Genomic DNA, 142,870 nt, shown 5'->3' on the forward strand with positions numbered 1-142,870 from the left:
TTGCATTTCAGAGTATTTTAGTTACATTGAAGGTTATATCTGGAAGATCTTATATTATACCCACTCCTCGAAATTGAATGTGCGAGTTATCAGCGGTCAATTAATACACGATCTCTTCTCACATTCAACTCATTACACACCTTTCCACTTTCTTTCCAAATCGTTCAACTTCTCAATTCCGCCGCTTTCCACTTCAAAAACCCTCATAAAACACCTTCTCAATTCATAACCCTAGCCCAATCCCGCAGTTTTCCACATTTCCGGCGAACAGAAATTCGTGTTTTTGCGAACAAAGCGTGAATCTCTTCCATCTACCGACCACCAATTCGCTTAATGGCTAAAAGACCAGCAATTTCAAACACCCTTGCGCCTGGCGTCAGAGAAACTTCGCGAAATGGTAATTTCTTGCTTTGTTTTGGTTCTTGTTCATTGAATTTCTGTTTGCTGCTTCAATCCTTGTGAAAAAAGAATACTCCCGCCGTTCCATTGTAATAAAGTCATTTTGCCATTTCGGTACGTTCCACAGTAATAGAGTCATTTCCATTTTAGTAAAAGTCAACACATTTCTCCACACCTACTTTACTTTCTCGTACTTTATTCTCTCTTCACCTCTCTACCTTTTTCATTTTCTATTTTATTCTACCTTTACTTAACTCACCTAACACAATTTTCTTAATCTCTGTGCCGAAAAGAAACGCCTCCATTACTATGGAACAGAGGGAGTACTTATTTGTACTGTTGTTTAATTGCTTAGTTTGTTTAGTTATCCGCTTAATATTGTGGAGTTGTTGCTTAATTGATGCTAGTATTCAGGTAGATTGTTCGATTTGGTGTGTGGTATTTGGTTAATGTTGTACTTTTTTGCTTATTGCAACCGGTGGTTTGCTTAATTTGTGCGATTTAGTAATTTGAAACCTACAACTTTTTATCTGTTGACTTATTTTATTTTATTTTTGCTTGATTTCTTGTTAAATGTGGTTATTTTGTTTAAAATTTTGTGTATTGAAAAGTTTGCACAAGCTATTGGAAATGTTGCTTACTTTGTTGGACATTATGCTTATTTTGTGTCTTAATTTGATTGATAATTTGCTCAGTTTGCAGTTTTATTGTTAAAGTTTGCTTATTTAATACAAAAGTTTGCTCACTTTGTTTATTGTGGACATTGCTTAATTTTTTCAATGTTTTGCTTATTCCATTCGAGAGTGTGCTTAATTTTTGAGATACATTGCTGACTTCGGAAACTTGCTTACTTTCTTGGAATGTCTCATGCGTTTTTTTTTTTCCTTTGTTTTAGAATTTCTTCAATTTTGCAATTTTACTGTGAAAGTTTGCTTATTTTGTACACCTTTCATCCTACATTAGAAGTCACGTTAACTTTTCTGCACTCATAATGTGGAACAGAGGGAGTACAAAAGATTGTTTATTTTGTTCTAAACTATGCATATTTGATACGCTCGGATTTTGCATTGTTTTAAGGCCATTATTTGGTCCGTTTTTTATGTCAAAGTCACTCTACACGTCCATTATTTGCATATTTTGTCTATTTTGGTATTTTGACGTGTTTTGTGAGAAATGTGCATAATTGAGTCAAAAAAGGGAGTTAAAACGCGAAGTAGGGAATCTGGAGCTTCTCCGGCGACCGCCGCAACACTTCCGGCGACCGCCGGCACTTAGCGGAGACAAAGACACGCCCGGCGACCGCCGGGAAGTGCGTGGCGACCGCCACAAGGAGTTAGAAGCTACTGGACTGCGCGCGGCGACCACCGGCCAAGGTGCGGCGGCCCGCCACAGAAACGCGGCGCGCGAAATTTGAAGAATGAAAGAAGATATTACCTTGTGAAGCCAAATCTTTTCCTTCTACTATGGGGAACGAAAATTACATATTTCCTAATGCTTGGAGGACACCTATTACCAAATTTAAATCCTTCTAAAGCCTATATATACCCCATAACCTCATTCATAAAATTCAACCCTTCCTTAGCCCCAAAAGGGGAGCTTTCCTAGCTCCTCCTTCAACCCTAATCTTTCATCATATTTTTGCCAATTACTTCCATAGCATAAATTTGAGAGTTCTTCATTGTGCAAGGGGTTGGAGAAAGAAGCAAGAACATCAAGAACGACAAGGATTCAACCTACGGGTTTTATTTGCTTTAGTTTTATGTTCCAATTGTTTTCACTCCAATCTATGTTTTTAGCTTATTCAATTATGTCTAACTAAATTCATAGGATTCTTTGGATGTGTTAGTAACTTTTATTGGTTTATACAATTCCTTTTTCTATTTAATATCCGTTCTCTTTTTACTTTGTTTCTTCCCTAATTAGTTTTGATGCTGCATAATTGAGTGACACAATCGTGTATGATTTAATATAACTTGCTTCATAACTATGACATAGTTCTAGCGAGTTAGATTCACTTAGTAGACACTACAGTTAGCTTCCTTTAAAACGACACTGTTAATTGAGAGTGGGGATTTTTCAAGGGTCTTAGGAGCTTTTTGGAGTTACGTGTTAGGATTGACAACCCTAATGTTGTAATCAACGTTTGTATCACATGAGCATAAGCTAGGTGACTCGTCCTTTCAAAGTATAAACTGTGCTAGGGTATTGTAGTTGAAATTTGTATAACCATAACTGTGAACGCACATCCATGGAATTCTCTTATCTCTCATATCTTATCTTTGTGATTTAATTGCATTTAGTTGTTTGATTGCTTTTAATTGTTTTTACTTCAAAAACCCAAAACTTCTCTTGTTTCTCTAGATAGTATTTGACGCTTAGTACATAATAGTCAGTTGCAACTATATTCCCCGTGTTCGATATCCGGTACTGACCTTTAGCTATACTAGATCTACCCTGTATACTTGCAGGTATTTTTAGTGTTAATAAAAAGTGCATCAATATTTTGGATACGACAAGTTGCTTATTGCCTACCGTGGACATTGCTTAATTTGTTGAATGTTTTGCTTGTACTATTTTATAGAGTGATTAATTATTGAGATACTTTAGATAATGTTGTCTTTAGAGCAAAAATCATTAAAACGCGGCTATTTGGGATCAAAAGCACTGATGGTGGAATGCATTGTACCCATGGGTGCTACGAGGAAGAGAAGTAGAAAGGGCCAATTGATGTTGAGAAAATGATAACAACTTACAAAAAGTAGTGATACACCAGATTTATGTTGTTCTTTGAGCTAGCCGTTATGATGGATATAATTTGGTTCTGACTAGACTGCTCTAGCATTGAAGGCTAGCTGAAATTGTTTTCGAATGGATAAATGTTTTACTATTGACTCCACTAGGTTATTAGTTTCATAATGATTCCTTTTTTTGTTTGCAATGCCAAAGCACATTGACATTGATGCAATTTGTGATGGGTTATTGTGCAAAATTATGGACATGTAGAATTTAAGATGCAAGATTCTGATTATTCAATACAGTTATTTGTGGATTATAATGCAATTGTTTGTGCATTCAATAAATACATGCATGCACCACGCGAATAATAGAATGCAATTCAGTGAAGTGTGGCTCAAGATGCAATTATTTGTTCATTAGTTGATAGAGCTGGTTTGAGCTAGATGGAATGGATATGAGATCAAATAGGGCTAGAGGATTCAATGGACAGCTAGGTCTAGGAACTCCTTAAACTATCTGACTATGTTGTTGGGGACGCTAAACCGCTATCAAAACTTTAAACCATTTACTATTGGCTAGTATAGGGAGTAAGGATTGATCCCACAGAGACGGACGGGGTAAGCAAGTGTTTAGAGGACTTGGAAGGGGTCGGCTACTGCCACGCAACTCATGGATTAAGAATTTTTAACTACTAGACTCGGGGAAAATTAAAAATGACTATTCTATCTGCTGGACCTAGGGAACAGAAAAGAAACATACGCACGCATGGGTAACAAAATTAAAGGTTTAACTACAAGGTTTAACTACAGAAACTTCGAGACCAAATTTTCCCTCCTAGAAAGTCCTTCAAAAGGGTACTTTTATGCTCAACAGCTGCTTCCTCGGTCTCCTGGGTCAGGTTGCAACTGCCCGATAGATTTTTCCTTCTGTTTCCTTAACCTGACAGATTCTCTATACACCTGAACTTAAAAACGTGTATTAGTTTACAAAAATCGTAGAATTTTAACCTCAAAACCGATGCATGAAATTTGCCTTATCAGTCCACATATTGATAGTTGATTACTTCGGAACTTAGCTTGTTGGAGTTTGATTACTCTATGAATAATAAATAAGTATTTCTTGCTGAGTCCACTCTTGGAGTTAATAAGATACTATCTCCGTCCACCAAAATTTGTCCCATTTTTTCGTTTCCGTCCGTCCCCCAAAATTTGTCCCATTTCACTTTTACCATTTTTGGTAGTGGGATGTTGTAAACATAAAGTGCGTCCCATGTTACTTATATTCAAGTAAATTATGATGGAATATGTCTATGGAGAAGACTTTGAGTAACTGACCTATATATCTGTGGTGCTTATTAGTCTCAGTTCTCAAGTCATCTGCTAAAAAATCAACTCTATCTGTCAGGCATGCCCACTAGCTTTGGGGACAATTCTATATTGCTTGCAAGTTCCAACCAATGCTAACAAAATCATGACACCTAATTAATTATATACTATTTTAAAATTATCACAAAATTAATTTTTCACTAAGAAAAATAATCGAAACCAGAACTATGGAGTATGCATTATCATTACGACGAAGCCAGAATTTCTGTTTCAAGCCCTCGAAAGAAATATATGAAGTATATTAAAACAAAATCGCATGCTCATACATAGAAGAGTTTTTATTTTAGGTAAAAAAAATTAATAAAATAACATAATGCCAATTACTTTCATATTTTTTACTTTGTATTCAAAATTAGAAACAGTTTGTAACTATATAAATATGCAAAATATATATTTTACAAACTCCAAACTCCTCAATACAGTGTTAATACAGTGTAATACAATATCAACAAGATGTCAACACATTGTAAAATTTTAAAATTTTGATGTCAACACATCGTCTACTGTTGACATTGTGTCGGTTCTATTTTTTCATTTCGGTCCGTCCGCGAATAGGAGTCCCGGTTCACTTTTACTATAAATAGTATATATGCCCCACAATGCACTAACTCATTCTACTAACATTTCATTTAAAACTAATACTCGTATATATAAGTTAGACTCATATTTTACTAATTTTTTCTTACCCACTGTTCTTAGTATATCATAAAACTCGCACCGAAAAGAAATGGGATTCTCATTCGCAGATGGAGAGAGTATAACCGAATATATTAATGCATATAATTGGATTTTAATTTCATGCAACGTTACAATTTACAAGCATGTAATCTATTCCTAGAGGGATTGGGAACTTGACAATTCTTCAAATATTGGACCTTGGTGCCAACAACTTAAGTGGTAAGATCTTGTTAGAGTTTGTATACTAGAAATCACTTTTCGAGTATTTGAATATTGTAAAAACTCTTATTTTATTTTTCAAGGAATAAAAAAAATTATTTTTGTCATAATGTTGTTATGTTTTACATTTAATGGATGTTTATTACATGTTTAAATGTATAAGTAACTTAACTAAGTCTAAGTCTTTGTGTTAGTAGACCGGTTGTTGGCGTCGTCCACTTTAAGGTAATACGATCAGTTCTAAACAAAGAAAAAAAAAGAATTTCACAACCTAGATAGGCTTACACTACCTATCATGAAAGATTGCAATGTCGGTCCGCATATTTGTAAGCCTTACTGAAATAAGATGACATTGGTGTGGTATATCACTTAATTAGATCTAACAGTGCGACAAGTCATTATGCTATCTAGTGAAAGACGAGGTCTTGATAATTAATGTTTCTTAATCAATGTACGTTAGCATTGAGAATACGGTAGAGCTGCCCATGGTTTACCGAACCGGCGGTTACGGTTCCGAACTGAAACCGCAAAAAATATTCCAAACCGAAACTGTGAATTTTAGAACCGTGGTTCGGTTCAGGTTCCAAATTTTTCGAACCGAAACCGCGACCGAACCGGCAGTTTCTCGGTTCCGAACGGCCAACGCAATGATAAATTTAAACATAGTTAATCCTTATATTAAAACTATACTCCATTAAATAAAACATTGTTGAATGATCCGGTTTATGAGTTTTATACTCTTATATAAATAACTTTCATTTCTAGATTTGGTAATATCCGTAGAAACAATAATGTGGGACAAAATTTTGTAGCAAAAATAACTTTATAATACTATTTGGTAAAATTGGATGGTAATTTGAAAAACATAAGATAAAAGATAATAAAATAAAAATAACTAAATTACAAGATGGAGTCTATGTTGTATTGTTTATGGTAATAACTTTATAATACTATTTCCGATTTTATTAATTAACATATTTTTTTACGTATGGAATCTATGGAGTTTGGATAATTATTAATAAATATTTATCCAACATTTTTTAATAAACTTAGAAGAATTGATTACTTTAAATAAAGTATAATAAATTAACATTGGTTAATGTTGTAGTCTTCAAAATTGATTAGTTGAGTCTTCAAATTGATTGGTTGACGGTGGGCGATGGCTGCACTATTCAAAATTGATTGCACAAAACACCATTTCTTTTATTTTTATTTATTTATTTATTTATTTATTCTTAAATGTTGATTTTAAATTCAAATTGGATCTCATTTCTCTCTATTTTTATCTATATTAAATACTCCTCTTTATCCTTACTTACACTCGCCTCATTTTAGTGTTTACAAGAATTTCTCTCTTCAATCTCTCAATTTAAACTATCCATTTCCTTGTTCCAATTTATTTTATAATTTCAAACTATATGGCAAAAAAAAATTGACGGAAAAAACCGTGAAACCGCGAAACCGAACCTAAACCGCTACGAACCGTCTGAAAACCGGCGGTTCCGAACCGAAACCGAAACCGCCGGTTTTTGAACCGAAACCGAAATCGTGAAACAGCCTCACGGTTTGGTTCCGGTTCCATATTTTCCAAAGAAAATATGGAACCGGCGGTTCCGAACCGAAACCGCCGGTTCATGAACCGTGGGCAGGTCTAGCATACGGTATTGATTATGCACTACTTTGACTTAACAATGGTGCGGGATTTTTGCAACCCAATAAACCTGGTATATTGGGTAGTAGTGATTTATATCTAGCGGTGCTAGGATTAGTATTATATTGATCGTGCACGAGGTGAGTGTCGTTTGATAGCATCCTCAAGAGAAACTCGAAATAAGGCTTTATTATTCGGAACTTAGCTTGTTGGAGTTTGATTACTCTATGAATAATAAATAAGTATTTGTTCATAGCAGACACTAATTAATTAATAGATGTTCATTCCTATCTTAAGCGCCGGAAATAAATAACAAGCAACGGAACCCCAAATTACTTAATATTTCAAATTTGGATGGGGAGTGCAATATTACTTCTGTAGTGGGTGCTCGTAATATTCTAATTAAAAGTTTATATTAAATTGAGATTCAATTTAATTTGTTAAAAGCTAATTGGAGGAGCTCATATCCAATACCTTCCAAGATCCAAGTCTGGGTCCAATATGTGACTTATTATAAATAAGAGAATAAAGAAGATAGAAATTACACTTTATTTACTACTAAAATTTTCGTCCCCCTCTCCTGTTCCGTGATGGACGATTTTTCTCTCCTCCGTGAGATAGGTTACCAGTCTTCTTTATTTAAGTCCTAGTATACTGGTGAGATCAGCCCACCCTTATATCAATTTACAGTCTGGGAACCAGACAGAAGATCAGTGGTTTAGTACTCAAGATCTTAATGTGGAGAAGGCGCTAGCTATCTTCGATTCTTTGGAGAATCATCAAGGTAAAATAGCTAAACTGTAGAAAATGTTTTAGGTTTCAATTATTCTAAAGCAAGATTTATTTGAGTTATGAGCATGTTACATGTGATAATTGCGCGAATAGAGTTTGTCTAAATAATCTGCTAAATAGATCGCTTGATTATCTGATTTATTTGTAATTAACCGCGCGCTTCCGCTGCCAGTTCTTTCAATTAGTATAAGAGCAAGTCTTTGGCTCTGATTATTTGGATTTAAATTTCGCGAAATTCATGTATGCTTGTGTTTTGGTTTCGAAGCATGTTCTTGTATTTAGTTGTTATTTTTTTATGCACGATGAACTCAAGAACAATCGAATGAACGAACTCAAATATTTCGAACGCACGAGACGTGTGATCTGTCGGCGCTAGCGCCGAGAACGATCACGCTACACGCGAACGAAGTAGGGTTGTCGAGCGAGTGGGAGTGACGGAGGCGATCAAGCGGTGACGCGCAGACGAGCGTGGACTCGTGCGCGCCGCCTGCGAGATCGCCGGTCCCGGAGATCTTAGAAATCGCGCCTGAATAGTGGGAGCATTCAGAGCGATCATATGGCGACGTGAATAAGAGCGAGGGCTCGTCCACGCCGCCACGAAGACCGCAATGCCGATCTTGCTCAGCCACGGCGGCGGTCGACGGTGGTGGAACGAGACGGAGCTTGTTGCTCGTCCGAGAGCAGCGGGTGTTTCCTTCACCACAAAAACCCTAACCCTAACATAAACCCTAAGGCTAGTTGAACCCTAGCCGTACGACGCTGAACCGAGAGTTGCGCCGCTAATCGCGGCAGCTGCTGGTTCACGTGGGTCGCCGGCGGCGAAGAGAATGTCACCAGAGAAACGCGGTTGTATTCGCACGCTGGCTGACGGTGACGAAGGGTGTGATCAGCGTGAATGCGCCAGAGAGAAGAGGGAGAAGGGAAGCAGCCGCGCCGTCGAGCGGGCTGCCGGCGGTGACTGGGCGGCGTCTTCGATTCGTGCGAACGTCGATCGACGAGATAATGATGATAGAATATTTTAATGACTATTTAATTCCTAAATTAAAAGATATCATCAAAAATATTATTATTTAATGGAAATAAAATATTTTGGGAAGATTTCCCCAGTTTTGATGAATATTTAGATTATTAACTATATCTATGGAAATAAATTTATTTATTTTATTTCTAGATGATATGGACAAGAATAATTTAATTGTTATCTACTCATGAGCATTGTTATGGAGTGTGTTGTAGAAACGAGATTCTGTAATTCTAAACCTGATGGTCGTGCTTAAGCAACATTTGGCGGCCATGCGGTGCTACGGTCTCTGGACTATTCGTCGGTATTGTGACCGTAAAAATGTTAAAATTTTAATGCGTATTGACCTCATCTTGAGGGTACAAAATTTTAATTTTACAGTTTTAAGAATTTAATAAGTTCTATGGTTTATTTCTTCAATTTCATTACATAAGTTTATGACAAATAGTAAATATTATGTTTCGCAGTGCAAACTAAACCGTCACAATGTCACTCAATCAACTATCTGCAATTCTTAAAGAAAACAAAATTGAGGGCCAAAATTACATAGAATAGAAACTAAATTTGGACATCGTTCTCATGGCTGATGAGTACAAGTTTGTGCTCACTACTCCACCGCCTCCAGTGCCGGCGGCTAATGCCGCGCAGGCAGTGCGAGATACGCATAGACGATGGCATAAGTCAAATGAGATGGCTAAGTGTTATATGTTGGCCTCCATGTCAACAGTGCTTAGACATCAGCATGATGCCATGGCGACTGTCGCCGAGATTATGCAAAATCTCACAAATCTTTTTGCTACTCATTATTGAACGGCTAAGTCTCAAGCCTTTCGGAGTATCATGGCAAAGACTATGAAGGAAGGTTCTTCTGTGCTGGACCATGTCCTCAAGATGATGAGCCACCTCAATCAAATTGAGGTTTTAGGAGGTACAATCGATGCTGAGTCCCAAGTCACTATCATCCTTCAGAGTCTGCCCCCTAGCTTTCTGCAGTTCAAGCTCAACTTTGAGATGAACAAAAGGAACTACACCTTGGATGAGTTGTTGACAGAACTTCAGTCGGCGGAGGATCTCATGATCCCAGCTAAGGCTGCAATGGTTACTTCGACACATCGTTCCTCTGGCCCTAGGCCTGGCACGGGAAGGAAGAAAGTGACGAACCAGGTCACAGTTAAGGATGCTAAGGGAAAGAATAAGAGAAGGCCAAAGAGGAAGAAAACATGGAAGTGTTTCAAGTGTGGTGAGAAGGGGCATTGGAAGACAGATTGCCCTAAAAGGGCTAAGGCTACAGATATGCACCAACCTCTAGTTGTCGAGTCATGTTTGGCTTCAACTTCATCTCATACTTGGGTTATTGAAAACAGGAACTACTGATCATATTTGTTTTGATCCTGACTTAATGCAGGTGACAAGGCGGCTATATGATCGTGAGATCGAGGTCCAACTGGGCAACGCTACTAAAGTGGCGGCCGTAGTAGTGGGAGACGTTTATTTGCGTTTTAGTAGTGATAGATTTTTTATTTTGAAGAATGTTTTGTTGATACCTTCATTTAGAAAAATTTAATTTCAGTTTCAGAATTGGTTTTTGATGGATATTCGATTTCTTTTAATGGCAGATGCATTATTAAGAAAGATGGTTCTTATATCTGTCGTGGTATTATGGAAAACAATCTGTACACGATCATATCTACACAATTTAATGATCGCAAATTAGAACTCAATAATGCATCGAAAATTTCAAGGAAAAAGGAAAGAACCTTCAAGTTCACTGAACCAAACGTACTTATGGAACCTTAGACTTGGTCATGCCAACCGAAGAATGATTCAAACTCCCGTGGACCAAGACCTTCTTAAAGGTCTAGAAACAGAGTTGTTTTCCATGTGTGAATCCTGCTTGGAATACAAGTTGACTAAGAGACCTTTTAGGGTGAAAGGCAATAGAGCCAAAGAAGTACTAGAGCTCGTTCATACTGATGTGTGTGGACCAATGTCAACCGAGGCAAGAGGTGGCTTTCGCTATTTTATCACCTTTATTGATGATTACTCGAAAGTCAGATATGTTTATTTGATGCGTTTCAAGTCTGAATCTTTTGACAAGTTCAAAGAGTTTAAGGCTTTTGCGGAAACACATCATGGAACACGTATCAAAAGCCTGCGATCTGATCACGAAGACGAATACCTAAGTGCCGAGTTTTTGGACTACTTATCGGTAGAGGGAATTCAATCCCAACTGACTGCCGGGCACACACCAGCAGAATGGCGTAGCTGAAAGAAGGAATAAGATCTTGTTAAACATGGTCCGATCGATGATGAGTTATGCACGGCTACCTATTACTTTTTGGGGACATGCCTTGCTCTCTGCAAGCCATATTTTAGACAATTTACCATCAAAATTTGTTCCTGCTACTCTATATGAGTTGTGGAATGGGCGCAACCCCAATCTAGAACATCTCAAGATGTGGGGGTGTCCGGCTCATGTATTGGAAAATGATCCAACTAAGTTGGATTCAAGGACAGGGGTATGTTTGTTTATTGGTTATCACAAAGGTTCGAAAGCCTATGAATTCTATAGTCTCCTAGACAAGAAAGTTATCATGAACACTCACGCGACATTCTTAGAGGAAGACTTTGTAATGAATCATAAACCCAGCAGTAAAGTAGCTCTTAACGAGCTAACTTCTGTCACAAGTTCCATTAACCAAGAACAAGTACCTAGTGTACAAACAATTACCGAAATTTCAACTTCTACTCCTAGTGTTGTAGTGTCGCATCGCAGTGGGAGGGTCTCTCATGAGCCTGATAGATACATTGGTTTGGGAGAATCTATGAATCACTCTGCGGACAACAATGTATTAGATCCCTGGAATTTTGTAGAGGCGCAGGCAGATGTCGATCATTGCGAATAGTTAAACGCATCGGATTCAGAACTACAATCAATGATAGACAAAGACATCTACGATTTGTCCGTCCTACCCGAGGGCTGTACTGCCATTACGACCAAGTGGATATACAAACGTAAACTTGGACCCGATGGACGAGTTAAAGTCATTAAGGCAAGACTAGTGGCTAAGGGGTACACCCAAAAGGAAGGTGTCGATTACGACGAGACCTTCTCCCCGGTGGCCATGCTCAAATCGATCCGGATACTACTGTCTATTGCAGCTTACACGGATTGGGATGTATGACAGATGGACGTTAAGACTGCGTTCTTAAATGGTAGTCTTGAGGAGACCATCTACATGGAACAAACCGAAGGTTACACCGTGAAGGACAAAGAGCACATGGTATGGAAGCTTAAGAAGGCTATTTATGGCCTCAAGCAAGCATCTAGATCATGGAACCAGTGCTTCGATCAAACTGTTCACAAGTTTGGATTCGAAGTGCCCAAATGAAAGCTGCGTGTATAAGAAAGTTGAAAAGGGGAATGTGGTGTTCTTAGTTTTATATGTAGATGACCTTCTTCTAATTGGAAACAATAAAAAGATGTTGTAATCACTACGAACGTGGTTGTCAAACCAGTTCGAGATGAAAGATATGGGAGACGCGGGACAAATTCTGGGCATCAAGGTTCTTAGGAACCGTGAGAAGAGAATGTTGTGCTTATCTCAAGAACCTTACATCGACACTGTACTTAGTCGCTTTAGCATGCAAGATGCCAAGAAAGTTTTCTTACCTTTTAGACATGGCATCCATCTATCTCAAGATAGTGTCCTAAGACGCCGTCTAAGATAGCAGAGATGAGAAGGATATCATATGCTTCGGCAGTTGGTAGTCTCATGTATGCTATGCTTTGTACAAGACCTGATATTTGCTTTGCTGTTTGCATGGTGGCAAGATACCAGTCAAATCTGGGCCAAGGACATTGGACTGCCGTAAAGAACATACTCAAGTACCTTAAACGGACTAAGGACTATGTTCTAGTTTACAAAGTAGCCGAGCTCTGTCCTTTGGGATATACTGATTCAGACTTCCAAGTTGATCAAGACTCGAGAAAATCTACTTCAGGATATGTGTTTACCTTAGGAGGTGGAGCCGTAATTTGGAAGAGTGTAAAGTAGAAATGCACTGCAAACTCTACCATGGAAGCCGAGAATGTGGCCGCTTCGGAGGCTGCAAAAGAGGCTGTATGGATCGAGAACTTTCTTATGGACTTAGATGTGGTTACTAATATTCCCAAGAGCATCACCATTTATTGTGACAATTCCGTTGTTGTGGCAAACTCGAAAGAATCACGGGCTCACAAAGCGAGCAAACACATAGAGATGAAGTATCATATCATTAGAGATATAGTGCAGAGAGGAGACATACAATTGGTAAAGTTTTCATCAGAGAACAACCTGGTAGATCCTTTTACAAACATTGGCGGTGTAATCGTTCGAGCGCCATGTTAAAGGGATGGGGGTTCGACTCGCTCAAGACCTCAACTCGCTTTCAGTATAAGTGGGAGAATTAGACGTAGTGCACATTTTTATGTATACTCGAAAGTTGTTTTGAGTATAAGTGGGAGATTGTTAGAGTTTGCATACTAGAAATCACCTTTCGAGTGATTGAATACTGTAAAAACTCTTATTTTATTTTGCAAGGAATAAAGCAGATTATTTTTGTCATAATGTTGTTATGTTTTACATTTAATGGATGTTTATTACATGTTTAAATGTATAAGTAACTTAACAAAGTCTAAGTCATTATTTTAGTAGACCGGTTGTGGGCGTCGTCCACTTTAGGGTAACATGGTCAGTTCTGAACAAAGAAAAATAAGAATTTCATAACCCAGATAGGCTTAGACTACCTATCGTAATAGGTTGCAATGTCAGTCCGCATATTTCTAAGTCTTACTCAAATAAGATGACATTGGTGTGGTATAGCACTGAATTGGATCTAACAGCGAGACAAGTCTTTATGCTATCTACTGAAAGATGAGCTATTGATAATTATTGTTTCTTAATCAATGTACGTTAGTATTGAGCATACGGTATTGATTATGCACTACTTTGACTTACCAAATGGTGCGGGATTTTAGCAACCCAATAAACCTGGTATATTGGGTAGTGGTGATTTATATCTAACGGTGCTAGGATTGCTATTATGTTAAATCGTATGCGAGGTGAGTCTCGTTTGATAATGTCCTCAAGAGGAGCTCGAAATAAGTCTTTATTATTCGGAACCTAGCTAGTTGGAGTTTGATTACTCTATGAATAATAAATAAGCATTTCTTGCTGAGTCCACTCTTTGATTTAATAAGATATTAATTAATTAAGTCTATAGCAGACACTAATTAATTAATGGATGTTTCTATCTTAAGCGCGGGAAATAAATGACAAGCAATGGGAACCAGGATTACTTATAATTTCAGATTTGGATGGGGAATTCAATATTACTTCTGTAGTGGCTGCTCGTAATATTTCATTTAAAAGATAATATTAAATTGGGGTTCAATTTAATTAGTAAAAAACTAATTGGGCCCTATATCCAAAACCTTCCATAGATCCCTGTATGGGCCCAATATGTGACTTAATATAAATAGGAGAATAAATGAGATAGAAAATACACTTTATTTTATTCGAAATTTTCTTCCCCCTCCCATGTTCTGTGAGGGACGATTTTCTCTCCTCCGTGAGATAGTCCGGGAACCAAACGGAAGATCTGTGGTTTAGTACTAAAGATTTTCACGTGGAGAAGGCGCTAGCTATCTTCGATTCGTTGGAGAATCATCAAGGTATAATAGCTAAACCGTAAAAAAGCATGTTTTAGGTTTCAATTATACTTGAAGCATGATTTATTTGAGTTATGAGCATGATATATGTGATAGTTGTGCGAATATAATTTGTATAAATAATTTTCTAAATAGATCGCTTGATTATCTGATTTATTGTAACGCACGCTTCCGCTGCCAACCCCTTCAAATGATGGTGTCGGACTTGGAAAAACTTCTTTTTTGTGTGCACTCTCTCCATATTTATAGGCTGGTGTTGGGCTTAAATCCCTAGGGTAAGCCCATTCTGTCTTGACATATATGCCCTTGAGATGACATATTTTCTTCTCTCTCATGTGACTCATCACTTCATGTGGTGAACTCCACTTGATCAACTTGTCGGCTAGGCAAGCTTCACTGCTTGTACGCACCTGATCAGCTTAGCTTCATTTCTGGCCATTTTTCACTCATTTCCCGAGTTGATCAAGTTGTTCAAGCTTTTGCCGCTTCTACACTTTATAACCCCTGCACACTAAAATTCACTACTCTTTTCGCACATTATTAGCCATGTTAGTGTAATAAACCCTACAAAACCATGCTTGTAACGAGCCCTATCAATAACATCAATAAAAAATATCAATACAATGTCAACGGTTGACATTGTGTTGACATTGTGTTGACATTGTATTAACATTGTGTTGACATCAAAATCTTGAAATTTTGCACTATGTTAATATTTTATTGACACTATGTTAGAAAGTTTGGAATTTATACAATATATAGAGTTTGAGTTTGCATTATAGCACTATTCATCAACCTAATTCGGGAGTTGGTAGGAGATCCGATTCTAATTTTGATTTCCTTTTCTAACCCTTCTTACAATTAGTGGATAAGTATATTCAACTAAATTATCATGGAATATGTTAAAATTCTAATATCTTGTCCCACATCGGCTTGGTGATGATCCTAGCTTCTCTATATAAGTGTGGATAACCCTCCCCCTTATGAGGCCTTTTAAGGGGTGAGTGGCCCATTTCTAATATGATATCAGAGCAGGGCCCAAGTCGATGATGGTTTATCTCTTTATCTCTTCTCTTGCCTACCCACGTGATGGAAGTCCGATGTGTCATTCCGGCCCACACGTGAGGGGGCGTGTTAAAATTCTAATATCTTGTCCCACATCGGCTTGGTGATGATCCTAGCTTCTCTATATAAGTGTGGATAACCCTCCCCCTTATGAGGCCTTTTAAGGGGTGAGTGGCCCATTTCTAATATGGTATCAGAGCAGGGCCCAAGTCGATGATGGTTTATCTCTTTATCTCTTCTCTTGCCTACCCACGTGATGGAAGTCCGATGCGTCATTCCGGCCCACACGTGAGGGGGCGTGTTAAAATTCTAATATCTTGTCTCACATCGGCTTGGTGATGATCCTAGCTTCTCTATATAAGTGTGGATAACCCTCCTCCTTATGAGGCCTTTTAAGGGGTGAGTGGCCATTTCTAATAGAATATGTCTAGGGAGAAGACTTGAATAACTGACCCTATATCGCAGTCGTGGAAAATGATATTTATTAAATATATACTATAATTAATATTAAAACTCATATCTGTATCTGTGGTGCTTGTTAGTCTCAAGTCTTCTGCAAAAAATTCTACTCTATCTGTTAGGCTTAGGCTGTTAGGCATGTCCACTAGCTTTGGGGACAGTTCTATATTACTTGCAACCAATGCTAACAAAATCATGACAGCTTATTTTATAAATTATCACGAAAGTAATTTTTCACTAAGGAAAATAATCAAAGCCAGAATTATATGCATTATCATTACGACGAAGGCAGAATATCTGTTTCAAGAAAATATATATACATTAAAACAAAATCACATGCTCATTGTAATTTTGATAAATTTTTTAGGTTAAAAAATTAATAACATAACATAATACCAGTTACTTCCACATTTTTCATTTGTATTCAGAATTAGAAATGGTTAATTACTGTATCATTTATATATTTTTATTTATCAAAGCATTTATTTAAAGTATAAACTGTTCCAAAAATCAAAACTCAAATTTTCTATTTTCTTCGTATCTTTAAATATACTCCATTAATAAAATAACAATTTCAGTTTTGATGTTTATGTTATTTACAAATTCAATGCTAAATTACTACAATTTTCAAGAAACAACTAAATGAACAAAAAAATTATTACTCGGATTAAACTAGAATAATGCTCACAGATATTCCTCGCTCCCTATATGGCTATATATTTGGAATTTTGCTTTAGTCACTTGTGGATGTCAGAATTATCTTCCTCTCAAACTTTTATATTCAAAATATTTTGAAGTTTTTAAATGTGAATCGGAGAGGATTTTAATTTCCATAAAAACTGCTGCGTCGTCTTTCAAATTAATTAATTTCACAATTTTCTGTATTTATTTGAATCCCATAATGCTGAAACTTTTTTATAAATAGAAATGGTAGTTTCGGAACTTGAGAATAAGCACTATAGAAATCAACCACAATGGAGAGATCTTCCCAATATACCCTTCTACCACTCATCCTACTACTTCTCCAAAACTCTTTAGCAAATGCCAATATCAACATATATATTTCTTCCCTTCTTGCCTTGAAATCCCACATAACCCCAAACCCTCAAAACATAATCATGAAAAATTGGAACTCTAAAGCTAGTGTATGTGATTGGGTCGGAGTTACGTGTGATTCTCATTACAATAGAGTGACCGAGTTGAATATATCGGCTATGGGTCTTGTTGGAACCATTCCACCAGAAATCGGAAATCTTTCTTTTCTTGTTTCTTTAGATATGAGCGAGAATTTCTTTCACGATCCTATACCTCTATCTATTTTCAACATGCCATTTTTAGAAGTTTTGAATTTGAGAAATACTACCTCCGTCCCCCAAAATTTGCTACACTTTGACCCGACACGGGTTTTAAGAAATGTAATGGAAAGTGAGTTGAAAAAGTTGGTGGGATGTGGGTCCTACTTTTAAAGTATTAGTTTTATAATAAAATGTGAGTAGGAATGAGTTAGTGGAATATGAGGTCCACTACCAAAAATGGTAAAAGTGAAGTGTATCAAATTTTCAGGAACGGACCGAAATGGTAATATGTATCAAATTTTCAGGGACAGAGGTAGTAATAGTATGTCTAGTAGTCTACCTATTGGTACGTGCAAACACAATCTGCATAGACTAAGGAAACTTTGTATTTCATACAACAAGTTGTATGGAGAGATACCATTGAGTTTGGGGCAATGTTTGAAACTTGAGTATCTTTCCTTGTATGGCAACAATATTTGTCACGACCGCCCTTTTTAGGGTTTATAAATGTGGGTGGTCGCGACTAAATGGGACTTTAAGAAAGGGAAATAGTCTAGGGTTTCAATAAAGAATTTGACTGAAACATTTAATATCCAAATAACTGAGGAATAATCAGAGTAATGCTTAGGTTTTGAATCCAAATACAACGGGTATCATATTTAATAATTTATGAACCAAGAGAAGAAGGGGTTCAATATATAATTGTGAAAAATAGTATTACATCAGCGGAAGCATCCAAGATTAAGAGTGACGCCGTGTATGAAGACACGATGACCCTCAGAGTTCAAAATAAAATCCAACAATAATTCAGGTTCGACTCAACACCACTCCAAGCTCGTCGCCGCTCAACCTGCATATAAGGAAAACATTTGCAGGGCTGAGTACTTGATACACTCAGTGGACTCATGCCGAAAACAAGTTATCAAAAATATTTATATTTATCATGCCAATTTCAGGTAACCACCAGGGTTTTAGCTTTAGAAATACCCGATGCACCAAAATATTCCATTGTTCAAAATCGCGGTTGCGCAACCAATTTTCCCATAGACGTTTACCATATCTGCTCATACATGACTTGGAATGTGGCCACAAACCAAGCCACTAGACCGACCAACCCGTACGCTGACACACGGTCTACCATAGGTGTACACTAATCCAAGTAGGGTTTGCAGCCCTACAAGGATCCAAATTCGATTTAAATAATAATGACATTTAGTCATATCAGATAGGCACGTTAAAACAAAATAAGGCATGATAAACAATTTCACATTTCATTCCCATCGATAAAATTAGTTAGGACATAGTCCTTTAAATAAGAAAGCCCACCTCGACTGCTCAATCCGGAATTACATTCTTTCCCTTGTGATCACGATTCACTTGTGAGATATCACCTTTATAAATTAATATAGCACATAGATCAACATAATGAATCAAGCAATAATTAAGATGCATGCATCCCTGAGCTTCGATTATTTTTATTGATAGGATTACAATTTTTCCCCATTAGAAGCTTAGGTATTTAGATTAACTCCGGCCGCCCAACTCAAATACTTATCGGCCCAAGAAATAAACATTAGAACAACTCAATAATAAAAATAGATTGGATAAGGTGCTGCCAAGTCCAACTCAAATACAGCATTAGTATTTACCCAAATAAAAGGGAAGAAAGCATGTATCCTCCCTTTTTAAAACACGTACACCAACCACTTCCACTTTAACTTATTCATTCATCAAATAATGAGTGAAACAATTTCAAAGTCAAATACTTCTCTCTCTTTTTTTTATCAAAACACACGTACTGCATCACATTCCATCTGTATAAAAACAATAGACCCCAAGTCCAACTAATATTAATTGTTTTAAAACAATGGTGACAAAAGCTCCCCTTCTAGATCCAACGTTTTCCCCTCTCTTCTTCCCCCAAAACACACACGAATTGAAAAGAAGTTAGAGCTTCGTCGCCCTGCACACACCGCCGTCGTCGCTCGGCGCAACAGCAGCCGCTGCTCGCCTGCTCCGGCGGCCCCGATTCCACCCCGGAACAGCCCCGATTAAATCCGTATATAAGTTCTTATTTGATTGTCTCAATTTAATAATTGGTTGGGTATTACGTGAGATGCAATACACATGCAAAGGGAAGAGAATTGGTTGTTGGGAGGGGTATACCTTGAACAGATTTCGAAGGAACGACCGATAACTCTCTCTCTCGAGTTTGGTTCTCAGTTTCCGCCGGAAAGAGTTAAATGCGTTGGTTTCAGAACATGTAGAATTGAGGGGATATTCTGCAAGATTACCTTGAGTTCGATTGAGTGTGAATTGAGAAGAATTCTTGGGAATTTTTGCAGATTTGCAGAGAAGCGAAAATGGGTGGGGTGAAATTTGATTTGTGAAAGGAGTATTATAAAGAAGTGGCGGTGGGATTAGAGAAGATTAGGGCTAGAGAAACACCATGATTTGTGGTGTCTTAAATGGGTGAATAATTGTCAAATGATTTGGGAAATAAATTGGAAAATTAACAACTGATTATCTGGTTTAAATTTGGAAGGGATTGCAGAATAACGTGTGAATTTAAAGGAGGAGAAAATCTTTGCGAATTGATTTTACTGCAATTCAAAGGAAAGTCTTTGGAACCAAGACAAAGATTGATTAAATTAATTTAAGCTTAAAACCTTTGTATTTCATTTAAATGTGTAACCCATAGTTTATTTTTTTCACAATATTAGACTTTTATTATTTATTTAATTTATCGGATCCAACACGGAATTGAGTCCAATAAATATTTATCGGGAAAAAGAATTTATTTAAATTATAATTTGTAATTTCGCCATCGCAAACTCAAACTCGTAAAAAGGTTATTTCACCTCGGCAATTAATCCACGGACTTCACGGCATTAAAAGCATTAAATACAAAAAAATTTAGCGTTCGAAAATTAGGGTTCAAAAAGTGGGGCGTTACAATATTAGTGGGCAAGTACCAACACAAATTGGGAATATTACTTCAGTTTCTAAGCTTTGGTGCCAACAACTTTATTGGTAAGATCTTACACCATGATCTAGCTTAGTTTCAACTTGTTCCTTAAATAATGAGTAATTTGATTGCAGTCATATGTTATTTAGCCATAAGTTTATTTAGCACTATTGAGGTAATTGTAATTGTGTACATGAACTACTAATTCTACCTTGACATCCTTAAGATTCCAACATAAAATCAAATTTGTATGTTTGGTAGGGGTGATAACTCATCTAGGGATGGAATTTTATGAACAAAAATGTCATTTTTGTTCATAAAATTTCATCCTTAAATGAGTTAGCACCCTTACCAAACATGCGAAGGGGCCCTTGATAATATCAGCTTATTTGCTAGTATGGGATATTGATTGTACCCCTCCGTCCAGAAAAAGGTAGTCTTATCTTTTAATTTTTTGATGTTCATAAAAAATAGTCTTATTCGAAAATGGGAAGTTTCTTTCAAATTATTAATATTATTATATTAACCTTTTCTTTTTCTCTCTTTCATACTTTGTCTATTTTTCTTCTTTTTCTCATATTATACCCATTTTTTATCCTTCTTTTTTATACTTTACTGTTGCCCACCCATGAGACTATTTTTAATGAACATTGGAGTGTTCGCTTGTCAACACCTTTCTTCAAATCCTAAAAGAGAAACTCTGGAGGGATTAGATTTTTTTTTTCCTGATAGCATTAACATACAATTTAGGTTAGCCATGATAGCATTTAACTTTACAATTTAGCTTGATCAGAATTTAAAATGACACAATTCAGAGTATAACAAATATAACCAAATATATTAATGCATATAATTGGATTTTAATTTCATGCAACATTACAAGCATGTAATATTCCTAGAGGGATTGGGAACTTAACAATTCTTCAAGTATTGGACCTTGGTGCCAACAACTAAGTGGTAAGATCTTACATCTACCTGAGTTTCAACTTGTTTCCTCAAATGAGGTAATTGTGCGTAAATATACAATCGTTTTTTTATCTCTTACCTCGTCTTGGTTCTGCAAATTATTTAAACAGTCTGGTTAACTTTCAATTGTTCTAATTTGTTACACGATATGTAAACTAGTCTAAAAATAATGGTTCCTAAGGTGACTGTTATTAACTTAAACTCTACAACCATATAATACTCCAAAAGATATTGGAATTAAACATGGCAGTGCTTCAAATATTGGACGTTAGTGCCAACATGTTAAATGGTACTAAGATTTTTATAACTCGCTCTTAATTTCCCTACATTTTTTTTTGTTTTATTGGTAAAATATTAATTATAAGATCATTTTCATATGTCATATATTCCTTCAACAACAAAATAAGATCATAATTAATTAGTCATTTTGGTTTGTCCATAATTAATGGTCTCTTCATTAATTTGTAACCGTGCCTTAAAAAAATTTTAATTAATCAATTCAAACTATAATAAAAGTGAGATCATAATTATGAAACAGTTAACAATTTATTAAAACATGTACAAAAGCATCTCAAAAATTCTACCAGATTATCAAAAATTCTATAAGATCATTGCCAAGATCTTAGCAACAAGATTATCAAAAATTCTACCAGATTTAATTGGTGAGACACAGACAGCATTTATCAAGGGCCGACAGATTCTTGATGGTGCTTTGATTGCCAACGAAGTGGTTTGGTGGATCAAGAAAACCAAGCAAAAAAGCAGTTTTCCTCAAACTGGACTTCCAAAAAGCGTATGACACGATTCGATGGGATTTCTTAGAGGAGACGATGATGAACATGGGGTTTGGGAGGAAATGGACAGGCTGGATTATGGAGTGTGTGACAACGGCTTCTATGTCTATTCTTGTTAATGGATCTCCTACTGCACCTTTTCATTTACAGAGGGGCTTAAGGCAAGGAGACCCACTTTCTCCTTTTCTTTTCTTGCTTGTTGCAGAGTCTTTCAACAGACTAGTCATCAGGGGTAAGGAGCTCGACATCTTCAAGGGGATCGCGATTGGAGCAAACCAGATTTCGATCACTCATCTCCAATTTGCTGACGACACAATAATCTTTGCACCTGCGAACACCAAGACCCTTCTCAACTACAAGATGTTCTAGAGATGTTTTGCTTTGATGTCAGGGCTAAAGGTTAATTATACAAAATCAGCTCTTATTCCATTGTTTTGTGAGCAAAATTGGGTGGGACAAATCGCAAGCTTATGGAAATGTGGAGTCTCCAGCCTACCTTTTACATATCTTGGTATTCCTCTTGGTGCAAATCCGAGAAAGATCTACACTTGGAAACCAATCATCGAGAAGGTCAAGAAGAGGCTTGCTCTTTGGAAAGCTAGGAACCTATCAAGAGCAGGAAGACTAGTCCTCATTAAAGCAGTCCTTAACAATCTTTCCATGTACTATCTAAGCTTATTTCGTATGCCCAATGCAGTGGTAGGCCGCATCATTCAGCTTCAGAGACACTTTTTATGGGGAAGAAAAGAAAGAGACAATGGAGGGAACCTCATTGCATGGGATACCATTCAGAAGCCACGCAATCAGGGAGGCCTGGGTGTTGGTGATATTTCTCTGAAGAATGCGGCCTTACTTTTCAAATGGTGGTGGAGATTTGCAGATGACCAAAAACCATTGTGGAAGGATGTTATCAAATCAAACCATGAGTTTAAACATCTCGGCGATTTCCAAGACAGAAAGAAGCAGGGCAGAATAAGCATATGGGGGCAAATTACAGATTTTGGGACCTTCAACAAAGAAATACAAGAGATTGCAAATATAGGAATTCGAGTAAAAGTGGGGAATGGGGCCTGTACTAGCTTCTGGCTTGATAAATGGATAGGGGATACAAGCCTTAGAATTTTGTTCTCACGGCTGTTTGGATTGTCTAAACATAAAGATGATCTTATTATGGATATGGGAGAGTGGGAGAGAGGAGTTTGGAGGTGGGAGTTTAAATGGAGAAGAAAATTGTTCGCTTGGGAAGAGGATTTGCTCATGGAACTTTTACTAGCCGTGAATCAATCCCCCTTGAGAGTAAACACGAGCAATGTGAGGACTTGGTCTGGTGGCAAGTTCGGTTTGTTTTCTGTTTCTAACTTTGCATTGCAGGTCAACAAGCAGCTGGAGATCGCTAGCTCTCCACCACACCAGGGAATACTTGCATGGAGAAATGCTGCACCACCACGAGCACAACTCCACATATGGTTTCTCCTCCATGGAAAACTCAATACTAAAGTCAGGCTCTACCGAATTGGAGTTAAAGGGATTGATGATGACCGATGTGTGCTTTGCAAAGAGGAACCGGAATCTATTGAACATCTCTTTTTTGGTTGCAAGATATCCAGCAGCTTATGGTACTCATGCTGCGAGCGATGGAACATCTCCATGTGTCTTCCTAATCAACTAAAGGCATGTCTTCTCTCCTGGCTTGGCACCCCGTTTAGAGATCATGAAAAGAGGTTTTGGACGACCATGTTTTATGTCATTTCATGGTCTATATGGGACATCCGCAATAAGGTTTCCTTTCAAAATTTCAACCCCATTTGGGAGGTTGAGAAGAAGCAACTTTTTTGTCGTCTTGAAAGTTGGATGAAAGGACGTGGCCAGGTTCCGTGGCGGCAGGAGATTCGGCTGTTAAGGTGAGTGCTGCTTGAGGTGTTGTTAGCCTTCCTCTGCTTGTTGCTACCTTATGGTGTTAGGCTTGCTTTCTTGCTTTCTTTTTGTGTTTCATGGGTAGTTTCCGTTGGTTGTTGTTTGTTTTTTAAGTTGAGTTGTTTCGGTTCTTCCGTTGAGTGCTTTGGGAGGTGTTTTTTTTGTCTTTGGTGCTGATTTGTTTGTTGGTAGTTTGAGGGGGTTGTACTGTTATGGTTGCCTCCCTCTTTTGTTGAGTGTCGATGTACTTTTCCGGCTTGCCTTTTGGGCTTGAGCATTTTGCTTAATCAAAAAAAAAAAAATTACAAAAGCATCTCATTTTTAAAATTTTATTATTCTCTCATGGATTAAGGTAATATTCGAAAAGAGATTAGTTATCTTACTAAATTAGAAAGTTTGGACATGAGTTTGAACGGGTTATTTGGCCCTTTACCCTCAACTATCTACAGCATGACTTCGTTGCAGTATTTTGACATTGCGTCGAATCATTCGAATGGATCTTTATCAAGAGATCTTGGAAACATGACATCCCTTCGCAGAATAGGCCTTGAATACAACAAGTTCACTGGTATGAGTTACTATTTGATGTGTGTTTTTTAATATACCCTCTAACTCAAGTTCGATCAACAAGCTTTACCTTGGGTGTGTTATAATGTTAACTTTTCTTAAATTGCTAACTTGCTAACTCCTCGACGCAGTGTATTAAAAATGTCAACGCTATCACATTAAAATGTCAACACAAATTTGTGTTGACATTTTAAATATCAATGTAAACACAATGTATTAAAATATCAACTAAGGTTATGTTGGCATTTGATCGTGTTGATGTTTTTAATACACTGCATTGATGAGTTAGCAGAGTTAACAACTTAACAAAGTTAGTAACGGATCACACCTCGGATTCAGCTAATATAGTACTCCCTCTGTCCCCCATTAAGAGTCACACTTTTCCGTTTCGGTTCGTCCCCAATTAAGAGTCACACTTCATTTTTACCATAAATAGTAAGTAGGTCTCACATTCCACTAACTCAATCCACTCACATTTTATTATAAAACCAATATAAAAAAATGGGTCTCACATTCCACTAACTTTTTCAACCAACTTTTCTTTACATTTCTTAAAACCCGTGTCCGGTCAAACAGTGACTCCTAATAGGGGACGGAGGGAGTAGTTCTTTTGTGTGAATTAGATAAACTCAGTGTTACAAAAAAACACCCTTCAGTCATTATTACTAAATGAGACTTGGTTTTTATTTTATTTTTCATTTCACCGACACAATATATATTTAGATGGTGTTCAATTTCCTAGATAAAATAATACTAAGATATAATATAGGATTGAGTTGTGAGATTATTTTAGTCATACGGGGTTAGCTATGACTAATTATCCGATGATTATCCATCTAGGATTCAATTGTAGGATTGAATCTCATGAACCAAACATTCTACATATTTAATTTCGGGATAGAATCAAACCGAACACCCTCTTAGACAACTATAGTCTTAATACTGTGTTCAGCTCTCGTGCTTTAGTTACAGATGTGTATATGAAACCACAAAATGCTATACCCTACTTATAGATACATACAATTAACCTCGTTGATGATTAAATTTAGCTATGCTTATGATTTCATCATAACCCTATAGGTGAAATTCCGAAAGAGATTGGCAATCTTGCTAATTCGAACGATTGAGCATGTGAGCATGTGTTGCAACGGAATTACTGGTTCAGTGCCAAGAGAAATTGGGAACTTGACCGCCATGGTTGGTATATACCTTAGCCAAAATACTTTAAGTGGTACGGTTCCAAACCAAGATCACATGTTTATTGTTACTACTAGATAAACTAAATTTTATTTAAAGATTCAAATTTCTTGCAGGTCCTATACCAATAGAGGTGGGCCGTCTTGTCAATTTATGGGAGTGGGAGCTGCAGTTGCAATTCAATAATCTAATTGGATCAGTACCAAAGGAAATTGGGAATATCACTTCTCTTTCCCACTTATTGCTTGACAATAATGAATTAAGCGGTATGATATTTTCTCTTCCATCCACTGCTTCATGCACCATAAACTTGATAATCATTATCTACTTAATACTCCTACAAAATTTGAAATAATATGTTTAATTTCTCTCCAATGACCCAGAACTAAAAGTTGCATTCAGTCATTTAACTGAGAATTGAGGCATATTAATAAATAACATCAGTCTCATTCAAGATGTCTATCTTTCTTTTTTAATTTGTCTCAGCTAATATATTCACTTTTTGTATTTGAAAATAAATTTTTTTCTCATCTCTTCTCTCTCCTCATTAAAATATTCAACTACTTCTTTCGTACCTGAAAATTTGTCACTTATTTCTATTTTCGTCAGTCCCTAAAAATTTGTCACATTTCACTTTTACCATTTTTGGTAGTAGACATCACATTCCAATAACTCATTCTCACTCTCATTTTATTATAAAACTAATATATAAAAGTAGGATTTACATGCCACTAACTTTTTCAAACTCAGTTTCTATTACATTTGTTGAAACTCGTGCCGAATCAAATGGTAACAAATTATTGGGGAAGGAGAAAGTATATTTTTCTCTCTATTTACTCTACCTAACAATTCCTCCTAAAATCTCAAGCCACCTAAGAATGTGAACTTAAAAAAGAGGAAGTATTATAAAATGACAAAAGTAGTGTTAAGACCCTTCCATGCGCTGGAATTTCGCTATTTATCGATAATTACATGGTACTTTGAATACTTCAACAATGATACAGGTCATATTCCAAAAGAGATAGGCTATCTTACTCATCTGGAGGAGTTGCATTTGGCAGGCAATAGTCTAATGAGTGGATCATTACCAAAGGAAATGGGGAACTTTACAGCTCTTCGCTATTCCACGCTTAATGGAAATAATATAAGCGGTATGATAGCATTTTTTTTAAAGCTGTCTATGTTATCTATAGTTCAGACAGATTATACGATACAAACATGCCACATAAATGACCGAAGTTAAAGAAGGGAACACATAAACCCTAATTTATTGACTTCAAAATATTTTACTCCAGTAATTATCGAAACTGAGTGCAAAATCATGAAAGTCATGATTTGTAAGTGGTTGGGAAATCTTCAGAACTCTAAAATTAATAAAATGAAATAATGTAAATTAAAAAAAGCTTGGAAAAATAATAAAATGCAATTTGACCCTTTAAACGATATCAGATGGTCAAAATCAATTTAAAATTAGTTCGACACGGTTGACGTTTCCGTCGTCTATGGCATAATCGACTTCGACTAATGGAACTGGTATCATTATAGAAATTTGGTCAACGTTCCAATAGTATTTCCTTATTCTTTGTGAATTTATGTGTTACTACTATAATTTATAAGTACATTTATTTTTTTTATTTTGGTTTTGATTTTATATTTATAATCTAACAGGTAAAGTTCCAAAAGAGATTTTCCATCTGAATAAATTATAGCATTTGAACATTGGACACAACCAACTTCATGGACCACTGCCGAGAGAGATGGGGAACACATCCATTCAAATATTGTGGCTTTATTTCAACCGTTTAAGTGGTATGGTTTTATGTTTCATTTTTCTTCTTTATTTAGAGATATATGTACTTATGACTTATACTTCCCCGATTCCATAAAAACAAATGTTTTTGGATGACACGAATTTTAATGCATAATTGATAGAATATAAGGGAGACAGAAGATAAAATGATTGAAGAATTATTAATAAAGAATAAGACCCACCTCAAAAGATAAAGGGGTTGTGATACTAAATAGTACTCCTTCCGTCCCGCTTTAGAAGTCCCGGTTGAGTCGGGCACATGTTTTAAGAAAAAAGTGTTTGCGTGTGTAATAAATAAATATTGTAGTGGATGTTGGGATCCACTTTTAATTGAGTGTCCAATAAATAAATGTTATAGTTGATATTGGGACCCACTTTTAACACTTGTTTATTAGTTGTAGTGGATGTTGGGACCCACTTTTAACACTTTGTAGACATTTTTTATTAATTTATCTCAACCGGGACTCCTAAAGCGGGACGTCTAAAATTGATCAACCGAGACTCCTAAAGCGGGACGGAGGAAGTAATTTGCAGTAATAACTGATAACTTTTCTATTCTATATATATTAAAATTATCAACACAAAGACACAAGTTTATGAACACAAAAAGTTGATAAAGTTATACTATGTCTTTATTTTGATATTTTAAACATACAAAATTAAAAGAGTTATTAGTTATTAGTAGAAATAGATTATTTTAACGTGGCCCTTAGATAGTGAGAGAAAAAGTTATAAAAAATAGAAGTGAACTATATTAATTGAATGGATCAAAATAAATGAATGTCATTTTTATGGTAAAGAGGGAGTACTTAATTTTTGCAAATTAAATCCAACTTTTATAGCTTGAGGAAATGAACGTAGTAGTGGCATATACGTTGGGTTCCAATTACTTGTTAATGGTGGTTAATATTTCTTAGAATATTTTTTCAAATTGATGTTACATTCGATATTGAAATTCATTGTCATTAGTAAGTATTTTCTTCGTCCCATATTACTTTAGTTATCTCTATCCTAGAGTCTTTTTTTTTCTTTTTTTTTTACAAATAAACTCCTAAGAAAGGAGGAAATTACAATGATGTCAAGAGGGCTCGAACTCAACACCTCATACATTGATGTCTAAACTCTTTGCCGCTAGGACAAAGACTCCGGACATCCTAGAGTTATCTTGTCTAACATATCGAATGGTACATTTTACTTAATATTGAAACTTCTAGGTTCAATACCTCCCACCATTGGAAATTTGTCAGAGTTGAATTATTTAGGACCCCAAGCCAACAAATTTAATGGAGAGATCCCATCATCTATTTGCTACTTGAGATCCCTACAGGTTCTGCTTCTATCAAATAACAGCTTGGAAGGAGCAATTCCACAGTGTTTGGGAAACCTCAATAGCTCACTGTTGGTGCTTCATTTGGGTGGAAACCGAATCACTGCCCATCAATCTACATTTGCAAAGGGATGCAGTGTGTTGTACCTTAATTTGAATGGCAATAGATTGAAAAGAATACCCCACTCCCTAATGAATTGCCAACGTCTTCAAGGTATCGATGTTGGCAATAATGCAATACGAGGTGGATTTCCCTTTTGGATGGAAACACTCCCTCAACTTCGCGTCCTCGTCCTGAGGTCTAATAAGTTGAATGGTAGTATGCTGGAAGCCTCAAAGACAAAGGATCCGTTTCCGAAAGTTGCAAATCTTTGACATATCAAGAAATGCATTTGTTGGCTCTTTACCTGATAGGTATTTCAAGAATTTTGGAGGCATGGTAGACGCCATTGAAAATATGACACATGATGAGAAGAATGTGTTTCAACAATTTATAGACATTAACCTCACTTTGAAAGGATTGGATCAAACGCTGCAAAGGTTGTTGAAAACGTTTATAATGATCGACTTATCTTCTAATAGATTTTCGGGGAAGATCCCAGTTTCTGTAGGTAGACTTAATTCTTTGAAATACTTGAATTTGTCCCGCAATACTGTCACGGGACATATTCCTGTATCTCTTGGAAATATAAGTAATCTCGAATCGTTGGATTTGTCATGGAACAGGTTGGATGGAAAAATTCCAAGTGAATTGGTTAGGTTGACATTTCTTTCGAAATTGAACCTTTCAATGAATAACCTTGTGGGGTGGATACCACTATTTAAGCAGTTTTCTACGTTTCCAAATGATTCATATATAGGAAACTCAGGATTGTGTGGAGATCCGTTGACGAAAAAGTGCGAAAGAATTGATGGAAAACCAATGATTCCTCAAGAAGATGATGATGATGTGTCTGGATTTATAGATGGATTTGGTTGGAGAAGTGTGGTGATGGGGTATGGATGTGGATTTGTAGTTGGAATGGGAATTGGTTACATTATTATTAGAAGTGGAAGGCCAAGGTGATTGGTGGAATTCTTTTTCGGTGTTGGATATGATAATCAAACAAAGAGAAGAAAGAGAGCAGCAACAACCAAACCAAGGAGAAGGTGATTCAAAACAAACAATGTGATTTTATTGAGCTTGATTTTGAACTCAAGCATGTTGTGATCAATTATTATATGATGTTATGCAAATAATGCATCTTAGACTTTGCATTGTTATATTTCTATGTTTGGCTCATTGCACATGCTACTTTTGTTTAGAAAACTTAGTGGGAAGTATATATGTCAATAGGAGAGCACTATGGCGCATCCTTAATTAGATTCACAACGTACATCCAATTTTGTGTTTCCACGTGGCACGAAATATGCAATATTATAAATACTAAAATGCAATATACATTTGTGAAGTTGTAGATGGATTTCCGCATATTGTATTTTAGTTATAGGCAAATTGCAATAATATTATTATTGGTGAGTTTTGCATTTTAATATAAATTTTCTACAATGTAAAACAAACTGTATAAATGATGTGTCTATATATAAAATGCAAATTAAACAGTTTATATCTAAAATACAAAACTCAACAATAAACAATGCAATCTGCCTCTAACTAAAATGCAATCTGCCGAAATCCATCTACGGTTTTTACAAATATGTATTGCATTTTAGTGTTTACAATATACCATTTTTGTGTCACGTGGCAGCACAAGATTGGATGTACGTTGTAACTTTAAAATTAGTTATTTTTTGAGCACATCCCTATGTCAATATATTCATTAGAAAGTTCTTAACTTTCAAGAGAAATGAAATTAAAAAATAAGTTAAATATCATTTTGCTTCATAAATATTTTCTAACAAAATATATTGGTGCGCAATGTCAATTTCAATGCTTCTATGAAAAACACATTCGAATCTAGAATTGAGAAATGGTGTTTTTGAGATATTTCTTATTCCTGAAAAGACAACTTCACACTCATCACATCATGCGGCATTATATCAAACATTTATCAGATTTTCTTGGGTATTTCGGCAAACAGTTGAAGCATAATGTCATCCCCTGAATAAATTGTATATGTTGTGTTAGGTCTTGATTTACCTAACAGATTGGTCGACGGAATAATCGAGTTTTGAAAGTGAAGAACAAGAAACCCCAGGTGCTAGGGATTAAAAGTAAATGAACAGTGAATGAGAAAGAATGAATCCTATTTCTCAATGATTAATAATCTATGGAATACTAGAATTTCCAATCCTACACGGTCGACTCTCTTAATACGACTCGGGAAAGAAATGGCCAAAGAAACCAAAGAAGATAATTATAATTCTATTCTTTGACGCAAAGATGATCTTGCAAATAAAGCAAGATATGAAAGGAAAATTAATAGACATATATGGAAAAAAGATAATGGAAAATATTTCAAAGATCATCCCTATATAGAGCTAAAATCCTTGTAATGAGTTGGTCTCGATATTGTGCATTTTTGGACATCCCGGTTTGGGATGTGGGTTTCGCAGCGCTCGGGCTCAGCTGGCGCGAGTTTGTCGTTGCTGTGTTGAGCAGTGGCGGAGCCACGGTGGGGCCAGGGGGGCCCTTGGGCCCCTCACCCATTTGACTTATACTATATATAACTTATGTATGCAACATTTAACAATTGAATCTGTAGTTTGGTTGGATTGAATTCCAGCATACCAACCAGCTTGTTTGGGTTCGATTCCCATATTCAGCATTTTCATTGTATTACTAGTTTTTTTTTTTTTTTTTTTGTCTTTTTAGTAATTTCTCTAATAATTGTATACTATAATCTTATAACTAATAATTTTAGTTTATACCATAAATAATTTTTCATGCTAATTTTCTATTGTAATTTTAATCTTATACGTAGCTATTAATTTTGTATAAATAATTTTTTTTGTAAATAAAATTAAATGATTTTAATTTGTATTTAATAATATAAATTACTCTCATCTCTTTAATTCCATGAATATATAAATATTTCATATAATATTATTTGATTTATATTATTTAGAAATCGGTTTTAATCATATCTTGAATAGAAGAAAATAATTTATTAATTCCATAAATACATAGATATATTATTAGTAAAATCAATTTGAATAGTATGTTTTTTATATAAAAAAAAAAACTACTCCCTCCGTTCCTAATAATTCGTCACCATTTGACCGGGCACGAGTTTTAAGAAATGTAATAGAAAGTGAGTTGAAAAAGTGGGTGGCATGTGGATCCTACTTTTATATATTAGTTTTATAATAAAATGTGAGTGTAAAAGAGTTAGTGGAATGTAGGGTCCACTACCAAAAATGATAAAGGTGAAAGGTGATAAATTTTTAGGCACGGACGAAAAAGGAAATAGGTGACAAACTTTCTGGGACGGAGGGAGTATTTTTTAATTTTTTTAATTTCGATGTTAGTACTATATTTTTAAATTTTATTACTTATGTTCTAATTATTTATCTCATTATTCATTTATCTCACATACTACCACTTATGTCGGAGCTGTTTCCGCGTCATTAACACAGAAAAAACTCAACAAAAGTTTTAGCAATAATTTGGGCCTCCCAGGATGAGAATCCTGGCTTCGCCACTGGTGTTGAGTCCCTAACAACTCCCCACGGTTAAATCCATCATGTCCTCAAGGTGGAAATTTAGAACAACAGTGACACGTTTCAATCCCTTTAGGCTATCAATGAATGATAGAGGTGCCCACGGTTCCGGAACCGGTGGTTACAGTTCGGAACCACCGGTTCCGGTTTTGGAAATTGTCGAACCGAAATTGAACCATGAGGGTGTTTCATGGTTACGGTTACGGTTTAGGTTCCAAAACCACCGGTTTCGGTTTCGGTTCCGAAGTGGCAGTTTTCCCGATGGTTTTTTCCGGTATTTCATGGTTCCGGACTGACATTTTTTGCAGTTCCGGGTCGATTTTACGGTTTTCGATGATTTTTCGCGGTTCCAATTTGGAACTAGTGGTTTTGGCATGGTTTTGGTTCGAAAATTTTCGAACCCAAACCGAACTAGGGTTCTAAAACGATGATTTCGGTTCGGGTAAATTTTCACAGTTACGGTTTCATGGTTAACCGTTGGCACCGTAAACCTTAGGTACCTCTAATGAATGATTCAACATTCTTTCGGGAGATCTTTACACGTTCTCAAAAATACCTTTAGGAGATCTTTCTCAACTGCTACAGATGCATGACTCAAAATAAGTTCTCATCGGTTTTATAAAGAGCAACCCCATATGAATTGTCAGCAACTATCTTATTAGCATCTAAGCATACCACCTCTATTGTGATTTGAACTGCAAGCGTCTTCTGCACCATTTGAATAAGTGGTGGATCAATCTCAATGCTAAGAGTCTCACTTTTATTAGCTTCTATTCTTGTAATCTCTTTAGCTATTAAATAAGCTTTAGGCTGGCTGGAACATGCAATTGGAATTGGAATTGGAGTCTTCAATTCTAAATCCAATGTTTGGTTCCACGAAAATATGGATTTGGAATTGAATTGCAATTCCAAATCTTCCAATTCCACAATTTTAATTCCATATTAAAAGTAGAAAATTGGAATTCCAAATAGTTATAAAATTATATAATTTCACTATATATCCGCAACACATACTTTGTAACATCCCGAATTTTCGAACCCCAATTTTAGATCCCTAGAATTTTTATTTATGACGTGGGAGACGAGAATTAATTGATGGATGAATCTATTGCATGAGTTTCTTTGACCGAGTCGAGTTTAGGGTTGCGCTGGAAGTTTGAAAAGTCAAACTTGTTGATTATATGATGTGGCATGTGATTAATTAATTTATGAGGTGAATTAATTGTTTAAGAGTGAGTGAGAACATTAGGGAAAATTTCCATAAATACAAGCCACCTAATCCTTGAGATTTTCGAACCCCTTCACTCTTTGGAGAGGGAATTCTATTTTTCCGAATTTAATTTAATTCTTGGGATATTTATCCAAATTAAATCTAAAATCCAATTTATTCCTTATTTCTATGAGAAAATCGACACCCCCTTATTTATTGGTGATTTTCGAAAATCACTCATGTTGGGAAGGAAGTATTATTTTGCTTGCTTAATTGATTCCTTATTTGATTTCCTTCCATACCTAAAATTTAAATATTCTATCAAATATTTCCATACCTCAAGAGATCTTGTCATATCTTATTTTAGTTAATACTAAAATTCCATGCCTTATTTAAAAGGCATAGAACAAGCCTATTTCCAATCCCTAGTTGGGAGAATTCTTATTTTTATTTTGCTCCGTGATATTTTATTCTACTCCGTAAAATAAACAAACGAAATCTTGGCTAATTAGAAGCCAAAGATTTTGAAAATTTCATGCCTTGACGCCCTAGTTCATTTTGCTATGTCTTCTTCCCTACTCCACAATATTTTATTGTGTGGAATCAAATCTTACCAAATATTCTATTTGATTTACCTAAAGATCTTATTGAACTCTATAAATAAGAAGTCAAAAACCTAACCCTAGCCATCACAATTTCGCCCCCTACCCCAAATTTTCGTTCCCTCCCTCTCTCCACTCTCTCTCAATTTTCTTCTACTTTACTCCATTAATCCTTCATCCTTTGAGAAGAATTAGAGTTTGAGCCTCAAGATTTTTGAAGAACCAAGTCTTTACTTCGTTTCTACCGTTCGTTTTTCTCAAAAAGGTATTCTCATATTAATTTTCTTCTTTCTACTCGATTCCTCTTCTTTCTAACCGATTAATCGGTATTCTTGAACCCTCATGCATCTTGTTTGAGTGAAAGTGGGATAAAGGGGATATGGAAATATGTATGCATGTGTGTGTGTGTGTGGTGTGTGTGTGTGTGTGTGTTGTGTGTGTGTGTGTTGGCAAAATACTCTTGTGTGACATATGTTGATGTTAGATCTAGAGTTGAGATGCGAATGGAACTTATGTGATGAATATGGCCTTGATTGATGACGTTAAGATAAATCGATGGGAAAAGGGAAAGCGTTGAGACATGCATGAGTTAGGAGTTTGTGTTGAATCTGATTTGTGATATATGCCTATGTGATTAAAAGGTAAAACCTCAGTTGTGAAGCAGGATAACAAAGGAAAGAACATACTTGAAATCTAAGCAGTCGAGGTGGGCTTTACTCTTAAACTCTTTTATGTGCAAACTTATGAATGTGGAGAAATAAGGGTGGTTTAACTGTTATGCCATGCCTATGTCTGTTTTGTTGTGATATTGTGCGCCTGATGCCCAGTTTGAGATTTCGCTCCATTGGCTATAGGGCTATGGATATGTTTAAACGAATTCGGGTCTGAGTACGGGCCGCAAACCCTACCAGGCTTTGTACACGGTGGGATCAGGAGCCGTCCTTGCTAATCGGCCGGTCTCGTGGGCGAAAAGTGTGGCCACACTTTCGTCGCACCATGGAAATGTTGTGATTGTGGAAATTGATGAGAAAAGTGGGGAGTTGTTTGACTGGCCAGTCTATGGAAAATAATTTTGTGATACTCGTGATATTCTCTCTTAACTGCTTAAAACTCGAGTTCACTATGGTAAGGGTGGCATAACTTATAAAATGTTTTGGCAACGAGTTCACTGAGTATTTCAAAATACTCAGCCCTGCAAGTGTTTTCCTTATGTGCAGGTTGAATGGCGATGAGCGGTGGCGGGTGTTGAGCATATTAATTAATTAAGATGGGTATTTTTGAACTTCAAGCGTAGTTGTGTCTTCATACATAGCTGCACTTTCTCTTGGTCGTTTCTGCTGAGTTTTTGATACTCTTTAGTATTGTTTTGGATACTTTGCACTTATTCCTTTCGGTTTAGAAGCTTTAGACTTCTTGTGGTTTTCTTGGAAATTATGCTAAACTCTTGAGATTTTTGGTCGTAATTTATGGTACATTTCTTTGACGTATTAAAGCTTCTAGGTTCAACCATTGATTTATTGCTCTGATAGTTCCTTTAAGTACTTTGATCAAAACTCTTTAAATGAAACCCTAGCCTATGTTTACTTCTTTTAAGTCCGTTTTGGTAGCAGTCGCCGCATTTATTGTACCCTAGGGAGGCGGGCTGTTACAGTTGGTATCAGAGCCTCAGTTCTTTCCGCTCTGGACCCAAGAGTCTTTTCAAAAAATTTCTTTCTCTTCTTGTAACCCTTTACTAATGTGCTAAATACGGAAAGCTCAACACCGCAACTCGTCCCGTTCAACCACGAAGAAAGAGGTACGAAATATTGCTGTGACTTATGATTGAAACTTTATGCTCTTGGAAATTTTGGTGGAAAATGTCATTGTTATGAACATAGAAAGCATGCCATAGGATGACTCCTAGAAGTTTGGAAATACTATGTACTTGTGAAGCGATGCTTCTAGAATGATGGTTCGTTGAATACTGTTTGTGAACTTGCAAAATTGTGGAATGCGAATGTGATTACGTGAGATTATGTTGCAATGTTTGCAACACTTAGACCTGAACTTCTTGGAACCTAGCATGACTTAGCTATACAATCACAACGCTTATGTCAACAGTAGAACCACGAAGCGACTAGTATGAGACTTCAAGCTATGCTTGAAATTATCGAGTGCAGAGGACAACCGCGATATCACTTTCCTGAGTGATAGAACCAACAAAAAAAATATATATATATCTCGAACTTTGGTGTATCCTTACAATGGTGAGATCATACCTAAGATCTAATAAAACTATGCAGTCTTGCATACCATGCCAAAGTGGCGACGCGACACAAATACGACGACGTTTACGACACATAAAGACCACGTGTATAATGGCAATCGAAAAAGACTATGTGACATGGCAAGAAGAAGACTTTGAAGATACGACCATCAAAAATAGTTAATTTCGACGATACGATGAATCTCAACTTGGAATCCACGGTTTCGTAGAACGACGTTGCCATGATCAGGCTCGGGAGAAATGTGCAAGGAAGTGTGACCTTCGTAGTTAAAATGACCGATTTTTAAATCAACAATACTTACTTGGATCCTAAGTTCTTTTCGGGATGTTTTGAATAACCATGAGCCCTTATCTATTTAAACACCTTGGTTGACTCACAATTTGCAAGTGACGTCCCTTATTTCTTTTCCTATATCGAGTCATGACTCACTTGGCTTCAAAATTTGTGTTTGCCCTTGTAACTTTGGACATCTTGATTGAGTAGACTTCTTTAATTCGTCATTCATAAGGACGATATTTGATTATATGAGCTTCCCTCATTGAACTTCATTCCTAAAGTTGTTTGTAGTTATGACCTTCAGTATGATCACATCTCCAGACCTGTTTTCTTCAAAAGATGGAATATTCTTCCTGGAATTGTTGTTCACCTCTTCATTTCTCCAGTTCTTTCTTGCAGAAGTGAAATTCTTTTTTAGCTCAATGATTTTTCTTTCTTCAACACCAAGTTAAGGCTAGCATGTTCTCTTCTTCCTTAACGGGTCGATCGTATTAAATTTCTAAAAAGTTCCATTCACTTTGAGTTTCCTTTAACAAACCGCGAATCCATTGATGTGATTCCTTTTTTTCAATAACATGATGTCGTTGAACCATTTTAGTGCTACTTCATGACATTATGTCTATGTTTCAAAATCCTGCCATGACTGATTATTTTAGGCCTCGACATGTTTGGACGATATCATTCATTGTTGTCCGGAATTTTTTTTCAAATTTTGATAGGGCAGTCTGCTATGGAATTTGAGATTTATTGCAGTTTCACCCTGTTTTCATGACCCATCCCATGTTCTTTCGTGCTCTCATCAGAATTAAATTCTCAAGCTCTATGAGTTTTATTTGATACCTCTAAACCATTTAATTCTCAGAATGGACGGGTGAAGTTCAATGGAACTTAGTCCTTGCTTTGTTTCAAACCAATTGTCAATGATGAGATTTGAAAGTGTCGAGCTAGAAGTGTTATTCTTGTTTCCTTGATTAAGTTTGGAGCCTTTCTGACGAAATACATTTTGTGGTGCTTCTTCGAGTTGAAATCGGTCCATATCCAAGTTAAGACTGTTTGATTAAATTTTGAGTTCTTAATTCATATTCTGAGTTCTTGATGCGACACGGCAAGGGAAGGCGAAAGCTTAATCTTTTAAGATACACGTGGGAAATAAGTTTTACAGACATACACGCGCTGAAATGATACACCAACAAGAGGTGTAGACATGACCAATAGAACGAGACGAGAAATATTTCACATTTACGAACTGCTTATAACGAGCTACTAAGAAATTGAATGTCGTGTACATAGATAATAGAAATCTCTCGAACATGCTCAAACGTAGAAATCGTTATAGGAGAATTTAAATTAGTCGCTCACGATCTGCGAGTTATGGCGATGGGAGATATCGACGTAATCTTAGGAATGGACTGGTTGACCGTGAACTTTGCGACGATTCATTGTAAGGAGACGCAGATATCCCTACAAGCTCCGGGTACGGAACCCATCGTGTACCACTGAATCTCGATGAACCAGCGAACCGCCATAATCTCCGCGTTACAAGCCACTGCGATGATGAAGAAAGGACGCCCTGCCTACCTTGTCTATCTCCACAGAGAGGAGAAGGAGGAAAGGAGGCTCGAAGACGTCGCTGTCGTACGAGATTTTCCAGTCATTTTTCCCGAGTTGTTACCTGGACCGCCGCCGGATAGGCAGTTAGAATTCACGATCGACCTCGAATCTGGAGCCGCACCTGTATCCAAGGCACCGTACCGAATGACGCCTAAGGAATTGGAAGAGCTCAAGATACAACTGCAAGAGCTCATGGATTTAGGTTTCGTTAGGCCCAGTGTTTCGCCATGGGGCGCACCGGTGCTCTTCGTTAAGAAGAAAGACGGGTCAAAGAGAATGTGTATCGACTATAGAGAGTTGAACAAATTGATCCTCAAGAACAAGTACCCACTACCGAGGATAGACGACCTGTTCGATCAACTCCGAGGAGCCGGCGTGTTTTCTAAGATGGATTTAAAGTCCGGATACCACCAGCTGAGAGTACGAAAGGAGGATATACCAAAGACCGCATTCCGTACCAGATATGGTCACTATGAGTTCGTTGTGATGCCGTTCGGTCTGACGAATGCCCCCGCGGTATTTATGGACTTGATGAACCGGGTATTTCACCCATACTTGGATAAGTTAGTCCTAGTGTTCATAGATGACATTCTAGTCTACTCGAAGGACGAGAAGGAGCACCAGAGCATCTACAAATCGCGTTGGAGACGTTGAGGACCGAGAAGCTGTATGCCAAATTCAGCAAGTGTGAATTTTGGCTGAAGGAAGTGAACTTCCTAGGACACATTGTGTCGGCAGAAGGAATCCGAGTGGACCCCGCCAAGGTTGCGGCGGTACAACAATGGAAGTCGCCTTCGACACCAAACGAGATTCGGAGTTTCCTAGGCTTGGCAGGATACTACCGAAGGTTCATAGAAGGGTTCTCCAAGATAGCGAGACCGATGACCCAGCAGCTCAAGAAAGGAATCAATGTGAACTGGACGCCGGAGTGTGAAGCGAGATTCCAACTCTTGAAGGAGAAATTGACCACCGCACTAGTGTTAGCTGTGCCAGAGCTTGGAGTGAACTACGTAGTCTACACCGACGCTTCAAAGGTCGGATTAGGATGCGTGTTGATGCAGAACAACAAGGTGATCGCCTACGCGTCACGACAACTGAAACCCCACGAGTTGAACTACCCCACCCACGATTTAGAGTTAGCAGCGGTAGTACATGCCCTAAAGATTTGGAGGCATCATCTCTACGGAGTTAGGTGTGAAATCTTTACGGATCATAAGAGTTTGAAGTACTTTTTCGAGTAGAAGGACCTGAACATGCGACAACGAAGGTGGCTCGAGCTGGTGAAGGACTACGATTGTGGCATCAACTACCACACTGGCAAGGCAAACATAGTGGCAGATGCTTTAAGCCGTAGAGATCATTCGCAACTCGCTGCTTTTCTGACAGAAGAGGAAAGTTTGGTACGAGAGTTGAGTAAGTTGCGAATAGAAGTAGTAAGGACACCCGAAACCGTGAAGGGCCGAATCACCGCGTTAGCAGTAAAGCCTAATCTAAGGACGAGGATCGTTGCAGCACAACGGATGGATGCGAAGTTGGAGGATATTCGAGTCGAAGTAAGGACCGGAGAATCCGAAAGTTTTAGCGAGGCTTCCGACAACGCTCTCACCTTTGAAGGGAGATTGTGCGTGCCGGACGACGAAGGACTCAAGAACGAGATCATGAGTGAAGCTCACAAAACCCCATACACTGCTCACCCCGGGAGTACAAAGATGTACCAGGATCTGAAAAAGTCTTTTTGGTGGAACGGCATGAAGAGGGATGTCGCACAATTTGTGAAGCGCTGCTTAGCCTGCCAACAGGTGAACGCCTTACACCAACGACCGTACGGGAAGCTACAACCGCTTGAGATAACCGAGTGGAAATGGGAGCACATCGCCATGGATTTCGTGACGGCGTTGCCAAGGACCCTAAAAGGGAACACCGCGATCTGGGTGATCATAGATCGACTTACCAAGAGTGCGCACTTCATACGATTCTCGTGACCCATGGATGGGATAGTCTAGCTCGGATCTACATTCAAGAGATCGTGCAATTACATGGAGTCCCAGTGATGGTTACGTCTGATCGTGACCCGAAGTTCACCTCGAAGTTTTGGATTGGTCTACAGCGCGAGCTTGGAACACGCTTAAACTTTAGCACGGCTTTTCACCCACAGTCCGATGGACAATCCGAAAGAACGATACAAACTCTCGAGGATATGCTAAGAGTCGTGGTGCTCGACCGACGCGGAAGTTGGGAGACCGCACTCCCTCTGATCGAATTCGCTTACAACAACAGCTTTCAAGCAACGATTGGCATGGCGCCGTATGAAGCACTTTATGGGAGGAAGTGTAGATCTCCGCTCTATTGGGATGAAGTTGGCGAACGAAGGGCACTTGGACTCGATACAGTCAAAGAGATGGTCGAAATTGTTCGACAGATCCGCGCAAGGATGAAAGAAGCCCAGGACAGACAAAAGTCGTACGCCGACGTCCGACGGACGGACTTACAGTTCCACACTGGCGATAAAGTTTTCCTCAAGGTATCCCCGTCGAAAGAGATAACGCGTTTTGGGGTTAAAGGGAAACTGAAACCGCGTTTTATCGGACCGTACGAAATTCTTGAAGGAGTAGGACCCGTAGCTTATCGTTTAGCGCTGCCGCCCATCCTTGGGAATGTGCACAACGTCTTTCATGTGTCGCAGTTGCGAAAATACGTATTCGATCCAAACCATGTGATTCGCTACGAGGAAGTTGCCATAAACCCGGATCTGAGCTACGAGGAACAACCCCAGATGATCTTGGATCGAAAGGTCCAAACCTCGAGAAATAAATCTACTGCCTTCGTGAAGATACAATGGAGAAACCACGGGCCCGAAGAAGCCACGTGGGAGCTTGAGGATAAGATGATGGTACTATACCCGTAACTCTTTCCATAAAGGCACCAAATTTCGGGACGAAATTTCTTTTAAGAATGGTAGGATGTAACATCCCGAATTTTCGAACCCTAATTTTAGAGCCCTAGAATTTTTATTTATGACGTGGGAGACGAGAATTAATTGATGGATGAATCAATTGCATGAGTTTCTTTGACCGAGTCGAGTTTAGGGTTGCGTTGGAAGTTTGAAAAAGTCAAACTTGTTGATTATATGATGTGGCATGTGATTAATTAATTTATGAGGTGAATTAATTGTTTAAGGGTGAGTGAGAACATTAGGGAAAATTTCCATAAATACAAGCCACCTAATCCTTGAGATTTTCGAACCCCTTCACTCTTTGGAGAGGGAATTCTATTTTTCCGGATTTAATTTAATTCTTGGGATATTTATCCAAATAAAATCCAAAATCCAATTTATTCCTTATTTCTATGAGAAAATCGACACCCCCCTTATTTATTAGTGATTTTCGAAAATCACTCATGTTGGGAAGGAAGTATTATTTTGCTTGCTTAATTGATTCCTTATTTGATTTCCTTCCATACCTAAAATTTAAATATTCTATCAAATCTTTCCATACCTCAAGAGATCTTGCCATATCTTATTTTAGTTAATACTAAAATTTCATGCCTTATTTAAAAGGCATAGAACACGCCTATTTCCAATCCCTAGTTGGGAGAATTCTTATTTTTATTTTGCTCCGTGATATTTTATTCTACTCCGTAAAATAAACAAACGAAATCTTGGCTAATTAGAAGTCATAGATTTCGAAAATTTCATGTCTTGACGCCCTAGTTCATTTTGCTATTTCTTCTTCCCTACTCCACAATATTTTATTGTGTGGAATCAAATCTTACCAAATATTCTATTTGATTTACCTAAAGATCTTATTGAACTCTATAAATAAGAAGCCAAAAACCTAACCCTAGCCATCACAATTTTTGCCCCCTACCCCAAATTTTCGTCCCCTCCCTCTCTCCACTGTCTCTCAATTTTCTTCTACTTTACTCCATTAATCCTTCATCCTTTGAGAAGAATTAGAGTTTGAGCCTCAAGATTTTTGAAGAACCAAGTCTTTACTTCGTTTCTACCGTTCGTTTTTGTCAAAAAGGTATTCTCATATTAATCTTCTTCTTTCTACTCGATTCCTTTTCTTTCTAACCGATTAATCGGTATTCTTGAACCCTCATGCATCTTGTTTGAGTGAAAGTGGGATAAAGGGGATATGGAAATATGTATGCATGTGTGTGTGTGTGTGTGTGGCGTGTGTGTGTGCGTGTTGTGTGTATGTTGGCAAAATACTCTTGTGTGACATATGTTGATGTTAGATCTAGAGTTGAGATGCGAATGTAACTTATGTGATGAATATGGCCTTGATTGATGACGTTAAGATAAATCGATGGGAAAAGGGAAAGCGTTGAGACATGCATGAGTTAGGAGTTTGTGTTGAATCAGATTTGTGATATAGGCCTATGTGATTAAAAGGTGAAACCTCGGTTGCAAAGCAGGATAACAAAGTAAAGAACATACTTGAAATCTAAGCAGTCGAGGTGGGCTTTACTCTTAAACTCTTTTATGTGCAAACTTATGAATGTGGTGAAATAAGGGTGGTTTAACATCTTGTTCTTCTTTTCCAAAGCCTCGCGGGCTGCCCTTTCCGCATCTCTCTCGTCCATCAACATCTTGACCATCTCCTGCAATTTTTCGAGTTCTGTTTTGTCAGCCATCGATCCTGATCCTTTTTCACTCCTTATTTTCCTACGAGTTCTTTCAAGTTCTAAATTGAGCGGTTCTAGGCTGTCCTTCCCAGAGCGTGTTCGCATACAAAACCTGCAAGAATCAAAAACAAAAACAAATTAAAAACTAAAAATAAAAACTGAAAGCAATTAAATTCAAAAGTAGTAAAATTATCCGTTTGAAGATATCACTCCAAAGTGAATTGTCTTCCCCGGCAACGGCGCCAAAAACTTGATGCACTATTTTTTAGCACTGAATAAACCTGCAAGTATATAGAGTATATATAGTATAGCCAAAGGTCAGTACCGGATATCGAACACGGGGAAGGCAAACACAAAGTGTCTATCCTCTACTAAGACTCAATTACTATCTAGAAAAGCAGTAGGTTTTGGAAAAACTTTTGAAAACTAAAAACAATAAAAAGCATATAACAACTAAATGCAAATAAAACACGGAGATAATCGATAGAGATAAGAGAATCCCAGGGATGTGTGTTCACAGTTATGGTTATACAAGTTCCAAACTACAATACCCTAGCACAGTTATTACTTTGATAGAACGAGTCACCTAACTTATGCTCATGCGATGCAAACGTTGATTACAAAATTAGGGTTATCAATCCTAACATGTAACTCCATAAAGCTCCTAAGACCCTTGAAAAGACCTCACTCTCAATTAACAGTGTCGTTTTAAGAGAAGCTAACTGTACCGTCTACAAAGTGAATCTAACTCGCTAGAACTCTGTCACAGTTATGAAGCAAGCTATATTAAATCATGCAAGATTGTGTCACTCAATTATGTAGCATCAAAACTACTTAGGGAAGAAACAAAGTAAAAACAAAACGGATATTAAATAGAAAAAGGAATTGTATAACCAAAGTCGTTACTAACACATCCCTAGGTTGAATCCTTGTCGTTCTTGATGTTCTTGAAATAAGCTAAACACATAGATTGAAGGGAAGACAATTTGAACATAAAACTAAAGCAAATAAAACCCATTGGTTGAATCCTTGTCGTTCTTGATGTTCTTGAAATCCTTCTCCAACTCCTTGCACAAGTGAAGTACTCTAGCTCTTGATCTCTATGAATTGTTTTGCAAGTAGAAGCTCTCTCTTTTTAATGAAGCTTGAGGTCTTATTTATAGGGGAAAGCCAATCCTTGTTGGAGAAAGAAAAGATCTTCAAAATATGGTAAATCTTGGAGCAAATCTAGGGAATCTCGGATTCGCCGCCTTTCTCCGGCGGTCGCCGCATTGGAGTCCAGAGAGTCTATTTCCTCGGCGGCAAACCACCGCACGACTTCCCGCGGTCGCCGGGCGAGACTTCTCTTCCAAGCGTATTTTTTCGAGGCGGACCGCTGCATTGATCTGCCCGTCGGGCGCCGGCGATGGCCGGTCGCCGTCTGACTCCAGATTTCCAGACTTTGCCTTTTGGCTTCCTTTTTCGGCTCAATTATGCACGTTTCTCACAAAACACGTCAAAATACCAAAATAGACAAAATATGCTAATAATGTACGTGTAGAGTGACTTTGACATTAAAAACGGACCAAATAACGGCCTTAAAATAGTGCAAAATCCGAGCGTATCAGACACCAACCAATTCAATCCACTTTTCTTTAAATTTTTTTAAACCCGCGCACACACTAAATGTGACACTTAATGTGGGACGGAGGTAGTATAATTCAATTCCTTCCAATTCAATTCCATTGAATTTCAATTCCAATTCAATTTCGATTCCGTGTACCAAATGGAGCCTTAGTGAATTGCAGCATAAAGTGCAAAGCTGGACCTTAATCAGGCACTTACAACCCTTGGCAATATGTTTTGCCTACATATATGCAGATCCCCATTAATGAGTCGCAACAGTTATATAAATTGTTAAAAGCATCTAAGTCTGATTTGTGGGCAGGGTATGATTATTTTGAGTTGTCAACAAATGCTCGACTATTGAATATGAAGTTCGAATATCAACGTCTCACCGAGCTGTCAAATTATGCCAATTTATGGAGGAGCATCTGCTGAAATTGAATCGTATGTCTAACAACTTTTTATAAGTGCAAGAAACAAATGCATGTTCTAAAGATATATCGTTGCTCGAAAAGGTACATAATCTATTGGAGAGAAGACGAGAACGGAGAATATGACTGAATGCAAAGTTTTTTGGTCAGGCTAGACTATAAAGGTTTACGACAATAGTCTATTAAAGAAGATATAGTATAGGACTCCCTCCGTCCCCCAATACAAGGCCAATTTTGACCGGGCACTAATTTTAAGAAATGTAGTAGAAAGTGAATGGAAAATACGGTCCTACTTTTATATATTAGTTGTATATTGAAATGTGAGTGAAATAAATTTAGTGGAATGTAGTCCATTACCAAAAGTAGTAAGAAATTAAATGGGACATTTATTGGAGGATGGATGAAAATAACAAAATGGGACACTTATTGGTGGGACGAAGGGAGTACTATTTTCCTCTAGGCCCAAGATTAAAACAATTGTACTCCCTCCGTCCCACAAAAGATGTCACACTTTCCTTTTTAGTTTGTCCCACAAAAGATGTCACATTTCTCTTTTTGGAAAAAGTTCTCTCTCACATGAATATAAAAATTATATTTTCTCTCTCCATTTAACACACAAAACAAAACCTCCTAAAATTCAGTGTCGTCCCACAAGTGTGACATCTTTTGTGGGACGGGAGGGAGTATGCATTTGAAGTCACAGATCAATCCATGCGTTGGTATATAGAACACACCCAGACGACTCCAAGAGAGATGCATTTGAAGGCGTACAACTAGTCAGTTGTACGCCTTCGTCTTCGACGATCATGTTGTGCATGATAATGCAGGCGTACATTATTTGGGAAACGCATTTGACATCCCACAAACGCGTTGGACCCTTAATTGCCGCTCATCGAGACTGGAGCACACCAAATGCGCGCTCCACGTCCTTGCGCGCCGACTCCTGTCGTTCCGCAAAGTAGGCCTTCTTGTCATCCGCCGCGTGCCTGATCGTCTTCACAAAGACGGGCCACCTATGGTATATCTCATCTGCCAAGTAGTAGCACATATCATGCCTGAAACGGCTAGACCGATGCCCTGACACTTCTCGTTGAAGAGGGGCGACGAGTTGAGGTCGTTGTTCGACCCGGCTACCCCAAAATACGCATGTCAGATCCACAGCCGGTAATAGCTACGGCCTCGAGGATCATCGTGGGATTCTTTTACTTGTAGCCGGTCGTGTAGGCCCCCTTCCAGGCAGTCGGACAGTTCTTCCACTCCCAATGCATACAATCTATGCTGCCTAACATCCCGGAGAACCCATGCTGCTCCCCGTGCATCTGCATCAAATTCTGACAATCTTGGGGAGTAGGGCTTCGAAGGTACTGCTCATCGAAAATGTTTATCACGCCCTGACAGAAAAACTTCAGACATTCCAGAGCAGTCGTCTTACCGATGTGGAGGTACTCATCCCACATGTCTGTCGCGCCTCCATAGGCCAACTGCCTGATTGCCGTCATGCACTTTTGAATAGGGGTGTGGCCGGGTCTGCCAGCCGCATCGTGCCTGAAGCGGAAATAAAGATATCGACGCTCCAACTCGTCAACGATACGCATAAACAACTCCCTGCGCATTCTAAAACGCCGCCTGAACATGTTTGCCGGAAACCGCGGGTCCAGAGCGAAGTAGTCGTCATATAGCCGCTGATGTGCAGCTACGTGATCCCGATCAATCACTGCTCGGCGGTGGACAACCGGTGGAGGGCGAGTTATCGCCTGCTGTTCCACCCTTCGCATGTACCGCTCCATCTCGCGGTTCATGTAGGCCTCCATAGCCTCGTTCATCTGTCGTTCGTACTCCTCAGCATCCCCACCACTACCACCACTGCTACCACCCGCGTTACTCATCGCTCGATGATGCTCTTGTACAGAAATTTAGAGAGAGAGAAAACTCGTTAAAACAAGTGGTGCAAATGAAAATGAAATTAAAATCGCGTTTATATAGGTTTTCAAACATTAAAAAAAACGAAAAAGGGCGCTGGCCGATCGGCACGCCACAATGGCGGCCAGCGCATCGGCCAACGCCAGCCAATCGGCTAGCCCACGCCGATTTTCTCGCCGATATCGGGCTGACCGCTTGCAATGGTTCGGCTAGCCGATCGGCTAGCGACGCGAATCGGCTAGCCGGTTGGCTAGCCGGCACTGTGGATGCTCTTATGGTCTCTCCATCCCACTGTTAACAGGTATCTCCCAAACTGGTTCACAACTATTAACAGTGGCATAACTAAGATTAACAGGTAACTCCATACATTTATCGTTGTGAACTATTTATTTGGGATGAACGAAAAAAGAATTTAGCCTATTTTTATGGAACGGAAAGAGTATTACAATTACAAATAAAAATAAAAATATATTCAATATAAGTTTGGGAGAGAGTTAATTTCAGAACTCGCAATACAAAATACCGAGAATATCCCTGACGTGTATTATACAAACCCCTTTTCTTGTCGACGGAGCCTCCAACGTTGGCCTTACTCCTCCGTTGATCTGAGAGAAGAAGATGCAGAGCGCTGCTATCACATTTGCCCCTTCTCTCTCTCTGTCCACCCGTCCCCGCACCCTTCCCAATGGAAACCTCCATTTTGCCCCTCTTGTCTCCACCTCCGCCCCAAGGCCAAAATCCAACTCGATTTGGTGCTCGCTGAACCACAACAGCTGGCTGTCCCTGTCCGGGCCCCAATCTGATGGAATTTTGGCTCGGGCAACACCTGATAACGCTGGGCCGACCGAGATCCCGAATCCGAAGAGCTCCGCCGTGGATACGCTGGTGCTCGGAAGTCTGTTCGGCCTCTGGTACCTCTTTAACATCTACTTCAACATCTACAACAAACAGGTACTCCACTTCTTTTGTTTCTCTATTCTCCTTTTTCATTTCTATAAATTTTATAAAAAATACTTTAATTGAACATTAACTGACTGAGAAAGTGAGTTTTTTTTTCCCGCTATGATTTGATTTAGTTGTTAGGGGTGCATTGTGCCTTTATGCCTTTTCGATTCATGTTGAAGTGATTTACCCGAATGTTTTAAGTACTTTTAGGATGCCTTTCTAGAGTAGAGTAGAAAGAGTTTAATAGTTATAACGCAATGTACTTTTAGTCTATTTTGATCTTTTTAAACTGAAGTGATTCCAGGAAGGATCTTAGATTCATGTCTTGTGGTCTATTTTGATCTTTTTAAACTGAAGTGATTCCAGGAAGGATCTTAGATTCATGTCTTGTGGTTATTTGTGTCTATACTAATACTATGAATCAGAGTTAGGAAGAATGTGGCTTAAATTAACAAACAATTCTTGTTTTATTTTTAAGTTGGCTTAGAAATTAGAATTGTATGCAGTTGAGTACAATTTTAGTATCACAGTTTTGAAAAAACTCTTTTCAGATTTAAAGCATCTCATGTCAGAGTGTATTCATTTTCCCTTTTTTAGGGGATGGTGCAATGTTTTGGTGTTGTCATTAAATGAGTGGCGAAATTTTGAGATGATGACTATTTCATACAGAACTTTGAGCTTGTGGAAATCAGATATCATCTAAATTCATTGTTGAGTATGGTGTTACTAGTGTAAGCGATGATGATGATGATGATGATGATGATGGTGCTTTTTGTTAGGTTCTCAAAGCTTTTCACTACCCGATGACGGTAACCCTTGTGCAATTTGCGGTCGGAAGTGTGCTTGTTCTTACAATGTGGACTTTAAATCTGTATAAGCGGCCTAATATCAGTGGATCCCAGGTACTTCATGAACACTTGTTGGATAAATTGAAATCAGTTTACTTCTTGGATTAATTATGATCATGGGTCCAAATTTGACAGCTTGCTGCAATTCTTCCATTAGCAATGGTTCATACACTAGGCAATCTCTTCACGAATATGAGCCTTGGCAAAGTTGCAGTTTCATTCACTCATACAATCAAAGCCATGGAGCCTTTCTTCTCTGTGGTCCTCTCTGCCATGTTCTTGGGAGAGGTGAGACATCCCTGTGCTCTCAAAAATCTGTTCAAGGATTCCCAGTTGTAGCATAAATGTGTTTGCGAAGCTTGACAAAGTTTTTCACTTAATGGCATATGGAAAATGGAAAACTTGTATAACGATACAGGAATAGGTCACATGTTAATGTATGAATATTGGTATTATAACTATTAATTTTGTGTAACATTGCTATTTCATATCCTGGAAGAATTTTCTTGGATGAACACGGTTGGTAAGATAGTTACTGGTTTTCAACATGTAATGTTCTTAATTCTGGTATCTTGTAAAAGTTTTTGACTTTTGCTTGTAAACTAATGATATGTAAATTGTAATATAGGTGCCTGTTGCATTGGTTGTGTTCTTTTATGTTTGGACTATGCAGTTTATATAATACTTTGCTTTGTACCTCTGTTTGGGCAGTTTCCCACACTCTGGGTAGTTTCGTCGCTTATGCCAATTGTTGGTGGAGTAGCTTTGGCATCGATGACTGAGGCCTCTTTTAATTGGTAAAGAATCACACTAACATATTACTAAAAATCACTAATTAATTTTGCCATTGCCTTTTGTCCAAAATTATCTGCTAATCCATTTCTTAGTTTGTGATTTACTCACAATCTTTGCACTATCTTCATTTTCTTAGGGCTGGCTTTTGGAGTGCTATGGCCTCAAATTTGACTAATCAATCGCGAAATGTCCTTAGCAAAAAGTTTATGGTAAAGAAAGAGGTATGCTTTCTACTTGAATAGCTGTATTTGGTTAAGAAAGAGGTATGTTTTCCAGTTCTGAAGAAGGTTATGTAATATTATAGTGAACTGATTAGTACCTCTGGTGAGCTTTTACAATTTGTTCAAAATTTCTGCTGGTGTGATTTCACCGAAATTATGCTTTTTCAGTATCTACGTGTGCTTGTTGAAAAAAATACTGTAGTAGATATTTTACATACTTTCTGTCAGCTTTTCCCAAAATGGTGCTTCATATCAATTTTTCTTCATGCAGGATTCCTTAGACAATATCACTCTGTTCTCAATAATTACCATCATGTCCTTCTTCTTGATGGCACCTATTGCCTTTTTCATGGAAGGCTTCAAGCTTACACCCTCATACCTTCAGGCTACTGTAAGTAAATATAGAAAGCCTGACTTTCTTTTACGTAATATGAAACCTGCATTTCTTTAGTAGCGATTTATTATTATTAATTTCTGCTAGTCATGGCTAACGACGTTTATTTATGAGAACGGTTATTTTTTTTCTTTTCTATTGGCAGGGGGTGAATGTCAATCAGCTTTACACTAGGTCTCTCATTGCAGCTCTGTGCTTCCATGCATATCAACAGGTAGTCATTATTAGAAGATATTTTTTCACATCAATAGCATTTTCTTCATCAAAGTCATATGCTTATATTTACATGTCATGTCTACTGTCTATTGTTAAACTTTTACGCTTAGCATTGTGGGAAATGCATTTTAGTTGATGGATGCCAATTTGTGGGGGGCTGAGTAAAATCTGTAGTAGTTTGTTAAGTATGTAATTGTGTTATACGTGTGTGGTTTAGTGTATATGTTTCTAGTTTTTACAAATGTGGTTATTAAGATAAGGTGATATGGTGAAAGAATAGGCTTATTGATGGAAGAGTGATGATTTTTGGCATATATGCACTGAGTTTCGTTATGGAAGATCTTTTTATACGCTAGAAGATTTTCGAACCTAAATTTACCGAAAGTGCTAGGGCTCCCTTTTGATTGTTATGCTTCTGGTTATGTCTATGGCATTTCCTTATTGATTAGCATTGATGATTATTGTTACAGTCAACCTAGCATTGATGTGTTTGTGCTGTGTGTGAGACTGGCAAAATGGTCATGTTTTAGTTTGACACGTATCTTATATCGAAGTTTCTATTCAAAATTTTGTGTTGAAGGTTATGTTCTGTTCAAGTTCTGACGAGAGTTGTGTGTGCAGGTCTCGTACATGATCTTGCAGCGCGTATCTCCTGTCACTCATTCTGTGGGCAACTGTGTTAAGCGGGTGGTGGTAATTGTCACTTCGGTTCTCTTCTTCCGCACACCCGTCTCACCTATCAACTCCCTAGGTACAACCAATCTTTCTTAGGAGTTGGGTGACAGATAAAATGAAATAGTTGATGTGATCTTTGAAAAAACTGAATCTCGAATGTACGTTGTCTGGGTGCAGGTACTGGAGTAGCCCTCGCTGGAGTGTTCTTGTATTCGAGAGTGAAGCGCATTAAGCCGAAGCCCAAGACGGCTTGAAGTTTTAGTGCTGGATCAAAATTTTGTTTTGTTTTGTTTTGTTTTGTTTTGTTGATGATTCTGTTGGTAGAATAGACTAGAAAATCAACCATTGTTGTATGCTGCTTGCCAGTACAAGGTGTTTATCACGGTTTTTGCTACTAATAGGTAGGGGTGGGTAGGTACGATATACCGTATCGAAACCACCATACCGTATACCTTACCGTAAATACGGTATGCGAAAAAGTCATACTTTTACTTTACCAAAGTTTTCAGTATACCTTATTTTCAGTACGATGAATTTCCATACTGATACCGTATCTCATTTTCAGTATACCGTACCGAAGTTCGGTATACCTTACGTTTGCGGACTTTCAACATCAATTAAAATAGAAAATTAGAGTTTTTAGAATATTATTTATATTTTATAATTTTAAAAATAAATTAAATATAATTTATCATAATTATATTTATATTTCACAATAGATTTTATAATTTAAAAATATATTTTATATATAATTTTGTTTATATTTTGTGGTATATACCTTAGTTTACGGTATATATCGAATTTCGGTATGCAGCGGTATACCGCGGTATTTGAAAATTCATACCGTTATCTTACCGGAATCTTTCGGTAAGATATCATACCGTACCGAAAAATTCGGTATTTTTGATATTTTTTCGGTACGATAAGGTCGTGACGGACCAGAGGTTTCCCCACTCTTTCGAGTGTTGTGATGGTTTTCGTATGTAATTTGGAGTGTATCCAACTGATCAGGAAGAGATTCCCGACCCAGCTGAGTCGTTGGTACTATAACCGGGACCTGGCTTCAAACAAGTTTCCTCAACCCATTTCTACTGATTAGTATAATGGAGGTAAGGGTCGATTCCCACGAGGATGGACACGTTTTGATAACTGCGGTGACTTTCCTGGGTGTTTTGGTTAGCTACCACGCTTGGGTTGAGATTTTACCTAAACAGGAAATAAAGGTGGTACTCTACTGACTAATAGGCGTGAAAATAACAGACATGTGGGAGTGTTCATGAAAATAGGGGACAATGTGTCTCAGAGGCATATGAAAAGTAAACAGTTACTAAAAGGGGAAATTTAGACTGCAAGGCATATTTGGTGGCTGGGTAGTTCTTTGACAGGTCTGGGCAGTACATCTGAAAAGTAGGGAACAAAAGCAAAAGTATTTAAAAGTAAAGTGGTTCAAACTAAAGTTGATTTTACGTTTTCTTCTTCACCAAGTATTAACAGAATTCAGATAAACACAAACACCATGACTGAACTTCAGATTCACAAATTCAAACTTAAGATCCATCGATTTAAATGCTCAAACTTAAATTAAACAGTGAAACTGCAACTTTACTTCTACTGACTGACATGCAAGGTGGTAATCACGGCGCAGAAAAGAAACTCATGCACGAAAACTTGACTAAACATAGCTACAACTTTGAATGAAGCAAACTCGAACCAAAGTGACATGCGAAATAGAAACTTCATAATGTAAAAGTTGGAAAATAACAAAGTACTTCAAAAGAGCACAGCGATGAGTGTTTGCAAATAACTAACGATGAAAACAAGTAAACTTTAAACTAGGAAAGCGATTAAGATTGTTTGTGTCACTCCGGGCGATGATACTACTACACTGCTACGATAACTGGCTGGAACGGCGGACTGATGACTTCTCCGGCAAACTCTTCGACGTCAAGTGACCATGGCTGTGGCGAGGAACGAGAGGTGGGATAATGCTGAAGGAACTGATCTTCTAGAGAGAATTCTACTAAGTGTGTTGAGAACCGAGAACTTCGAACCAAACTCTTAGGAGGCGTCTATCCAAAAACTCTTTCTCTCTCTCCAAGTGGCTTCTTTTATAGGGAGGCTTGCCCTTACTTTTAGGGTAGACTTCTCCCGCGTTTTGACCTTTTTGCCCTTGTCAATGATCATCCCAGCTATCCTCCTTCTCCATCTCGAGCCTTTTCTCTGGCATGCATCCTGGTCAGTATCGCACCCTTCTGGCGCCCTTTTCACTTGCGTCACCTGAATCGTCTCCTACTGACTTGGATCCTTTAATCCTGCACACTTAAGCAACTGTTTTGCAGATAATACATGCATTTCACGACATACTGACCAGTAACCAAGGCTTAGAATACGACTTACCAAACTGCTCACACTTACCACATGCTTGTCCTCAAGCGTGAAGATAAACAAAAAGAAATAAGTCGAATTCGAGCCTGGTTACTCCACCTGACCGACTCTACCTAACTAGACTCAAGACTCTGACGCAAAAGAAAAGAAAACAAAATAACGACACAAACACATAACACATATAGTTAACTTAAACACATAGAATAGGCTATATTTTCAACCACCCTTCCCCTCGAGATCAGGTGCAATCCGGCCTTAGGCAGCCTTGAACTTCTGCCGCCCCCCTTTTCTTCCCCAGTCAGTATATCTGTTTGTCAGGATCACCCAATCCTAGGCCAAACACTGGGTTCACTCAGTCTCTCATTCCTCACAGGGGATGTTAGGACTGTTTTCTCTCAATGCTAAACCACAGATGTTTCGGACTCAGATCTCACATGCAGCTCCTGAAGGTCTTTAAGGCTTGTAATGGGGCTAGTGGTTTGTAGTGTTTGGGGTAGTTGTCCCTAAGGCTCTAGGGTTCAAAACCTAACTACTTATTTGATGAGGGAGAACTGTGTGCATTCGGGCTTCTGGCTAGGGCTTCTTCTTCGGCTGGACAATTTCTGACATTGGCTTCCAACTGGTCAGTAGCTTCTTTGTGGCTTCGCCACCCTTATTCCTTCTTCCTCCTTTCTCTTTTTGTGGTCAAGTATCTGCGACCATTTTCTTCAATTTTCCTTTCTATGGCTTTGCCACCCTTATTCCTTCTTCTAGTTTTTTTGGATCTGGAAACTTCAGATCGATTTTCTCCTTCTTTCTTTGTTTTTCTTTTCTTCAGCTGGTTCCTTTTGTATGTCCTCCTGGGCAGTTGCTTCCTAGCCTCATGCCTTGCACGCACACAGTTCCAGTGGCTGATGGGTTATTTCGGGGTATAAATTAGGCTAGAAAATGGGGTTCTAAGGGTAGGTTTTTCTTTTCTTTTTTATCTCTTTTTTCAAGGGGGTTTCCTACTGCCTTCAGGGTTTGCTACACGCGGTCACCTTGCCCTAGACATCATGTGGTAGCCTCTCTTCTTTTTCAGTATTTAGTGGAAAGTAGTTCAACTTTGGGGTTTCTAACTTACCTTTTAAGAGGGCTTTCGTGTCTGACCTAAGGGATGGGTTTTTCCTTCATACTTGCATCATCTATACTGACTAGGGGTTACTGGAGGGCGTGGTTTCTATTTTTCGGCATGCCTTATCTCCCTCAATTCCCCTCACCGTCAGTTCGAGGCAGTTGAGTTTTAAGCCCATTCATAAAACATAACACATAATTCCTAGACCTAAACAAACCTAAAAAAAAAACTAACATGCACTGACTCAAATAACACATATATACATGTCATACTGGCCATTTGCTCCCCCCTCTCACTTCACAAGTGTCTGCCCCAGATACGGGCTGTGAAGTGAAAATTGGAAATGGCTAGTATGACAGACACACTCTCATAACAAACACATATTATATCTAAAAACTTCTCACACTTAGACTATGCAATAGGCTAAGTGGGAGAGTTTCAGATATATACCTAGATTTATAAACAAAGCAGAGCAAAATATTTACAAACATGAAATATAAACATATAAACTCCTCACACTTAGACTACGCAGTAGGCTAAGTGTGAGGTAACATGCCCACGACAAAACACAAAGAAAAACATAATAAACATACATGCACCAAAGGAGCAAACCCTTTACTTCTCACACTTAGACTATTAAAGAGGCTAAGTGTTATGAATGGGGTTTACTCACAATTAAAACACATAATTCTAACTATTTACTAAAAGTACGAAAACATAAACAAAAGAAAAAAAAAAAAAAAAAAAAAACTTAAAAATTGAAAAGAAAACTAACTGGTCAGTTGGGGGTGGTTCGGTCAGATGTTCCTCCTACTCCTTCTTGGTGCAAGGTTCTGTGCAGGTGGGTCCGTTGGTTCTTCTTCAGTAGGTCCGGGTTGGTTGTCATCATCCTTCTGTTGTCCATTGCCTTCTTCTTCCTCAGGTCCGGTGGGTTCTTCTTCCTGTCCTCCATGTCCGCTTGTTCCAGCTCCAATTCTTGCTTTTCCTCTTGCCAACTCCTTTAGGATGCTCTCCATTAGGGCTGTCAGCTTCACCATCTCTGCCCGCGGTTGTCTATTCTCCTCAGCCAGCTCAGTCACTGCCCGCTCCAGATTTTCTTGCCTCAGCCTCTGTGCTTGGTCGAGCTGGATAGCTTACACCTCCTGGCCTTGTTGTGCCCTTCCTCCAGGGGCTTCTCCCATTTGGTAGAACTGGGGTACTCCTTCTCTGTAGTATACCAAGTTGGTGCGGATGAAGAAGGGTATATCAAACAGGCCAGGAGCGTCGACCATGTACATTGGAGACATGTCTTCTGCCTCTGTTATGATGATGTTGTTGCGCACGAAGACTCCTAGTATGTGGCAGAGCGACAAGTTTCTAGCTGGGTAGGTGGCTATCAGGTGGCATTGGTAGGCTGTCCAAAATCCCAAGTGCAGTTTTCTTCCACGCTTAGCGCACCATACCAAGTACAATTCGGTCATGGACGTTCTTGCAGCGGAGTTGCTCTGCCCCAGTAGGTTATAGCCTAAGTAGAGCTGCACTAATCTTAGCATGGAGTTGTTGAAGTGGGTGGATCTGGATTTAGTGGAGGCAAACTGGCCAGCATCCGGGTAGGTTAGCTCCTCCCAGGCTTCCTGGGGCTCAAATTCTATATGTCGCCTCGGTACCCCCCTCTCACGGCTTCTCCAGTCTGGTCCTATAGCCTCCTCCAGGCTACACATACCCAGTCGCACAGTCCACTCTATCAGACTCATGGACAGTTCTCCACCGAATATCCTAAAGGAAATTGACACCTCGTCTAGGTCCGTAGTGAGTTGGAACCTAAACGTGGTGAAGAACTCCTTTGCTAATCTCACAGATATCTCTGGGTCCCTATTCTCTAACAGCCATTCAAAACCCAATGCTTCCATACTGGCCAGGAAGGAATCACGAACAGACAACTCATCCAAAGAGGGTATATAGAGCACCTTTCCGCATTTGACTTGCTTGCTACTGTCATCCTTGTCGTGAAATGCATCTTGAAGATTTTTGGTGTCGTAGTGCTTCATGTCCTCCATAAGCTCATCAGTGAGCGTTACCCTCCACCGCCGGTACACGATCCTCCCTACCGGAGGATGGACTAGTTCAAGGTGGTTGTCGAGGAACTGCTGCTCATGATATTCTTCTCCTTCCAGAGAGATATCACTCTCTGAGTCAGACTCCTCGCTGGAAGTGAAGTCGGTGTCGCTTGATCTCTCTTTCTTTTTCGGCTCTCTGATCACTATGCTTGCATTGGCAGTGCGTTGTTTCTTCATGACTTGTTTCTTCTTGACAGGGGCCTTCCCCTTTCTCTTCCTTTCTTGAATGTACTTGGTGTCTTCGGTTTCCATTGCCTCTGTGTCTCCGTCGGCTTGTGTTGAAACGTCCTCCTGGGTGGTAGGCTTGGTCACCACGCGGGTACTAGTATCACTTTTTGCTGCCTCCTCCCGACCTACTGACTCTGATGCGAGGTCCAGACCCTCAGCCACCTTGTCAGTATTCTCCTCCTGGTCAGTCGGCGTTGCTGATACTGTCCCTGTTGCCATTTGGGTGTCCTCCTGGCTAGCATTTGAGGGCTCCTTTATAAACTTCCCCAGAGGGGCAGTCTCACGGCTTGGAGGAATGGTATGGTGACATCTAGCTTCCCAAAAATCGACATGAAATCCACAGGGTTTTCTTTCTTCCTCTTCGTCACAAACCGATATGAAAACGGTTTTTCTCCCTTAGCCTCTCCAGTCAGTCCTTGTGGAATTCCCTTTGGCTTCTCCTGGGTTTGAGGTTCCGATGTGGGCATTACTCCTCCCGGCTGCTCATTTCCAGGTTGTGTTTCTCTCTCCTTTCCTTCCACGGTAGGCTCCTCGTTTAGAAAAAACGGATCCTCCATCTGAGGCAGAGGCCTCTTGAGCTCTTCCGCTAGGATGATGTCGCTCAGCACCTCTTCTCTACTAGACTCCCCAACAGGGTTCTTGAGCTGAGGTCCATTATAGGCTGTCCCGGACCGCAGTATAATTTTGCTCACATTTGCCTTTTCAGGTACATGGACTGTAGATGGGAGTTTCCCTGAGTTCCCTTTCATTTCGCCCACCAAGTTAGCGAGTTGGGCCAACTGCCTGTTCATCATGTCCATATTTGCCCTATGCTCCTTCTGGGCACTTTGCATTCCTTGCATTGTTTCATTACTGGACTGCAAGTCATTTTTAATGCTTTGCTGCGAGGCAAGCATCTCCCCCATCACGTCCTCCATAGACCTCATCGACCTGTTTGGGTAATGGAATTAGTTCGAGCTCTGGTGCTGGTTATACTGAGGTGGCGGGTTTGACTGGTAGCCTGAGAAATTTTGTTGGTTTTGGTTCGGTGGGTACTGGTTATGCTGGGCAGGAGGGTTATACTGGTCGTGGTTGTGCTGGTACTGACTTTGGTTTTGGTGGTGGGTGTTATGTTGAGGCCCTGGGTTAAATTGGTTCTGGTTTTGGGTTTGGGAGTTTCGCTGCTGGGGTGGCACATAGGTAGGGTTCGGGTTCTGGTTTTGAGAGTTTTGGTTCTGAGGATGCTGGTTTCTTCCTACCCAGTTAGACTGGTAGTCAGAGTTTGTTGGGCCACGGTTGGGATATTGGTTCGGTTGGGGGTTGGGTTGATTTGGAGCCTGATTTTGGTTATGATTCTGATTTCCATCTCCCCATCGGAAATTTTAGTGGTCCCTCCACGGTGCATCTCTTTGTTTCCCCGGAATCCAATTTCCGTTGGAATTGTAGTATCCTGCGGCATTTGCTTGCTCCACATCCAGCGAGTTGTCCGGCTGATCATATGGTAGTGCTGGGGCTTCTTGGCCTCCAGTTGGAGAAGGTGGTGGAGTGTTCTGCTTGATTGCAGTCAGCAACTCCTTCTTTAATTCCTCCATCTTCAAATCCATCCGTTCCTCCTGGTCAGTAGCCGAAGCACTTGCTACCCTTTCTCTGCTGTACCCATCTCTCGCGTTGTCGTACGTCTTCTTTGCATTCAACAGCTTACGTAACACCTTCTTGGCTTCACTTACTCTCAACTGAGTGAAATCGCCTCCAGATGACGAATTCGCCAGATCCTTGGTTTCCTTGTTCATTCCTTCATAGAAGGTGTGGTGCACCTCTATCTCCTTCATGCGATGGTTGGGGCATGACTCCAAAAGGCTCATGTACTTCTCCCAGTACTCACTCAGAGTTTCATCATATTCTTGCCTTATGCACGATATTTTCCTCTTCAATGCACTTGTCTTTGAAGACGGGAAAAACTCGGCTAGGAAAACTGACTTGAAATCAGCCCATGTATTGATAGAGTCGGCTGGCAGGCGCATGAACCAAGTGTTGGCCTCTCCCTTCAGGACAAAAGGTAGGGCTTTCAGTCTGTAATCATCCTCGCTCGCTCCTGCTGGCCGCCTCTGTGCCTTACAGATTTTGCAGAACTCATTTAAGAATTCGTATGGTCCCTCGTAGCTCTTCCCACAGTACGTCGGTAAGATTGCGATAACGTGGGGGTTTCACATCACAGGCGGTTTGGCCTGGGGTAACCACTATGGCTTGTGGAGGATCTCCGTCGGCGTGCGCGGTAAAGTGTTGCGAGCTCGGGATCGTCCTGACCCTGGTCAGCCATTCTCACTAGTGTTCTTACTGGTTGGGGGGGAAGCTCCGGAAGTTGGTACTCTAGCTCCTCCTTTTCTTCGTCGCTACTCGTGCCTAGGTCGGACAGTGCTGTCGACAGGCCAGAACGAGTGGTAACTAGTATTGTTCCTCGGGGAAGTATTCTTGGTCTCCACTGGCCAGGAGCCGAGCCACTTCTCATAAACTGAAAACAAAAAGAAAAGAAAAATTATAAACAGTATGTACACCAAAAAGATCACACACAATAACAGGTATGAACGCCATCCATCCCCGGCAACGGCGCCATTTTGACGGACCAGAGGTTTCCCCACTCTTTCGAGTGTTGTGATGGTTTTCGTATGTAATTTGGAGTGTATCCAACTGATCAGGAAGAGATTCCCGACCCAGCTGAGTCGTTGGTACTATAACCGGGACCTGGCTTCAAACAAGTTTCCTCAACCCATTTCTACTGATTAGTATAATGGAGGTAAGGGTCGATTCCCACGAGGATGGACACATTTTGATAACTGCGGTGACTTTCCTGGGTGTTTTGGTTAGCTACCACGCTTGGGTTGAGATTTTACCTAAACAGGAAATAAAGGTGGTACTCTACTGACTAATAGGCGTGAAAATAACAGACATGTGGGAGTGTTCATGAAAATAGGGGACAATGTGTCTCAGAGGCATATGAAAAGTAAACAGTTACTAAAAGGGGAAATTTAGACTGCAAGGCATATTTGGTGGCTGGGTAGTTCTTTGACAGGTCTGGGCAGTACATCTGAAAAGTAGGGAACAAAAGCAAAAGTATTTAAAAGTAAAGTGGTTCAAACTAAAGTTGATTTTACGTTTTCTTCTTCACCAAGTATTAACAGAATTCAGATAAACACAAACACCATGACTGAACTTCAGATTCACAAATTCAAACTTAAGATCCATCGATTTAAATGCTCAAACTTAAATTAAACAGTGAAACTGCAACTTTACTTCTACTAACTGACATGCAAGGTGGTAATCACGGCGCAGAAAAGAAACTCATGCACGAAAACTTGACTAAACATAGCTACAACTTTGAATGAAGCAAACTCGAACCAAAGTGACATGCGAAATAGAAACTTCATAATGTAAAAGTTGGAAAATAACAAAGTACTTCAAAAGAGCACAGCGATGAGTGTTTGCAAATAACTAACGATGAAAACAAGTAAACTTTAAACTAGGAAAGCGATTAAGATTGTTTGTGTCACTCCGGGCGATGATACTACTACACTGCTACGATAACTGGCTGGAACGGCGGACTGATGACTTCTTCGGCAAACTCTTCGACGTCAAGTGACCATGGCTGTGGCGAGGAACGAGAGGTGGGATAATGCTGAAGAAACTGATCTTCTAGAGAGAATTCTACTAAGTGTGTTGAGAACCGAGAACTTCGAACCAAACTCTTAGGAGGCGTCTATCCAAAAACTCTTTCTCTCTCTCCAAGTGGCTTCTTTTATAGGGAGGCTTGCCCTTGCTTTTAGGGTAGACTTCTCCCGCGTTTTGAACTTTTTTCCCTTGTCAATGATCATCCCAGCTATCCTCCTTCTCCATCTCGAGCCTTTTCTCTGGCATGCATCCTGGTCAGTATCGCACCCTTCTGGCGCCCTTTTCACTTGCATCACCTGAATCGTCTCCTACTGACTTGGATCCTTTAATCCTGCACACTTAAGCAACTGTTTTGCAGATAATAAATGCATTTCACGACATACTGACCAGTAACCAAGGCTTAGAATATGACTTATCAGGTCGGTATTTCGATATTTTTCCCCTGCCCTACTAATAGCTTTATTTTGATGGCCCAAGTACTAAATTCATTTATGGGCAAACTACCTTTTATTCTATAAAACTAAATATATAGATAAAAACAATAAGAATTCATTGTCATCCCCCTATTTTAAATTTCTTATTTCGGACATAACAAACTACTGTTCACACACAAAAGTGTTAATCCTATTAAGTTTTCATCTTCATGCATTCCCATGGGAATTAATCTCTTCCTTCACTCCAAACTTCATCAATGGAGGCATATCAAGTGGAAACCCAGCATCAAAACATTGTCCATCATCAATTTCATATGGAAGGCCAACCAGAACGTCGTCCATCAACATGTCGATGTTGCTCCCAGTAAAAAGGCTATCATCATCACTGAATTTGAGATTGTGGATCTTGTCAAAGCCGTAGTCCTGCACCATGTGGTCATCGAGGCTTTTGATGTCCATCTCCTGCGGTGTGGTGATTTTACTGTTGCTGAGAATTCCGTGATCAGCAGTAGCCGGCAGTTGGATGTTTTTCGATCTCCTGCTACCCCCTTTTTCAAAGTTGAGGCTCTTGATGTAGTTCTGGAGGAGGGAGCTAGGCCGAGGCCACTTGGTCCTGCATTTTCTTCTGGTGAATTGCCTCCTTTTTGTTGCGTTCCAGTGGTTCTTGATGGTATTCTCAGTCCTTCCGGGAAGACTTTTTGCAATTTCAGCCCATTTGTTCCCCACTAGAGAATGAACCTCAATCAGTGTTCTGTCTTCTTCCAAAGTCCATACATCCTTCTGAATTGGACAAAAAGAGTAAGCAATGATTCATTGGATTATTTGGCTGAACATAAAGTTAGTAGAAGACTATGGTCATCATATAGTTATTGACGTATGAATGCATGAAAACATAACTTAAGAAATATTAACGAACAAGAAACAGTAAAATTAAGGATAATTCAAACCAACTTTAATATCAGGCCTCAGATGGTTATGCCATCTCTCTCTGCACTGCTTGCCTATCCTTCCTTTCAGCTTTTGGGCAATATTCGACCATTTCCTCACACCATATTTCTCCACCAGATGGATCAAGAGTCTACAGATTACATAGTAAAGCACTCAAGCCTCAAACAGTTAAACAATTCATAAAAATAGATACAAAAGGTTATTCTCACCTGTCCTCTTCAGCAGTCCACTGCTCCTTGGCTGATTTGGACTTCTTTATGGCCCTAACAGACGATTTGGTCGACAAAGATTCATTGATGTTGCTATTACTGCCATGAACTATGGTTCTGTTGCTTTTATTGCCATCTTTGTTATGGTAGCCAAGATCATCTCCAGTCACACAAGATCTCTCATCGGGAACCGCAAAGCATAAAGGCTTTGAATTGAATTCAGAAGTTGTTTTAGTTACCATTGACGAACCTTTCCAGTCTGGAAAGCTCAAGAATCCACCAGCCTGGAAGTCCTGAATGGTTGAAAGCATGCTGCCATTTTCCTCATAAGGCTTGTACCTGTATAAACCAAAATCTGTAACAGAGCCATTGAGAAAGGAAGCAAATGGATCAAAGCCATTGGCATGTATCCCAGTATCCCAATTACACAATGAGGCAGTCATTGGAAGCTGTTCAAGGTCTTGGAAATCTTGAAGGTAACCTTTTGATGACGAGAAGTTTCCCATGCCAAAGTCATCATCTAGGATTTCTTGCTTCAGGTTCATATTGGAGAAGCCAGTAGGATGAGAAATGGCACTGCAGTTGTTGTTATTGATCTCCATTGGAGCATTCAGGGGCATGAGAAGGAATGAGGGCAAGATGGAAGAGGTCGCTATGGTGAAAATTTGTTTCTTGAATGTCTTATAGTGCAGTTAAGTAACTATTTATTAAGGAAGTAAAAACGTATATAATGTTTTGTAAACTGCAGTGCACCATCGATCTGTCAGTTGATCCAACGGTTGAAATAGCAAGCAACTATGATTGTTTTAGATAAAAAATCAATAGGTGCCAAACACTCAGGTAAATCATAACCATGGCTCTCTCTATTTAGATACAGACACCTAGGTCCTGATTGTTAATCACGTTATCAAACATACTCTACGAAAAATTACAGAACTAAAATATATTGCTGGTATCCAATTCTTATGTCAATAAGCATGTTCTTGAACAGTGCATGCGGACTATAGTGGATCTTGTGAAAATCTTTAACAGAACTGAGCAATGTAAGCAACAAGCAAGAGGCTATGTATATTGCAGTTTAAGGATTTATAATTTATCTGCAAATATTCCAAAAGTACTCAATTTTTTTTAAATTTTGGATCATCTAAAAATTTGTAACCAACTGTGTATATGACATGATATAGTCTCTATCATTTTACATGACAAGTACATTATCTCAATGCTGTTAAGGATATTCATGAAATGAAACATTAAGTAAGACCAACATGGAGTGAAGGGTACAACTGAAAACTATGGTGCATCATTATTTGTCCAGGTAAAATTAATAGTTACTAAATCATATGGTGTGGTTGTCAATTTGTGCAATACCATTTGAAGTATGAGTTACATTACTACTGTTTAATTTCAGGTTCCTATGCAATTAAATTTCAACAGAGGCATAAAATTTTGAATCCAGTAAATAATGAATTTCGTAACCGTAGCATTAATTATGTTTTCAGTCATCTCTCCCACATTATGATACATTGATTTCAGAATTACTTACTCTCTTTAAAGTAAAATTTAATGCTGCAATTGATTATGGGTTTAGCATTAACTCAATCAACATTTGTACATAATATCATTCATTAGCTACTGATAGTTCCATACCACATGTTGAGTTCAGCATGAAATGGTTACAAAAATTTCCTTCTGGCAAGTGGCAAATCATGTGAAAATATTCCTCCAATTTCCTTACAGTAAACATCACTAAAATTTTACCAAGAAATGTAACTCAAAATAAAGTTTCACCAGAAAATAGAAATTTGAATAAGCAGGGTCCTCAATTACAAACTACTAACCTAACGAACTCATCATAATATTGGTTCACCTAAAAAGATAAAGATTATACCATCGGGTTGCGTTAGTGTGCTAACTAATTTACAGTAATAACTAATAACTTTCAATTCTGTGTATTAAAATTATCAACACAAAGACATAATCATATCAATACAACATGTAAATTTAAATATCAACACAAAGACATAAGTTTATCAACACAATAAGATTGATAAATTTATGTCTTTGTATTGATATTTTAACATACAAAATTGATATTAGTTATTAGTTATTACTGTAAATTAGTTATTATTTGATTACACACCTTACCCAAATCCACTGAAAGTTGATTTTCTATAGGCAAAGATATGATTAGACAACAAACAGAATTTAAATGCAGGCGAAAAAATTTCCATATATGTCATTGCATGTAGGATTTTCCGAGGCTGAAACAAAAAGATGACAGACAAGCATACAAGAACCATTGAGACTAGAGAGAAATGGAAAGACAAAAACCTTCAGAGGTGATTTTCTTCTGACATCAGGCTTCAAACTCCACAGATACAGAAGGGAAGATCAGGGAACCCGTGGTTTGCTATCCCAGGTTTCTCTTGCTTCAAGAAGATGTGGGCAGTATCTTTGAGCCAATACTTCAACTTGTTCAGCAAATGATTTATTTCCAATGTGACCTAGATGTAGAACCATCTGGTTCCAACGCTTTCGACATAAATCTCCATCTCTGGTATCAATAAGATCATCCCATCCGACATCTTCCATGCAAGTTGCATCCAGGCTATAAAGTGCACTTAGCAGACGATAGTCATCTGAATCAGCCCATACACCTTGAGCTACCATAGGTGATGTTAATTGATTGTACCACTTTAAACAGCAAGCCGCTTGTGCTCGAGTGGATAACTCATCACTAATTGCAGTCCAAGCAATATTGTCCCGCAACATTCCATGCTTGGACCTCTTCTCTTCAGAAAGTTTCAATTGCAGATCAGTATTCACCAGATCGAATAATCTCTGATACTCTTCTTGTGACCAATTTCCTTTCTTCCTGTCACGTAACTTTATCCTGCGCCAAGTATCCTTCACATGCCATGTATGTTTACCAAGTTCATCTGCCAAGGCCCTCCACTTGTTACCATGCTCTTCCTGGTATTTCAAAACCATGTCATACTCTTCTTGAGTCCATTTCCGGCTCTCAGACCTCATAAATAAAATCCGAGCACGATAATAAATAGCATTATATGGTCTGTATGGAATGGAAGACGCTATTTCTTTCCAGCAACCTTTCAGTTCAGGGTGCTTGCTAGAGTTTAAGATCATGTTCACACCTTCATCACCTAACTCGTGATCCTCTATGTACTTCATAACAGAACCTTTCACAATCTCATCTTCTTCAGGTGTGAACCGCTTGGCTCTTACCAGATTGTCCTTCTTTCCACCCTCCTCAGTATTTGATTCAGGAGGGAGAGGAAATACCTCATCTTGATCAGAAAATCGGACTTTCTTATTACTTTTGCTAGGTAAAGTATCATCTGAACCTTTCACCACCAAACTGGACTTTCTCTTTTTCCCTTTCTTTGCATATCCATCTTCATTGTCTCGTTCATCAGTAGAACCATTTTCGGAAAGTTTGGACTTCTTTTTCTTCCTTTTGTTGGTAAGCTCTGCTTCTTTTTTTTGTGTTTCTAGTGTATTCAGAATACTATTGGTGTCACTATCTACATGCTCTTGCTGAATAGGAGGCAGATCATCTTTGTAGTGTTCTTTCTTTTTGTGCTTCTTTTTTTTCTTCCTTTCATGATTATTCTTGGTAGCAACATCTTCATTTATTGATTGAGTATGATCTTCAACATCATACAACACATTTTCCTGCCTTTTTAAAGATAAACCAACTTTACCAGATTTATTGTCAGTATGAGTGTCTCTTGACATGACAAAACAGTCATTCTTCTTCTTTTTCTTGCCCTTCTTTTCCTTCCTAATCTCCGCGGCATTGACCATGCAATTCTCACTATCCCCTCGGATCACATCTCCATCTTTCTCTCCCACCTTACCGTCGTTTCTCTTCACTTTCTGCTTCTTCTTCTCTTTCATAACTTCTTGGCCGCTCACTTCTCCCGATGCATTTTCTCCCTCTTGCCAATTGATACTCGCACCCCTCTTTACTTCGCCAGTATCATGTGTCTCAACAATCTCATTCTTGTCCTTCTTCTCTCTTTGTTTTCTCTTCCTTTCAGCATTATCCAGTGCTAATCCACTGGAACTCTCCCCGTCCCTTTTAGCTTTATCAATCATTAATCCACCACCATTCTCACCAGATACTACATTTAATTCACTTTTTCTAGAACCACTCTTCATGTCAGCCTTAGCATCATCGGCTCCCTTGTTTTTCTTCTCCTTCTTCTTCTTTTCTTTGCCCCCTTTATGATCCTTGTTCAGTTCAGCAATACATTGATTCTCAGATGTTGGAGCTGCTTTCACAGTATCAACATTATAACCCTCTACTTCGCTTTTGGCACTTTTTTTCTTATCCTTTTTCTTCTGCCTGATTCTCTCCTCATTACTCTGGTTCACATTAACAACTGGACCTTCCTCATCCATGCCTAGCTGAAGATGAGAAATCATAGAAACTAAGAAACAAATTCATAAACGAAACCCATACAGCTAAAGCTCTCCCTGAGGATAATCCATGGGAAAAAACACAAATAATGACCCCGATAACTAAGAATTCCTAAAGCACCTAGTAATTAAACTACATGAATTCAATAATCAATAATCATTACGCTAAATTCTAACGTTGATCCAGCTCAATCGCAATACATTACCGAAAAAAAATTGTAATTTTATTTTGAATCCACATAAACAGCAGGGAGAGAAGAGGGAAAGCAAAACCTAACCAAAAAACAATTTTCCAACAGAAATAGAGATGAAATCCACAGTAGCTCTTAATCCTTTGAAGGAATTTTATCTCGAATCGACGTAAGCAGCAGATGGAGAAGAGCAAAGGGAAAACCTAACCGAAAAACAATTTTCCAATAGAAAAAGAGATTGAATTTCGAAATTGATTCGTAACCTAGTGTGGCGCAGCAGTGTAGAGGCGGCGGCGTGTGGTAAAATCTCTGAACCAGAATATGGGATTTTCGCCTAATTCTCTTTATAATTTTATTACTCAAACAAAATAAAAACCCCCAATCGATATGGCGATGCGTCGCAAAGGTCCACTTACAAATTTGACAAATAAATACTATCTTATTACTTTAATTAAATGGCTATAATATTGTAGCAAGGCCTCATTTCTTTAGCATAATCACTAATAGTCCAAATCTATAAATTAATTTGGAAGTTGAGTTCTCAAGTTATAAGAGAAAGTATTACAGTTTACATAAATAAGTAATATAGATACGTGATAAAAACATTCCTTTCACCGTTTGATAAGGCTAATTTCATGCATCGGTTATATGGTGAAAAACACTTTATTTTACTGGGTCTAACGCAATTTTTAAGCCAGGTGTGTGAAGGAATCGCTAGATCCAGGAAGAGCTGGAGGCAATGGACTAGCGAAGTAAAGTGAGCAGAGTTGAAGAGAAAAATGGCTAGACGAACGAAGTCCAAAGCCGAGGGTAACGAAGACTATTCACATCCTGCTGGACCCACTTCTACGCCTATATAAAGAGGAGCATGCAGCACACAAGATATACATGATTTTGCTCTCAGCTCACACACTTACACACACTTGGGAAAAATGGGAATTCGGGGGTAGTCAGGGGTTCATCTTCGGAGAAAGTTAGTGGTAACACCGTCCTCACGGAGGGCGAAGATACAATCAGTTTACATTCAGTTTTTGCACTCTTATTCCGTCGAACTTCAACGTTTTCGAAGTCGACTGGTTGCTGGCTACTTACCGATATTCTATGCATTTAGTTTATGTCATGATGGTGTTATTTTGTGTTGATTTACGTTGATTATGTGCCTTTGAGGTTTAATTTCAGAAGTTGAATGTTATTCTCTGTTTTGGATGTTTATGTGCTTGATCTGGGAAATAGGTTGTGGATCTGTGTTGTTGTTGTTAATCTGTGGTTGTTTGGCGAATCTGTAGCTATGGATGTACTTTTGGTCGGAGTTTGTTTCGGATGCTTGGATCCGGAGTGGATTTAGTATCCGAAGTGTGGATCTGAACAGGGGAAACCGAGTTGTGCATGATTTTGAGTTTTCTGCTCTCTTTCTATTTTACTTCGTCTAGTAGTCGCAGATCTGCTCATGTTAAATTGTTCTTCGATTTTATTGCTTTAAATTCAGTCTGCTTGTTTCGATTCACGTCCTATCTCTGTTTTTACTGGATGTTTTATGCAAATTGTTGGAGAAGATGATGTCGCTGTTAGTTAGTACTTTAGTTAGTTGTTTTTCAGCTTTTCATCCGTATTTTACCTTTTTAGTAAATGGTCCCCACCGTCAGTTGTTTTTCCAGGCCTAGGTAATTTAGGAAATAGTTTTCTTAGATCTAGTGATCGTCCCGTTGTTCCAGTTTATATGCATGATTTCTGTTTTGTCTAGATCTAGATGTTAGCGTAGCAGATTTCAACTCCAAGTCTAGTTCAATTTCCTCAACCCAAATTGCGTGGCAGCAACCAACCCAAAAATAGTTCCCGAAGTCCTTGAACCTGTTTATTGCGCATTCATCTCTGTGGGATCGATCTCTACTTCCCTGTGCTAATTTTAGTATACGTGGTTGAGGGTTTTGAAGAGGTATTCTGTGTGTCCGACGACCGAGATCTTTCGACGATCCGTGAGTTCCTAGACCCTGTGATCTAGTGGATTCGCTGGATCTAGGAAGCTTGATATTCCTTACTGTGCACACAGTCTAAACATCAGCAGCTTCAAATGGCGCCGTTGCCGGGGATGGATGGCATTAATTGTTATTGCGTTTGAGGATTTGGTGTAAATAGTTTAATTTCTGTTATTTTGTTTTTCTTGACAGTTTATGAACACGGGCTTCCATTCTGGAAGTTGGGCTAGTTCATCTGGGTCAGGAAGCGGCCGATACAAGTGGCAGGTCAAGGAGTCTACGTCCACTATCACCACCAGATCAGGGTTAAGGACAGTAGACCCGTTTCCGTTCGAATCAGAAAGTGAGAAGGAGTGGAACTCGTCAGGAGAAGAGGACCCAAAGTCGTCCACAGAAACAGAGCATTCCGAGACTGAGGAGGAGGAAGACCCAAATATGGCACATTTAGTGGATCCCGATCCGGAGATAGGTTCACTCACCGCGCATCTAGACGGTGAGCCCGCCCATGCCATAGTCTCAAACCCGCGCCGGAGGTCTATTGATATCAAGACAAATGTGCTCGGAGTTTTTTCCACATTCTCTGGACGAAGGAACGAATGTCCTTACGAATTCCTAAACGAGTTAGTAAGTTGTGCAGCATTCAAAAGCGACCCAGCGAGGCGACTGAGGAGGACTACCGTTTGCGTGCAGTCCCGTTTGCCCTTAAAGGGGAGGCTAATACTTGGCTGCTGAGGCTCCCACCAGACTCGATCAACACATGGAAGGACTTCAAGCTGGAGTTCTTGGATTATTTTTTCCCGTCCAACAAGACAAATGCCTTGAAGAAGGAGATCCAGGAGTGCAAGAAAGAATATGATGAGTCTCTGAGCTCTTATTGGTCCCGGTTCAAGGGACTGTTGGATGCTTGTCCGAACCATAGGATGATTGAAGCAGAGACTTACTATCTGTTTTACGAAGGTGCAAACCCTGAATCAAAAGACTTGATGAATTCCTCGAGCGGGGGAAATTTTACCAAGAATAAAGCAAGTGAAGCCAGAGAAACTTTGGAAGATTGATCGAGGCAAAGAAGGCCTATGATAACCCGCGGAGCATTTTGAGAAGGGGATCGGCCAATGCAGTAACAGAACAGGATGACAAGAAAGTGGAGGACAGGATAGATAAATTGGAGAAAGCACTGTTGAATGCAATTGAGAAGTACAACCCTCATGCTCCATCGGAAAATGAGAAACCCCCTGGTCCAGAGGAAAGGCAACTTCAACCTTATTACGGTCAACCTTGTGAAGGGGAGTGCCAAGCTCAGGCAAATTCAATGGGAAGCTGGAATCCGGATAGAAGTTGGAACCAAGGAAGACAAAAGGAGGCCCCATGGAGGACTCACCCCAATTTTAGATGTACTGACAATGATCAAAGTCAGTCGCCCCCACTGCAGCTCACAAATTATGCACACCCTCCAGAGAGGCAGTCCAACTGGTCGGGGAGAAATCAAGAGGGGCAACTGCAACTGGGGTACAGAAATCAAGACCATACTAATTGGGGAAACATGAATCAGAACAATCCAGGGAGATCCTATGTGCCACCTCACCAGAGGAATAACCAAGGGAACTATCAGAGTTCCCAACCAAATCACCAAGGGAATCAAGGGTCTAGCAACCAGTTAAATAACCACCAAGGAAATCAGGGGAACTATCGGCAAACCCAAGGACAGAACCAAGGTCAAGGATCAAATTCTAATCAATTCAACTCCAGACCACAAAGGAGTTTGGATGACATGGTCCACGACCTAGTGAATTCACACCAGTTCATGCAGAATAACTTGCATTCCAACAACGACGTGATGCACAAATTGCAAGACGCTCAGTCGGAATACAAAGCAGCCATGGACATGATGGCAAAACAGCTGTCCCAGATCGCGGTTTCTTTGAATGAAATGCGGGGTAATGAAGGAAAACTTCCTGCCACGGTCAAGCCACCCGACCGAGCAAACATTAGTCACATCACCTTGAGATCCGGGAGGGGCTATGAAGGACCGACACTGGAGATCGACGAAGAAGTACCCGCATAGGCAAGTAAAGGGAAGGAGAGTCAGGTGTTTCAAGGAGATAGCCCTAGACCCAAAGAAGTTCCTGTTCAGGATGACCTCCAGAAAGGAGATTTAGGGGGATCTTTACCTCGAGCAGCTGATCCATTTTTTCCTAGATCCAGAGCCTGAGTTAGTAAGTAAGGAAAGAAGTAGGGAAGCTGGCGAAACCCCGGCTGGGAGTTCCACGAATGCGGTGAAGCGAGCAAAGCCGCTTCCATACCGAGGGGAAGCAAAGAAAAAGAAGGATGATACAGAGGACCTCATGGAGATTTTTAGCAAGCTGAAAATCAACCTGCCCTTCTTGCAAGCCCTGAAGATGCCTGCCTTTAGCAAGTTCATCAAGGAATTCATAGCAGAGAAGACCAAGCCAGACGGGAAAATTGTGATCGGGGAGAACGTGTCTGCTGTGATACAAAAGAGAAGGATGCCCTCGAAATGCACAGACCCAGGTATGTTCACATTACCCATTTCTCTAGGAGATATCAGAGTCGAGCATGCTATGTGTGATTTAGGGGCGTCTATAAATGTTTTACCACTTTCGATCTACAAGAAACTAACAGGGGTTAGGATGGTCGCCACCAAGGTGGTAATCCAGTTAGCAGATAGAACTTGCATTTGTCCTGAAGGTGTGTTAGAAAATGTCATAGTCAAGGTGCATGATTTTATATATCCTGCTGATTTCTATGTTATCAAAATGAATGATAATGAGTCTGCTGAGTCGAGTGGCGTGCTTTTAGGGAGACCATTCTTGCGCACTGCTAAGACCATTATCGATGTCTTCGATGGAACAATTTGTTTAGATTATAATGGGAAAAAATATACATTTAGCATAAATGAGGGAATGAAAAGACCATTAGATGTTGAGAATTTGTATGCTATAGATGTTATTAACCCCCTGGTTCAAGAATATCTTGAGACGGAATTGATACAAAAACAGATTGACAACTCGGAGTTGAGCCATTTAATCGACAGAGAAGTTGTAGGGTGGTGTGCAGCAATGAACACAACGGAATTGACAGATGAGGAACTAACAGAGACCATCATGGAGTTTTGCAGAAATCCCGAGTCAGCTCGGTCAAGGGGATCAGCCCATGTGGCTAGCCTGGAGAATTCTCCTGGTTCTGGGAAGAAAACATTACCTGATATTGCAGAAAAAAATCCCTTGCCCCAAGAGATGAATGACACGAGGAAGGAACTAAAGACACTCCCACCAGGCCTCAAGTATGCTTACTTGGAAGAGAATAAGGCCTTCCCAGTGATAGTCAACAGTAACTTAACCAAGGAACAGGAGAAGGAATTGTTGGAAGTGATCAAGCGAAACAAGAAAGCAATAGGGTGGACCCTCTCTGATTTAGTAGGAATCAGCCCTGATCTCTGTATGCATCACATCCGTCTAGAAGAAGGTGCGAAGGCTCACCGAGACGCACAACGGAAACTGAATCCGAACATGCGAGAGGAAGTTCTGAAGGAGGTGTTGAAATTGCTCTCTCTAGGGATCATCTACTCCATTCCGGACAGTGAGTGGGTTAGTCCTGTCCATATGGTGCCCAAAAAGTCTGGAATACAGGTTGTCAAGAATGACAAGAACGAATTGGTGCCCACTCTGGTGACGGGGTGGAGGATGTGCATCGACTACAGGAAGTTGAATGAGGCCACGAAGAAGGATCACTTCCCCCTACCTTTCATTGATCAGATGTTAGAAAGATTGGTTAGCAAACAGTATTTTTGTTTCCTTGATGGATACAGTGGTTATTTCCAGATCTACGTTAACCCGGAGGACCAAGGGAAGACCACGTTCACGTGCCCTTTTGGTACGTATGCATACCGAAGAATGCCGTTTGGGTTGTGTAACGCACCAGGAATGTTCCAGCGGTGTATGATGAGTATTTTTTCGGATTTGCTTGAAGTATGCATTGAGATATTCATGGATGATTTTACCGTATACGGGAATTCGTTCGACACCTGTTTGGCCAGCCTTGACCTAGTATTAAAAAGATGTCAGGAGAAGCATCTAGTTTTGAACTTCGAAAAATGCCACTTCATGGTGACTGAAGGTATTGTCCTGGGTCACGTGGTTTCTGAAAGAGGAATACAGGTGGACAAGGTAAAGGTAGATGTGATATCAAAGTTACCTTACCCCACGAACCAAAAAGAAGTTAGAGGCTTCCTGGGTCACGCGGGATTTTATAGGAAGTTTATCAAGGATTTCGCGAAAATCGCGCAACCGCTCACTCATTTGTTGCACAACGATGTGGAATTCGTCTTTGACGAAGGATGCAAGAAGGCATTTCAGTTGCTCAAGGACAGACTCGTGTCAGCACCAATAATCAGGGCGCCAAATTGGAATCACCCCTTTGAGATAATGTGCGACGCGAGTGATTTCGCTGTGGGAGCTGTCCTAGGGCAGAAGATAGACGGAAGAAGTTATGTGATCTTCTATGCATCCAAGACACTAAATCAAGCTCAGAAGAACTATGATACCACAGAGAAGGAAATGTTGGTTGTCGTTTACTCGTTCGAAAAATTCCGACCTTATCTTTTTGGGTCGAGGGTTATAGTCTTCACAGATCACGCAGCAATAAAGTACTTACTGGCTAAGAAAGAGTCTAAGCAGAGAATCCGTTGGGTGTTGCTTTTGCAGGAGTTTGATTGGGAAGTGAGAGACAAAAGAGGAACGGAGAATAGAGTAGCCGATCACTTGAGCAGAATTCAAGGGGAAACAGAAGAGGCCATACCCGATGCTTTTCCTGAAGAGCGTTTGTATTATCTAGGGGATTTTCCTAGACAGTTCAGTTTGGAGGTAGTTTTGGCATTAACCGGTCTAGGAGAATCCGACAAGGGGAAGCGAACACTTAACGCAGAACCATGGTTTGCTGACTTAACAAACTACTTGGTCACGGGAGAGGTGCCAAGTTCAGACCCCGGGCCCAGAAGATGAAAATTAAAAGTGAAGCCAAATATTACTTTTGGGATGATCCTTACTTATGGAAGATGTGTTCGGATCAAGTGATAAGACGATGCATTCCCGAATGGGAACAAAGAGATGTGTTGAATCATTACCACACTTTGGCATGTGGAGGTCACTTTGGACCAAGGAAGACAGCAAGGAAAGTATTGGATAGTGGGTTCTACTGGTGATTGTCTGCAAAATCTTCGATGTGTGGGGGATGGACTTCATGGGACCGTTTCCATCATCCTGTGGGAACACATATATATTGGTTGCAGTAGACTATGTGTCTAAATGGATAGAAGCTAAGGCCACCACACGTTCCGACTAAAGAACACTTCTGACCTCGACGCGGACTCCATCACATTCAGGCTTTTAAACGAAGAACATGAAATGAGCATCCGAGAGTGGTCTTTGAGGATGGGGTTGTTTACCGAGGCTGAGGATGATGAAGGCATATGGAATGAGAGGATGGTTGGCGTACCGAAGAACACGCCAGGATTCAAAGTGCAAGCAGCATGGGAACTAGTCACCCACTCCAAGGCAGGGGCGTTTAAGTCCAGCTACTCCAAGGCCTCTCACATTGAGGACCGAATCCTCTGTTTTTCCCAGACGTTTATCAGCTACAACCTAATGGGAACTGCAAATTCAGCCCTGACAACTACCGACCTCTACTTCACTTGGTGCATGGCGAAAGGCGTAAAGGTGCATCTAGGCTACTGGTTGGCTCAAGCATGTCATCAAATGACAAGCAACCCTGCTCGACATATGTATACCTGTCATCTCCTAGGCGCCTACCTCCAGAGGAATATTGACATGAAGATAGCCAAAACCGCTCCCTTGGTCGTGATGTGCGAGCCCCCGGAGACTTTCAGTGTTGAATACTTTTTCAAAAAAGGGTTACTCCAAGCTCACGGCAAACAAACTTTCTTCTACGAGGTAGGAAACAAGGTGAAAGCGGAGACGGAGGCGGTGGAGGCTGTGCCAAGTGAAGAGGTCGAGGAGCTGAGGAAAGACGTGCAAGGTATGAGGAAGGAAATGCAAGTGATGCGAAAGGAGATGGTGAGAGAGCTTGGAGGGATAAGGAAAGAATTGAGCGGGAATCGTGAAGAGGTGAAGACCCTGCGGGGGAATATTGCGGACTTGGCGGTGAAGTCAGCCAAGCAGAACGAGCGGATGACGGAGGCTGTGGAGCTAATAATGAAGATGTTAAAATGGTTGGAAAAGACACTCCCTTTGACCCAGTCGAAGATGCTTCCTGGGTCCAGCAGCGAGGTCAAGCAACCAGGCCAGGGCAGTTCCTCCGTTCAGCGACCACCGCACCCGCTCAAGCAAGTGGTTACCCCATCCGCGTCCAAGCCAGTGTTAATCCCATCCAAGTCAAAGTCCCTGATGTTAAAGAAACCAGTGTCTGATCAACCAGAGCAAGAGAAGGAAGAAGAGGAGCCGGAGCTGCCGGCGAAAAAGAAAGTGAAGATGACCCGACCCAGGATCCCACCCCAATCTGGCTCTCGAGGGAGCCAGACCCAGAAGTGAATCACCCACATGACCAAGTAACTTTTAGTTTCTGCATTCCGTTATATCTGTTTTTTTTTATGTCTTTGTTATTATCTGTGTCTCTGTGAATATTTGCTATATGTGTTTACCTTCTCCCACTTAGCCCAATGCTTGGTCTAAGTGTGAGAAGTTTATGTTTTCTGTTTATTGTGTCTTCTCCCACTTAGCCCGATGCTCGGTCTAAGTGTGAGAAGTTTTATATGATTATTATTTGTTTGTTGTGTGTTGAATTGACTACCATGTTTCCCCCCTTCACGATGATGGCTTGGGGACAAGCTAAAGTGAAGTGGGAGGGGGAAGGGAGTCAATGTGTGTAGTTGTTCAGCATGTTAGGAGTCGTTAAGTCTAGGTTTCATTTGTGTCGCATGAGTTGGTGAATATAATACGGCAGGATCTCCTTAGTAAGAGTAATTGAAAATAAGATGTATTTCAACTTAGAAGCATTTTCCTTTAATAAGCCGAAGTCAATCTGGATGAAGTAAGAACGATAGAGGATGCCTTAGCTTACTTAGTTGTGAAGCCCCACTATAAGAGCGAGTTATAAGCCTAAAATAATTTTGAGCTAACACATGTAAATGGAGCCACCACTGAATGCTTAGTGAGAAGAGTCATGAAGGAGAAAAATAGGGAAATTGGGTTATGAAGGTATAAGCTGGACGAAGTCCAGGTAAAGGAGTTATAAGCTGGACGAAGTCCAGAGGAGAGAAGAGGGAAATGGAGGAATAAGCTGGACAAAGTCCAGAGAAAAAAAAAATTTAAGAAATAAAAAAAAAGGAGGTATAAGCTGGACGAAGTCCAGGGGAAATATGTCTAAGGGCAGGAAGCAATAGTAACCTGACCCAGTAAAAAAAGGGGAGAACGAAGTGTAAAAAGGAGAAAACTCTCATAACCCGACGCTTCAGTGGTATGGCAATAACTTATGAGAGAATCGGTCCTAACATCCCTGGTGAGGAATGAGTGATCGAGTGAATCCAACAATTGGGGAAGTGAAAGGCTATCTTGACGAACTGACAGATTGATTAGGTAGAAGAAGGGAATGGGCCAATTTGAAGAAGTGCAGCCTGTTGGATTGACCTTGATCTTGTGGGGACGGTTGCCTAAAAGTTGAAGCTAGCTCATGCATATGTGTCTATGTGTTTTCATTTATTTTAATGTGTTTGTTATTTGTGCGTCAGTTATGTTTAGGTCTAGGAGTCTGTGTTAAGTTAGAGTCTAAAGAGTCGGTCAGGGGATAACCATGCGTTGAAATTCGCCTTATTCCTTTTCTTGTCTTTATACTTGAGGACAAGTATGGTTTAAGTGTGAGCAGTTTGATAAGGCTAATTTCATGCATCAGTTATGTGGTGAAAAACACTTTATTTTACTGGGTCTAACGCAATTTTTAAGCCAGGTGTGTGAAGGAATCGCTAGATCCAGGAACAGCTGGAGGCAATGGACTAGCGAAGGAAAGTGAGCAGAGTTGAAGAGAAAAATGGCTAGACAAAGGAAGTCCAAAGCCGAGGGTAACGAAGACTAACACCCTGCTGGACCCACTTCTAAGCCTATAAAAAGAGGAGCATGCAGCACACAAGATATACATGATTTTGCTCTCAGCTCACACACTTACACACACTTGGGAAAAATGGGAATTCGGGGGTAGTCAGGGGTCATCTTCGGAGAAAGTTAGTGGTAACACCGTCCTCACGGAGGGCGAAGATACAATCAGTTTACATTCAGTTTTTGCACTCTTATTCCGTCGAACTTCATCGTTTTCGAAGTCGATTGGTTGCTGGCTACTTACCGATATTCTATGCATTTAGTTTATGTCATGATGGTGTTATTTTGTGTTGATTTACGTTGATTCTGTGCCTTTGAGGTTTAATTTCAAAAGTTGAATGTTATTCTCTGTTTTGGATGTTTATGTGCTTGATCTGGGAAATAGGTTGTGGATCTGTGTTGTTGTTGTTAATCTGTGGTTGTTTGGCGAATCTGTAGCTATGGATGTACTTTTGGTCGGAGTTTGTTTCGGATGCTTGGATCCGGAGTGGATTTAGTATCCGAAGTGTGGATCTGAACAGGGGAAACCGAGTTGTGCATGATTTTGAGTTTTCTGCTCTCTTTCTATTTTACTTCGTCTAGTAGTCGCAGATCTGCTCATGTTAAATTATTCTTCGATTTTATTGCTTTAAATTCAGTCTGCTTGTTTCGATTCACGTCCTATCTCTGTTTATACTGGATGTTTTATGCAAATTGTTGGAGAAGATGATGTCGCTGTTAGTTAGTACTTTAGTTAGTTGTTTTTCAGCTTTTCATCCGTATTTTACCTTTTTAGTAAATGGTCCCCACGTCAGTTGTTTTCCCAGGCCTAGGTAATTTAGGAAATAGTTTTCTTAGATCTAGTGATCGTCCCGTTGTTCCAGTTTATATGCATGATTTCTGTTTTGTCTAGATCTAGATGTTAGCGTAGCAGATTTCAACTCCAAGTCTAGTTCAATTTCCTCAACCCAAATTGCGTGGCAGCAACCAACCCAAAAATAGTTCCCGAAGTCCTTGAACCTGTTTATTGCGCATTCATCTCTGTGGGATCGATCTCTACTTCCCTGTGCTAATTTTAGTATACGTGGTTGAGGGTTTTGAAGAGGTATTCTGTGTGTCTGACGACCGAGATCTTTCGACGATCCGTGAGTTCCTAGACCCTGTGATCTAGTGGATTCGCTGGATCTAGAAAGCTTGATATTCCTTACTGTGTACACACAGTCTAAACATCAGCAGCTTCACCGTCCCATAAAAATAAAAATATTTTTTTATTTTGAATGTCCCATAAAAATATCTCCTTCTATTTATGGTAACTTTTTTCTAAGGTGGACTTGTGGTAAATTTCTTTCAGTGTCATGTTGTTATTATTTAAAATCCTTGATGGGTTTAAATTAATAATGTGCTATTGTCAGTAAATGAAATGCTCAAAGGTTATGTTTGGTTGTCAGGATTCGGTCTGGGAAAATAATCTGATTCCTTAAATTTTAAATTCATGTGTTTGTTTCGGTTTTTTAATCAAACTGGAAAAGTAATCAGAATCCGAGAACATGGAAAGATAGTACAACTTTTCAGGATTCTGAATCCTAACTTTTCTTAGGTATTCTTTTTCCCAATTTTAGGATTCTTACATATTTAATACAATATAGTATACTTTCATCATCATCATCATCATCATCATCATCATCATCATCATCATCATCATCATCATCATCATCATCATCATTATTATTATTATTAATTAGAAAATTTTAAAAATAATTTAAAATTATAAACTTAATTTCTGTCACGACCGCATTTTGCTAAGGATGGCGAAAGCGGGTAAACCGCGACTAATGAGAGGGATTAAAGAAGCGGGTAAAGAAAAGGGCTAGAACTTGAGAATTTGCACAAAGGCCAAGTCGATTGATATCATAGAAGCCAAGTATTTAATTACATGGTCTTGAAAATAGAATAAACATCTCCTCAAATAAATTAGAGTTGATGGTACAATTCGCACTTCACAAAAGCACAGCGGAATAAGTCCTTACTAAACGACTTCGTGTATGAAAACACGAATCATTGGAAGATCCACTTGATTATTTAATTACATCGACTCCGATCATCACTCCATCCTCTTGACGTTCTTGACGTTCAACCTGCACATTTATAAATACATGCAGGGCTGAGTACAGGAGTACTCAGTGGACACGTGCCGAAAAACAAAACATACATTATATAGTTGTCAAGCCATCACAGTACCACACGGGGATTTTTCTTAAAAGGCCCGAGCTTACTAAGTTCTTTTGTGAGCTAAAAGTTTGACTGCAGACTAAGTTCCTTCATCATTCATAATTCATCATTCATTATTAATCATTCAATTTATTCATCATTCCATTCCAGTAATTCAGTCAAGTGTCGGGGAGGTGGTAATCTCCCACGGTCACCCATCATTTCATTCCATTCCATTCCAGTCAAGTGCCGGGGAGGTAATCTCCCACGGTCACCCATCACATTCCATTCCATTCATCAAACATGACAACAACTTGAAAGGAATCATAGCTTCATTTTGAGAAAAGATAATATTTCATAATTTCGCAAGTATTTGACTTATATCCACACTAATGTGTTGGATATTAAAAGAAAGCCCACCTGATATGCTTATTCTTCAATTCAATTATTCGCGTTGACCTCACTTGCCTTTGAGCAATTTATCCTAAGTTTGATGAATCCTCTCGGATGGGGACCGATGTCCTGCCTCTACTCTTCCTTGCTCCTCCTCCACTACTTGTTGTGCTTCTTAAATTATTTTAAGTGAATTTGTGGTATCAAAAAATGAGGGAAGGAGAAGGGAAATGGGGTTGCTTATATAGTGCTCAAATGTTGGCATTTGTGCTTCAATCTTGGGGGCAAAGCTTTATTATTCTCGGTTGACAGCTCCATCTCTTTCTTGGCATCATGCTTCTTTACTTGATTGTGCAAGTCTTGAGGGCAAAGGCTCCTATTTTGGGCTGCTAGTTCTATCTCTTTCTTGACACCATGTTTCTTTACTTAATTTGTGCAAGTCTTGGGGGCAAAGACTCCTATTTTGGGCTTGCTTCCCATTCTCCTTTCACTTATGAGATTCCATTCTAATCTCTTTTTGGTGTTTCACTTGTAGGATAGGGATGGCTTTGTAGGTGTATGGTTTGTCCCTTTGGAACCTTGTGGAGCACAATATTGAGAAAGAATAAGAGAGAAGGAGAAGGATTTCATTCCATTTTCTTGATTTAGTTGCTCCAATTGACTAGTATCCAAGTACTTAGTATTAGAATCTTTAAAGTGGAAATGTTGTATTATTCCACAATTGTTGTACCACATGATGTAAGCAACATAGTGTAGTCCTTTTCTATTGTGTAGTCTTTTTCCATCTATCTCTCCAAGATTTGAAATTCCTCGACCCAAAGTATTGTACTAATTTATTCTCTTTTCTTTTGCTCAAACAATTCCTTATTTCTTATTCTCCAAGATCGAGCACTTATAATTTCAAAAGTCGGGATTACAACGGAAATTTTACAATCACACGTCTTCTAAACGAAAATTATTTAAGCTAATAAATCCGGTTTATCTCGAAAGAAAGGAACGAAATTCTGGGGCGTCACAATTTCAGTATAATAAATAACTATGATTAAAATTATCATAATTATAACTATATTTTATAATAATTATTAAATAATTAAAATATAATTATATAATATAAATGATATAATAAATAATTATTATTATTTTTATAAATTAATAATTAATCAGTAAATTCATAGTGCAACTTTAATTTATTAATTTGTTCAATTATAATATCCGTAAATATTATAACTATAATACTAATTATTATTATTATTATAATAAATGAGTATAATATATCATGCTATAATTATAATTATATTATTGTATATTATGATGGATAATCCATATTTAAACTATCCATTGTAATAATAAATATAATAATATAATTATTATTATTATTTGTAATTAATAATTTATTAAAAATTTATATTATTATTTTTTTATAAATAAAAAATAATAAATATATTTTTAGTTTGGTGTTAAAATTCAATATAAATTTAAAATCTTGATATTTTCCAAACACAAGAAAGTAAAATTACTAGGAATCATATTCCCTGGATTCATTTTCCCAGTAATCATTTTCCTTGCCAATTTTACTTTCCCGTTAACTAAACATGGCCAAAGAGTTTTGACAGGAAGTTATTCAATAATGGTATGTGGTATGTGTATAATTATAGCTCAAACGGATATTAAATGTTCCTTTATAAAAATAATCATCTCTCTACAAATGGGTGCATTCGAATCAATTCGATTACAAAGACGAGCTAACACGCAAATCTCAATCAACCAATAAACCAATCTCTAGGGATCTTCTTTTCTTCAATATGTTCCTACATCCAAAATGAAAGTGACTGTATAGTTATTCTTTTACCTTTGGTCAAACTTTAAATAGTGATAAATGAACATAGGAATTTTGATCAAAACAAGAATGGGTTTAAATAAAGAAATATACCCTGTTTCCTTTCCCTAAGATTAACCGATCTCATCTTAAGACTAGAATATCTAATGGCTAGATTAATTTCTGAAATATTGTTAATTTTATCACTAATAATCCTATAAGGTTACTTATGTCAATATATGATGTCGTCTGTTATGGAAAATCCTACAATGTTGCATATTCCTCTTTCCACTAACAATCAACAACGTGAATTATGTGAGTTAACATTCCATAATTTCAACTCCTTCATATCTTCCATATTTTTCAAACGATTTTCCATTATACTTAGTTCCATGGAGATTTATTATTCTTGAGCAATTAGTTTCCAGATTTATCGATGACCAAAAGTTGCATTTTTATGACATAAATTGATCCCGGGTGGTACTCACATTGACGTATTCTCGTTTTCCTGGTATACCTATATATTTTGTAATGACTCGAAAATTCAATTAGTATGACACAAACTAGCAACAATATGACATTGGAGTAATTCTCACAATAACTCTAAGTTGCATTTTCTATGACATAAATTTATCCTGGGTGTAATCATACTGACTCATTGATTCATTAGTCGCACAACACACACAAACATGGCATGTTCGATTATTTTTACGTTTCTCTCTCTTTTTTTTGCTAACATGAGCATAACACGCATACAATATGGCACAATGAGTCGTATTCATATATAAATTCAAGAAACAACAACATCTGATGCCATTTCTAAAACATAATCCAAATATGTAAAGCTAAAATGTTTAAACATCCTTAATTTAAAACAGTGGTAAACTAAAAAAATGAAACAGAGTTTCAGTCTTTTAAGTTATGACATAACCACTACTTAAGATCTGTAGTTTGCTATCATCTTTTCAACATCGATCATGGTGTTGTTATTGTCCTTTTCATAATGTTTGGATGCCAACAATTTATTCAAAAAGGCGCTATGATTATTTTCCATCCCCATCAACACACGATAGCACACCCTTCTTTCTAATTGATAGTCCACAATTCCATTTGCTCTCTCTCTCCATCATCTGCAGCTGCATTATTAGTTTTCTTTTTTAATTTAGCTCATTGCTATCATCTTTTCAACATCGATCTTCGCGTTGTTATTGTCCTTTTCATAATGTTTGGATGCCAAAACTTCATTCAAAAAGGCGCTATGATTATTTTCCATCCCCATCAACACACGATAGCACACCCTTCTTTCTAATCGATAGTCCACAATTCCATTTGCCCTCTCTCTCCATCATCTGCAGCTGCATTATTAGTTTTCTTTTTTAATTCAGCTCATCAACATTCTCTACCAATGTAAAAGAGGTCATTCTTGGTCTGTTTTTAGGGCATAACAGTAAACATGACCTAAAATAATCTAAAAATGACATTCATATTTTTCAAATCTAGATTTTATTAAATGACCTAAACTAAACTAACAATTTTTATGTCATGCATAACACAATTTCAAGTCAATCTTCAATAGCAAACATAAAATAAACAATTATATGAACTTTTGCCCTAATTTTGTCATTTTTATGTCAGAAAAATCGGATTCCAAATTAGGAATTTAGCAAAACTCCACACCAGCTTTTAATGTCACGTGGAACATATATATATATATATATATATATATATATATATATATATATATATATATATACGGGCGCATTATGGTCAATAAGTGAAATTCTGTTAAAAATCAAAACAAATCCCAGCCCTTGGATCCTGAGATTAGATGGATGTGATAAGTTACATTATTAGCCCAAAATGCTACATTATCATTATTAGACTAAAATGCTACATTATTGTACTAAAATAGTACATTATTAGCTAATTTACATTATTTGACTAGTAATCTACATTACTAGATGACACGTGGCAATAATCTAACAGTTACATTACAAGATCCAATGACTGAGATTTGTTTTAATTTTTGACAGAATTTCACTTATTGATCTGAACACGTCCCTATATATATATGTATATATATATATGTCATTCTAGCTTCAGAAAAATGAGATTTGAAATTAACAGTTTTTATGTCATGCATAACACATTTCAAGTCATTGATCTTCAACAACAAACATAAAATAAACAATTATATGAACTTTTGCCCTGATTTTATCATTTTAATGTCAGAAAAATTGGATTCCAAATTAGAGATTTAGCAAAACTCCATGTCTCATAACTATTTATGTGAGCACAAACTAAATCATCCTAACACGAGCTCCCAAATTCAATTGCTGCAACAATTTGGTCATCATGTCCCTTCTTTATTCTTTCCCGTAATCCTTTGATAAACTTGTTCAAAACCAAAAAAAACATATAATGGCCTAAAATATAGCAATTTTGTGCCACAGTGAAAAAAAACGTAAATTTCATAAACCCCACATACCCTTCCCGGTCTTCCTCGCTGTTCCGGACGCCCTTGTATCCACCATCGTCGGTAATTCGTTTGGCTTGAGCAAAATCCCTAATTTCTTCTAGAGAGATTTTTGAATAAATGAGTGAAATTTTCACTCTCTCACTTCTTCACTGGCGTGGGAAACGAAGAGCTATATTAGTGTGTGTGGGAAACGAAGAGCTATATTAGTGTGTGGAGTAATCACTCCCATTAAATTCGCCCACTATGAGCATCTCCAACCATTACACAAAACTCAAACCCATTTTAGTGTAAATGTCACACTAAATATTGATTTTACTTCAAATCATTTGCACTAAACTCAAACCCAAAAGAATACTCCCCACTCATTTGCTTATCATACTTTACAATCATATTATATACTACTATTTTATATAAATTATACACTAACCCCATAACACTTTCAATAACTTAAATTAAATTAAATACTAATATAATAGTTAGACTTATTAATTAATATAACTATATATGAAATCAATTACTTTATTAAATAAAAAATTACATGATTTAAAAAATTTAAAACAAACAAAACTGGATTCTCTATTTGGGAACAAAATAAAACAAGTCATCGTCTTTTGTTTAATTAAATAATAGATTAACTCTTTCAAATTATGCTGAATAATATTAACTTATACAGTATATACTAATATGGGCTAGCCCAGTAATTAATACAAAACCAAATAAAACCAGATTAGGTTACATCTTCTCCGCGCCTGCAGCTGCTTTCTTTGTAAGTTTTCTTGTCCCTAATTTTTAATATCTCTTCCTTCCATTCTTCTATTTTAATAAATATGAATTGATTTGGACTTGAATGCAATAACTCAAACTATGAAAAGTATTTTTGGTATACTTTTAGTGCAAAACTAAAGATATATATTTTTTCTTCAAAAATCTATAATGGAATTGGTTTTGCAGTACTGTTGGAGGTATTATTCTACTGCATTTTAGGTTTTGCAGTACTATTGGAGATGGTCTAATAACGGAAGCAACGGCTCCACTAATGTGGACCCCGGAAAATACCCTTCGTATGACCCAATTTGCACTTGTCATGACGCCAAAGAAACAATTTATAAAACAAATTGTGGCCCTTAAATAATAACTCTAAATAATGATAATTGGGCTCGATTTTGGTACTTAGGCGTTTCTTTTGATAGATTAAAACCCATAAATATAGTGTTGAAAAAGAAATGAATAATGAGAACATATTCACAACAATGCACAAGTACCAGAGAAATGTTGTGACTCCGACTCAGCATATTGAATAAAAATGCTTATAAAGTTTCATAATAATGTAAAATTGAATGAATCGACTGTGCATAAATAAATAGTACTTCTTCTGGATATCAACTTTTTCTATATTTAAAAATATATTCAATCTCTCATCTCTCATTAAAATATTCAACTATCTTTTTCTTTTTTACTTATTTCACCTAACAACTTCTTCTAAAATCTCGTGTCACTCAATAATGTGCACATCATATGTAAATTATATACTACTCCCTATCTAGTGTATGTGGATTTTAAAGTTATTTTGTACGTACTTCATTAGTTGTGTAAAGGAATTGAGAGCTATAGTCTACTAGTTTAGATGTGTTGATGATTGAATTCAACCAATACAAAAGAGATAAAGTGGTTGAAGTAAATCTATAATAATACTCCCTATTAATTTGTCCACTTTTATTATTTTTGTCTGCCCCCATTAATTGTCCAATTTCACTTTTTATTATAAATGATAATTAGGTATCACATTTAACCAACTCATTACACTCACATATTATTATAAAACTAATATACAAAAGTAGGACCCAAATTTCACTAACTTTCTCATCTCACTTTCCTTTACAATTCTTAAATTCCGTGCCGAAATCAAAATGGACAATTAATAGAGGACGGAGGGGATACTCTAATTGTGCAGTTGCAAAGTATAAGGGAGCTCGCATATTTTCCATATCATAATTTATAGATAGTGAAAACTATGCACATCAATAACCAATAGAATAACAAAACCAAGAATCAAAACTCTTAAAATCATTAATTATAGTAGCGGCAAAATTGAAGTCTAGACAAATTAATTATTAAGCTAAAGGTTGTAATTTTATTGGCTTTTGATGCCAGTGGTATATGTGGTTATGTTAGGTAGTGAGGATGGGAGGGAGATAGTCTGACTTCACACCAAGCAACTTAGCCTTGGTGTCGGGGAAGCAGTCGTTGCCGGGAAGCTCGGTAACGACACCTTCGCTGCTGATGGCGATGGGGTAGCGAAGCAAATGCCCCGGAAGGTCTCTCTGTAGCTCCTCATTAGCATAGAGATCCCAATACTTATCGGCCAAATCATTCACCTTCCTCACACACTCCTCGCCCTGAGGTAGGAGGAAAACATCGTCAATCGTCCCTAGATGCTCGTACCATAACGCCATTCGGAAGCCATGGACTTGACCCCTAGCCGGCTTCTTCGTTGACAGATGGTGCGGTTGGTAGGCACCAATGGCTATCTCCGAGTCCCGAGTCCCATCCATCGACCGCTGGTTGATGTTAGCCGACCCAACTATAATGTACTCATCATCAACTGCAAGTTAAAACATACATCATAGTCATCATCTGTTGGCAATTGAAACTATATATACAAATATTACTATCCCACACCAGTGCTCACAGAGAACTGAAATCACTATATAAATCTTATGGGCCTCTCCTTCTATCACCAATTAGTTTTGAGAGGGAACTCATGGATTTCTATCATCGGCATCTTAAAAAAAGAAAGAGAAAATTAACGTACCGATCATCATCTTTGAGTGCACGTATATCATAAACCTTCGAGCCATCTGGGCTCGGAGGTAATCAGAGTCGGGCTCTGGCTGCTGCGACGGCATGTACTCCCCGTCCTTGGAGGTCTCCCGATTTCCGAGGCAGAAGAAGGTCAAGTAATTCCTAGGATCATCTTCCATGCCCTTATCTCTCAAAGCCTTAATAATGTCCTTATACATCATCTCCATTGTCCGTCTCTGCCAATCCAAGATAGCCTGCACCGATCCACTCTCCGGGATCCCCTCCGGCCACATGGGAACAATAACATAGATCTTGAACTTCTCCCCAGCTTCAATCTTGCTACAAACCTTCAACGACAACTCCTTCGGTATGAGATGCAGAGCTCCGATATCCCCCACCGTAATGCCATCGCTCCCCCACCCAAAGCTCGATCCGAGGAAGTACTGATTCTCGATGTAGATGAAGTTCTTGGCCCTCCGTATAGCGTGAATGTAGGCGTCCTGGATGCTCCGATCCACGATGTTCTCCTTGCCACTTACCAGACCAGCGTTGGCCGCCTCCTCAGGGCTCTCCGGGAACCCGAAGGCTGCCCCACCGTCTATCGACCTAAAGAGCTGCACATTCCATGACTCGTGGTCGTCGGGGTGCATGACCGAAGACGGCGGGATGATCATGTTCTCGTAATCCTCTCTCAGCTTCAGCAGCACGTCCTTCCCACCTTGTTTCCTCCACCTCTGTTCGAAATTAAACATGACATCCCACGCGATGGGGCCCTCCACTCGCGAGTGGATGTCATGCCAAGGCTCTCGGGGGCCCCCTTTTTCAATTGCGGCCCCCGGGAAGTTTGGCTGATGGAAGTCATCGTGGTGGGCCGAGTCCAGTGTTCGGAACAGGCTATGGAAGGGCGTGTCGTACCTCCCGTCGCAGAGATCGAGCCCGCCCACGAAGCTCACAATCCGGCGCCGATCTCCTCCTCCCTTAGGCATGTCACTGTCCACAACTATGATTTTCTGATGATGAGTAAACATGGTGGAGACTTGCAAACTCTGCACAATGCTCCCGCCATCATCTGGATTTCGAGGGCACAACACACAATGAACCTCAGTCCCTTGAAAAAATATCATTGTTTCTTCGTCATGAGTCGCCATTAGCCCATCCTTTTTTAAAACCCCCACCGAGGTCCGATCATCCCAAACAAGCATCAGCACTCTCACTCCTTCCCCGGCCTTTTTCTTCAGCAGGGCGCCGAGGGTGGTGTCGCCCCCGGCCTTCTCCCTCCTCGAGTCCCGGATAAGAGAAATCTCGGTGTAAACAGACCATCCAGTGATGTAGATCAAATGCTTAGCATTAGTTATAGCGTCGAAGGCATCCTCCCAGCAACGGTGAGGCTCGTAGTTTTTTCCCCCGGACAGGGCGATTTTCGGGATGAAGCCGTCGGGGACGTGGGCGTCTTGGTAGAGGGAGACGCGGCACCCTGTACGCTGCCCGAAGAAGGTGTAGGGCACGCCGGGGTATTTAGCGCTCTTGATGCCGCGCCCCCAGTTGCGGTCGCGGCTCACATCGAAGAATTGGAGCTTGACGTGGATCTTCGAGGCCGAGCCAATGGGGCTGCGGTTCTCATCCAAGATCGCCTCCCATCTGTCTACCTCGTCCCCCTCCAGGATGTCTTGGACGGGGACGTAGGCACGGCCGATGAGGGTGGCCCCGATGGCATTGGCATCTTTGACGGTGAAGATGACGTTTGAGGCCGAGTGGGCGCAGTATATGTGGAAAGTTTCCGACCAGTTGAGGTTGTTGCTCACCTTGTCGATCAGACGGGTACGCCCCACTCTCGCCTTCTCCAGATCCACAGTTGCGTAGATTTTGGGGGTGCCTTTGCCTAGGCCCACTGATTCGCCGATGTTATCCACCAGCTACAACAATATTTTTTATTTTTGTACAAGAATATGGTTTATTTTCTGATTATACTCCTTCAATCACTCAAAATTTGCTCTTTTTTAACTCAAAAAGCGCAATGGGCTGCTCCAATTGCTCGAGAAATCGGGCTCGGTAGTGTCTGACGTCTCGAGCAAGTGGCCCAGTGCATGCTTTTTGAGTAAAAAAAGAGCGTTAAAAGTTGTTTTGGGTACTTTTTTATGTAAAATGTTTCTACGAGACGACCCCAAATGCTCCTTTTTTACTCAAAAAGCGCAATGGGTTGCGCCAATCGCTCGGGACATCGGGCTCGGTGAGAGCTTGGGGATGATATGGTGTGAGTCCATGGGCCCTGGCATCTCAAGCAATTGGCGCAACACATTGTGCTTTTCGATTCAACAAAAGGAGTGTTTGGGTTTGGACACTTTTCGATTTGAAAAGCGAACTGTTTCGACCAAAATCATTTTCAAAGAAAATCGATACGATTGAGATGAAACTCATACCTTGCCTAAGAAATTCCCTCCACCACCACTGTCTTGCAGCCTATCAACTTCAAAGATTGTTACATGTAGAGTCCCATGAAGCAATGTCTGAGACATTTTGTTTCACCTGTCCGATATTTACCATATGTCAAATGATTATGCAATAATTCAACAAGACACAATATTTAATCTAGACTTCACGAAGAAGAAAATAAAAATAAAACCTCTTTTTGTAAGGAAATGAATGAGAAATCCCAGAAGCTTACAAAAATGAATTTTTTCTTAAGGTTTTTGAAGGCAGAAAATAGAATGTGATCCGATTTTTGCTGTCTGCGAAAATAGAAAGTGATCCTAGAAAATAGTTTTTCTTTGTTTTTTCGCTTCACACGAGGACCGGCAACTCGCACAGCTATTAATTTTTTAATGGGGTATATTATTAGTAATTAAGTAAGGTCTAATTACTAGTTAATTTGTTTCACATGTGTGTATGTTATATTGTACACTACTCAATATATATATAGGGTATAGGGTATAGGGATGTGATCAATTGCTAACTAATTATCAATACAAAATTGAAATCAATTTTTAACCATTAGATTAGAAGATCTTGTGGTTGATATAATGCCAAGTGTAATATATTTTAAATTTAAATAATTATTAATTAAATTAAAAGGATATTAATGTCAAATCCTATATGTAGTAATTATAACTAACTACTTTCTCTCTCCTCAAAATCATCTCAAATCTTTAAATTTACGTAACTCTCTCAATTTAAATTATTTTTTCGCAAAAAATATATCAAATTAAAGATAATTTAATAAGGATTCCAACGAGATCTCAATTGCATATGATCCGACGATGTTCGGGTGATGAAATTTGATAAATTATATTTCAATTTTCGTACATGTTGATAAGCAGCTTTTATCAACAAATGCAACAAAAAATCTCAATATATTGTAGGCAAAATCTCAATATTATGCATGTCCAATCTCAATAAAAATGTGTTGATATTTTCTTATCCTTGTGTTGATATTCTAATGTCATATTGTTGATATTTGTAATACACAATGTTGATATAAAAAATCACTCACGAAAATTATCATATGATAACATAATGACGATATTACCCTTTTGTTGATATTTTGTCTACTCCCTCCGTCCCATTAAAGATGACCCACTTTCCTTTTTGGTTTGTCCCAATCAAGATATCCCATTACTTAAAATGGAAACCCCTTTATCTCTACTTTATCCCCTCTCTCTTACTTTACTCTCTCCATTTAACATACAAAATAAAGTTGCATAAAATCCCGTGCCGCCCAAGAAAGGGGTCATCTTCCTTGGGACGTAGGGAGTACTATTTATTGAGATTTGTGAGCTTTAATCTCATCCACGCATTTTAAAATCCAAGGGTGGAGATTTAGTCTTGATTTTGGATTAGGGTGCTATAAGCATTAAAACAGGACCCTATAGGGTATATATATATATAGGGGTGCGATCATATCATAACTCATATTTATGTGATAACCTAATAACCCTATCATTATATGGGTCAAAAGTATCATTTTTACTAAAAAAAGATATTTATACATGATAAAATGATATTTTTTCAGCATGCATAAAATGATACTTTTATTCCATAAAATGATATTCTGTTCCATAAAATGATATTTTTCGTCCATAAAATGAGGGTTATTAGGTTATCACCATAAATATGGGTTATGATATGATCACATCCCTATATATATAAATATATATATATATATATATAGAGTCCTATTAACCACAAATCCACCCTTAAAGACCGAACTAGAGACCAAATTAGGGCCACTCATTTTTCTTAATCTTATGGTTATGATTAATTTATAATAATTTAATATTTTATTAAATAAAAATATTTTTTTATTTAGATTTTTTTAAATTTTTTTTCATTTTTTTATTTTTTTAAATTTTTTTTCATTTTTTTTAATTTTTTAATTTTTTAATTTTTTTATTCGATAAAAACTTGCTGGAGTAAATAATGAACTATATTCACTACATAATGAACTAAATGAATGTATGTTATGAACTTATTACTTCATTCAGTCGTGCTATTACTACATTCTGTTAGTTTATTACTTCATTTATTCATGCTATTACTTCATTCTATTAGTTTATTACTTCATTCCGTTAGTTTATTACTACATTCAGTCATGCTATTACTTCATTCCATTAGTTTATTACTTCATAATGTGTTATGATATAATTATCTTTCAGTTGGGTTTGGGGTTATTACTTCATTCCGTTAGTTTATTACTTCATTCAGTCATGTTATTACTTCATTCTGTTAGTTTATTACTTCATTCAGTCATGTTATTGTTATGAGCTTATTACTTCATTCCGTTAGTTTATTACTTCATTTATTCATGCTATTACTCCATTCTGTTAGTTTATTTACTTCATTCCGTTAGTTTATTACTTCATTCAGTCATGTTATTACTTCATTCCATTAGTTTATTACTTCATAATGTGTTATGACATAATTATCTTTCAGTTGGGTTTAGGGTTATTATTTCATTCCGTTAGTTTATCACTTCATCCAATCATGTTATTACTTCATTCTATTAGTTTAGTACTTCATTCTGTTAGTTTATTACTTCATTCAGTCATGCTATTACTTCATTCCGTTAGTTTATTACTTCATTCAGTTATGTTATTACTTCATTTCATTAGTTTACTACTTCATTTCATTAGTTTACTACTTCATTTCATTAGTTTATTACTTCATTTTATTATTTTATTACTTCACAATGTGTTATGACATAATTATCTTTCAGTTGAAGTAAATTCAGTATATAATGAATGCGAAAAATTATTTCATAACATACATTCATTTAGTTCATTATGTAGTGAATATAGTTCATTATTTACTCCGGCAAGTTTTTATCGAATAAAAAATATTTCTAAAAAAAAATTAAAAATAAGAAAATTTTAAAAAATTAAAAAAATATATAAAATAAAATTTTAAAAAATTTTAAAAAAAATTTTAAAAAAATAATTTTTTTTAAAATTAAAAAAAAGTTAAAAAAAATAAATTAAAAACGTTTTTATTTATTAAAATATTAAATTAATTCTAAATTAATCACAACCATAAGATAAAGAAAAATGAGTGGCCCAAATTTGGTCTCTAGTTCGGTCTTTAAGAAGGGTTCGACATTGATCACAACCCTATATATATATATATATATAGGGTCTCATTATCCACAAATCCACTCTTAAAGACCGAACCACCGAACCCTACCAAATTAGGGCTTTTAGATCTAGTTTTTTATGGATAAGATATAGAAATTTATAAATTATTTTCGCCTTCATCACGAGCCTATTTTAATTCATCCAAAAGTAAATAAGTCATACTAACATGTTACGAAGATTTAACTTCGTTACAGGATATATTACTTCATTCTAGTAGGTTTTTACTTCATTCTAGTAGGTTTTTACTTCATTCCAGCACGTAAATGTGGTTTCGCCGTCGCATGCCGTTCTTTCTCTCTACAATATCTATCACCACCGCTATGACGCTAATATGGTTTAATAAACACATGGAATAATGTAATAAATTATTGGAATGAAGTATGTGTAGAAGCATTTGAAGTCCTACTGGAATGAAGTAAAAATCTTATCCAATGAAGTAAAAATCTTATCCAATGAAGTAATAACGTTTCTGAATGAAGTAATAAACTCACTTGAAAAAATTGCATTTTTAAATGTTAATCAAGCAAAAACCCACGTCAATGAATTTGAATGAAGCATATGTTGAATCATTTCAAAACTTACTGGAAACAAGTAAAAACATGTTGTAGTTTCAAGGTATTACGTACAGAATGAAGTAATAAACCTATACAATGAAGTAAAATGGGCTAGTAATGAAGACGAAAAAATTTTCACAGCAGCACATCTCATCAAAAAAAGTAGATCTAGTGGCCCAGATTTGGTCTCTAGTTCGGTCTTTAAAATTGGTTCGACATTGATCACAACTCTATATATATATATATCCGTGGGTCATATTCTAATGCTTATAGCACCCTAGTCCAAAATCAAGACTAAATCTCCACCCTTAGATTTTAAAATGAGTGGATGAGATTAAATCTTACGAATCTCAATAAATAGTAGACAAAATATCAACAAAATGGTAATATCGTCATTATGTTATCATATGATAATTTTCGTGAATGTTTTTTTATATCAACATAGTGTATTACAAATATCAACAATATGACATAAGAATATCAACACTAGTACAAGAAAATATCAACACATATTTATTGAGATTTTTACATGGTTTTATTGAGATTTTTTGATGTATTTGTTGATAAAAATCTGGTTATCAACATTTACGAAAACTAAAATAAAAAATATCAAATTTCATCATCCGAACGTCGTCGGAACATATGCAATTGAGATCTCGTTGGAATCCTTATAAAATTATCTTTAATTTGATATATTTTTTGCGAAACAATAATTTAATCGAGAGAGTTACGTAAATTTAAAGTTTTAAGATGATTTTAATGAAAGAGAATTGACATTAATACCCTCTAATTTTATTTATTAATTTTTTTAATTAAAAATATAATCCATGTGGCATTATTTCAACCACTAGATCTTCTAATCTAATGGTTAAGATTTAATCTTAGTTTGGGATTGCTAATTAGTTAGCAATTGATCACTTCCCTATAACCCATAATACATTATGTACTTGACATGAAGTTTGATCTCTACGTTAATTAGTACTTCCTCCTCCGTCTGTCATTAGGAATTTCAGTCACTTTTGCGCACTCGTTTATAAAAAATGATAATTAATATTAAATAGTTAAAGTGGATAAATGGTTAAGAAAGGGAGATAATAATATTAAGAAGACTCTTCTCAACATTATTCTCTCTCTTACATTACTATTTCTCCACTTTAACTATTTATTATCATTTTTATAAAACGAGTGCGCAAAAGTGATTGGAACTCCTAATGGCTGGCGGAGGGAGTAATTAAGAATTTGGCAGTTTGATCGATAATTAAACCATTATTGCTGATGAACAATTTGTTCAGAATCAACTCATCTTCACTAATGAGCGGGCATATCTAGATTTTTAGCTCATGGGATTGGACGGTGGAGGTGGTTGATGACTCGAGACAAGTCCTACATGTCAAAGTCATGACTGCCATTTTCCCTTTCCCGCTCCACATTTCTATCGTTTATGGCAGACACACGAGCGAGACGAGACAGGAGCTATGGGAAAAGCTTGGGGACATCTCCCTGGCTGTGGAGGGGGGACCGTGGCTAGTGGGAGGTGACTTCAACATATTCCTTAATAATGAAGAGAGACAAGGAAGTGATACAAACAGATACAGAGATATGATGGAGTTTGCAGATACTATAGTTGATTGCCAGTTGATTGATCTGGGGTTCGATGGGCCAATGTTTACATGGTACAGGGCAGGGCTTTGGGAGAGGTTGGATAGGATCTTGATCGGGGAGCATTGGACATCGGTGTTTGCGACGACCAGAGTGACCCACTTAGCGAGATTCAGCTCTGATCATGCTCCCTTACTTGTGCAGTGTCAATTCTCTGTTCAGACCACAAGGCCGGCTTTCAGATTTCAGAACATGTGGGTGAGGCATGAGACCTACAAGACCGAGATTGCGAGAGTTGGGAGGCAGGAACAGGTTACAATGGTATGATGAACCTCCAGCTCAAGCTTATTAGAATTAAGAAGTTCTTAAAGGTGTGGAACAGAGCAGTTTTTGGAAATATACATCAGAACCTAAAGGCGGCCGAGGAGGCAGTCCTACACGCTCAGATGATGTTTGACAACACACCTACACCAGCACACAGGGCCAACTTGAACAAGGCCTCGGCGGAGCTCACAGTTGTGACAAAGATAGAAGAGGAGTTTTGGAGGCAGAAGACGGCTATTAGATGGGCAGCGGATGGAGAGAGGAATTCTAAGTTTTTTCATGGCTGGGTCAAGCAAAAGAGAGTCAAGTCGAGGATACACAGTATTGAGGCAGGAGGGCAGATCTTGACAAAGGAGACGGTGATTAGGGACTCTGCGGAAACCTTCTTCCAACAGCTCTTGACGTCTGATGTTGGATTCCTTGAGCAGCCAGATTTGACACTTATTCACAGCCTTCCAGAATCAGTGGACCAAGTGGCATTGTGCTTGGCACCACAGGAGAAGGAAGTTTGGGAGACAGTCTTTGGGATTAGTGGGGATAGCGTATCGGGACCGGATGGGTTCACCTCTTTGTTCTTCAAGCATTGTCGGGACATTGTAGGGGGCGATGTGATTGCAGCAGTTGGGGACTTTTTCAGTGGGGCTTTCATGCCTCGGAGCTTCACAGCGGCTATGATTATTCTCATACCGAAGACGCCAGATCCAGTCACGTGGGGGGGATTATAGGCCGATAAGTCTCTGCAATGTCACGAATAAGATCATCACAAAGATCTTGGCATCTAGACTTGCACCTCTACTACCCCTCGTCATTGCACCGAATCAGAGTGGTTTTATTCAGGGGCGGTTACTTAGTGATAATGCCTTACTTGCCCAAGAGCTGATACATGATTTGGGGAAGGAGCTCAATAGCTGAGGTAGATCGCCTAACCTAGCTCTCAAGCTAGATATGGCGAAGGCATATGATAGAGTACAGTGGCCTTTTTTGCTGAAGATACTTGAGAAGATGGGGTTCTCACCGGCTTGGGTGGGAATGATTAGTAGATGTATTTCGTCATGCTGGTTTTCGGTCTTGGTGAATGGTGGCCCGACAGGTTTCTTTCAATCCTCTAGGGGGTTGAGGCAGGGGGATCCATTATCACCTTCCCTTTTTGTGCTTGCAGTTGACTACCTATCGAGATGTCTGGATAGGTTGATCAAGGGGGATAAGGAGATGATATACAGATGTCGCAAGAAGGCACCGATCATCACTCACCTTTCTTATGCTGATGACATCATCATCTTTACCCGAGCTCACAGGGAGGCGATGGAGAAGATGGTGGGGTACTTGAACCATTATATTGCAGTGTCCGGTCAGATGGTGAATAATGGGAAGACACACTTTTATTTGGTTGATGAGCATATGGAGTTTGCGTCAATGGAGGAAGTTGGTGGCTTCCAGCGAGGAGAGATGCCCTTTACATACCTGGGAGTACCGATATTTAGAGGGGCGAGAAGAGCTGATCATCTTTTGCCACTCAGACAACGGATGTTGGACAAGATACACACTTGGTCCCATCGTCACACTGGCAGCTATCCCACTTCATATTTTACAGATTATGAGTCCGCTGGTTGGGTTTCTTGATGAGTTGGAGCGGATTCTCGCCAGATATTTTTGGGGTAGGGGAGAAGAGAAAGCTACATTGGATCTCGTGGAAACAGATTTGTCTTCCTGTGGCGGAGGGGGGTTTGGGCATTCGCCGATTTCGGGAGGTAGCAGTGGCTTTTGGGTTCAAGCTGTGGTGGAGGCTCCTTGCGCAGGATTCTCTCTGGGCCCAGTTCATGACCCAGAAGTACAGTATACTTCCTTGTCATTTTCATACATATGCATGTTGGTCACATGATAGTCCTACTTGGCGTCGTTTGCGTCGTATTTGGTCATTTATGCATGATTATATTCGTTGGTCCTTGGGTAAGGGGAAGATCAGCTTCTGGGATGACGTCTGGCTTGGGGCGAGCTCCATCAAGAGTCTGTACGTCCTGGGATATGATCCTACTCAATCTCAGGCCGTTGCACCATACTGGCATGAGCATGCATGGGATGAGGATATGCTGCATGACTTGTATTTCGGGTTTGGCGTACCTCTCGACAAGACCGATCAGATCAGAGCCATGCCGATCGAGGTGGGGGCGAAGGATGTGAGGCGTTGGAGTCTGACTAGCCATGGCGAGTTCTCTATGACCTCTGCCTGGGAGAGCATCCGGACGAGACTGCCGAAGTATGAAATTTTGGGACTGATTTGGAACGAGGGGCTGACCCCCACCATCTCGATTTTTATTTGGAGGTTGTTGTATGGTAGGTTACCGGTGGATGAGAAGTTGCAGCATCGGGGTATTGAGTTAGCGTCTAGGTGTCAGTGTTGTCGGTCTCCTTCTCTTGAGTCTTTTAGTCATGTCTTTCTTTCGAGTCAGTCGGCGATTTCTGTGTGGGAGTATTTCAATGCCTGGTTCCCTCCCCCCCTCGCACACACCGATTCACACGCGCACCGATATTGCTCTTAGACTAGGTCACTGGCGGATGTCCTCTTTCTCTAGGGCTCCTGCCATGCACATTAGTTTTATTGTTCCGTGGTTGCCCTTTCCGTCACACTCATGTTATTTGGTAGGTCACTCATCATCTACATATGTTCGTGTTGGCCGGCAAGATCACCCCGTTACATTGGAGGGGTTGCTCGACGTTGGTGGATTTCATGCCTTCTTCTTCCAGACAGCATGTTCTGCGATCACTCATGGTCCTTTGGCATCCCCCCGATGCCCCTTGGGTGAAGCTGAATACAGATGGTGCCTTCTCCTCAGCGACTTTGGAGGCGGGAGAAGGAGGATTGGTTCGTGGTACTGATGGAGGCCTTCTGCGGTCCTTCTGTTCTCCGGTGGATGCATCTTCGAGCTTTGAGGCGGAGCTTATGGCTCTCATTCGAGGCTTAGAGATGGCCATGGAGTTATCTACACACATTTGGATAGAGCTTGACTCTGCGGCTCTGGTTACTTTACTCACATCTGGACGGCCTAGTTCTGCCGATTTTAGACATCATATGGCTTTGATCCGGAGGATGACATCTCAGCGGCATGTTCGATTCTCACACATCTACGGAGAAGGAAACCGCGCTGCCGACTTTCTTGCAGGTAGGGGGTTCAGACCCCTACTATGACATATTATGATTCTGTCTCTGCGCCTCGATGCCTGAAGGCGCTTGTTAGGATGGACCAGCTAGGATATCCTAACTTCCGTTTCCAACACAGAGATGTGGATTGATCCTGATTTTTTGATAGTTCTACTTTGTTTATTTCTTCTTTTTGTTCATTTGGCTACTAGTTTAGTTTTGATAGCATGGAGCATCCCGGCTTGTGGGAGCTCCAATCTGTTTCTCCTTCATGTTCTTGCTTTTGGAACATTATATTTTGATTTATTCACGGGTTGGGGGTCAGCCTAACCTCCCGCCCACTTTGGGCGTTTTAGATATATATATAAAAAAAAAAAAAAACTCATCTTCACTAATCTATCTCCAAATATCTGTGGTCAAATAATTAAAATATAATTAGAATTAACAATAATTAAACACTAATTAATGAATAAAATGGTAAGACACTTGAAATTTGATGAATTCATGATTGGTAAATTGTCAAAATTTGTTTCTTGACATCTAATTACAAAATATTAATTAACTAAATAAATTGAAAAAACATTTAATTATAAAATTTCATATAACTATAAGGACAAAAAATGTCATTGCAAATCTTATCTATAATTCAGTCCAATCTATCAACCACTTTTATTATTTATTTTTTATATTTTATCTAACCTACCAAACAATAACACTAAATTCTTATCCAAATTTGTATATTAATTCTGATATCTTAACATCTCTACCAAACAAACACTCAGTATTTATATAATACGTTAGGGTTAATATCATCTTATTTTGATCAATTTACAGTAATTTTTAAAAATTTTGATATGGTTAAAAGGTTTTTAAGTTTTGAAGTAAAATAGTGTTAAAAGGGATAAAAGATGAAAATGCTCAAACCTGGAGTCTATAAAAGGAAGAGATGGTCGCATAGGTTGCGTGTGAGCAAACAGTGTCGCGCGAACCATTCTGATGGCATAGGTTGCGTGTGGAGCCAACAACTTCCGGCACATGCCGTGCAGTGGTACAGAGCCAGCTAGCGGGCCAATGCCGAGATTTTCGTGTGAGCTGCGCGATTCATTTTCTAGATGTGTGGCCCTTGCCTACATGTTGGGTTTTGATCTCTAGGTCCGTTTTTAGGAGGTCTAAAATATTTCTTAACGTTGCATTAGGATTTTGTAATTTTACTCTTGCAGAGTGAAAGCAATTGATTGGATAATTTAAAGAATATTAAGCAAAGCCAAGATTAATTCTCCGAGTATTGTCTAGTTTTTTAGATTGAATATGTTTTGCTTTATTTTATTTTTTAGTTTATCCATCTATAGTAAAAGTCTTACAATTTAAAGAATCGCAAATAATTCACTCATTTGTTTTACCGTTTAATGTTCAAACTCATTTTACTTTAATTATTTCTGAACTTGTAAATGATAATTGGTTACAACTTTCATTGGTTTATATATAAGTTAGATGCAAAATTTGAGAGATTAGAATTGATACTCCCTTCGTCCCATAAAAGATGTCTCACTTCCTTTTTAGTTTGTCTCACTAAAGATGTCACATTTCCATTTTTAGAAAAAAAAGTTCTATCTCATAATAATATAAATATTATATTTTCTCTTTCCATCTACACCCAAAATAAAGCCTCCTAAAATCTCGTATTGTCCCACAAGTATGACATCTTTTGTGGGACGAAGGGAGTATATGTTAGGGGTAGCAAATCGTGCGTATTGGGTCGTTATCGGATCAACCTGTTAACGGCACAACACGACCCAATAAGGACAAACACGAGCATGACCTATTAAGGAAACCTCAAACCCGAACACGAACCCGACCTGCTATCCTCAAACTCGAACACAACACAAACTCATTAACGACACGAACCACATTGGGTCAACATGGCATGACACTATAACAACACGATCTGATAACACGATAAGAATCCGAAAATAACTAATTTTTGGGCATGGATCCCCTGCTGTGGCAAAATGCACGGCAGGGGAGGGATGTTGTGCTCATCCATACCACACATAATGTAAATAAATGAAAATAATCTAAGTGTATAAAATTAATGGAGGGTGTAGATGAGCACAACATCCCCTGCTGTGCATTTTGCTACAGGGGATCCTTGCCTCTTCTTTTGATTAACAAAAGTTACAGAACCTTGTCTTTAAGAGTCTAATTAAAAACCTAAAATTTGATTATACAATCTGATCTTTTGAACAATAACATCAATAGATGCTTAGTAACAAAATCCAATCAAATCCAACAAAAAAAAATATCATTTTTAAAATACTAAAAATTAATAATATTATAATATTACTTCTTAACGGGTAACCCGAACCCAACACGAACATGACACGATACGGAATTTTTGTGTTCTTAACGGGTCGATCCGATAAGGACACGAACCCAATAAGCTTTGACCTAAACCAATTAATTTCATGCGGATTCGTGTCAGGTTATCATTAATGGACGTGTATGCAACTTTAACACTCAAAACGAACCAAATAAAGGACTTAAAACAGTGCAAAAGCCCAGCGTATCAATATTATTGATTCAGATTTTATTGCATAAATAACTTCACTTTTCCATATTTTTTGTTGTTTCTCAATAAATTTCCTACATGATATAACTAGTATATTTTGACCACTAACTAGAAATAGAGGGATATAAGAAGTTTTTTTCAGTACAAATATTGACAAAACTTTAATCACGTATGAAGCACTAGAACTTGTAGGAAATCACATTAGAAGTTGATGACAAAAATATGACAGAATTCATATGTCAGCGAGTTTAGGAATTGTCAAAAATACCCTTCAAGATATTTGGGCATTTTCATTTGAAAGGTGGCTAGGAACTTTATTCGTAGTTATATTTAATGTTAGAATCCTCTTTTTGTTAAAGGTCAATGGTGTCACAACCCAAAAAGTTAGAGACTAACGATGAAATTCACTCTTTATTACACTTATAATAATATTGATAGATGTGCATAATAACAATTGAAATAATTAACAAAAGTTTGAATCAACGAGATATCAATATAATAATAAACATATATAAAATAATAATTATATATCCAAAGCAAATAATTGCCAATAATCTAAATCTAAAATATGTATTTATATATGAAATCATCCACTATTGTCATCTCATCCTTAAAAAAAAATTATTACAATTAAATTTATTGATTGAAATGAACTATAAATTATAGTTGATTGATCTATTTAGTAGTACTAATTAACTAAGCACAATATAATTAAAATCAATGATGATGAGTAGATATATATTAGTAGGGATGTCAGCTAATTTATTAGAGTTCAAGCCAATCATTCGGATTTTCAAACTATTTGAGTTATAGATTTTTCGGGTTATAAATTTTCAACCTTAACCTTAATTCACCAAATTTCGGGTTCTATCGAGCTATTCGGACCAAAAAGCTTTTGAAAATAAACCTATGTAATCAAAATTTTCATCAGTAAAGTTTCATGACTTAACTCAATAATAGTTGGAAAAGAAGTATTTTATCTTGATCAACTATAACATAAACAATAATAAATTAAAATTAGACCAATCAATTTCAAATTAAGCTTATGTTCGTGCCATTTTGGCATTATTATGTTATAACGATAAATATATTGGAGTTTTGATGGGCTAATCCTCAATTTTGTCCTGGTTGACCTTGGCGGTGGATAAACCAACAGTGACATATGACGGAACAACGGAATTAATGAGTTAAAAGTGGAACTTGAAAATAATGTGTTAAAGTGGAACTTGAAAGTTGGTAAAGTGGAACCCTATGGAAATGTGTAGAATAAAGATTGAGGAAAAACTAGTGAAAAACTAGTGGAACCAACGGAATAATGAGTTCACTGAAATGCGATGCATGAAATCCAAATTAAAAAAAAACTCTCTAAAACTTTAAATTAGAGATGTCAGTGCAACCACCACATTTAACTTTTCATGCGAACTACCAAACTAGTCTATCTGAAAAATATACGAAATAGAACTCCCTTCGTCCACGAAAAATAGCCCAATTTGGCCATTTTGGTATGTCTACGAAAAATAGTCTCATTTCTAAAAACAGAAAGTTTCTCGATCATACTTTTCTTACTTTTTCCCCTCTCTCTTACTTATACTTTATCCATTTTTTCCTCACATCTCTTACTCTATCTATTTTTTCTCATCTTCACTCTTACTTTATCAATTAATACTCATTAAAAGACTATTTTTTATGGACGGAGGAAGTATTAGTTTTATTATGAATTCTTTCTCTGTTTAGTCTATTTTTTTTCTATGCCAGTCATTAAATATTTTTTACTAATAATTAATTTAATACTTCTATTGTTTTAAGTAAATAAATTTTATGCTTGTATACTTTTATTAATTTTATACTTTTATATTCAACTAATTTAATTCATTCATACTCCGTATTTTATTTTTATTAATACCATAAAAATAGGATTCGTATTTCATTATTTTTCTCCACTAACTTTGTTTTACAAATTTAAAACCTCGAAATCCCTAGGGTTTATCTCTCCCCCATTTTCCAGTGCACTCTTCCTTTTCTCAAATCTCAAGTTCAAGGTATGCATCGAATTCGCAAATGAAATTCGTCTCTTAATTTTCTGGATGATAATTGGAATTGAATTCCTAAATTGGAGCTAAGAATGGAGGGTGTGTGATAACAGTGGAAAGATGGGCGAAGTAAAAGACAACGAAGTGTACGAGGAAGAGCTTTTTGACTATGAGGAAGAAGACGAGAAAGCTCCCGACTCCGTCAACGGCAAGCCCGCTGGAGAAACCGTCAAAAAGTAATTGCTATTTTTACGCTGATTTGAATGTTTGATTCCTGTTTTGGTTGAGTAGGAGCTGTTTTTGCTGAATAATGGTTGTTGAATCTGTAACTGCATAACTTTCGAAGCTTTACTAGTTTGTGAAGGAGGTTGTTAATATTGCACGTCGAATTGAGTCGCTGTTTGAGGGAGATTTGAGAATTTTGAAACTAGAGCTTTCAGAAACTCCTTAGTTGCATTTCCTAACTGATGTATTAAATGTAGTGAATCCAGTGATAGACAGTCGGTTGAGATTTCGTACTTATGTTTCGCAAGATTGGCTCTGTAGAGTTTGTAGCTTTTTGATGATTCTGCATTCTTTGATGATTTCAGTAGCTCCGTACATCTATTTAGGAAATAAACAGAGTCTCTGTGTATGTGTCTCTGCACAGTATCTAATAACTTGAACTTATGTCTGGTTGGTGGTGGTGGGGTGTTATATATTTCCTTTCACGTCTGCCCTGATGTCTGGTCGGTGGTGGTTGGGGGGGGGGGGATGTTATATATTTCCGTCCTCGTCTGCCCTTATTTTACTCGTTCCTTGCATTGTAACTGATAATTTTAATCATTTTATGACTTTCTTACTGTGTTTTGTTATATGTATCCTTTTGGTCAATGCAGGGGTTATGTGGGAATTCATAGCTCGGGTTTCAGAGATTTTTTGTTGAAGCCAGAGCTTCTTCGAGCTATTGTGGATTCAGGGTTTGAACATCCATCAGAAGGTAGAACACTTTGTCCATTGTATGAAGATGAAAAACATGACCTTGATTAGCTTTTGGAGCACTGGTATGTTTTGCACCGAACGGTTCACCAAAATTATCTTACCTTTGACCTGGTTGGTCGACCAAAAAATCCACATTTCAAAGCATCAAGATAACATCTCGAATACTTTTTTACACATTTTACCCATGCATTTGAAAATAATTTCTTAACATAGGGCATTGCAGGGTTAATCACTTTTAATCCTCCATAACAACCCAATGCTTTGGTTTCTGCTTTAAGTTTTTTCTTGTTGCAGTTTGTGACTTCCTTTTCCAGTTGTCCTTAATGGAAAATTCTTGTAAATATATTATGCGCATATAATCTTTGTACCTTATATATACCATTGAAGATTATATTTACATTAGAATTTTTGTAGCTGACAGACCATATGTTTATTTTTCTTTTTCAGGTAAAACATAATCTAACTGTCTTGATTTCCATCAGAAAATTGGTCTAGTTCACCACTTTCAGTTACACGACTCATGAAGAACATCTTAACTAATTGAGGATTCGTTCGGATTTTCCTTGTACGTACTTCTCAGTGCAACATGAATGTATACCTCAAGCTATCCTGGGAATGGATGTCATTTGTCAAGCGAAGTCTGGGATGGGAAAAACTGCGGTCTTTGTTCTCTCTACCTTACAACAGATTGAACCTGTTTCCGGCCAAGTAGCTGCCCTTGTTCTCTGCCATACAAGAGGGCTAGCATATCAGGTAACTATGAGAATGCATATTCATGTTTTTTGACATCGAGTTTGGCACATTATTATTTATATCTGTGAACACATGTAGATTCATATCTCGATGCTGAAGTCAAACTCCCTAATTTTCAAATCACTTATTTTTGGCAGATTTGCAATGAGTTTCAGCGATTTAGTACCTATTTGTCCGATCTAAAAGTTGCTGTGTTCTATGGTGGTGTCAACATTAAGACCCACAAGGATTTATTGAAAAATGAATGCCCCCATATTGTTGTCGGAACACCTGGAAGGATATTGTCTCTTGCTAGAGATAAGGATCTTTGTTTAAAAAATGTGAGGGCATTTCATTCTTGATGAGTGTGATAAGATGCTCGAGTCACTTGGTATGTTTGTTTTTATATTGAGTTATACTAAGTTCTAGAATAGTGACTATGATATCATACTGAAATAGTGACTTTTTATCGGACATGAGAAGAGATGTTCAAGAGATTTTCAAGATGACCCCACATGATAAGCAAGTGATGATGTTTTCAGCTACTCTGAGTAAAGAGATCCGCCCTATTTGCAAGAAGTTCATGCAAGATGTAATTTTCTTTAACCTTATTCTTCAGATATATAACTTACCTCTATTCGGGCAGCACTATTTAATGTTTTGTGATTTTAGTTGCCTCTGGGAATTGGTGGTGGTTGAGGCACGTGCATTTTAAAGAATTTGGGTTCTTGTTACTGAATGTAATTGGACATCCTTGAATCCTAAATCCAATCAGATGAGCAGATAGTTCAAGCATTTGCTGCTATGGTTGTTATCACTTATATGTTAAATGGACACATCATTCAACCCTATAAACCAATATGATGAGATAATGAGGCCACCATTAGATACTGCACAACTTACACTGATTGTACATGTAGTCTATGTAATTTTGGTTGGTACCCTGCTTACTCTTTACTTTTTCCACTACTTATGTACAACTTTGTGTGCACTCCTCTTTTCGCAGCCAATGGAAATTTATGTGGATGATGAGGCAAAATTGACTCTCCATGGGCTTGTACAGGTGCAGTGACTTGCATAGTTATGGAGCATATATGTTAATCGTTGCCCCTCTTAATGGAATTTTTAAATATGTTTCTTTTGTTTATTTTCCAGCATTACATCAAGCTGACAGATATGGAAAAGAACAGGAAGTTAAATGACCTTCTTGATGCCCTGGATTTCAACCAGGTTGTCATTTTTGTTAAAAGTGTCAGTCGGGCAGCCGAACTAAACAAGTTACTTGTAGAGTGCAACTTTCCATCTATATGCATACACTCTGGAATGTCGCAGGAAGAAAGGCAAGTTTATTTTTTAATACCAAAACAGACTTGCAATTACATATTTTTTGTCCTAATTTTTCTTACATGGAATTTGATCATAGATTTCTGTGCTTCCCCTTTCAGGTTAACACGTTACAAAGGTTTTAAAGAGGGTTTGAAGAGAATCTTAGTTGCAACTGATTTAGTTGGAAGAGGAATTGACATCGAGCGTGTAAACATTGTCATAAATTATGATATGCCTGATTCTGCAGATACCTACTTGCACAGGGTATGTCCATCTCTAAGACTTCACTAACATTATTGTGGACCCGATCACCTTATTGAATTTGCTGCTACTACAGGTGGGCCGAGCTGGTCGATTTGGTATCAAAGGACTTGCTATTACATTTGTATCATCCGCATCAGATTCTGATGTTCTCAATCAGGTATGATAAGAACATACCGTTCCCCAACTTCCATGGGTTCCTAGAGCTTCTGGGTTTGAAATGTGCTTTTTTTATGGAATAGGTTCAAGAGAGGTTTGAAGTTGATATAAAGGAGCTCCCTGAACAAATTGATACTGCTACATACAGTATGCCTTCATCTTACTCTATATTTTTTAATCATATGCTATTCCTTTTGTTGTCCCACTGTGCCTTCTGTTTTAATGTATATCAGTAGGACTTCTAATTAACTCTTAACATGATCAAATGCATTTTTTCACTTACTGGTGGATATGTTGCCAACTCCTTGAGTAGATATATCATAAGTTTGTGACCTTGAATTTAGGTTTGATATTAGTCTCTCAAGGGTGATTTTGTTCATAGTGACTGCATCATGTTACACAAATTGGAGATCTAGCTTGTAAATGTAGACATAATATATCGAAATTGCTATATTCACTAATTGTATTGTCATCTGGCATTCATTCATATTCATTCATTCTTTCTTTGATTTGAACCATTTAATCCATTGCACTTTTCTTACTTTGTTTTATTTGTTTCATCCAGTGCCGGCTTAATTGCTCAATCTTTTTAAGGAGACGGTTTTGCAGAATAGTTCCAGTTAGATTGTCGACACTCTGGTGGTCGTAACTGTACTATGAAGAAGGATGTTAGTGTAATTTCGAGAGCGACTGTGATTGGTTTCCCGTAATCTTTTGAGGGTAATCAATACTTAATTGTGTAGATTCTGTTGTAGCATTAGCAGTATCAGTACTAATCTTTTTTCTGTATGTTGCGCTTGGATTTTGTTCACGATGGATTAATGGTGCATTCAATTTATTTACATGTAATGAGAATTTTTTTAGGGTAGAGCTGATGGTAGATGAACTTGCTGGTGGGTACCCCACTGTGGCACCATGGAAATACACCGGATTTCTTTGACTTGGGGATTGTCCGGTGGACTTACACCATAAAGGTAACCTGCAACTTGCGTGCGAAGATCTGCTATGCATATGAACTTCTTTAATATATTCTTGGGCATAATGTATGTATATCCAGTTTCCTGCATACATTTTACCAAAATCTCATCAGCAAAATAGCTTTATATGAGCAGACTGATGTCATTCAGCAGAAAGTATATGTACCTTAATATCCTCGGAGTTAACATATATGTGATTGACCCGAAGATGGAGATTGGTAGCCGAAATAGCTCTGACCCGCCAGTCAGTTTTAGACCCAAATGCTGCTTGTTCATAAGGACTAGTAGTGGTCACAATTAATTCATCACCGTGCACGTTTGTGGTCCTTGTGGTTACTGCTGTGAGCTGACTGGAATCCTTTGCCTGAAGGAATACAAAAGTCACACAGTAAGCAGCTGGGTAAACAAATGACATAACACGAGGCCACAATCAGTTGCAATGAGGAGTGGGGTAGTCACCTGTTTCTCAATCTCGGCAATTTGTTGACGCTGTTGTGAGGGTGGAGTGATCTCAGCTCCAAGAATTATATCACGAATCTCAGAATTGGTCAATGCAGATGTGTTCACGTTGTTCTTTTTCGCGTAGTCAGAAAGTATCAGGTCTCTGAGTGCTATCTCGACCTAAACATTAAAACAGAAGAAAGGAAGTATGTGATTAGACAGAAAACAACTATATGCTTAAGAAAAGATCCCAACCGCAGTGTTCTCTCAATCAAACAAAAACTAGAAGATCAAGTTCAACAAGCTTACCTTCACCCACTGTTCATTTGTTAGACTTGGCCAGATATGATGGGGCTCAGTGACAAATGTCTTATCAGGCTTAAGCAGCATTTTTGCCTTCTCATTGTTCACATGAAGAGCTCGGAGAATCAATATCAGCCTCGAGAACGCTGTGTAGGATGAGACCGTCTTCAGCCAATCATCATATATGTTGAACAATACCATCTGTGGTTATGTCGCCTTCAGTATCAGATCACCAAATTTCTCAATCTTCAAGCAAGCCTGGAATGGCAACTGTAGCTCACTTCCTTTAATTACAATATTTGGAAAATCAAGTAAATGCACTTCAAGGGGATCCAACATTCCTTTGCGGGTCAGAGCAATGATCGGACCAGAGCAGCAACTTCTTCAGCAGTTTTCCACTTGGCAAGCTGACCAAGACGCTTTTGTCCAGCCCACACACTTGTGTGAATGACCTGTAACCAGAAAGGAGAGAGTGAATACATGCATAACCCTTGAACGTATAAAAAATTGGATGACAAGGATATGAAAAAACCTTCAGAAACAGCTGGCCAGTCCTAGGGTTGAAGATGAAAATAGCACCATTAATGGGTTTTGTTGTGAGATTTCCCTCAAATGTCTTGTGGATAGTGACGCGATACACATTTGTGTCATCCACAAACCAGATGATCTGATTGCTGAAGATCTCCCCATAGTTCTGGGATGACAAATATGGCTCTGTAGGTTCCGAAGAGTACAACTGCAGCCCTTTTCTTATGCGTTCTCTTAGAACATATAATGCCGGATTCGACTGCAAGCAAAAGTTGATTAGTTTAGCCTTGCATAAACTAGAAAACAAGAAAATTGCACTCCTGTTTATACTACAGTATTTAAAAAGATTTACCTTCATGATCTTGTTCATTGCCTGCGCAATTAGTGGCTTCGAACCAGGGAACCCATTTCCAAAAGCGGAATGGAGATTATAAGCAAGATCAAGTCCAATCATTACCCCTGAAAAAAGTATTATCCATGTTACTCGATTTGAAAAAAAAAACCAACTTAAACTGTTAAACATGTATAACCAACTATTAATGAACATACCAGTTGGTGATGGATAGATTGACATGTTGTCTGTCGTGTAATCCATAAACTTTGCTCTAGTGTACCGCTCAATGTTGTGGGAATCATAATCACCCTAGCGAAGCTGCACGTCAATCCAATATTTATTGCTGGCCTTCTGGTCAAAAACATCCTTCGACTCTGCCACAAGACTTGGTTTTGACATGGGCCATCTATGGGCAACAAACAAGAAGATATCAGCGCATGAGCTGTTCATTTTGTAACTCTTTCGAGGGTGAATTGTTTCCTTCTGAACAGTCTCAATTTCCAATGCATCCAGTTCTTGATCCAAAACTTGACAAAGATCCATAACTACACTCTCATGTATCTTCTGCCACAAATGTGCACGGAATATCTGGATCAGAGATATCTTCAGAGTTGGGATCTTCCCATGCATAAAGATCCCAGTGAGATCCAGCTGGACTTGAAAACCAACATACACATTTGCTCTGTTTATAGTCGGTGACCACCAAAGGGTAAATCTTCTGTTAGGAATTTGGTTGAGACCAGATCTTTGTGCATTAGTCAACTTCTTATACTTCATGGACTCCTCAAAACCAGAAGCTTTCTCCCAAAAAAGACCCTCCCATGTCGGGAAACTGAAAATTTAAGCAATCATAGTAAGACAGATTAGAATCATATTAAAAGAAAACAAATGCATGCATCAATGACGTTCCCTAATAATATAGAATCCAGATCGGTCAAGATGCAAATTCAGGCTAGTTGGCAACGCAATAACCAGCATGATGATAACAGACTTAGTTGCTGATGAAGGGAAACCATTAATTAGCTATTGAACCTTTGGGAGACAGTACTATATAGTATATACACGAACTACACTAACCAATTATGCTCATGACAATGGTATCTCATGTTATTATAAAAAACCAACATGAAGGCTCGGACTAATGAGTATTGATAAGATAGTCTTACTAGGTTCCTTTAAACAATATATGTTCAAGAATTCCTTCTACTCCTCCCAGAGCTTGAATAACATCTGTACGGTAGTTATTCAAATTCCATAGTTTCCCATCATGTCTCTGGTGTGTCCACCAAAATGGATTTTGCTTCAGGACCTGGTACTGCTTGAAATCTGTCCGAACTCGCCACCCTTTGTCATATGCAAGGGTATGCCTGTCCTTCTGGAAAAGAGTGTTGATACGAGGTATCCCACGATCCCATGAATCCTAAGGAGTAAAATTAACATGTAAGTTTGACAGCTACTTGAATAAATGTCAGTATTAAACAAGAAAGTGGAGAGTTACAGCTAATAATACTCAAAATATACAACAGTAAAGGGTTTTATCCCTCATCAGCACAACCCCAATTTCAACAGTCACCCAAGTAGACAGATATTGGAAGAAAAGATACATAGCTCAAAAAAAAAAATTCAACTTACTTCCAAATCCTCCAGGGTTAATCGCCTATTCTGTGCTTGAGCTTCCTGCCTTTTCAAAGCATACTCAGCCCAAACACGCTGAGAATCAATGAACTCGCTTTCCCATGGCTGTCACAGAGGCATAAAAAAAGGAATTGGTAAACACTAAACTGTGGTTTGAAAATGTGAAACAAAATCACATGAACAAACATACCTGTATGTAACGATACAGATTGGGAATCAGCTGGTCCTCTTCATGACTCATTCCACTCCTAAAATGAGTGACACCAACATCTGTCTGTTTACTATACCGGAGATCACTCTGAGGAATCAAGATGTGCCCCATTGACTACATTCCAAGTCCCCCGATTTCCTTTGGAGTGTAAAAGATGACAGGTGGGAACCTGACAACATATCAAAATCAGGAATCCTAAAGTTTAAAAAAAAAAAAAAAACAGAGCAAAAGAGAGCACAAAATAAAGGAGTTAAAATGTATTTACCTGCTAGGCATCTTTGAATTTAGCCCAATCTTAGTACGAGTCTGTATCTTATTTTCACACTTTACCAGAAGATCCAACAACTCTTGCGTGTGTACAGTAGCTTCACGGAAATATGTCATGAGACCTGCATAAATAACATACAAGGTTTTAGCAACAAGAAAAGTAGAAGCTGGTTGTCTACCACAAAATGCATCTATTAAAAAAGCTATATATATTTATTACCTATTAGGGCAGTATTCCACTTGTTGACAATCTTTGTGAATGTTGTCGAACCTGAAGACATGAGAATCTGTCTGACCCGATTCTCGAACACCTTCATGTGTTCATCATCAACCCTTAAGAAAGCAACCGCAGTTCTTTCTTTCGTTTGCTCATTTTGCAGATTCCAAACACCATCTCTTGTGTACTGAAAGCCTCTTGAGTCATTCTTATCTTGGGCAGTATACGAATTTCAAAACCAGACCTACAATACAATAAAGTAGTTAAATATTTTCAACATTCCTCAGGTATTCAACGAGGGATGGAAGAGGGAGGACACATACATGCTGAACAGCAGGTTAGGGTTGTCCTTGCTGTAGACAGAGACAAAGCTGTTCTCCCATTCAAGTGTGGTGGTACTTCTTGGAAGTCGATTCTTCATGTCCCAGAAAACACTTCTACCAAGATTAACTGAAAGAAAGTTGCCAACACATATTAGCAACCATAAATACGTCATGAACGGCAATATTCAAATATAGTCACATATTTGAATCATGATAAAATAAAGAACCCTACCATCATGCTTCATGAGTCTCATTCTAGCATCTCTTGGCCAATACTTCTTATTATTATACCCAACCATATTTTCATTGTTGGGATCAGGATGTTCTGTAAGATACCGCTGGATAAGATCCCGAGCTTCCTCATGAGTGAAGCGGAACAGTATATGCACCTTGTCGATATACCTAGAATACAGTCTGATCGGGTGTCGGGTTTCCACTCTAGTGTCATGGTAAGTAATGAACTCGTTAGGCATCTGAGGTGGACCAGCTATCTCACTGGCTCGTGTCAGCCCAAGAAGCAGAAGATCCAGAACAAGCCCATAATACTGGACAATAAATGAAGCAAACTGAAGACCACGGATGAGACCATAAGAGTTTGTATGGCTCATGTCCTTGTACGATAGAACAACATTGTTCTTTGCAGTAACATAATCTGCAATATTATGGTCCAGAACCAAACGTAGAAGCCTGCAGATGTAAGATACAAATTCATTCAGTTTCTCAGGCAAATACCAATTTACTTGTTAAAGGAAAAAGGAAACATTTTTACTATAATACCTGTTAAGCATGGTTAAATCGATCTTCTCAAAAAACTTCTCGAATTTAGTTTGAAGCATCACAACACACTGCCCATCACTAGTGTCCCATACGCCTTGTAAATTGTTTATGCCTTGACACCATTTGTAAACTAACAGAGGTGGTGGTTCTGAATCTGCAGGTTTAATCCAATTTGGGAAAAGATGACGTTTATCGCCCTCGTACCACAGATACTGGTCCAGATATGCATCAGTAATCTTTTCAAGAGGTTCAATCTCATAAACAGGAATTAGATAGTTGTATAGGTCCATGAACTCGATACCGACCTGCAAAACATTTCATTTTTATAGCTTAACATTTCAAAAAGATATTAAAACAAAGCATTCAGCCATTTAATTAGAACTTCGCCAGGCATGTGGGCTTAACATTTACAGATATTCTATTAACTCAACCAAACAGGAAGTCTAAACCAGAACTTACTTCTTTGAAGGCACGTTGTGTGAGCAAATGACGTTTAATACGCGACAAAGCCTCATGAGGGTTATCATAAGCCTGCTCAATCAATCCCAATTCCTCTCTCTGTAGCTGGTTCAACCTTACAGCAACACTATACGACTCCTTCAATCTCTCCAGGGCAAGGATGAGGAGTTTAGTATCATGCTTGTAGGACAAAGGGGGGAAAGGAATTGGAGAGAATTTTCTGGACTCCAGTCAATGCACAGTTGTAGTGTATATGGCCACTGCTTCTTCAGGAGTGACATATGGACCATCTTTCAAGTAGTTGTGCTGCCGTTCCTGCAAAGTGTGTGATAAGAGAATATCAACATAAGCTGTAACGATAAAACAGAATTCAGATGAAAAACTTCAGGAAAATTCTTGAGTTTGGATGACACAAAGTTACAAACCTGTTCAGCTTTCAACCAGAGACGAGTTAATCTTCCAAGATTCTTTCGACAAACAGTCTTGTCTACCGTGGCTCCCCTTCTAATACGTTCTCGATTATAATGAGCAACATTGGTCCACCAATCAGCTTTTGATTTGACGTAACGTAATATCATGTTCTCAATTGGAACTGGCAAACCTGGCACCTTCCAAGGAATATTTGCTTTCCAGCAACGCCATGCCTCACTCAAATGCTGCAAAATAGTCCTAGCTTTATTTTGCTTAATACCCTCTGCAAGAAAAAAACATAAGCATTTTTATCGAATTACATAAAAATCACAGAATAGCAAAGGAAAGAGAAATGTCAATGGAAACAGATATCAGAAGCTTCTCACCTGACATGGCATCAAGGACATCGTGCATGACAGCAGCACGAAGCTCCAAATCAAAGTGGCTTTCAACACGCTGCTTAGTCACAGTTTTAGCTACTCCCTTAGAATGTCTTCCTTCAAATTGCCTAGCAAGTAGATTTCCAAGCCACCTTTCTAGGAGAGGAACTATACCACGAAGGAAAAACAACCACACTCTCCACATAGGTGCCCAAAAGCCACAACCAGGACCTTTTCCAACTGGCCCAGTATTGAATCGGTAGTAAATGAGATGCTTCAAGTCTTTACACATCCGAATCTGCCGCATGAGCCGATACTTGTACCGGTACATACCAGTCAATTGGCCAACATGTGAAAAAATGTATTGCAGGCCATCAGCCAACTGAAATGCATCAACATTTCCCAACCGGAACTGGATATTTGCATCAACTACAAGCTTCGTCAAACGCAGGATTTCACGGCAAAGATGGAAGGCATTACCAAACCGCGACTTCTTGCGCTCCTTCGTGGTTAAAGTCTTTACAGGCTTCAAGTTGAAGTTATAGTCAAGATGAAGATAGTTCAAGTTTTTCCGATGAATGAGCAGGTTCAGCATGTTGTATCCTTGCTTGCAGACTTGAAGACCAGCTTCAGCCCAATCAAGTTCAGTAGTTTGGAAAAACTTTGTAGCTTGGAGGGACCTGAACAAGTGCTTCTTTTTCTGAGCCTTAGGTGGGCGATGATGCAGCTCATTCAACACAAAACATTTCAACAATTTCTGGTAGCTGACACGAACTTTGACAGGGTAAGACGGAGGGCTGCCAATAAAAAAGGGGGGGAAAATATCATATACATAAGCACATTTTTTAGAGCTAAGCCAATGTGTGAGACTTCGAGAGCATATCTTACCAGTGCTCCTTGAACCACTCAGATACAAAAGGTATATCTTCAGCACGCCTCATACGTCCAGATCGCATGTTAAAAGGACGAGGGGCAAACAGAAGAGATATACCAGCAGCAGTCGTGTCTGTATATATAGGAGTGCCAACAAGTAATGGCTCTACACCCTCAGGTAAAGCAAAATCATCATCATCATCTTCTTCATCATATACTTTCTTATCTCTCCTATCTTTACTTGTACTTGTTATGGGGTGTATTAGAGGATCATAGTAGAAAGCAGGTAAATCAGGATCCTCGGTTTTTATGAACATAATCATTGGAGTGTGATAGATACTAAGCTTTACTTTCCTCGGCCTATTGTTGTAGAGATGGGGGAAAGCAATCCTATATTTCGTCCTGAGAGGTGAGCGAATGATAAGTTTATTGATGTCATTAAACTCATTCCAGTCCTCGTCACCTTTCTCCATGTCACGGTACAAAGGCTCAAACTTCGGACCACCTGCAAAATTAACACCGGAATAATCATATTATGGTAATTCATATTAACTCAAACAACTTATCAAACTCAATCACAACAATTAAACCAAAAAGAAGAAAACATTATCTGCAAAAACTGAATACACCTGAATGACTTCTACAAACAAGCACAACCATATTGTAAAGATCTAACAAACACGAGAGTCACAGGAGAAGAAAATCAGGTGTAGCATCAGACATACCAGGTATACACATGTTGAGAGCCTTGGCAGTGAAGAATGACTCCATGTCAAAAAGGTAGAAATAATTACGATCAATCAAATCAGAGAGCAACTGGCCAGCAAGCCGGTGAAGTGTCGCCATGATTGGAAGTGAAAGATGCCATTTCCGGTAGCTAGGTCCATTTATAAGCTTCGTCTTCACAAGAGGCTTATGGTCATAGAACCATGTATGTGTTGGAATTTTAGTGTATTAGCACTTTAATTTTGGGGAATTAATTCGGTTGTTTCAATTGAAGCTTTTCCTATCCTATTTTGTTTTGGTGGTAACTGTTTTAGCAGTTTAAAACAGTTATTAACTGTTTTGGATCAGTTTTGGTTAATTAACTGCTTTGGCAGTTTAGTGGCAACGGTTTGGTTGTTGTTTTGGTTAAATACATGACAGAAATGAGTAACACAATCCAAGGAATTTAGTCTTATCCGATCATTGATTTTGATACACTTAAAATACTTGATCTGAAAGTGTACACACGATTCTAAGTTATCCAAGTCATTCTATAAGGATTTCCTAATCCTAAAGTATCCTACATATTTCCTAACAAAGATCAAGTATTTAAGAAAATGACTGGGCACAATTCTGTAAGAGATATGACTGCAAAATTCACAAAATTGGAGAAGTTTGAAGGAGTGGATTTTCGAAGATGGAGAAAGAAGATGCACTTTTTGCTTACCACCCTGAAGGTTGTTCATATACTCACCACCACCATGCCTGAGCCTGCAGAGGAGGAGTCTCTGGAACAGACAAGAAGAAGGTAGAAATGGGAAAATGATGACTATGTGTGCAGAGGGCACATCCTTAATGGTATGACTGATTCTCTTTTCGATATTTATCAAAATGCTGAATCATCCAAAGAACTTTGGGATTCTCTAGAGTCTAAATACATGGCAGAAGATGCCTCTAGCAAGAAATTCCTTGTTAGTAATTTCAATAATTATAAGATGCTAGACTCTAGACCAGTAATGGAACAATATAATGAATTGCTAAGGATTCTTGGACAATTTCAACAACACCAGATGCATATGGATGAATCCATATCAGTTTCTAGTGTCATTGATAAATTGTCCCCCTCTTGGAAAGACTTCAAACACACTCTAAAGCATCAAAAGGAAGAACTTTCTTTGGTGCAACTTGGTTCTCATCTCCGGATAGAAGAGTCCTTAAGGATTCAGGAGATAGAAAAGAACAAGGAAAAGGATGTTGCTGGTTTATCTTCTATCAACATGATAGAAGGTGGAAAGAAGTTTAAAGGGAAAAGGAAGATGAATCAAGGAGAGTCCTTTGATAATAAGAAACAAAAGTTTGTCTGTTGGAAGTGTGGGAAACCAGGCCACTTCAAGAAAGATTGTAGATCTGGAAAGAAAGGATTCAAGACTGGGACAAGTACCAGTGGCTCAAATTCTGGACCTGGTGGATCTAAGGATCCAAATGTACCTCAAGGTATGAACATACTTAATTCTAACATTTCTATTCAGAATTATGTTTCTGATACACCAAGTTCATTCTATGTACAGGATGATGAACTCACTTGGTGGGTGGATTCTGGGGCTACAAATCATGTATGCAAGGATAAAAGATGGTTTACATCTTTGCAGATGATCTCTGATGGATCAGTGATCAGGATGGGGAATAGCTCTAGTGAATCAGTAGAAGGAATAGGAAATGTTAGCCTTGTTTTTACTTCTGGAAAACAATTGTTGCTATTAGATGTATTGTATGTTCCCACCATTAGAAAGAATCTAATGAGTGGTACTGTAATAAATAACCTAGGATACAAACAAGTAATTGAAGCAAATAAATATGTTTTATCTAAACATGGTGTGTTTGTTGGTTTTGGTTATCTATGTAATGGAATGTTAAGATTAAACATTGAATCATCATTTGAGGATAAATCTGCTTTTGTGATAACCACTAATGAACAATCAACTACAAATTTGTGGCATGAGAGGTTAGGACATGTTCATTATAAAAGACTTATTGAAATGTCTAAAAGTAGCCTAATCCCTGCCTTTAATGTTAGCAAAGATAAATGTAAAACTGCTGGAGTTGGTTCACAGTGACCTCTGTGACTTTCATTCAACCCCATCAATTGGAAATAGAAAGTATGTCATTACTTTTATTGATGACTCAACTAGATTTTGTTATGTATACTTGCTGAATTCTAAGGATGAAGCCTTAGAGAAATTCAAAGTGTACAAAACAGAAGTTGAGGTACAAAAGGGTGAATGTATAAAAGTCTTTAGGTCAGATAGGGGAGGTGAGTATTATGATCCTCATTACTTTGAATCAGTGGGAATAATCCACCAAACTACTGCCCCTTATACCCCACAGCAGAATGGGATTTCAGAAAGAAAGAATAGAGTTTTGAAAGAAATGGTTAACTCTATGCTTTCATATTCTGGACTAAATGAGGGATTTTGGGGAGAAGCTATGTTAACTGCTTGTTACCTCTTGAATAGAGTCCCAAATAAGAAAAGTAAAACAACACCCTATGAGTTGTGGTTTGGAAAACCTCCAAATTTAAACTATCTTAAGGTGTGGGGCTGCAGAGCAGTGGTAAGACTCAATGATCCTAAACGAAGGACATTGGGTAAAAAAGGAATTGACTGCATTTTTATTGGATATGCAAATCAGTCCAAGGCTTATAGGTTTTATGTTCTAGAACCTAATAAGTCTGTTTCTGTGAACTCTGTAATAGAGTCAAGGGATGCAATCTTTGATGAGAATAGATTCTCATCTATCTCAAGGCCTAAGGATTTGTTTTCAAATTCTGAAAACAGATTGGTAATCTCTGAACAACAATCAGAGGAACCTTTAACCCAATATTGGGTTAGAAGGAGTGTTAGGCCAAGGAATCAAAGTAACCTGGATGAAGGATTTCAAATCCATCTCATTGAAGGATCAAGGGATGAGTTGCAATCCCAGTACCCATATTGTTTTATTATTGAAGAGGATCCTAAGACTTTCAAAGAAGCCATGTCATCTAGGGATGTCTCATTTTGGAAAGAGGCTATAGATGATGAAATGGATTCTATACTCCAAAATAACACTTGGGAATTAACTGATTTACCCCCTGGCTGCAAACCATTAGGGTGTAGATGGATCTTTAAAAGAAAGATGAAAGTTGATGGATCCATAGATAAGTTCAAAGCTAGGCTTGTCATTCAAGGATTTAGACAAAAAGAGGGCATAGACTATTTTGATACCTATGCACCTGTGGCTAGAATATCCACTATCAGATTGCTAGTGGCTATGGCTTCTATTCATAAACTCCTCATTCACCAAATGGATGTCAAGACAGCCTTCTTGAATGGTGATTTGAATGAGGAAATTTATATGAAACAGCCTGAGGGATACACCTTACCAGGAAATGAACACAAGGTGTGCAAGTTGATCAAGTCATTATATGGCTTGAAACAAGCACCCAAGCAATGGCATCAAAAGTTTGATGACATTATTTTATCAAATGGTTTTCTTCTAAATCAGGCTGATAAGTGTGTTTATTCAAAGTTTGACAAATCTGGTAAAGGAGTCATTATTTGTCTTTATGTGGATGATATGCTTATATTTGGTACTAGCCAAGACCAAATAGATAAAACAAAGGAGTTCTTATCATCTAAGTTTTCTATGAAAGACTTAGGTGAGGCTGAAGTCATATTGGGAATTAGGATAATAAGAGAAGCACCTAACAGAATTTCTATTACACAATCTCATTACATTGAGAAAGTGTTGAAGAAGTTCAATTATGGAAATTGTACTTCTGTTAGAACGCCTATAGATCCTAATATAAAACTCTTGCCTAATAAACGGAAGACAGTTTCCCAATTGGAATATTCTAAAGCAATTGGATGCCTGATGTATGCAATGATCAGCACTAGGCCTGATATAGCTTTTGCTGTTGGAAGGTTAAGTAGGTTTACTCATAATCCTAGCATACATCACTGGCAGGCAGTGAGGAGGCTACTCAAGTACCTCAAAGGAACCATAAACTATGGTTTGTGTTATTCTGATTTTCCCTCAATTTTGGAAGGATATTCGGATGCAAGTTGGATAACCAATCTAGAGGATCATTCCTCTACTAGTGGTTGGATTTACTTGCTGGGAGGTGGAGCCATTTCTTGGGCTTCAAAGAAGCAAACTTGTATCACAAATTCTACAATGGAATCAGAATTTGTGGCACTTGCTGCAGCTGGAAAGGAGGCAGAATGGCTGAGGAATTTGATATATGAAATTCCTTTGTGGCCTAAGCCTATACCACCTATCTCAATGAGATGTGACAGTGCTGCAACTTTGGCTAAAGTGTATAGCTAAGTTTACAATGGGAAGTCTAGACATTTAGGTGTCAGACATAGCATGGTTAGGGAGCTGATCACTCATGGGGTCATTTCAGTTGAATTTGTCGGGACACAACAAAATCTGGCAGACCATCTAACCAAAGGCTTGGCAAAAGATTTAGTTATCAAATCTGCTAAAGGGGTGGGGCTCAAGTCCATCTAATCTTATCTGTTTGGGATACCCAATTTCCTTCTAATTTGATGTTAGATGTGGAATTCAATGTGGAAAGCCTAAACATGTGAGATTGACACATGTTCAAACCATCTGAGGTATGTGTATTATTCTGTCAGTTTAAAAGAGGTTGAAGTTTTGCTTCTTAATAGTTTTTTTGGCAAATTGTTTTTGACAGAACAAGATGAAAAGCTACCTATATAAACATGGAATCTAAGTTGTTCCAATAAAGCTCTGGACTTAGTTTTATAAATGTTTATTGAAGGATATGGACACTAGACTTGTTATTAAGGTGTCAGGTTTGGATTGATTGGTTGAAAATTATGTGTATCTTAAGACTGATATTCAAAGAAATTGTAAGAGTTCAAGTCTTAGACCACTCTTATAATTCGAATATTTGTACATTAATATACTAAAATGGAAATTCAATCCTTGTGATATTTTCATTTATGCATAATTTTGTTTTCTGTTTTGTTAATTTGATCATGCTTATATATACACTAAAATAGGGGAGGAATGTTGGAATTTTAGTGTATTAGCACTTTAATTTTGGGGAATTAATTCGGTTGTTTCAATTGAAGCTTTTCCTATCCTATTTTGTTTTGGTGGTAACTGTTTTAGCAGTTTAAAACAGTTATTAACTGTTTTGGATCAGTTTTGGTTAATTAACTGCTTTGGCAGTTTAGTGGCAATGGTTTGGTTGTTGTTTTGGTTAAATACATGACAGAAATGAGTAACACAATCCAAGGAATTTAGTCTTATCCGATCATTGATTTTGATACACTCAAAATACTTGATCTGAAAGTGTACACACGATTCTAAGTTATCCAAGTCATTCTATAAGGATTTCCTAATCCTAAAGTATCCTACATATTTCCTAACAGTATGCACAGCTGAATCTTCTTCCTCATCCAATTCCAACTGAATTGGTTCTAAGGGATCCACGTCAAGGAGATTATCAGCATAGTCTAATGGAGGCTCTTCATCATCAAAAGGTGGGAAGCGCATTCTCTTGAAATGTCGGCGATCTCTCTTCTCTCTTCGCATCATGATCCACATGGTACCCCACTGCAGAGAGTTTTAAATTCAGAACCATTAGTTGCACGAAAAGGCCAAGTAGAAAGGATAAAATGCCGGTATAACACACCTGTGCCAAATAGATTGGTTCAACAACCCAAGGGATTTCATTTACAAATGTAATAGCCCCAGTAATATGGTAGAGAACCTTTACTTCACGTACCTAAAGTCACAAATGGCACATATAGTTTCATTAGAAGCATAAAACACCAAAAGAAACCACACCTAAAATGCATGATTTATCTAGAATAATTACTTGTTCCCAAGGCATGGGCATATTTTCGAGAAGTTTGTACACAGCATGGGGCACAAACTTAAGAGCTCCCAAATACACTCGCTTATCGTGGCGATACTTCTTCGATGACATGTCACCATGGTCCCTGCCGCAAAGTAACAAAACATGAGTCAGTTTACAAAAAATATACTACTGCTCAATTACACAATGCCTAACCTTATCTCACTTTCACCTATTGATTAAAAAATGTATACACCATCTCCACATAACCATTGATTAGGTCACTCTCACGACTACAGATTTAATGAGCTATATTAGCATCAAAGGGAATTCTAAGTCGTATTTCGATAGATTTTCCTAATTGTACTAAATTGATTGAAAAGAGCAACATACCGGATGATTTTCCTGACATGTTCAGGAGGCATATCCTCCTTCTGAGTCTCAACGAATCCGAATTTTCGTTTTTCGCTGTAACGCTTGGTGTTCAGCTGCATCCACTTCCTCGCTCTCTCATCCAGCTGAGACTCGGTAGGCACGACACTGTACGAAGGCGGCAGCATCGGCGGCTGAGCTCCGCTGGTACCAGGCGGAGCCATCATTGGTGGCATAGCTCCCGCGCCGCTCGTCCCTGGCGGCGCCGGGTTGTTGCTCCACATATCCTGCCCGCTGTTGTACATCCCTCTATCCTGCTAAAAACCCTAGAAAAACACTCTGACCGCACGATTGCAGAGGTGGAGATTGAAATTGCAATGATTCATAGAGGTGGAGATTGAAATTACAGCAAGAGAGGGAAACGAATCCTCTCGGCCTCGAAATGAATCGGAGAGAGAGAGAGAGCTGAGCATTTTAGTGAGAGAAGTAAGTGTGGGTTTTATGCAAGTGATGGCAGTTGGGCCATTTTCGGGCTAATGAATGGGCTTTTATTTTTTGGTCACTAAATGCTTGGTATGATGGAATGGAATGAGGAGGGAATGGAATGGAGATGGGAATGGAATAAAGGTGGGAATGGAATGACAATTCCATTCCATTCTTGTGCTTGGTGAATGTAAGGTTTACAAATGGAATGGAATTGTTAATCTCATTCCATTCCATTCTTGTGCTTGGTGAATGTAAGGTTTACAAATGGAATGGAATTGTTATTCCTTGATTGGTTTCATTCCTATGCTTGGTAATTACAAAATAATATATGAATGGAATGGAATGAAATATGAATAATTAATGTTGATTCTATAAAAAAAATATTTATTCAAAAATATTTTAGTCAATATTTTGGATCATATAAATTTGTACGATACACGTAAATGAGTGTGTGCATATGTGGTGTATGTATTTATTGATGTGTGTGTGTATATGTGGTGGTGTGTGCGTATTTGTTGCTGTGTGTGTTGCTGCGTGTGCGTTGTGTGTTGTGTGTGTTGTTGTGTGTGTGTGTGTGTTTTGCTGTGTGTGTTGTGTGTGTTGTGTGAGTTGTTGTGTGTGAGTTGCGGTGTGTGTTTGTGTGAGTTGCTGTGTGTGTGTGTGTGTTTTTCAATTATTAAAAATTTTAAAATTTTAATTTATGCTAAAAATTTAAATATAATATTAAATACTATTTATATAATTTTGTTAAATTTTAAAATAAAAAGAAAGGAAAATGAAATGGAATGGAATGACCATTCCATAGCTAAATGGATGGAATGGGTATTCACATGTGGAATGGAATGACCATTCCTAATGGAATGGTGATTCCTAAGGAAAAAATTTACCAAGCAAAAGAATGGAATGGAGGTAGTAATGTCATTCCATTCCCCCATTCCATTCCATCATACCAAGCATGGCCTAAGAGTAAGAGCATTTGCATTGGAGAGTGAAGGGGAGTCGTGATGCACGGAGGGGTCGTGGCGGGTGTCCCCCTCCACGACGCCCATTGTTGGCTTCCATCTGCGACGGACAAGGGGGGTGGGGTGGTTTGCGAGGGCGGGTAGAATATTTTTTAATATTAATTTCAATTCTATAAGTATACATCCCTCAATGCCTAATTTTATTTTTTTTTATTCTAAGCGCTTATCTTTTAAGAATTTATCTCTTTACAAAATATATATCCGGAGTCCGATGAAAATGCTCTTCCTAGAATTTGATTGTAGATGCACCACCTGAGATCTCTCAAGAAATTTATGATATTACAAAGACGACTTATGGCTTTTTCAGAAGGCTGGTGCTCTAATTCCGGAAAACTCCAATTCCTGAAGCATACTCCTGCAAATGAAAAGACTCATCACATAGTAATTTGTAATGGTAAAACGGTACGGATGAACAGTTACATGAATAGATGTATATGTTGTGAATAGTATGTACACTACCGTTAATAGAAACATAAATAGTGTGAATAGTGCTAAATACTGATATGAATAGTTTTCTTTGCATGGAAATAAGAAACGTGCGTTTTGATTTTAAAAGTATCGACAAATACATTTTGGACGAAAGCTTCACAATCATCGGTGGAAACGTCTATAAAACGAGACATTTGCTTACACTTAAGAATACATTCTTTAACTCCCACCCACCTACTTTCGCATCACACACACACAATTTTCCACCAAATTATCTCCATCAAAGTCTTAAGCACGAAAGGAAGGAGCTAATATATAATTGAAATTTTCATCACTCAGTCCAAAGTCCTTTTCTTTTTTCTTTGGGTAAGTCCCTTATAAAAAATTCATATTATTCTCCTGCAAGCATTTAGAAAAAGAGAAATTTGTAGCATGTTTTGTTGGAATATAATAATTTAAAAACAACAACCCCTTCGAAAATTAACAACGGTAGATCGAACCTATGAAATTTAATTTCCTATGATGAAAATTAAGTTGGATGAGTTGTTTACCTTCCTTTAAAGTTTCAAAATAATTGGATAACATTTGAACCTCCGATTGTGTAGAAACCTAATACTGCTACTGTTAAAAATGGCAACCACTTTGGAAATTAATAATGAACGATCTAATTGTTAAAATTTGATTTTCTTTGGTCAGAATGATACTTTATGAGTCATCTACCTTCGGTTAAAATTTTTGCACGATCAGATATTGTTTGGACCTCCAATGTGAGAAAAACTGAGACTGTCCTTCTAGCGAGAAAGAGAGAGAGGAAGAGAATACGTGTGTCTTACTAGAGCAGTATTGCAAAATAAGAAATGGGTAAGAACCAGCTGGGCTGGTTAGTAGGAACTTTGATTGTGCAATACTCCCTCTGTTCCACAAGAATATACACTCTTTCATTTTTAGTCCGTCACACACTAATAGTACTTTTTAATTTTGGTGACTTATTATCTCTAATGAGGTGAGACTCATTCTACACTAACAATACTTTAATTTCTTTTTCTTTCTACATCTCTCTTACTGTACAATTTTACAATAAAACTTGTGTCGAACCCAAAGTGTATATTCTTTTGGGACAGAGGTAGACCTGCCCAAGGTTTACCGAACCGGCGGTTAAAACCAAAACCGTAACCGCCGGTTACGGTTGCGAACCAAAACCGTGAGAATTTAGGTTCAAAAATTTTCGAACCGAAACTGTGCCGGAAAACCGTGAAACCAAGCCGGAACCGCAAAAAACCAGCGGTTCGGAAACAGGAAAAACCGTAAAAAACTGCTGAAAACTGTCGGTTCGGAACCGAAACTGAAACCGGCGGTTTTGGAACCGTAACTGCGAAACACTCTCGCGGTTCGGTTCCGGTTCGACAATTTCCAAAACCAGAATCGGCGGCTCCGAACCGTAACTGCCGGTTCCGAATTTGTGGGCACCTCTAGACATAGGGAGTAGCTATTTGATGAGCTCCTTTTATTAAATGTTTGGGCTTCAGTTACTAAGTTTTCGGGCCTTAGACTTTAAATTGTCAATTGTGATAACATATCCAGTTTATGTTGGACTAAAATAATTGATAGAGGTTCTTTAGTTATTTGGGCTGCAATTCATTAATTCCTGGGTTGAGATTATTTAATTAGAGAGCTTCGATTAAATTAATTAGTTGGGAAAAATTCCCCCTTGAATTAATTTAAGAAAGTAAGTTTGAATATTTTTTTATCAAAGTAAATCCTTGGATTTATTTAATTAATTAATTTTTAAGAATTAAATCTCTTAATTTAAGTTAAGTGAAAAGAATCCACGCCTGACAGATGGAGAAGATAGGATGCATATTCTAGGTTAATATCATCCGCTTTTATTATTTCTCGAAATTAAACAATTTATCTTTTATTGGATAAGATTTAACGTAAGGAATTTAACTCAAAGTGGGTTAATATTATTTTACTGAGTTTGGAAGCACACAAGGTGAACTTTATATCTTACATACAAATGTGGATAAAAACATGAAATATTTTTGAGATGATATTTATTTATGCAATGATGTTATCTTGCCATAAATAGTTTATTTTATGTATGATGCTTACCTGTTTTGGTTATATCGCAGATGATATGCTAAAAGTCATTAATCGAATTCGGGTTCCAACAAAGGGAGAGTCCCTACTTAGACTAGTGTACAAATAGACCATGATGTGACATTGTAAGGGTTGTCCCAATCGGTCCGATGTCCATAAAAAGTGGTCACCTTCTCGGCACAAAAAGAATACTTAGATATCGAAGTACATAAAGAACTTAGTCTGCAGATGAACCTTTAAGAAAGAAAATTTATTAAGATCGGACCTTTTAAGAAAATCCCTTACTGTGATGATAGCTTGACAATATTTTCAAATGTGTAACATGTTCACTGAGTATATTTGTGCTCAGCCCTGCATGTATGTATCTAAATGTGCATGTTGAGTTGTGATAGAGTGGGGGTGCTGATCCAAGTGGACTTGCTCACTCTTATGTTTATACAGTACTTTTGAAGGTTCATGTCTTCATACATGGAACCACGTTTAGTTGTTTTTGTTGTGCTATTCAAGCAAGTTAATTCTGCTTTCCCCTTAAAACTCTCATCAGTTTTACATTATTCCATCACCTACTTTACTTTATCTTATTTCTTTTATTTTTCTATCTCCTACTTTATTTTATTACTAGTATAACCCATGTGCGATGCACGATCCATTTTATTTTATTCATATTGAATATAAGGTGATATTGTAAGTGGAAACTAACCAATCCAATGCTTCAATAAATCATTTATTTTATAGAATGTTTTGCCAATCTTACAAAATAAGTTTATTTGGATTGAATTTTATATTTTATTATTAATCAAAGTATTAAAAATATGGAAAGACGCTAAAAATGAGAATGAAATTAAAAGATCGAAATATTTACTACATTATTAATTTTTTCACAAATTCCACGCTTCATTATTATCAGGAATTCAAATTCCATGCTTCAATTTAATTGTTTTATGAAATTCAAGTTTTTTCAATAGCCAATGAAATTCTAACATGCCTAAATTCAAACCCACTCAAAGAAATTGGCATCTCTGTTGATGCACAGAGTTCGCAATTGAGTTGTGCTTGAGCTCATTTAACATGTTCTTAGATTCCTAACTTAGGACTCTCAAGAATGACCTTGTTACAAAATGCATGTCAGTTCAAATTTAGGAGACAAACACACAACGTGGAGAAAAGAGTGATATGGCTAACGTAAATTAATTTCCGCTTTATAATGTTACTCTTGAAAGCAAGTATGAAAGCAGTAATGTGATTCTTGAAAGCAAGAATGAAAAGCAAGAGAGGTAATCCAATATGTCAATATCTTGAATTGTTTATAATTTCATGCATATTGAGAAACCGGTGATGCAATAATTCTATGAGTTAGTAAAGGTAAAACTGAATAGCCTCAAATCTCCAACTAAACGTAACTATGTCTTATGATATGATTAATATCTATTTTTTCAAACCAACAAGTCGTGGATTCATATTTTCGTGCAGAATTGTTACTTTTGAAGCTTTCTGCAATAGTATGCCTGCAAAAATAAATGAAGATTTTATAAAATCTTTGCCCATACATTTTTTTAATGGTTTATAATACGACAATTAAAATAAGAATAATATATTAATAAAAAGAAAGATAAGAAACTAAAATAAGACAAGCATAAATAGTATAATTAAAAACACAAATTAGATTAAATAGCTATGAGAGAAAGATAATACTCCATATGATTTGACGGACCTTTATCATAAGAAATGCTTTTGGAATCATCACTATCTGATGTTTTTGTTTGTTAAACTTGACTTGGTATAAAATGCCTAAAGTATTGTTGGATATTGGAAGGCACCCCACAAATAGAGAGGCTAGCAAAAAGTGATTTGTATTGAGAGTTAAGACAAATCTCCAAATTTACCTTTGAATCGGCATATTCTTTGGTAGATGCTTATTTATGGTTCCTTAAATGATAGGAACAATGTACATTAGTCGCTGCTGATGGTAAGTATATATACCAATTAAATGAATGAACTTCATTATATATTGTGTTAGTCCATGATAGCCTAGAGGAGGAGAGATAAGACGAACTAACCCATAAAAATAGTAATAATAAAAAAAAAATTCTCTGACACACAATGCTCCATTACTATCATAATATGAAATATAAATATCTCAATAAAAAGCAGAGTGATATTTACAGGTCATATCTTACTGGATGAGTTTGTCGCAATAGCCTTCTGCTCGAAGAGAAAGAAGCATTGTTGCTTGTCCGTATGCCATTCCACAATTCACAGTGTAGACATCGGCGTCTTTGTTTATTCAGGAAAGCATTTCATCAACCTGCAATTACTTGAATAATGGTGGAATGAGGAGCATAACTGGCATGAATGAAAGAGGACCCTCTGGCTCTATGTATAGCATGAATGTAAGCATGTACCGCTGAGGGGTAGATTAACCACCCATTAACTTCCTATTAACATTAAATAACTCCCCACTAACTTCAAATAATTACCTACTTATTTAACCATTATGTAACCGTATGAATAATAAATTAAAATACTATTACAACTCAATCAAAAGAAAAAAACAATTTTATAATTTAATATAATTTTTTAAAAACTCTTCTTTTATTTATATATATTGTATAGATTATTTAACTCATTCAACCCAACTTTTGAATTTTTATGTTAAAAAGGAGTCATTCAATTTAATTGAAATAGATAGACTAATACAATCATAATTTATTTGTTCTAGAGCATTATGCAGTTGCCATCGCCATAATTGGAAAGCCGCTGCAAACTGTAAAAGCAAATATGACAGGCAGAATTTGTTTCTTAAAATTTACTACTCCTATATAGTAACATGATACGAAAAGATTTATTAAATTTTTAACTCTAAATATGCTGATAGTTGAAGGCTCGGAGCCTGAAGGGCAAAAGCGGCAAATTTTGGAAACATGTGAATTAGAGCATCCGCAACGCTGACTCGATGCGGGCTCGGTCTCGTCTCGACGAGACGAAACATCTCGTCGCGCGACGCGACCCGGCAAGGCCGGCCTCGAGCTGGCGAGATGATGCGCGCGCCCACGTGGCGCGCGCTGGAGCATTGCGTGACGCCCACTCGCCGGCCCGCGAGTGGGCGTCGTAATTATGACGTAATAATTTTTTTAAAAAAAAATCAAAAAATTCGAATTTAATTAAAAAATAAAAATAAAAATAAAAAATTTCAAAATGGTCAAATACCGTTGGGAACAAAACGGTTGAATTTTTAATTTTTTTTTTTCTTTTATTCTTCTATAAATATACTCCATACTCCATTCACTTTACACACAAACACTACTCTCATTCCTCTTCCATTTTACACACAAACACTACTCTCAAATTGTTGAAAAAATGTCCGGCGATGGAAACTCCAGCAGCGGCGGCTCCAGCAGGCAGCGCTCCGGCGGGTTCGACTTGAACTCGTTCGACGATTGGGCGAGCATGTACAACTGTTTGGGTACTCCCGGTTCGTCGCTGGGCACCCAAGGCTCAACCACCCCGCCGGCGTACTAAACACCACATTTTGATGTGGATGCATACTATCGTCCCTCCTCCCGCCAGAGGTACGAGCAATCGCCGGGATTATCCCAAATTCCGGAGAATTTTTTGGCGCCTGAACGCAGTTTGCCCGACTGGCCAATTGGTGGAGGCTCCGGCTCCGGCTTCGGCTCCAGCAGGATCAGCCTCAGGCTCGGCGTCAATGCCGAGGAGGAAGAGGAGGAAGCGGATGCAGAGGCTGTGGGAGACGGCAGCCGTCATCCATACAGCTAGGCCGAGACGTTGGCTCTGTACGACGCTTGGATCAGCGTCTCGTACGATCCTGTCGTCGGGAATCAACAAACCCACAAGTGTTTTTGGCTAAAAGTCACCGAAGTTTACAACGCACGAAGGCCGAAGAATACCGTTCCCCGCAACGTGAAGATGCTCCGCAGTCATTGGGACCGATGTGACAGAGATGTCAAAAAATTTTGCGCGATATACAGGGGAGAAGAGGCGAATTATCAGAGCGGAGCCAGTGGAGCCAACATTCTGAGAGCGGCGTTGCGGGTCTTCAAAGACGACGTTGGCAAAGATTTCAAGCTTGTCGATGTTTGATTGCAAGTCCACCACCTTGAAAGGTGGGCTAGCGGTGTCGAGTCGGGCTCGAAACGCACGAAGCGCACGGCGCGTGGCCACTACTCGTCTAGTGATGGCAGCGAAGGCAACACGTGACCAACCGATGATGCAGGGGGGTCTTCTTCCGGTGCACGACGTCGGCCGCAAGGGACCAAGGAGGCGAAGGCGGCTAGAGCGAGGGGGAGAGCGAGAGGGAGAGGGATGGGCCGCGGCGGATCAAGCCAGGCGGGCTCGGGCACGGGCTCGCACACCCTAATGTCCATGTACCTGGTCGCCATGATGGCGGACCTTTCAAAAATGACTTCTGGCCAAGTTTCAGCCCATATGACCGGAATTGAGTATATGAGAGCTCAACTTGGTATAGGTGCACCGCCGACTTCGGGGGATGATGATTCGCCGGCGGAGTAGTTTTTATAGTTTCATTTAGAGTATTTTAATTATGTATTTTTTTTATTTTTTAGGATTTTAAATTATGTATTTTTTTTATTTTTTAGGATTTTAAATTATGTATTTTTTTTATTTTTTAGGCTTTTAAATTGTAATATTTATTTTATTTTAATGAAGTGTGTTTTTATTAAAATTGAATTTGTTGGAATTAAAAATAAAAAATGAAATTGAATGAATAGCGAGATGGTTAAGAGATGGAGGGATACAGGTGTTATCTCTTAGTTAAGAGATGAGCTGAAAAGTATAGTAAGGCCCATGAATAATGAATAGATGAGACGATTAAGAGACGGATAAGAGACAGCGTTGCGGATGGCCTTAGTGAATAAGATGGGTCAGGATAAAATTTTTAAGGATCACTATTACTCAGTGAGATAAGGTTGGGTTGCACGCAATTCAAGATTCAATAATTGACAACAACCAATAATAATATAGTGATTATTACTTTAAAGAACCTACTGTAGCTTTGGAAAATTATTCATTTTAACTAATACTCCATATGGCCAACATCTAAGAGTGCATCAAAAACTACTTCCTCCATTCCATCAAAAACTACTCCATCCGTTTCATAATTATTCCATAACTATGTAGTTATTTTACAGTGTGTTTCAAGCGGAGTTATTTTCACTTTTGATAAAAGAATATATTTATTTTCACTTATTTTATTCTCTTTTATTTTATTTTATTTTTATTTATCTATTTTTTCATTTCATACTTTATTCTTCTTTTATTTAATTCACTTAAAACAATTTTTCTTAAATTACATGCCAAAAAGAAACGTCTCTACTAGCAATACGGAGGAAGTAGTACTTATTATTTTTAGTTATTTTATTTTTTTTATAAAAACAATAAGTACTACAGAGATGGTATATCAAACAAATAATTATTTGAAAATTGAAACTCTAAAGATGTTATATTCATGCTATGCATAATTATACATTGAAACTAAGGGGTGTGTTATATTAATAACTAACTCTTAAATTGCTAACTACAACTAAATAGTAGGCTTTGGATCATTAAATCAAGGCATAAGATTATATTGCCACAAGTGTCAATACAGTGTTAAAAAAATATCAATTAGGATATCAATGTTAATTAACAAAAAGTTGGTTATAACTAACTTTTAAAAATATTTCAAAACTTTATATAATTATAGCTATCTTAATTTAAATTATTTTTTCACACAAAATATATCAAATTAAAGATAATTTTATAAGGATTCCAATGAGATCTTACATGCATATGTTTCTGATGTCAAAATTTAAAAAAAAAATCATAAATTTTCATATTTTCGGCAAACAGCTTTATATCAATATAGATAACATAATATGTGTACAATGTCAATATTAAATTGTATTGACATATTCAATGCTTATGTTGATATCTTTAATACACTATGTTGATATTGCACTTCAAAACCCTAAATGAAAGTAAATCTAAATTCAATTTTATTACTTTATAATATGAAAAAATTTCCAAAATATTTTGAGCCTTTCTTAAATACTCTCAACTGCATATTAAATCTAATGAAAGTAATATATGCGTACAATTATACTATATATGTCTTTGCTATTTTATTTTTTTATTTTTAAATTTCTTAAATTTCTCCATGCTATAATAAAGTTAAAATTGACATTAGTTAATTGTAAGCCACACTTCATTATTTATGTAGAATACATAAAATTTGGCTATTAATTTACATTTTGTTGATATATAATTAATTATTCTACTTTTTCTACGCATATAGTATTAATCTTATTATATAAATATAGAATTGGGATTATGCATATGATGTAAGTCCAAACATTTTGAAAAAGTTTCCATAATTAAAGTAATAATTTAATTTTGAATTTACATCCATTAATTTCAATGTACAATCATATATAGTTGGAACATGCTCTTTTTTAGAGTTTTATTTATTAAATAATTATTTGTTAGACGTATCAACTAGTTATATCAAATGATATGTTTAGATTAGGAAACTTTTTCTTCAAATTAGTTGAAATGGAGGGAGTGATTTTATATACTATCATTATCTATGAAAAGTAGCTTATTTTTGTTTTTTTAGACAATTTACTATAGTTAAGTTTATATCTATTTATAGTAAAATTTGGTGAGTTACATTTTCCACTGATATTGTTTTTACTACTTTAACTTATTTTATGGTAACTTTTATATTAAAACTTGTAATGTCTATAATTAATCTATAATTAAGACTATTCTATAGATAAATATATTTATCATTCAAATTAAAAACTAGATTATTCAGTATTTGAATTCTTATTATAAAAATTTCTTCAATCTCACTTTTACTTTTTCAGTAACATATGAATCTAAGTACAATTATCAATATACTCTTATCTTCAAAAAAGTTAAATGCTGTTTAAAAGAAAATATCGGAAATAAGATGGGCTGTGAGGCAACAATATGTGGCATCTAATTATAACTGAAGTAGTAATCATGTTAATTAGTGTTAACACTCGTGCTATGCACGGGTCATGTGATTTTCATTATTAAAGAATAGTAATAATTTTAGAAAGTGCAACATAAATAAGAATAATATCATATGTAATTTTAGAGAAAAAAAATATAATTCTCAAGTTTCATTCTAAGTAAAGCATTTTGTATTCCTGCATTAGATTTTATATTTTATGAGTTGAGAGGAGAAGGATAATGTATGAGATATGATATAGTGGAGATAATGATAGTTACATTATAAAAAAAAAAACGATAATTAGGGTAAGAAATCCAATCCCTGACCCCCACCCTAAAAAAAAAAAAAAAAAATTGTATCGCTTACAATGGGGCAGAGGGAGTAAATACTACTAATTCTTTATTCTCTTTGTCTCATTAAAAATGAAACGTTTTTCTTTTTTAGTTGTCTCATTAAAAAAGAAACGTTTCCTAAAATAGGTGTTCCTTATTGAGTGTTTCCTTATTACACTTAAAATTATTAATTAAATTACACTAATTACTCAATTCTTAATTTACGGTTCAAAAAGAAAATGTGCGAGTAGCATGGGATGGAAGGAGTACAATAATTGTGTTATCATTATAGTAATAATTATATTGTTTACAAAATAAAGAAGATTAAGTAATACAATTACTTTATTACGTGAAGTAGTGGAAATGAATTCTAAGTTTTAATAAAATAAAAATTGGAACTAAGCATTGTTGAATTTTTTGGCCTGATTAGCCCCAAACCCGAAGGGTTAGGGACGGAAATTGCAACCTGTCAGAATAACCCAACAACCCGAGCGGGTTGGCCCGATTGACATTTCTATTTTCGATATTAGACTGAGATAAAAATACTAAAGTAGATCTTTGAAAAACAATATCTTGGGGTGAGCATTCGGGTTTCGGTTTGATTTTTTGCCAAACCGAACCAAAACCAGAATAAAACCGAAAAAAAACATATATATAATATAAAATTAATAATATATATAATATATATTAGGGGAGTCATCAATTGCTAACTCATAATTTAATTGCTAACTACAACTAATTTAAGACCATAGGATTTTAGAAAACTTGTGGTCTACAATTTGCCAAGTGTAATTTCCGGTTTTATTAATTAAATCAAAAAAGATAAAAAAAAAAAAAAAAACTAACAAATTAGGGTTCTGGATGAAAATGTCAATATAGTGCTTCGAAAATATCAACACAATGTTTTGAGAATGTTAACACAATACTTTGAGAATGTTAACACATTGCTTATATTGACATTCTTCATGTAATATAATTTATTAAATTAATAAATATAATAGAGGATTAAAACATTGATCTCTACGACAATTACAAAGAGAGCTAATATATTCTAAGAACATATAGGATTGAATAGTAAATTGCCATCACATCGAATAATTAATCTACACTTTATAATATTCAATTTTGATTTAATTAAAACTTCTTTTATCTTATTTAAATAAATACTACTACTAATTATTAGTTTATGTTTTCATAAAAAATATTTATATCTTATGTAATGTTAAAGCACTAATACGTTTTAACAAAAAAATTACATAATTTGTGCATGATAAAGTAATTATGTATATTATCCCAGTGGATAATCAAATGCTAACTAATTCCCAATCCAGAACCCAGAACTTCAACATTATGTTGGAAATTTCTCAACATATAGATATAACTTTATCAACATAATATGTAAATTTAAATCTCAACACAAAGATATAATTTTATCAACACAAATCTATTGAGAAAGTTTTGTCTTTGTATTGATAATTTTAATACATAATATTGAGATAGTTCTAGATTCTAGATTAGAATGTTGATTTAATTTTAACGCGACCCTATTATCCCAAGCCTAATGAATTAAAACCCATATAAGAATCATTACTTAGTGTATTATGTTACAGCCCAACTCATAACCCTAAAAATACTAACCTTTTAAAGGAGAACACATAAAAAATTCATCTCCAATCCAATCGGCGCCTCCTAACCTAGTCAACACACCGCCGCCACGTCTATCTTACTCCATCTCCGATTCAACCTGTCTTGCTAGCACTCTCAATTCGGCCATCTCCAGTCTCGCCGACCTTCCCAAGACGATCCTCTGCCTCCCGACGCCACACTGTCAACGGCCCCATCCGCATGCAACCCAGAAACGCTCTTCTCTACCACTGTCAACGCCCCCATCACACTGTCCCGACTAAGATCTCGGCAGCACTCCGGCTCACCGTCATATATATGGATCCGTGCCCGTTTCCTGACCTATTCTTTCGACAATTTTTCTTACTCAGGTTCGGTTCGGAATTATTACCTTTTGCATACTTGGCTTGTTCAATTCTATTTTGACTAAGAGTAATGCCAATATGTTACTTGTTCAATTTCTAAATCCAGTTTCATGTTGTAATCTTCAATTATTTGTAAATGGCAATGTCGGATACAATTTCCAGTTGAGCTTGAATTTGGGCTTTCATAAAATCAGTCTATACAACAAATTTCGTCCAAGACGAAGAATTTATTAAAGAAAATAAGCTTATTTACCTCTTCACTTTATTCTCCATTTTTAGTTGTATTCAAAGTTGAATTTATGCTGCATTTTCCTTGTGAAACTGCATCTTTTTCTCTTCTACTCCTTTGTGCAAAAGATTTTTAATACTATATTCTTTTCAGCTTTTCGACATCAAGAATGAATTCTTCTCCTCCCTTGTTGTCTGAAATGATTTTAACTTTACTCCTTTATGCTTTTTCACTGCAATTCTTCAACTGGCTGAGAAGATGCTGTAGCAAAGCCAAGTATATGCACACTGTTTTCTTTGAAAATTAGAAAAATACTAATGCCATTCTCCTTTTTTGCAGTCTAACAGATCTTAGGACTCATGAAGAATGAGTTTATCCAGTGAAGAAAAATGGATACGACACAAATAATAGTATAATAATATTAAATAATATAGACAACAAAAAAACAACTGAAAAAAATAGCCAAAATCAGATACAAACGCAAGGGAGAAGCAGAAGTATGTAATTTTGGAGAAGAGAGTGAAAAGGACATGGAAAACTAATTGATGGTGATAGGTATTTATAGAAAAACTTAGTGCCTTTTGGCTCAGTTTTTAAATTTTAATCAAATAGTCACAGTTTTCTAAAATCGTAGCTTGTATGGTAGTAGTACTATGTAATCTTTCACACTTTCCCAACATCTGCACACAAGTGCTCCCAAAATAAAAAGCTTTCACAATAACCCATGCCATGCTCTGTCTTCTGGCGTGCGAGTAAATTTTTATTACTATCAACAATTTTCCGCCAAAAAGGGCAGAAGTAGTATTTCTAAAAAGTTTATCAAAACTGTCTCTTTATATATTGATAAATACTGGAGTTGTTGCAATGAAATAGTAGTAACTAACTTTTTTATTATTTTATTTTATTTTAGTTTGTTTATTTATTTTATTTTATTTTAGTTTGCTATGTTTTCTTTGATCTATTTGGTGTGGTGCAGCCGTGCAGGTGCTCCATTTATTATGGTTTCGACTTTCGACCTGCTAACCACCTTGATTTTCGACAACTAGCCATCTACATTATTTTATAGAAGTACTAATTAAAGTCGGTCGACTATTTCTTTTAAATTATACAAGAGTCCAGTCAACTCCTAGACTCCATTAAATGTCTAATATTTAATTGAAGGTTTTAAGAAATTATTATTTGACTATGTGAAAAAAAATGGGTAAAAAGTTGGTGGAATATGAACACCACTTTTATATATTAATTTTATAATAATTGTGAGTAACGAAAATGTGTTAGTGGAATATAAGGTTTATATATTAAAGGTGGTAAAAATGAAATGAGATATTTATTGAGAATCGTCTAAATAAAAAAAAATATGAGACATTTAATGAATACCGAAGGAAGTAATAACGCGAGACAATTCAGTTACTTTCATTAGGATTGTCAAATCGTACGGGTTGAGTCATTATCGTGTCAACCCGATAACGACTTGAATATGATATTACACGATAAAAACATGACATACATTGATATCGCACAATTAAAACCTGTTACAACATGATTTAAACTTTATCATGATTTAAATATAGATAATAAAATTGAAGTATACTTAAACAATAAAAATAATCAAAACAATATTTTTATTTCTTAATGGTAATCCGAGCCTAACCCGACTCCACCAGAATCCATCCCAAAATTCTTGGGTTCTTATTGGATTGATCCTATAAAGATCCAAATCCAATATTGATTTATCAAAACCCATAAACTCTCTGGGTGTTCGTATCAGATTTTCGTGTCGTGTTCAAAATTTTCAATCCTAAACTCCTAACTTATCAAAATTTACAAGAAATTGCCAATGGTGAATTGAATTAAAGTATGTATAATGGCAACATTTAAAACCAATTATCATTCAATATAGCGGCAAGGGATGTCAATCGGAACAATTGATGGGGTATGGTGCCCCTTCATAGCGGAAGACTTGTACAAAACAAATAAATCAGACACGGATCTATTTGACCGATTATGTGATTAATCAATTCACATGTTAAACAGATAATTGCATGCTAGAACGCAGATAATTCATGCTTAGAAAGTATAAATCCTAAAACATGATTTCTACGGTTTAGGGTTACCGATTTTGATTCTCCAAAGAATCGTCGATTGCTTGCGCCTTCTCCACGTGATGATCTTGTAACCACAGATCTTCTCTCTGGTTCCCGAACTGTATCTCCATATCAGGGTGAGCTGATCTCATCAAAATACTAGGACTCGAATAAAGAAGACAGAAAATTCCTCACGAAAGAGGAGCTGAAATTTTCACGGAGGAGAAAATCAAGAAAGATCGTCCCCTTCTTTTGAGAGAGAGGGACGTTATTTTCATTGTAATTAATGAATAATTATGTCTCATTTATTCTCCTATTTATATTAAGTTCCTTTTGGGCCCAGACATGGATCTATGGAAGGTTTTTGATATGGGCTCCCCAAATTAGCTTTTTACTAATTAAATTGAACCCATAATTTAATACAAACTTATATTGGAATATTACGAGCAGCCACTACAGAAGTAATATTGAACCCTCCCCATCCAAATCCGAAAATACAAGTAATCCTGGTTTCCACTTTGTTTATTATTTATTTCCCGCGCTTAAGATATAAATGCCCATTAATTAATTAATGTCTGCTATGGACTTAATTAATTAACATCTTATTAATTCCAATAGTAGACTTAGTAAGAAACACTTATTTATTATTCATAGAGTAATAAAACTCCAACTGACCAGTTTCCGAATAATAAAACCCTGTTCAAGCTCCTCTTGAGGACATTATCAAACGAGACTCACCTCGCGCGCGATTCAACATAATAGCAATCCTAGCACCGCTAGATATTAATCACCACTACCCAATATATCAGGATTATTGGGTTGCGAAAAACCCGCACCATTTGATAAGTCAAAATAGTGCATAATCAATACCGTATGCTCAATGCTAACATATGTAGATTAAGAAATAATATTTTATCAAGACCTAGTCTTTCAGTAGATAGCACAAAGACACGTCTTGCTGTTAGATCGGTTCAGTGCTATGTCACACCAGTGTCATCTTATTTCAGTAAGGCTTAGAAATATGCGGACTGACATTGCAACCTTTCACGATAGGTAGTCTAAGGCTATCTAGGTTGTGAAATTCTTCTTTTTCTTTTGCAAAGCATTGCATATATCTGACCGTGTTACCTTAAAGTGGACGACGCCCACAACCGGTCTACTAAGCAAAAGACTTAGACTTTGTTTGCTTCTTATACATTTAAATGTTTATAGAACATCTTATAAATGCACAAGCAAACACAATGTAATAATATACTGATTCTATTCGTGCAAAACTGCTCGAATAATACTGAATCGGGTTAAAAATGGATTGTAGAGTTTTTCATATACAAGCAAGATTCTATTCGCTCGAAACTGCTCGAAACATGTTTTTTAGTATACCAAACCTAACAACAATAGGCAATAATTGCACCTAGGTTAAACCCACCGAACCAACCTATATCGGGTTCGGGTCAGCCCTAACGTGTCAGATTAGAAATTTTCAACCCTAACTGATATGCTTAGTTTTGCACAAATTTAGAGATTAGATTTGCTCAACTTTGTTCATATTGGCCAAGAAATGACATGATTATATCCCGATCTCTACTTTTTTGGTATTATGACTGTTTTGATCAACTAAGATGCCACTAATTTACACAGAGTTTCTAGTAACTTGCTTGAATTTGTAATGCATCCTTTTTAGTGTTAGGTATAAAAGACCTAGGGCATGTTTTTCAAGATAGTCTTTAGCCTCTATATTGTAAGATTTTCGTCCAAGAGTAAGAAGAAGGTCATTAAGAACACTTTCATCAACAAGACAAAGAATTTCTACCGCTCAATTCATCTTAGGGACGCTAGTATCATCTTTGTCTATATTTCTTGTGTTTCCGATGAATTATATTTGTGATTCATTCCAAGCATGAGTAGCTGAACACTTTCATAGAGTTTTGGGTGATTCATTCACTGAAGACTACATTGAATACATGTTTGATTAATTGATTTGAACATCTTACATAGCTCTTGTGGTTATTTTTTATTTTCCTCGTGCTTTTATCCCGTTCTTGATTAGCTAACATTTAAAATGTGATAGATAAACTATAATAACTGAGAGATATATGACTTTTCGTGGATAAGGGAATAATCACCACTTAGATAATCTGTATTGAGAGAAGGGATATCTTAGTAAGGGCTTGGATCATTGGAGCGAGAAGAGTTAGATTCAAATTATTGGAAGAAGACTTTGATATTAGAATCTAATCAATGGGCTTGGATCATAGAAGCTAGAGGGCTTGGCTTATCCTATAGTAGCGACATTCCTAATAACTGACTATTATGGTAAAAGTTTTCATCGAATTAATTAACATAAAATCATTGTAGTCGGATCCTAAAATTTTGTATTTTCTCCATATTTTCTACACATTATTTCACCATTTTTATTATTTTAATTTACTTTGCAATAGTATAACATAGGATTTAGAAATCAAATCAAACTTGAATTGTTTAAATGGAGAATGATTATAATTTGAGGTACTCGAGTTATCAAAAGATCTCTGTAATACTCTTTATCTGTCATCACTACAATAGCTTCATACATTTGCTAGATATTTCTTACGTAAATAAAGAAGATTCACTAGCCATTTAAATTTAAAAGACTATTCGGGCTAGTCAACAGGCTGTGAATTGCACAGAAATCTTTAATAAACTTTTGAAATGATACGAAATTTAATACTCAAAACTAATAAACTAAGAAGAAATAAGACGAAAAGATATTTCAGTGGAAAAGTGTGTTTCAGCTATCATTCCTCTCTAATTACATACTTGTACTCCCTCCGTTCTACAATAATTGTCACTCTTTTCCATTTGGGTTAGTCCCACAATAATTGTCGCACTTCATTTTTATAATAAATGGTAAGCAGGTCTCACATTCTACTAAATCACTCTGCTCATATTTTATTATAAAACTAATATAAAAAGTGTGTCTCACATTCCACTAACTTTTCTAACTAATTTTTTTTTCGTTTCTTAAAATCCGTGCCCACAATAAGAGTCACAATTATTGAGACGGAGGGAGTATTATTTTGGATAATCTTGTAGAATATTTCAATCGACGGAGTACATACACTTTGTGGTAGAGTAGCATTTCCCTTGACAGCAACTGGATTTATAAATATCCTTCACCCGCCTTGCTCAAATTCGTTCAGTTCGCCGCTCTTTTTCTTTCAATTCTTTTTTTTTATTTATTTAATTCTCCCGGTTTAATTCCGGCGAGCTAGCTACCTAGGGTTTCGCTCACAATGGCATTGCTCTCAGATCTGGGCACCGAGATTGTTGTGCCGGTATGCGCCTTCATCGGAATCATCTTCTCTCTCGTGCAGTGGCTCTTCGTCTCCCGCGTCAAGGTCTCGGCCGACCGCTCCGTAGACGCCGTGGCCAGAAACGGGAAGAATGGATGCGGTGACTACTTGATTGAGGAGGAGGAAGGCATTAATGACCACAGCGTCGTCGCCAGGTGTGCCGAGATCCAGAACGCCATTTCTGAGGGTTAGAGCTGTTTCAGATCTCTGTTGAATTCGCCTAGATCTGCGTTTTGGTTGTTTATATTCTTCTTTTTGTGTGTGAAGTGGTTGTCTCTCTGCTTGCTCGCGTCTTTATTTTGAGCTCTGTTTTTTTGCTGCTGAGTGCTGATATGCTTGTGCGGATAGTTGAATTTTATTTATTTTTAGCTTGTTTTGGATAATAATTTTCTGATTGAAACCGGATTTTTATTAGCTAGATGAATGCGTAAGAGTGTAGGCAGTTGCTTAGTAGAATGGCGTTGTCGATTTATCAGATGTTTGCTTATCAGTGAGTTCTGTTGTTGAAGTTGTCTTTTTATGGTTTAGGCTATTAGATTATTATCTGTAAGAACACTTTTTATGGTCAAATTGATAACAAAATTAAAATTTCACCCATGAAATTAAGTTTCGTGTTTGGCTTGTAACTTGAAAATTGGATCATTAATTTATGATCACCGACAGAGGTTATATGGTTTAATGGAGGTTTGAGGTTTATCCTTTTACTTTTACTTTTACTATTATTTAATTTTTTATTATTATTATTATTATTATTATTATTATTATTATTATTATTATTTTGTTCCGGGTACCTTTTCTCAATTTGATTTATTGTCAATCTTAGGGTTTCATGCTCTCCCCGATTTATGGTTTCTGCGCTGTGGTTGAATCTGTCTCTAATATATTATATGCTATGTCATTGATAATTGAAATTGAAACGGATCTGATTTTCTTACGTGATTGCCTCTGCGGTGAATTTTATATCCCCATCTGGTACCAAAGATCTTGGGAAGGTAGTATAACACTCCTTACGTCCAAAAAAATGACATTAGGGATGCCATGAGAATTAATGCCTAATTGGTAAGTAAGTGAGATGAGGAGAAAAATAGTTAAAATAGTGTTAGAAGATAGGGGGATCCACATTATTATTATTAGTGTTTAATGATGGTCCCGTGGTATAAGTTGTAAATAAATTGATGGATATGGGTAATGAGTTTGGGAGAACTTTCCATAAATGGAAATGAGATATTTTTATCGGACGGACAGAAAAAGAAAGTGTCCTTATTTTATATAATTGCTGCACTCATCTTCAAGGGATAATAACTAGGGGAGTCGGCTTCTTATTGTCTTACACCAATAAAAAAATCAAGTGACACATCCTTAGTATTTAGTAAAAGAAGAATACTTTATAGTGGTACCTGTATTGAACGTTTGGTGCTTATGATCCTCAGATCTTCTCGAACACATTTTTCTCTGAGAAAATAGCTTAGTTCATGGCAGGAAAACATTTTTGTTTAATTCCTCGCACCACCTACATTGTTTAATTGACTTTGGTAAGTTCCTGTGCTCCAGTTAAAAGTGATAAATTTCCTTTAGGTGGGACTGATGTTATTTCTGGCTTTACAGGTGCTACATCTTTCTTGTTTACGGAGTACCAATATGTGGGAATTTTCATGGTTGTCTTTGCAATCCTTATCTTCCTTTTCCTGGGTTCAGTTGAGGGTTTCAGCACAAGTTTCCGGCCTTGTACTTATGATCAGGAGAAGCTTTGCAAGCCTGCTCTTGCAACTGCTATCTTCAGTACAGTTTCCTTCTTGCTTGGTGCCATCACCTCTGTCGTTTCTGGTTTCCTTGGGATGAAAATTGCAACCTATGCGAATGCAAGGACAACATTGGAAGCTAGGAAAGGTGTTGGGAAAGCTTTCATTGTTGCATTCAGATCTGGTGCAGTTATGGGTTTTCTGCTTGCTGCAAATGGCCTATTGGTTTTATACATTACCATCAATCTATTCAAGATCTACTACGGTGATGATTGGGAAGGACTTTTTGAGGCAATAACTGGATATGGTCTTGGTGGATCCTCCATGGCTTTGTTCGGAAGAGTTGGTGGTGGTATTTACACCAAGGCTGCTGATGTTGGTGCTGATCTTGTTGGAAAGGTTGAAAGGAATATTCCCGAAGATGATCCTAGGAACCCTGCTGTAAGCCCCTTATTCATCACTGAAGCTAATATTTTTAACAAGAATTTTATACTGATGTCCATTTTTTTCCTTAGGTGATTGCTGATAATGTGGGTGACAATGTTGGAGATATTGCTGGAATGGGGTCTGATCTTTTTGGTTCATATGCTGAAGCATCCTGTGCTGCTCTTGTTGTGGCTTCAATATCATCTTTTGGAATTGCACACGACTTCACTGGAATGTGCTATCCGTTGCTTATTAGTTCCATGGGCATCCTGGTCTGCTTAATTACTACTCTCTTTGCTACTGACTTTTTTGAGATAAAGGCTGTCAAGGAGATTGAACCAGCATTAAAGAAGCAACTTATCATATCTACTATTCTTATGACCGTGGGAATTGCAATTGTCACCTGGGTTTGCTTGCCATCATCTTTCACAATCTTCAATTTTGGTGTTCAGAAAGATGTGAAAAACTGGTAAAGAATACTTCTATTTTGCTATGGTACAATTGAATTTCTACTTCTCTAGTGCACAGTTACATTTCATTTTTCTAGGTCATCAACCTTTTCTGTTCTGTGTTGTGCATTAATTTTAATCTTGGCATTTGTCTGGCTTCAGTTG

The 142,870-nt window shown here is 37.8% G+C and overlaps 7 protein-coding genes, 2 long non-coding RNA genes and 5 pseudogenes across 13 annotated transcripts in view; 9 read left to right on the forward strand and 5 right to left on the reverse strand.

Moving 5' to 3' along the window:
• Positions 1–17,998: 17,998 nt before the first annotated feature.
• Positions 17,999–20,019, reverse strand: LOC125197033 (uncharacterized). Its single transcript, XR_007171982.2, has 4 exons — positions 19,580–20,019; positions 18,740–18,804; positions 18,401–18,587; positions 17,999–18,263 (listed from the first exon to the last, which is right to left on the reverse strand). It is a non-coding gene; the product is annotated as an uncharacterized LOC125197033 (long non-coding RNA).
• A 9,373-nt stretch (positions 20,020–29,392) lies between these two features.
• Positions 29,393–30,022, forward strand: LOC125194966 (receptor-like protein 9DC3 pseudogene; annotated as a pseudogene).
• Positions 30,023–47,727: 17,705 nt separating this feature from the next.
• Positions 47,728–51,794, forward strand: LOC125192518 (triose phosphate/phosphate translocator, non-green plastid, chloroplastic-like). Its single transcript, XM_048090116.2, has 9 exons — positions 47,728–48,124; positions 48,898–49,020; positions 49,102–49,254; positions 49,678–49,763; positions 49,898–49,982; positions 50,254–50,373; positions 50,522–50,590; positions 51,214–51,343; positions 51,445–51,794. Exons 1-9 carry the CDS (start codon positions 47,792–47,794, stop codon positions 51,519–51,521), a joined length of 1,176 nt encoding a protein of 391 aa, XP_047946073.1. The 5' UTR covers positions 47,728–47,791; the 3' UTR covers positions 51,522–51,794.
• An 8,657-nt stretch (positions 51,795–60,451) lies between these two features.
• On the reverse strand, positions 60,452–64,367 carry LOC125192953 (uncharacterized). Its single transcript, XM_089056142.1, has 3 exons — positions 62,303–64,367; positions 62,097–62,223; positions 60,452–61,925 (listed from the first exon to the last, which is right to left on the reverse strand). Exons 1-3 carry the CDS (start codon positions 62,920–62,922, stop codon positions 61,353–61,355), a joined length of 1,320 nt encoding a protein of 439 aa, XP_088912268.1. The 5' UTR covers positions 62,923–64,367; the 3' UTR covers positions 60,452–61,352.
• A 139-nt stretch (positions 64,368–64,506) lies between these two features.
• LOC125192952 (uncharacterized) lies at positions 64,507–67,331 on the reverse strand. Of its 3 annotated transcripts, none has more exons than XM_048090635.2 (2): positions 67,203–67,295; positions 64,507–66,732 (listed from the first exon to the last, which is right to left on the reverse strand). In XM_048090635.2, exon 2 carries the CDS (start codon positions 66,728–66,730, stop codon positions 64,694–64,696), a length of 2,037 nt encoding a protein of 678 aa, XP_047946592.2. In that variant the 5' UTR covers positions 66,731–66,732; positions 67,203–67,295; the 3' UTR covers positions 64,507–64,693. The 3 variants fall into 3 exon arrangements, with proteins under 3 accessions (XP_047946592.2, XP_088912267.1, XP_047946591.2); XM_089056141.1 differs by lacking the exon at positions 67,203–67,295 and adding an exon at positions 67,027–67,195 and having other exon boundaries at positions 64,507–66,736; XM_048090634.2 differs by having other exon boundaries at positions 64,684–66,736; positions 67,203–67,331.
• Positions 67,332–85,954: 18,623 nt separating this feature from the next.
• Positions 85,955–89,236, reverse strand: LOC125196456 (phospholipase D alpha 1-like). The gene is made up of 3 exons (XM_048094978.2): positions 89,127–89,236; positions 86,720–88,622; positions 85,955–86,509 (listed from the first exon to the last, which is right to left on the reverse strand). The coding sequence occupies exons 1-3, from the start codon at positions 89,220–89,222 to the stop codon at positions 86,076–86,078; spliced, it is 2,433 nt and encodes an 810-aa protein (XP_047950935.1). The 5' UTR covers positions 89,223–89,236; the 3' UTR covers positions 85,955–86,075.
• A 5,049-nt stretch (positions 89,237–94,285) lies between these two features.
• LOC148928423 (uncharacterized) lies at positions 94,286–94,813 on the forward strand. The gene has a single exon (XM_089056671.1). It carries the CDS (start codon positions 94,286–94,288, stop codon positions 94,811–94,813), a length of 528 nt encoding a protein of 175 aa, XP_088912797.1.
• A 942-nt stretch (positions 94,814–95,755) lies between these two features.
• Positions 95,756–97,994, forward strand: LOC148928424 (uncharacterized). Its single transcript, XM_089056672.1, has 4 exons — positions 95,756–96,232; positions 96,402–96,638; positions 96,763–96,984; positions 97,452–97,994. Exons 1-4 carry the CDS (start codon positions 95,756–95,758, stop codon positions 97,992–97,994), a joined length of 1,479 nt encoding a protein of 492 aa, XP_088912798.1.
• A 4,465-nt stretch (positions 97,995–102,459) lies between these two features.
• Positions 102,460–106,853, forward strand: LOC125196112 (DEAD-box ATP-dependent RNA helicase 15-like; annotated as a pseudogene). Its single transcript, XR_016128865.1, has 12 exons — positions 102,460–102,554; positions 102,659–102,781; positions 103,424–103,524; positions 104,107–104,279; positions 104,417–104,653; positions 104,718–104,850; positions 105,265–105,321; positions 105,414–105,598; positions 105,704–105,848; positions 105,922–106,005; positions 106,088–106,151; positions 106,570–106,853. The product of XR_016128865.1 is annotated as a DEAD-box ATP-dependent RNA helicase 15-like (transcript).
• Positions 106,854–106,864: 11 nt separating this feature from the next.
• Positions 106,865–121,394, reverse strand: LOC125194968 (pre-mRNA-processing-splicing factor 8A-like; annotated as a pseudogene).
• Positions 114,502–116,628, forward strand: LOC148928425 (uncharacterized; annotated as a pseudogene). The gene is made up of 3 exons (XR_016128864.1): positions 114,502–115,804; positions 115,898–116,339; positions 116,414–116,628. The product of XR_016128864.1 is annotated as an uncharacterized LOC148928425 (transcript).
• LOC148928426 (secreted RxLR effector protein 161 pseudogene) lies at positions 118,567–119,786 on the forward strand (annotated as a pseudogene).
• A 12,687-nt stretch (positions 121,395–134,081) lies between the features above and the next one.
• LOC148928427 (uncharacterized) lies at positions 134,082–135,396 on the forward strand. Its single transcript, XR_016137508.1, has 2 exons — positions 134,082–134,452; positions 135,015–135,396. It is a non-coding gene; the product is annotated as an uncharacterized LOC148928427 (long non-coding RNA).
• Positions 135,397–139,880: 4,484 nt separating this feature from the next.
• Positions 139,881–142,870, forward strand: part of LOC125196924 (pyrophosphate-energized vacuolar membrane proton pump 1) — a 4,745-nt gene continuing 1,755 nt past the window's right edge. Inside the window, exons 1-3 of the mRNA XM_048095590.2 lie at positions 139,881–140,278; positions 141,697–142,271; positions 142,346–142,725. Of these exons, the coding sequence (XP_047951547.1) occupies positions 140,032–140,278; positions 141,697–142,271; positions 142,346–142,725 (1,202 nt within the window). The 5' untranslated portion in view covers positions 139,881–140,031. The remainder of the gene's footprint in view (positions 140,279–141,696; positions 142,272–142,345; positions 142,726–142,870) is intronic.

Source organism: Salvia hispanica, chromosome 4, assembly GCF_029641045.1.
Source record: "Salvia hispanica isolate PSC_SH4W2 chromosome 4, Shi_PSC_v1, whole genome shotgun sequence".
NCBI classification, from domain to species: domain Eukaryota; kingdom Viridiplantae; phylum Streptophyta; class Magnoliopsida; order Lamiales; family Lamiaceae; genus Salvia; species Salvia hispanica.

Coding starts and splice junctions, on each gene's coding strand:
- LOC125192518 (XM_048090116.2), top strand. CDS start 47,792: ATGCAGAGCGCTGCTATCACATTTGCCCCTTCTCTCTCTCTGTCCACC. Junction 49,255..49,677: donor CTGCCATGTTCTTGGGAGAG/GTGAGACATCCC, acceptor CTGTTTGGGCAG/TTTCCCACACTCTGGGTAGT. Junction 49,983..50,253: donor AGTTTATGGTAAAGAAAGAG/GTATGCTTTCTA, acceptor TTCTTCATGCAG/GATTCCTTAGACAATATCAC.
- LOC125192953 (XM_089056142.1), bottom strand. CDS start 62,922: ATGCCCCTGAATGCTCCAATGGAGATCAATAACAACAACTGCAGTGCC. Junction 62,224..62,302: donor TGGACTGCTGAAGAGGACAG/GTGAGAATAACC, acceptor TGTAATCTGTAG/ACTCTTGATCCATCTGGTGG. Junction 61,926..62,096: donor ATCTGAGGCCTGATATTAAA/GTTGGTTTGAAT, acceptor TGTCCAATTCAG/AAGGATGTATGGACTTTGGA.
- LOC125192952 (XM_048090635.2), bottom strand. CDS start 66,730: ATGGATGAGGAAGGTCCAGTTGTTAATGTGAACCAGAGTAATGAGGAG.
- LOC125196456 (XM_048094978.2), bottom strand. CDS start 89,222: ATGTCTCAGACATTGCTTCATGGGACTCTACATGTAACAATCTTTGAA. Junction 88,623..89,126: donor GAGGGAATTTCTTAGGCAAG/GTATGAGTTTCA, acceptor ATATTGTTGTAG/CTGGTGGATAACATCGGCGA. Junction 86,510..86,719: donor GCACTCAAAGATGATGATCG/GTACGTTAATTT, acceptor TTTAACTTGCAG/TTGATGATGAGTACATTATA.
- LOC148928423 (XM_089056671.1), top strand. CDS start 94,286: ATGACTGCCATTTTCCCTTTCCCGCTCCACATTTCTATCGTTTATGGC.
- LOC148928424 (XM_089056672.1), top strand. CDS start 95,756: ATGGCGAAGGCATATGATAGAGTACAGTGGCCTTTTTTGCTGAAGATA. Junction 96,233..96,401: donor AGTTTGCGTCAATGGAGGAA/GTTGGTGGCTTC, acceptor CATATTTTACAG/ATTATGAGTCCGCTGGTTGG. Junction 96,985..97,451: donor TCGAGGTGGGGGCGAAGGAT/GTGAGGCGTTGG, acceptor GTTATTTGGTAG/GTCACTCATCATCTACATAT.